The 139,622-nt window shown below is 38.4% G+C and overlaps 5 protein-coding genes and 1 long non-coding RNA gene across 11 annotated transcripts in view; 3 read left to right on the forward strand and 3 right to left on the reverse strand.

The window, feature by feature from the left end:
* gria2b (glutamate receptor, ionotropic, AMPA 2b) overlaps window positions 1-33,519 on the reverse strand; it is a 38,655-nt gene extending 5,136 nt beyond the window's left edge. The window contains exons 1-13 of the mRNA XM_026329936.1: window positions 33,389-33,519; window positions 33,094-33,234; window positions 14,376-14,615; window positions 7,736-7,932; window positions 6,395-6,448; window positions 6,102-6,260; window positions 4,079-4,246; window positions 2,143-2,247; window positions 1,951-2,058; window positions 1,500-1,706; window positions 999-1,366; window positions 381-579; window positions 1-248 (exon numbers count right to left, since the gene is read on the reverse strand). Of these exons, the coding sequence (XP_026185721.1) occupies window positions 1-248; window positions 381-579; window positions 999-1,366; window positions 1,500-1,706; window positions 1,951-2,058; window positions 2,143-2,247; window positions 4,079-4,246; window positions 6,102-6,260; window positions 6,395-6,448; window positions 7,736-7,932; window positions 14,376-14,615; window positions 33,094-33,234; window positions 33,389-33,473 (2,279 nt within the window). The 5' untranslated portion in view covers window positions 33,474-33,519. The remainder of the gene's footprint in view (window positions 249-380; window positions 580-998; window positions 1,367-1,499; window positions 1,707-1,950; window positions 2,059-2,142; window positions 2,248-4,078; window positions 4,247-6,101; window positions 6,261-6,394; window positions 6,449-7,735; window positions 7,933-14,375; window positions 14,616-33,093; window positions 33,235-33,388) is intronic.
* An 8,945-nt stretch (window positions 33,520-42,464) lies between these two features.
* Window positions 42,465-63,913, reverse strand: glrbb (glycine receptor, beta b). 3 transcript variants are annotated; one of them, XM_026331123.1, is made up of 11 exons: window positions 63,876-63,913; window positions 63,645-63,768; window positions 60,772-60,910; window positions 58,861-58,967; window positions 57,377-57,444; window positions 52,618-52,844; window positions 52,027-52,109; window positions 51,381-51,521; window positions 48,555-48,707; window positions 46,724-46,808; window positions 45,309-45,417 (listed from the first exon to the last, which is right to left on the reverse strand). In XM_026331123.1, the coding sequence occupies exons 3-10, from the start codon at window positions 60,891-60,893 to the stop codon at window positions 46,750-46,752; spliced, it is 960 nt and encodes a 319-aa protein (XP_026186908.1). In that variant the 5' UTR covers window positions 60,894-60,910; window positions 63,645-63,768; window positions 63,876-63,913; the 3' UTR covers window positions 45,309-45,417; window positions 46,724-46,749. The 3 variants fall into 3 exon arrangements, with proteins under 3 accessions (XP_026186909.2, XP_026186908.1, XP_026186907.1); XM_026331122.1 differs by lacking the exon at window positions 63,876-63,913 and having other exon boundaries at window positions 63,645-63,775; XM_026331124.2 differs by lacking the exons at window positions 46,724-46,808; window positions 63,645-63,768; window positions 63,876-63,913 and adding an exon at window positions 42,465-43,118 and having other exon boundaries at window positions 45,125-45,417; window positions 60,772-60,897.
* LOC113144860 (uncharacterized) lies at window positions 59,161-61,877 on the forward strand. Its single transcript, XR_003297191.1, has 2 exons — window positions 59,161-59,280; window positions 60,178-61,877. It is a non-coding gene; the product is annotated as an uncharacterized LOC113144860 (long non-coding RNA).
* Window positions 63,914-70,851: 6,938 nt separating the features above from the next.
* pdgfc (platelet derived growth factor c) lies at window positions 70,852-106,250 on the forward strand. The gene is made up of 6 exons (XM_026331279.1): window positions 70,852-71,654; window positions 91,925-92,117; window positions 96,433-96,613; window positions 103,848-104,055; window positions 104,246-104,466; window positions 105,125-106,250. The coding sequence occupies exons 1-6, from the start codon at window positions 71,543-71,545 to the stop codon at window positions 105,230-105,232; spliced, it is 1,023 nt and encodes a 340-aa protein (XP_026187064.1). The 5' UTR covers window positions 70,852-71,542; the 3' UTR covers window positions 105,233-106,250.
* A 26,789-nt stretch (window positions 106,251-133,039) lies between these two features.
* The window catches only part of neil3 (nei-like DNA glycosylase 3), a 7,085-nt gene continuing 502 nt past the window's right edge, over window positions 133,040-139,622 (forward strand). The window contains exons 1-9 of one of the 3 annotated variants that reach the window (XM_026330544.1): window positions 133,040-133,246; window positions 133,325-133,434; window positions 134,085-134,219; window positions 134,612-134,825; window positions 135,744-135,818; window positions 135,942-136,054; window positions 137,597-137,760; window positions 138,551-138,965; window positions 139,277-139,466. In XM_026330544.1, the coding sequence (XP_026186329.1) occupies window positions 133,142-133,246; window positions 133,325-133,434; window positions 134,085-134,219; window positions 134,612-134,825; window positions 135,744-135,818; window positions 135,942-136,054; window positions 137,597-137,760; window positions 138,551-138,965; window positions 139,277-139,466 (1,521 nt within the window). In that variant the 5' untranslated portion in view covers window positions 133,040-133,141. Of the gene's footprint in view, window positions 133,247-133,324; window positions 133,435-134,084; window positions 134,220-134,611; window positions 134,826-135,743; window positions 135,819-135,941; window positions 136,055-136,133; window positions 136,301-137,596; window positions 137,761-138,550; window positions 138,966-139,276; window positions 139,467-139,622 lie in introns of all 3 variants that reach the window. The other 2 variants (XM_026330542.1, XM_026330543.1) reach the window with 2 other exon arrangements.
* Window positions 139,348-139,622, reverse strand: part of aga (aspartylglucosaminidase) — a 9,813-nt gene continuing 9,538 nt past the window's right edge. Inside the window, exons 10-11 of one of the 2 annotated variants that reach the window (XR_003297156.1) lie at window positions 139,609-139,622; window positions 139,348-139,489 (exon numbers count right to left, since the gene is read on the reverse strand). The exon at window positions 139,609-139,622 is cut by the window's right edge and continues 86 nt beyond it. The gene's annotated coding sequence lies outside the window, so the exon portion shown is untranslated. The other variant, XM_026330547.1, reaches the window with a different exon arrangement.

Genomic DNA, 139,622 nt, shown 5'->3' on the forward strand with positions numbered 1-139,622 from the left:
CTTAATGAGGATCCTTTCGGCGTGGCGATCCCATAGCCTTTGGAGTCCAGGTTGCCGCCCACCTTCATGGTGTCACAGGGCTTTCGCTGCTCGATGTACTCATTCATGGTGGACTCCAGGAGGTAGGCATATTTGCCTTTGGACTTGCGGACCCTCAGAACCCCCTCAGCTGTGGTTTTCACAAACACAGAGGGCTCTGCACTGCGCATGTACGTCCACATTTTATCGAACAAGGCAATTTTTGAGCGCTGTGTCGAGAAAAGAGAATGGAAGAAGCAACCTGCTCTTAATACAGTCCATTGCCTTGTTACTGTTAATGCTAAAGACGTCAAAATATATGACATACATTAAAAACCATGAAAAAGCAGAGTATCTCTTACCCTAAAAAATTCTTTAGTGGAACCAGAGTCCAGAGTCCCGTAGGCTATCTCAGTCTGTTTAGCCAAATCTTCTGCACTTTCAATGGGAGAAACCATCCTCTCAACAGTCAGAAAAGCAGCCAGGTTAGCCGTGTAAGAAGAGATGATGATTAAGGTGAAGAACCACCACACACCACCAACAATACGCCCAGAAAGAGATCTATCAGATAAAGACAGGAATACATGTTAAATTAAATTACTGACTGATAAATTATAATTCTGCAAATGTTGTGAGGTGGCTTTGTTGTTTTGTTACAATACTTTTCTTGTACAGACATGCAACAGCATCAACAAACAGGCAGAAGAAGATCTGGGCCTTATATAACAGTGTATAACCCTGTTCCCTGCAGACTGTCCATCATCCATAGAGCCACTCTGTTAGCATAGCACAACTTCTTACGCAAGGTTAAAAGTTGCAAAATAAATTAATAAAATAAATCCCCTTTACACTTATTTAAGAAGGTACTGTGAAACAATAAAGCATATTGATATTTCAAGTTCCAAACACATTATCTCACTAGTTATTCTTGGCTAATTAAACCCTGAGCATCATGGCAGTCACTGATTTTTCTGACCTACCTAGGTGAGATGTCACAGCCTTGTCTCATGAATGCTCCAAGGGAGAACCACAGGCTGTTGAATATGCCAAACTCGTTAGTCGACTCATTGGTCTGGATCTGTCCATCCTCGTATTCTTCCGTGTGCCACTCATATGGGCTGAATCGGCTGACAAGAAAAAGCACCACACTGACACCGATGTAGGCAAAAACGATACACATCCAGATCTCATAGGCCAGTGGATCCAGAAAAGAAAAGACTCCTGGTTTAGATTTCTGAGGCTTCTTGATCATGATGGAAATTCCCAGAGACATGAAGGGTTTGGAGAAGTCGATCACCTCCTCTCGTACCAACGTGATAGTCAGAGGAGCCACTGCAATATCGGCTTTCTATCAAACCAAAAGGACAACAAAGCAGGACAGACATTGTAGAGCTTGAAATTAAGACAGTAATCGAGACGAAAACAAGCATAACATTAACTTTTCAATTTTTTGTTATTCTGAAATGAAGCTGATAACTCACCCCATACACTAATTCTCCAACCATCCCATTCCATATTTTAGTCTCTGCATCTCTAGCTCCATATTTACCATCCCCTACTATTTTCAGTTGATATTTGAAGCCACAATGCTTTGCTATCTCTGCAGCCAGATCTACACAGTAACCCTCGTAGCGGTCATTGTCTACAAAAAGGTCAGCGTTCTTTTTCAGCATTACATATGGAGCTTCCTGAAAGACAGAGACAAAAACAGAAAACACTGTTCAGAACAAGTTTCAATTGCAATGTAAAAAAGCAGCTTCAAAAGTCTCACACAGGGCTGACAAGTTGATATGAATACAAGAGGGCACTGGTCTTATATAGAACATACTGTACCCGACATGGCATGAAATCAGTAGGTTCTGGTTATTACATTGACAATCAAAAGATAAAATTCACATGGTTAATTATACGATGACACATTCTAATATTTACCAAGATGGTGGTAACAATAACAGTTTTGTTTTCCATGCCTGTTGTTTCATTTGAAAAGATCTCAGATTTGGTCACAGCCATTTTGTCCACCTCATTCCAGTATCCAATCTGTTGGGAGAAAAACACCATGTCATGTCAGTGCTAGTTATACTTAACCTCATTGCTGGTGAAGGTGACTATCCACATGCTCACCTTTACAGGACCATTACTCTTTAATTCCATTATATTCACTGAGTAGTTGACTCTCTTCCCATGCTGATCAAACTGGATGTTTCCTGTCAGGCCTTCCACACGCACCTTAGAGGCACAGAGTCAAACTGTTACAACACTGATGTTACAGCATTTAAGACAGCTTTGAACTGTGTGTATAATATCATCAATAATTATAACTGAAACAGGCAGCACGTTGTGAGTTAATGTGGAAGGAGACAATTTTAAGAAATAAAACAATGCTAATTCATTTACAGCATGGTAATCACTAAAACAATCTATTTTCATGGGAGTTGTCATGTTAAGACTTTCATAGGAGCAATCAACATGATCCCCACAGGCTTTTTGATTAATCTGAATCTCCAATCTCTCTGACTCCATTGTACTAGCCATGGGAAACTAAGTATGTAACCATAATTATTGTATTTGCAGTGGGATTTCATTTTAGTTATGATGAGTTCAGGATCTCTGTCTCAAGTAACACAGTTTGCCTGTCCAAGATCATGTATGTCTTAAAGGTCCTCATTGTTGCGCCCTCGAGGCGGTGATGAAGGAAAAGACAGGTGAGGACCCAAATGCTGGACAACCAGGCTTTATTCCTCCGCCACTCGGCGGGCAGGCAGACAGACAGGGGAACAGAAGCAAATACGCACTTCGGCCAGAGACATCAGTGAGTAACAAAACTAGGGAGGTAAGTAATGTTCCGGCAGGGAACAACGGAAAACCAGGAACATATATACAGAACTGAAGACACAGGTGAACATAATCTAACTAATGACAACTGAACATAAAGGCACCTGGAAAACGACACGGAACAGAAACAGGAAGTTAACCAAAATAAAGGACAAAACCAGAAACCCAGACTCGGGGCTTAACACTCATCTTACTTCCAAGTTAGGAGGAATGTGAAGAGTATGTGGGAGCAATCCAAAAGAAACACTTTTTGCTTCCTGTTATTCTCTTTTCTTCTACAAAGTCAGTGCACTGCAAATATTAGAAAATTATAAATGTCTAGACTGAAGAGTAGATTTCAGCACTGGCATAGTGTGTGTTGACACACTTGAAAAGTATCTTTAATTTCTCTTGTTATTGGCAACCAACTTAAATACTAAAAGGCACGAAAGGCTTAATGTGTTGGAATTCATCTCTTGTAAAAAATGCAAAGATAATTTTTTGATGATTCCGACCTTCATTATTTACATTCTTCATCTTCTTTGTCCTTTGGCTAGTTAGTTCTTGGCACTTTACTGCCTGCATCTATCAATCAAGGGCCTTTTTTGATTAATATACAAGACCAAACATCAAGGTACAGTAAATGTCAGTTTCATTTGCCTTCATATTGTACAGTTTGATGTGCAGGCTGACCTAGTAACTGATTAAAAAAAAAAGGGTACGAGACTTTCACATATTTAACATGTACTTCTTCTTTGTGTCTCTTTCTTCAGGTAGTGACTGTAATATGCATTATGTAATTTCATATAAAGTAAGTGCTTTCTGAATATGAATGCCATGACACTGGATATCAGTTGATCTTGGCTTGCAAGGTGGAATCACATTAATTTTGGTTTGTATTCCACGTTCAGAACCTGTAGGTACAGCAAAAAATCCTCAAAGGAGGAAAAAAATCCACTTTGGCTTCACTTTGGCTGTCAAGCTTCATTTCTCAGCAGGAGTGATGCTAATCTTGCCTTGCATCAAAGCTCAGAGGACAGTCTGTGGTTAGACCTCTGTTTCTTTTTGAAAAATAGCTATCAGTATATCTCTGCGTGCGCACATGCGTGGTGAAACATCAGTCTTCAATCAATCTCTGTGAAGTACTCTATGTCTGTGGGTGTTTGTGTATTTCTTAAGGGAGATCTTCTGCTACCATAGCAACAAGTCTCTACTAACAAAGGCTCTGTGTAAGCGCTGTAGATACCTGTTTCAGTGCTCGCTCAATCTCCACTCCCTGAGCCCAGGGCACAGCAGGGTTGGCCAGGCAGTCACCATTGTTGGCCCTTCTGGTGAAATCGATGCGTTGTTTGTGTAGGTAGCGGAAGGCTTCTGTCATCACCTGCACAGCATCGTAGGTCAACGCCGACGTGTACTAAGGCAAGACAATGGGAAAAGATAAGATGATATAGGATTGCCTTTGAGGTAGGAATCCCTCTTAGCTTAACCTCTGACACAAAATTTAACACTCGAAAGCACAGTGCACAAAAAAAACTAGATCGAATATAGATAAATATTAATGATCTATTAATATTTTAAATTTGTCTAATTGCCAACCAATGCCATGGAAATCAAGCAATATACTGACAGGCCTGTGTTTCCAAAACCTGACTGAGCTTATTTCTGTAGAACAGACTTCCAAACAGTTAAAATACACCAGTGAGCCACATAGTTGCACTTCATTATAATTAATATGGCCATTGCAATTTACTTTGAGTTGATCTCACATTTACTGTCCTGTAATTACTCATTAAAGCTTCAGATCTGCAGCTGAAAATAGTCCCTAATGAAAACATGATTACCTCTTGCTGAGTAGCATTTGGTTAAAACTGCATCGCCTCGCCTTTTTTGCCTAAATTATGCATGCTTTTTAAGAAATAGGGTCGTATTTTTACAACCTGTTATTTTTAAATATTTATGTTAGGACTTAATGGACTTAAAGCCACAAGACAAAGATAAGATAAGGAGACTCGAGTCATAAAGCATTAAAGACAAACACATTGTTAGTGTTTCTTTCTAAATATATGTTGACAAAAGCAATATTAATATTAAACCAGTCCTGGAATATATTTTGACAGGTACAAATTTGAAAACCAATAAATCACTAAATGTGATCAATAAACTGCAGACGATCCTCAAGAACAACTGGTCAAAGACTACTTAACACTAAAGGACACAAGAGAGATGAGAGAGGCAAAAAATACTTGTGAAATACTCAGTGATTTTATTTATAGTTTTATTCTATATTCTACAAATCTCACTTGTGAAAAGAGAGATTTCCCAACAACTAAATTTCATTTGAACAAAACAATATTGGAATATTAAATTAAAGCAAAGATTGTCTTTTGGGTGATGGAATAATTAGATAAAGAGGCTTAAACTGTTCTCCTTGTGGATATATTAGGATGATCAATATGAGTCACTGAAAATAAAGCATAATTCTCAGACGTTCTGAATCACACACACACCAGTTTGTCCTAATTAGAGTGCATATTACGTCTGGTGTTGGTGTTCTTTTATTTTTTATGTGTTGTATTTATGTTCTGTACTTCAGTTTGTTCTGTTGTAAATGTCAGAGTGATTTTTCACCAGGACTCAGCTGGACTCTAAGACAATAAAAAGAACTTTGACAATTTTGTAGACAGAAGGTGGGAGAATATTTTTTTTCCAATGGCTGATATTTTAATTCTGAGTAGCTTAAACTGTCTCTGAGACAAAGGGGGCGAAGTAAGTTCAGTTATATGAAGGGCTGATATTGTATTAGTCACATGAAAGGACTTTTATAAGCAGAAAGTACAATAAATTATCTTGTCAAATGCAAACCCTTCATTTACAGTGCAATCAGAGGAAAACCCATTACTGGGCCCTTTATTAAAAACATTTAGCACTTAGCTCAAGGGAAAATGTATATACCTGTAGGCTTCTGTGAGATGTGTTTAATAATGCGAACTGTATGTTCAGTGTGTGGAGTGTAAAGATGGAGACAGCACAATGAATTAAGTTACAAACACATTAGAGCTACTTAGGCACATTTAAAGACTTTTTGATCAATAATTCTACTATCACATTGTGGGGCATTGTGGGTACTCAGCATCCTTGTGGGGACCAGAAGCTGGTATGTCAATCATTGAATATTAGGTTAATAACCTAAGGTTAGAATGAGATTGGGGTTATGTAAAGGTTAGGGTAAGGGCAAGTAGTGATACATACAGTAGTAAGTGCAAGCTCACCCTTATTTTACTGTCGGCACCAGGATACTCTTTTTCCTCCAGGGCTTCCCATCTCTGGTCAAACTTGGACACCAAAGGATCATCAAAATCAACAATCTGAAAGCCTGATACGTTGGCACCCCCATACTGGATTTTAGATAGATCTCCATCAATGAAACCCTAAACAGATCAAAATGGAGGCTGAGTTATTGATTGTTTATAATTACTGCATTAGCTAAAGCTTTTGTAAGAAACACAGAACTGGATAACACAATCTCCCATGTACCGTAAATGTAGAACCCCTCTAAACTCACCAGATTGGCTATAATGTAGTGGTAGCCTTTAACATGTCTGCCAATTGTGATGACCTGCAGGTTTACAAAAAAACACAGATATGAAGTGCAACAAACTTAAATCTCAAGCAAACAAATGTTCCCACACACAGCTCTGAAATAGCTTTACCTCTTTAGTATGTAGACATTTACAGTTTGAATATGATATGACTGACTCCTACTGTGTTTCAAAGCTTTTTCTGTTGCCACCAATATTGTGGCTGTGATACCTTATATGACAGAGATAAAACAATCAGAAACATATTAACAGTAATATCCACACTACATAAATCAGCCATTGTATTTAGATAATATTATCTGCCATTCTCAATCCGGACAAAGCTGACAGTTGTGGCCACTATTAATGAATACAATTTGTGTTCAAAGTCATATATATGCTGCTAGACAGAGATATCTACTTCCAAAAGCCATTCCCTCATCAGCAGAGCAACAGGAAAAAACAAATATCTCTATAGTTATGTACCATTTCATTACCTCATATAAATATATAAATGGCACACCTGAAACTAATCCCACTGCTTGACTGGCACCTCCGTTTGTCAGGGCTGCTACTTGGAGCAGATTTGAATAATAACGTTTTACACTGTATTTCCTACATAAATGACTTTGACATGCAGCAACAATCTTCCACCTGAACGAATTCTGTTTTTCTCCGATAAATAGGCACTAAGGCTGCAGACATTGATTTCACCCAACATTTGGTTAAACAGACATCAGCGTACTCCAAATTGTTAATCGATAAGCCTCTCTTACGGGTAAAAGGTGGAGAAAAATTACCATTTTGTGTGCATCTGTTTTTCCTTTAATTACAGATTTGTTTACAGCCTAAATGAACAATTAGTGTGATTGTTATGGTGTCTTTCTACATCTGCTGGACGGCTGGGTCCATGTGATGTTGTTTTTGTAAGTGCTGTATGAAAAACACATTTAGCTAAATAACACTTTTGTCCTACAAACATAATTAAAGGGCAATTGATTTGCTAGTATTTCCTTTTCCATTTTTAAGTACTTTTTTGTTTACTCTTCCCAAAGCTACTGTCACATAGTGAGATATTTTCATAAATATATTTTTAATAATTACCCTGTTGGTAATGAGAGGGCCAAGATGAGATGTGGCCTGCCTCATCTAATGTACACCACAATCTTAAACTCCATTTTTTCACCATAGCCAGAAGTTTGAGGGATGAAGACGATGAAATTACAACAGTCTGACTACTGTCAGCAGACACACTGCATCCACAGTTTGTCTGAACAGCATCCAGTTTACCTAACTTGCTTAAAGGACAGATGGTAACACTGTACCTGCTCCATGATGTCTTTGACTTTATCCTGTTCACAGTCCAGTATCACCCTCCTCTCCTTCTTGTTCTCCAGATCTTGAAACAGTGAGCGGTAGGCCTCATCCTTCCTCTCGTCTTTCAGGTTCCCCACGTTGATCGCTGTCACTTGCCACTTCTTCTCTGCTGCTGTGTCCAGAACAACCTGCAGCGTCGTCAGGCCTGAAGATGGAATAAAGGTGGAAATAAAACATTATTCATTTTCATTGATGTATTTTTTCATTGTATCCTTTGGCACTGAACCTTTTGGAGAACTGCTGATGCTTTGGAGATATCCTGCTGCCAACTGGGAATGAAAACATATAGACCTAACCACTGACCTGTGGGAGGGAATCTAATAATAATGTAACTATATCTCCCAGTTGCCTTGTTTGCTCAAGCTATGCATTGAGGTTTCAGTAGTAATAGTCTTCCAGTATTATCTGGCATGTCTTTGGCCTTATACCATTTTTGTGGGCTCACTGAGAAGAGTCATGCCAGACACCAAAAATCTGAAAATGAGACACGCACTATTCAAAAGCACAATTCTTTGCAGACTGGCTGCATTCACTGTCTCCTAATTTAAAATCTGAAGGTTTTCCAGTGACTCAGTTCTTTATGTAAAGAGCTCATCAAGATGAGTCACAGGTGTTCTGGCATGAACCATGATGTGGGAGGAAAGTGGGTCTAACAATACACTTGAGTGCATTGATAGAAGTTTCGCAGTGACTGTGCTGTAGTGAAATTTGAAACTGTATTTCTCCTGATTTTTTTAGCCGTTTTAGTCTGTGTCCTGTCTGTCATGATTTCAACTGTATGATATTGTCTTCACTGGCAGAGACTATGTGTTTCCAAGGTCAAGAATGAGCCATCTAGGTCTGTGAGCAGTTTTAGTTGTTGCCAGTTGCTATTCCTATCCTTTCTCTTGGCCTTTACCAAAATGTAGACTATCAGGCAGCTCATCTCGTTGCACATCCACCATCCTTCACTGGCTTCCCACCAGTGTAGACTACTAAACATTCAGTTAAAGCTGAACACTTGCACTGAACCTTGACGTCTGTGAAGTTGATGTATGTGAATAAAAAAGGCTTTTCCATCAATATTATCACATGGACTCACTTGTTTGAGATTCATCTGTTCAAAACTAGTAAAACAAAATGGTAAAGTGACAAAAACACACAATTGCCACATCTGAGTAATTCAGTTACATGTAGCAGCTGTAACTAAATTTAATGTGAAGTGCAGTCTGTAACAGACAGAACAGAGAAACTACACTCTCCATTTAAACTTATATTCCTATCACTTGCTGTATCTAGTTTCACAACTGACTGATATTCTGCTGATATTGATCCCTGGTCTGCAGAAGGCAGTTGGAGAGCCCTCTGATAAAAGGGTTGAGTGTTTCATTCCGCCTTGCTACAGCAAGGTGAATTACAGAGGTAATCAATTTCATGCGACATGGTGGTGATTTTATGAGGGTGAGGGGGAAAATGGAGACTTGCAGTTTTATATCAATGAACTCTACATCATAATTACAGTAAGGTCATTATGGTCTAGTTACATTTGACTGTTTCACCAATACTTATTAAACAAGATAATTGGAATTCAGAGCGATTTACAGTGGTGATGATAATGCAAGGACAAAAAGCAGACTGTTAAAGTAAATGTTGATTCTGCACTAATGGTATAATTTTAGATTATTAGTCTGTCCATGAAGTGTCACTGTCCATGTCACATATTCAGTGTAATGACCAGTACAACTGTTCAGTGTTTCTTGATATTATTGCAAATTGTTTAATATATTGAGCAATTAGATTTTTTTCACACATTTTGAATGATATTTGCATTTTTACAGAAAAGTCTGTGATGACGCTGTTTATCGCTGTTTTACATTAACACTCAAACAGAAAGGCTACTGTTTTGCTGTTACTGATCTAAGGCTTACCCTTCTTGTGAAAAGGGAGTATGTTGTATGCCAAGATTGACAAAGGTAATGCCAACACACTTTCCATTAAAATGAAGCTGTATATAGATGCATTTTATAGAGTCCATCTCATCTTAATAAGGCCGCAGCCTCTGCCATCATTATTTTCTGATAACAGCCTGAATTATATCATTGTGAAAAATCTAATGGTCTAATGTTTGGCTGGCAGGTGTTCATGAACACTGAATAATTGCAGAGCTACCACTGGCTACTGAGCCAGCTCTGAAGACACAACATGCAAAGAAGATACTTTTAGAGTTCCCAGAATGTGTATTCATCCTCTTTTGACATCTGCCCTGCCTCGCAACCCCTCTGTGAAGCTAACTAGTCCCAGGAAACGCACTGCACTGAACACACTGAAACAACAACACTGCATCCAATGACTGGTAAAACTGCAAAGAAGTCAATCCCAAAAGTGTTTAGGTAATAAAGTCTAACTGAGATAACTTGCAAACAATTAAAAATTGCAATGCCTCTAACTATCAGTTTTTGTGTATTGCCAGGTGATATCTCTGATACATTACTGCCACCTATTAGATAAATGTAGTGATTCTTTTCTCTAGTCTGCTGCAGATCAGTCGAGACACATCTCTACGAGGAATCTTTTAATAACCTTATGATAAAACCCTTTGTTGCTGCTCTAAACAGATCTTAAGTCCAACCTTAGCTCCACTGATTTTGTCTACATTGCATGGTGCACATTGCCCTTGGAAAATTGTTTTTCTATGTATATATATCACTTCTGTTTAGAACTGTTGACCTGTTCAGGGTGTATCTCTGCCTTTCATCCATAGAGAGTTGGGAATACATGGGTAAAGGTAATGGATGGACTTCTGTTTAGACTAAAACATACAGTATGTTATAAACATATGTTATGAAACATAATAGTTATAATCTCTTTGTTTCAAGCTACTGTTTCCTTATTCATCCACCGTGATTGAAGGTCCAACATTCTTCCCAGGATACTGTACTTGTCCACTTGTATAATCTCAATTGAAGCTCTACTCAAATCAGCATAAGTGATTAAGACAGCAGCATTTTGAGACTGTCTGGAGTACTGTCATTAGAGAAAGAATCTGCAAATGGTAATTCACTTAGAAAACAGGGACAGTGTGTTCATAGTCTCATGGATGGACACTGACTTTTTGAATTCTCTGAATTTGTTAAATTGTAATTTAATAGGTCCAAAGGACGAAAGGTTTAAATCACACAAATTAACACAATCAAAACACATAAACAAATACATACTGGATAAATTAAAGCACGGAAATGAGAAATGCTGCTATGGGGATTTTGTTATGACCACAACAATAATCAATTTACATAAATTAAATGTTATCATATATAATATTTCTAGTCAAGCATGTTTATATTGGATGATTCTACAAAACACATTAGCATTTTCTTACTAAATGCTAAATGTTGAATTAGATAAATTACTAAATACTAAATTACTAAAAGCTGACAAATGTTTTTAGTTGGTATGGCAAACAGTTTAGTGATCAAAAGCTTATTTTACATCCAGCAGATAGAGACCAATATTAGTATTCATTTAAGGTGTGTTTCTGAACAACAAAACATGTCACAACAGCAAAATGACTATAGCCACAGCAAAAGGCCCAAGCAGACTTTGTGCTGTGTTTTGTTTTGTTGCTTCCTTTGTTCTTTTCCTATTAATCAAATAAAAAATGCTAAAATATAAAAGATCTGATTATCTTCTAAAAGTTTTAAAGAGAGAACATCTGAGTTCAGTGAGCCAAAGAAATGCAAACAACTAATTGCCTGTCTGCCCACATATATATACATTCATTATCTAAACTGACTTACTGACAGCTGATAATGGTGGTGTTGGTTCATCAATTAGTCTCAATGTGCTAATAAAATTCATCATAACCACTGGCAACTCTACTGCCTCCTCTCACTGAGAAACACCCACACACGTCCTTGCATCATTTACCAACCTTCTCAGTCACTTAATCTCTTTCTCTCTTTCTGTCTTGCTCCACAGTTCGGTTGCCATGGGAATGAGTGGATCCGACTGACCTAATTAGACAGGCATGCACTGATGAAATATGCACAACAGGCCGTTTAATGCCATAATGAACATACAGTAGGGACAGCAGGTCAGCAGTAGCACAACCACAACCTAAAACAGCTGCTGTCTGATTTTAGAGACGGACAGTATTTGGTTCTGTTGTCAGCCAGACCAAGGCCTCACTGGGGAGATGGAAAAGAAGGAAGAGCGTATGGAAAGTGATAAAAGAAGGGTATAGCAGACACAGGATACAAAGAGACATGTATGTGAGTGGAAAACTTGCAGTGAGAGAGTGTTAAACGTAATATGGAGCATAAATGTACTAAATTCTTCATAAGGCAACTGTCTTAGGCCTAAGCATCAGTGTAAAGACAGTAGCAATCCCACTTCACTGAGCAGAACCACTTCCTACCACAATTCAGCAACGGTATTATTTAAATATTCTTGTAAGCCATCTTTGGGCATTCATCAGGCTTCATTTAGTGTCCTCAAAGGGCCTTTTGAAAATGATCCCTAAACTCCTCCCGTTCTAAAAATAAAAAGAATAAATGATCATTCTGCAATGAGAAGTAACAAAGGTGCTTAAGAAGTGTAACCCTTTTAGACAGGAAAAAAGTCCTGATAGTGTTTTTCCAGTCATATTGAGATCTTAATTCTTAATTCCATTTTTCTATTCAGGTAAAAGTATTAAAATGTAAAGAAACCCTATCTGTAAAAGAGATGTCCCTTGTACTGCTACAGGAAGCTGCATTGTTTTCTAAGGGCACAAGTCACATAGCAACAACGCTACAAAATGAATTATATCACACAGCAAAGCCAGACAACACACAAGCAGCAATTGTGTGTTTTTAACCTTTCTGCTGTTATCATTTATACATCATGACTTTTTTATAGCTGGCTGCCATTTTACAGAGCGGTGGTCTGGATACAACAGTGCCCAGGCTTATAAAGGACGTACTGTGTGTGGAAAAGTTCAGATAATAAAGACATCTTTGAAAGACATAACATAATTTTACAGCATTTCCACACTTTGATACTGTACGCTGAAGAGAAAAGACTTACTGATGAAGGGGATTGAGGAATAGAGACAGAAACGATTTAAATATGAAGTAAGTCTGAATATTATTGTTTGAGGGTGGATCATTTTTCATCTTTGACTGCCTTGAATAAATTCAATGATCTTATCCAGGATTTCAATTACAGGTGCACAGGCTCAGCAGAGAGACTGCAGCAATTTTAAATACCACATAGAAGGTATTTTTTAAGTTTTTTCAAGGATGTCATTATTGCTGTATTAATGATTTTTGTTTACCTAAACTGGCAACCTGGTAAATAATGACTGCTATCTTTAAGCATGCTTCTTTTCAGCCACAACTGTGAAGCACGTAGAAATCACTTTGGGGACGGTTTGCATATCAAATTGCTGAGGAGGTTGGTGGTGCTTGGAGATAGAGCTCCTGAACAGATAATCATCAATTTAAATCCACTACCCAGCTGAGTGTGGCTGTTTGTATATGTCTGTATATCTTTAATATGAAAGTGTCTGGGATATTTGTCTCCTCTCTAAAAAGCCCCATTGACTAGGAGTTCAACAGTAAAAGAGCTAATGTGAACCTAACTTTGTGTGATTGTGTGATAGCTGTGTGATTGTGAAGTGTTGCAGAGCTGAAAAAGGACACACGTTTTTGAAAGTTTGAATTTCTGTAAGTAGGGACAAACAAAAAATCCAGGATTTGGGAGTGATATGGTGCACATTTGGTTGTGTATTCCTGGGTAGGGTACCAAAACAAAATTCTTAAATACATATATTGTCAAGAAAAAGAAATACTAGTAAATGACGTTTCTTATATCCTAGAAAAGACCAATGAAAAAATGCAAAAGGCACTTTGGTGCCTGAGAGGCAATAAAAAGGTTTATATATCAGTTATGCTGACAAATTTGAATGCCACAGCTTCAGGTTTGTAGCTTTGTAAAGATTGTTATCAGTTGCAATTGTAAAACCTTCAAGAGCTAACTGTCTGCAAAAGTGCAGACAGAAATTTTAAGGTGATTTATCAGTGGTCTAGTATTGTAATGTTCACAAAATAAGCCGTGAAGCCAGACACAACCTTTCTACTGGATTAATATCATATTATGGACACAACATGCAAACAAATCATGTTTTCACACAGAGTGCGTGTGGAAGTCATCAGCTTTGGGACACATCACCTCTACTGTGTCAAAGATGACTGACTGCCTCCCCTCTCATTGACATTACACAAAACAGGCTTTGGGGGGAAATGAACATTTTGAACATTTTGACTGCGAGAATTCAGACTGCTGCCAACTGTAACGGAGCAGACATAACCTCCCCTTCTAAACAAATTCCAGCAGCTAATGCTATGTTCAAATGGAAAAAAGTAATTTAATTAAGGCAATGGCCAAATCTAAATCCCTTTCAACTCCGTGATCTCTCAGTCATACTTCCAAGGCCCACAGATCAGCAGTTAACAGCATCCTCACCTTTTTAAAATATATAACTTCAGCTTCCAACATTGTTGGCAACTAGTGGGGAGGCAGAACTGGAAGCATGATTTAAAAACCAGTGTAATGGTGTTTACATCTTACCTCGATCACTGTCATACAGGTAAGCAAACTTGTCCCACTTGTAGTACTCAATCAGGCTCAGGAGTGGTCCTTTGATATCAGGTCTCATCTGGATGATGAACTGCTGATTCCCATCCAGAGGAAAGCTGGGCGTTATAAAGGAGACATGAAGAGTCCCACAAAATGATGTAATGGTGTTTACAGACTTCTTGTCGTAGAATCCAAAAATGGCATATACTCCTCTTGAGAACTGCGAACAGACTGAAGCAGAGGAAAGAATATGTCAAGGTATGTTGCTTGATTTTTAGCACAAATCCTCTAAATGTTGATCTGGTATGTAAAAGAATTCTTGGAACTATTGTGTTCACAACATTATATACATCCAAGACCTTTATTATAATCCTTCAGTGCACATTAGGGGTTCACACAACTATTAAGGGACATCTCTTTCAGTTTCTCTTTCAAGTGATTAATGGATAGCTTTCCATAAGCTGTGTCAGGGGAGTAAAAAATCCACTGTACATCAGTCACTATGTTAAATGTTTATGAGTTGCCCTATGACTTTTTGAGTCAAACAATCACCTCTATATTAATTCTTCGAATGGGGTATCAGTGTGTGCTTTACCACATTTTCTGTTTGATTTCTGTTCTTGCAGAAACCATTTCAGGCATTTCCAGTGACAATATGCTACAGATATAACCACTGTATATTATATGTAACTAAATTTGAATGACTTCCTGCGTTAGGATTTTTTAGGGTACGCAACCAGCATTATTATTATCAGAGCATGTGTATTATATTCTCATACTGTTGAAATAATTCTTCAATAATTCAAGATCCATGTGTTTGTACAAACCATATATATTTGCTGGCCTTGAACATTTAGAAATAGGTACTGTGGACTAAAGTAAACATCATTGTGCAGGGGCCAGCATAATGCATTTGTAAATGTGTATTTATCAAATGTAACAAAATCAGGCTAATCACCTTGAACATATTTGTCCTCCAGAGTAATTCATTGAATGAGTTGTTCCACCATAAAACTGGCATGATATGCAAACAAAAGGAACTGAAATCCAAATATCTGATATTAGCAAGTTTGATGTACGTACTGTAGGGATCCTGCCACTTCTGTATTGCTGTGGCAGCTATCATTACAAACATTGAAACTCAAAGAGCAGCTGCTGTGATACTGATGTAAGAATGAGGGAATGTTAACAGATTTTCATAGAAGCTTTGCTCTTGAGTTCTGGACCCCTTTGTTCAATTTCTGATTAAATATGTCAGATATACAAAAAGGGTTCTTTTGTATGGTTCTTTGAGCAGACATTATCTTGTAGTATTGAGCAGCATCATTTGTGAAGTTTGGGTCAAAATTAACAGCAGCTCATTAAAGTAGTCATTAAAGTAAAGACAAGTGCAGCCTGCAGTATTCAGTCTTCATCCATTCTTCCAAACTGTCCCTGCCGATCAAGACGGACTCACTTGGAATTTAAAAGAAACCAAAACTAATTCCTCCTGTCTCCACTAGTGCTGTGCAGGAGATATTTTGGGCTCCCAGTGTTTATCAAGTAAAAGTCCAATTCTTTTCTGCACAGACTGAGTAGGTGACTAACAGTTGAAGCACATCATTGGCTTAAATGGACATGGAAGTTTGATTTAATTGTCAATGCAAAAAAAAAAAAAAAAAAGCTCAGAAAAGTATTATCAAAAATAAAAAGTCAAACAAGAGCCTGAGAGTATGAAATAGTTAACTCCCACTCCTAAGGTGGATTTAAAGTTCTGCACCATTGTGGTTTCAGTTAAATGTAAACACATTGTGCTGTTGGTCATTGTTACCTTGTCTAATATTAAACCAGAAAATGATCTTTCTCTAACTTTAACTATGACACACTTTTAAACACATTTCCTTCTAAATATTCTTGTTGCAGTTTAGTCATATATAAAATAGTAATTTCTAGGAAACAGGGTTAAGCAGAAACATTAATTTCAGCCATTAAGTTCCTATTTAATAAAGTTGCGACTGGTAAATATTAAACTTGGCAGCATTTTTCTAAATGTACCACCCATGGGCCAAAATGTTTAAAAGCAGGTGGATAGCTGTACTGAAGTACGCCAAGCAATATACTGTATCAAGCTGTGAGAATAACACTCGCTGACTTATAAAACTCAGGTTTTCTGTTTAGTCTTCTAGAGTATCGTGGAGAAGCCACATGGCATAATAGTTATAAGCCATCTCCTCCATTCTTAAGACTACATCAACCTCTGCTGCATTTTACCCCTCAGTGCCACACAGCTCATCAAGAATGGGCTGCAATAATGGGGCCAATGGCTGGCTTGAATCCATTTGCCAGTATTCATGTGCTTCCAAAATCTTAACTGATCCGTGAATTCGAGCAATTAAATGTTCATCGCAGCCACTCGAAACAAACTGTTAACGGCAGTGTGATTACCTCCATCAGTCTGTGGCACCGTTCCTAATCTTTTTAGCAGATGACAGTGACTGGTGATGTGGCCACAGAGACATTAGACCTCAATGATCTAATTTTCACTTTTATTTTACTGGGAGCTAATAGAACCCGAAGTGTATTGTCTTTCAAACTTTAAAATGAAAATAATTTTGGACAATTTACTGAGAAAGCATTAAACATTCCTCAGAGCGGAGGGTAGGTTAGGTTACATGTTAAACAAATCATGGCACTCTATTCATTAGGAACAGCTGAGCAAAAAGAAATGGCAGTGAATTATCAAATAAGTATAATGTCATGCAACACTGCTAGGAAAATGACTCACTGTACTATAATGTACAGTGCAACTATAAACCAAGTTAATGAGTTGAATGGTTCCTATAAACCAAGTTAATGAGTTGAATGGTTCCCTACTGCCCCCACAGACTGAGTTTTAAATTTCAATAATGATTTTACTTTAACTGGCAAAAAATACATAGAAACTCTGCATGTAGTTCTTAAATTATCATATATGCATATCCTGTGTTTCACACTGGGGTCCTTATTGTCGCTTACTGCTCAGCTTTACATTCCCTTTACTGCTTTAAATTATCTAATGAAGCTGACAGAGTCATTACCAGGTCTTTGTAAACTGATATATTTTATGTTGCAAGACATGGCGACAGGACTCCTTATCTTACAAAGCTCATTTTTTCTTAGAAACCTACATTTTATCATGGACCACAAACAAAAACTGCTCAAACAACTGTCCATTCAGGAAGCACAAGTGATGTGAGTCTGTTTCATTTGCTTTGGTGCAAAGCAAGTGGTCGTCTGACTCACATTATGAGCTGCTGAGATGACATTTTTTTCAGTGTGATTTTAAGTGCAGCTCCATCACTTGATGAGTTTAGTTTCCATTGACCGTGACATTTTGTTGTCAACAAATTATACAATGCACATTAGTAAAGTACGTTAGTAAAGATTTTCAACCTGAATAATTTCCATATCAAGATCTGAAGTGTGACTTAAGCATTCCCTCAGTTTTCAGCAGTACATTTTACTCACTGCCACCCTTGAAGCTAACAGAGCTGTAGCTTTGTTCTGTTTCTGTGTCACATTCCTCCATTGTCTCCTTTCTAAGGCTTTCTTTGCTGACAGACTCAGCTTGCTGCGTTTGCCCAGGATTAAAACTCTCTGAGCTCATGCTTATAGACTGGATATCCTCATGACTGTATTGCAGCTTATGAGAAACGCCAACAGTTTGACATATGGTTATTCACATCTGGAAGCAAAGCACTAACGTTTTCTTCATGCACCGACTGTTCAGGGAAAATATTTCTGGTTCTGGAAAGTAACAGCACAAGAATGAACAGCAAGAGGTTTTTAAAATGGATAAGACATCTATATGTGCTCCTTCAATAAAGAATTTAGAAATGTTTAATTAAGGAAGAACAGCCAACCACAAACAGTAACTCGCAGAAACAGTGAGGATTGTGGAAAAAGCCATTAAGCCTTGGTCACATCTGACTGCCTTTCAATGAGAACCCTCAGAAATCCCAGCCCAACACACAAAAAAAGAAATGGTAGGTTAAATCTTTTTTTTCTAGTGTTGACGAGGTCACCCTAATTAGGCACCATGAGCAAAATGTTAAAGAAATCTTATTACTCTCTGGGTCTATAAGCCATGGTAGGGACCTAGTTTTCTCTATCTTTCTGTTCAGAAAGATAAAGTGCAGTTCTGGCTTAATCTGGGGACTGTACAAGTAAGATAAACACACTGTTGAATTAGGGACTTGTAATCCTAACACTGTAGTTACAGACAACAGTGCCTTTTGCATAAAACACTATATATACCCTTGTGTGTGTCTGGTTTAGCCGTTTTTGGTTGTGGATGTGTGACCGTGTTGGTCTCAAAATCCCTCTTGAAAATGTTTAATTCTTTCATCACCAAGTAAACAATGGGCAATGTAAAACAAAATATACATTCCTAAAAAAATAACTGTACATACAAGACTATCATGTTGCATGCCACACTGACAAAAAAGAATAAGCTAATCACCTTTCAAAAATGTGACTACTGACTCTTTGTAAAGAAAACAGCTTCTTTTTCACAGTTATACAGAAACTGAATCACGGAGCTCTACAGTAAAAGTTACAAACTTAGCTTTAAAAATTAAGTTGAAAATTTGTCCTTCAAGCTGACGCTTTATGTTTTCTCTGTATATCTACAGCATTACATCTGCAAGTGGAAATGCCAATTTCCACATGCCTTAGATATATGTGAAACTGTCAGGTTGAACTTTGCTGTCACAGTATGCATGTGGGCTGTAAATGTGGTTTGTGCATGCAATGTGTGCACTGAGAAACATGATACTTCAACATTTACATTCAGTGAAATTTTCCCAAGTTTTGAAATAATTGAGCAGTGTGTTTATAAGTCTATAAACACACTGCGAACATTGCACATCATTTGGTACATTAGGTTTGTTAGTTAACACACTTAAAGTCGGGATACAGGTAATGGCTGGACTCAAGAAAATATTCCTTTTCTTTGTAACAAATCTGTACACTCTGAAGTTTCTGTATATTTTTGTACTGCAGATGTGTAGCTGCTCAGCAAACACTGTGTGGTCACCAGAAGGTCCTAATCACCTCATTATCACCAGGAAGTTAAATATGCCACTGCAGTTACTCTGGTACTGTGTTTCACCTTTCAAGGAGAAGGTGTACCCTGTTAAATATATTTAGCTGTCCCAATTAGCTAACCTCATTTTCACCATTGTACCACTGAGGACATATCCACCAGTCGCCCACTGTTTACATCACCGCTCCATCAGTGATCAAAGATAAAAATTGCATAATGTTAAACATCTAAATTCAAATGAGATCTGAAATGACTTGCATCGGTGTGAAATTTCATGAGAAGATGAGGATTTGTTTCTTAGGTCTTAGCTATTTTGCTAATTCACTAAGCTTATCAGACTACAATAAAGAACTTACACCAAGCTTTAACTACATTAAAATCATTAAAATGGCCATTAATTTGCAGAGAGCATTAATTGTCACACTTTAAAACATCTGTATATGAACATTAATGTTACACACTAATATCATTTGAAAAACTAGGTAAAATAAACAAGCATAAAATTTAATGAAAACATTTGCATTAATTTAATGATAATTTCATGTAATGGCAGCAGGGATGGAGGAACATTAAATCCGCAGTAGACAAAATATCTGATATTCAGTAGAAAGCCATGTATCACTAAAAAGATGAATCAGTCTAACACACAGGCACACACATTCACCGTTGTGATGATCATCAGCAGTCCAGTCACAGATAACAGAAGTGACTGTTAGATATCTCACCCTATGCAACACTCCTGTTCTCACCACAGAGAAATGGCCTCAGGACTTTTGGGGCTTTTATGCAGAACTGATCTGTCACCAGTTTGCGAGGCACAACCCATTCTGTTAGAGCAATCTAAGCACATGTCACTGATATAATTGCTGCAAGGGCAGATTTGACCTTATATCTCCAGAATACTGACCAGACATGGTAGTTTCTCCATGCCCTCCAAAATGACCCATTTTACTGGTCCAAAAACAACTTATATGAGTGAAGTTTGAGTTATAAAGAACTAGATACTTTTTTGAAGGTCAAATAGCACTTCCAGTGAAGAAGCTAACTGTTGGTAATGTTCTCCTACAGAAACCATATTCTTATATGGAAAGGTTTACCCTTAAGGTGCTTTGTCCTGCTGGCAGTGTGTGCAAGAGAACGGGTGAGTGCAAAGGTGTCCTACCACACAATAGGGGTGGGAAACATTTCCAATGTCAAAACATATTGGTTTTACCAATGCACTTAGTGCATTATACCTACTCAGTGGTTTCATTAAGTCTATTTGGGAAAGTCTATAAATAAAATCACCAGGGCCACAAACCTTTCCTAATACTTTTATGTATATATATTTTAAGCATTAACAAAGACAAACATCCATATTAACAAAGATAATGTTGGGGTCCCCTGGCTGATCCGAACACTTTCTTCTCCTTCACAGTCCCCCTACATGGCTGCAGGTGAAGCAAGGACAGCTCAGAGATACTTTTAAAACCTAAAATTATTGCTGTCTTTCTACATGTTCTTGGAATATTAGACTTTTTCCTCCCTAAGGACTCTCATTCTTATCAATACACCTCCGGAACAGAAAATTAACAATGATGTTTCTGACTTCAGGCACTGACACAAGAACTTTCAAGACACTTTCATCTTTTCTTCCTGTCACAATTAAAACACTGTTTAGCCCACAACTGAATTGCTAGTCACAAAATTCACAAAGGTTTACTTCAGGTAAAGGGATTATAAAAGACCCAGTATGCTTCACCAGGGTGAATCCTGCAACATATAAGCTAAGTAAAGAATTTATCAACAATCTGTCACATTTATGGAGTGTTGGCGTTTTTTATAACTTCTAAGAGCTTTGTCTGCAGTTCCTCTGTGGATGGTTGCCAGTGTAACATAATTCAGACATGCTGTGCAGAACATATTCACCTCAGCACATCATTTTTATGTAGTTGAGGTTTTAAATGTAATTAAAGAACCAAAGAAATTAGCCAAACAAATTAAATTTGATCAAATTGTTTCAAGACATTTCTCTAAATTCCCATAAATACTACAGGCAGAAATTTCAAACTATAATAATGAAAAATTTATATATACATATACACACATATGCATATATAGCCAAATGAATGCGATTCTAAGGCTCATCATTATGGCATTTCTTCATTGGCAAAATAGGCTTATGTGCATTGCAGCACTGCAGGCGGTTGCCTGGGTGACAGCTCTCAGTAACACTCGAGTGGCCGATAGGAAGACTTCTGGGAGGTGTCACTGTGGGCCAGTGAGGCACACTGGGAAGTGTTTTTGTCTGCCTTTGAGCAGCTCTTCCGGCAGCTGGTCTCTAGAAGAACAGTACAGCTCAGTTCTTATCAACTTCTAATGCTCCTCCTCCCATCTCCATCCTATTTCCCTCTATATCGCCTTCTCCCTGTCTCCATTGCTTCTTTTCTTCACTGACCTGTTTCCTGGAGGCTTTATGACGGCTGTGGATGTAGGTTCCACAAGAACAGAGTCTGATGAATGCTCTCCAGACTACAGGCCCAGCATGTCATAGCTGTACAGCACCTCCACCGCCCTATTTATCATCACAGCTCTACATTGTGTTGTTTTCTATGCACTTTGGGCTGCCATGGCTTTAGCTGAAGGGAGTAACAGTGTGCAGTCTCAGAAACTGCCTGAATAGCTCATGAAAACTAGTTCCTCACTAAATAGGAGTGATAACTACACCATTCACAAACTGTATCCATCAACGTCAGTATATTAGTTTGTTAGTGCTATATGACATCCTTTGCAACAAGCCCTACAACAAACACTAACAAAAACTTGCTCTGAAGTTCCACTGGTGTTAATACACAATCAGCAGAAATTAAAATTTGCTCAATACGAATAATACAAATGCAGAATCCATTTATAAAGCAAACTTACCAGAAGCCAAGACAAATTAGGAAAATTAAACTGCAGAATAGAATCCACAATCATCTTTCCCCTTATCAAAGTTAACTGTACAGTAAATGACATATTGTCTTATACTGATTTAGTGCTTTTCTACGCTCAAGTGCACTCAAAGCACTTTACACTTTTGCCCATTCACCCATTCGAACACATAATCACACTCACTCACACAGTGATGGTATAAGAGAGGGAAGTGATAAATTGTTCTTTGAACAAACACCTTTCTGTTTTTAGTTTTTCTCTAGACAGAATTTATGGCAGTGCCATGAGACTCCTCTTTTAATGTAACAGTGGTATAACTTGTCTGGTTTATATTGTTAATATACACATAAACAAGTGAAGCTACCTTTATTGATATCTTCTAATGAACTAGTACTTTTGCACTTCAAAAGTCTTCATATTTCAAAACAATACTAATATTGGTTTAACATGAAATACTCAGACATTTGAAGTGATCAGTAGTTTCTGTAGCACATTCACAATAATAATGCAGTGCTTTAATAATACGTTTTAAATATTTTCTATTTTGAACACTGTTCAATGTTTAGAACGGAAGAAAAAAAAAACAGGTGTATTATGTTGTTGTGCACTAACCTAGTCCACATGCAATGCAATTCTTCAGCCATATTGATTCTACAAAGCTGGTCCATACATCACACACAGCTACTTTGTTCTCATTTCATCTGCCTCTGATAATAAAACGTACTGTATGTCCACAGACCTTTAGTGGAAATACCAAAGCAGACTTTGACTTGATCTTGGAATCTGTCAGAGCAAAATTAGTTACAACTACACAAACAGAGCTTCAACCAGCATCTGACCAAGCAGTTGCCATAGCAACCAGACACTCTGTTTGCTCAAGAAGAATTGGTCTCATCTCAGAGAGGCAGAGCAAACGAAATACACGTTCATACACATGATCCTGTATTTGATAGCTCTTATTCAACTGACACATGTATATCACGAGCAAACGGTCAGTCATTAATGTTTTAGGTGTACTGAACCCCACTGGCTCCTGTTCTTTCCTCATATCCTTCCTCCCTAAACCTGTTTCTGTTTTTCTTTTCTTTGCCCAGAGGGAGAAGATGAAGTCATGTCTCAATAATGAAACATCATCAGCACCATCACAACTCCATGGATCACAGAAGGTGACCATAGGCCTCACATCACTTCACCGACCTATTTGACCCCTGACTCATCCTCTCTTGCTTGACCCTTAGTGCACCCCTCTGTCCCCGCCCTTCATACAACCACAAATTAAACACCTCTTTTTTTAAATAAACCAATCAATACATTCAGAAGTAGAATAGATTTGATGTTCTACCATAATTCCATACCATCATTTACAGATACATGCCAACATGCTATTTGCAATTTGCTGTTGTGTGCTATAAACAAAAAAATGGCTTCACTTCTCAACATGGTGCTCTCCTGCACTACTTATGTCTTTGTCAAAGCTTACACGTCTAGAATCGGTGCCTGTGAATAGTTCCGCAAGGTGGAGATTACACAATACTGCTTCTTCAAAAGGAAGCAAACACAGTCACGACCTTCTGGAGGCCATGGTTTTCAAGTGAGCATTAAAAAGTGAGATTGAGGTTGCAGCTGCAGTCGTTTCATGAGATTTGATGTTTCTTTCACTGCAGGGGATTCTCATGCAAATCTGACTATTTTTGACAGGCACGGCTCTTATACAGAAGACTGTTGTGCAAACACAACACAAAGCAGGATTCGTTATGTTGACAACACCGGACCATGACATGCTGATATTTGCTCAAATGTGTTTGCATAGATGAAAAAGTAAATAGCATGTACTGTGAAGCAGTGTATTATTATATTAAATATTATTAGGTTAGAGATGTAGAAACTGTAAGAGTTTTGTTTTTGGTTTTTTTGGTTTTGGTTTTACTCTAGATGACTGTTTTTCTAAGTCTAACTTAGAAAAACTAAGTCTAACTAAGTCTAAGTCTCTGTCAAACTTAACTTACTTGAACATATTCAGCTTAATGTGGGTGAGCTGATGGTAAATGTTTCTGGCGCAAAGAGGGTAATGAATGAGCAACAAGTCAGCATTGTGACAATTAATGGCAGTCCTAATTCCTTGTATTGAAATTATACTAGTTTGGAAAATAGTGTGTTGAATTGAGCTGTGGGCAGCACAGTGGCTTGGTGGCTAGCACTGTTGCCTCACAGCAAGAAGGTTCCTGGTTTGAAACCCATCAGGGGCCTTTCTGTGTGGAGTTTGTATGTTCTCCCTGTTCTTGCGTGGGTTTTCTCCAGGTACTCTGGTTTCCTCCCACAGTCCAAAAACATGTATGTCAGGTTGATTGGTGACTCTAAATTGCCCATAGGAGTGAGTGTGAGTGTGTGAGGTTGTGTGTCTCTATGTGGCCCTGTGATGGACTGGTGACCTGTCCAGGGTGTACCCCTGCCTTTCACCCAAAGAGAGCTGGGATAGGCTCCAGCAGATCCCTGTGGCCCTAAATAGTAACAAGCAGGTATAGATAACAGATGGATGGATTGGCGTGTAAAAACAACTTTCTGGGGATTATCTGCTTGGTAATGAGACTAGCAATTGCTACATCTGTCTGTCGGTCCACCACTTTGGTCAAGACTGAAATATCTCAAGCATTAGATGTCTGTTAGTTGGTGCAGCAAAGGATGAAATCAGAAAATGTCAGCTAATTTATGCAGCTGCCCCTTTCTCCTGCTGTTTTATCACAGCAGGGGGGATTTGGAGCTGCTAAGTGATGTGAAGGCTGTTTTTCAACTTGTGTCATGTTGAAATGTTTGTGCGAGACTTTACTGCTGCATTATAGCTATTGTAGGCTTTCACACCAAACCCACATTGTGACTGTATATGAGCATAATCATTCCTTTCTTCACTTCAGGATGAGAGGACTCCTCTAACTTTAGATTCACAGTGTTAATTTAGGAGCTGACAGTTGGGGACAGCCTGGTCTTGCCTCCTAACTGCCCAGACTCTGTGCCTGTCTGGCTCCTGAGCATGTACACTGCTGAACACATCTGCTCTGAGTGTGTGAATGTATATGTCTATTTGTTCGTGGTGGCTTTTAGAAACCTGTCACACACACTGATCTCACCTTCCAGTGGAGATGAGTGCTGACCTTGCTTTTGTGGATGTGGCCACCGTCCAAAATCATATCTGTCTGCCTCGTGTTTCTCTATTATTTTCTTATCTGCTTCTAATTGTCCATGTCATTGTCCATTTAATGGTTTTGTCCTGGCACCTATTTTATAGTTAGCTGTCCTTGTGTGCTCCTTCTTCCCATTGGTTTTACTGTTCGGTATTTGACCTTAGCTTATCTGAACATGTAAGGCGGATAAGGTTTTTTTAGTTGTTGTTTTGGAATATCTCGGTTTTCGGTACTTTTGTTTTATCAAGAAAACTATATCATATTGATTTGTGGCTGATTCATTTGCACTTACAAATCACCTGTCTTCTCATTATTGACTGCTGACTACTAGTAATGCAACAACTACTAACAATGGAAGTCAACAGAAAGATCAAAAAGTACTAAATGTCCTTGTAAAAGGTCACGACCACATTACAACAGCATTTTCTCACTCAGTTGTACAAGTCCCGGTGGCTCTGGATAATCCACAGAAAACACTATCAATATTTTGGCCAGTAAAATCAATGATATCTGCATTAAATGCAAAATAAACGTCAGTAAAATCACAGAAAATGCAACTGACAGGAAAGCAGCTGCTGAGATATATGGCTACAGTCCAAATTTTGCTTAAGCAAGGAGATCATCAAGGACCAAGTTCTTACAAGAGTACTCTACATTAACTCTCTGCAAAACCAATAGTGCTTATCATCACCGCTGACTATATAAAGAAATCTTTCAAGTGGATCAAAGCTTTAAATAAAGAGGACAAAGTCTTAAGAGACAGGGTTGAACAAAAAGAGCAAAAAGGGAAAGTACTCATTAGGCCGCCACATTGACATACTGACCTGTGCAGAGGAATGACAGTGTAAGTCTTACAGAGACTTTTTTAAACAAAAGGTTTACTGGAGCAAGTAAGAAAGAAATCTCTCATAATCCTCCCGGTTAGTTCTTCCTATATGTATGTATACATAGATGCATTTTATTTACAGTCATCTAGTGCCCCTGCTATTAGTTTGCACAACAGGTCTGTCAAAAAATGCAAGCTGGAATTGCAGCAGGAATCCACCTTTAGCCTGAGTCACCCTGCCCTTTGTAAAGGACATAGCAGGCCTAAAGTCAGTCCCTCTCACATTTACATCACATTTGCATTTTGTCCAGTAAGACAGAACATTACAGCAACAGAGCACAGGGGTGCACCTCTCTATTCAGTGCTCTCCCACTCGCTCTGCTTATCACACTGTAAAGACATTTGTGCTCTGTCCTGTCATTTTCATTCATCATTTCCTATTTCTTTATCTTTTCCTTTGTCCCTGCCTCTCTCTCTTTCTTCACACACACACACACACACACACACACACTCCTAATGAGTTTGACAAGAACACCCTGTACGACCAGAAAGGCAACTGGATCAAATCCTAATCACCACAATGATGGGGAAGACAGATTCTCTGTGCATGCTAATGAGCAGCCTTCTTCAGCCGAAAAAAGGTTATTTAGTGAATTAAAGAAAATTCCATTCATTCATTCAGACAAATATCTGAATGTCAAACATCTATACAAAAGATTGGTAGTTTTTATATCATGTTATTTATATTAAGTCATTTTCTGTTTTGTTTTTCAAATGTTTGTATGTTTCCAATAATTATTGTAGATTACTGTAACTGTTGAATAAACTTGGCTGGCTGTTGATGAATAAATCTTTTCTGATCTGAACCTTAATATATTTCAATGTTCAAATATAACCATCTGTATATGTTCTATACTAATAGGATATTTAGGAGGAGGACTAGACGCTCACAAAACATTATCAAATCACTGATAAATGAATCTATAATCATTCCATACATGACACAGTGCTCAACACCTAGATTAGATTTTGCTCCTGCCACAGCAACAGCTACACTCTGACACCTGCCCCACTCACATATTGGCACAGTGGGAATAAATGGCGTTGTTGGCTTGATGCTGTTGTCATTGCGCTGGGCTTTTAGAGCTTCATAAAAAGCTGCAGAAGGGTGTTGTTTTGTTTTTCAGATGAATGATAAGGAAGGGGACATCTAGATAGAGTGCCAAGGATACAAGCCTTGCTTAGGATAAGGATCTGGGCTTTTAAGAGAGTTTCTAGATTTTTATTTGCAAACCAAAGAAAGGCAAAGATAATTTTGGCACTGCTCACAGAGGCATGAAGTACTGGCACCTTGGACAGAGAACAATTTGTAAGGCATAATACCATCAAACCCAACACATAGTGGCTGAAAACAGGATATGTGATTAAAAGTTGGTTGTCTGTTCTACATGCTTGCTCAGGTAAGGGATGGGTCTCTGTCCAGTAATAAAAGCCTATTAAGTGACTCCATATTACATCATCCTTTCCATATAATACTGGAAAGGTAAGGTCCAAAGGGGAATAATAAATCACTTCATTTCCCTCTCAGCCAATACTCTCAACCACATCCACTTTTATGTACAGTAGCTTAGGGCTCTCGGTCTAATTATTAGAAATGTGTGATCTTGTATAGTTTTGCTTTATGTAGCTTCTGGAGGAACATTGTTTTGCTGCAGTATGTTCACTGTACATGGTTGAATCATAAGAAAAATAAAAACCACTTAACTTGACTACAACAGTAGAAGAAGGCTTACTACTTTTTAATTTGTACTTCCTGTTGTTAAGTAGTGTTTAATACTGACTCTTTAAAACCACCACAAGTCACCAGTCAAATTCATTTTGCTTTGCCTTGTTAGTCTATTTACAGTGGTGGATAAATCATCACCCATTAAAACTTACTGTTTATAGTCAGTGAATTTTGAAATGACAAAAAAAAAAGTTTCTTTCCTCATCAGATAAGGACAAAACTGTGTTTGAGCCACTTGCCTTGTAGGTATGAGCAAAATAAGTCACTGGATATGAGACAGAGGGCGACTTCCAGCAGAGAGCCTTTGAATCCTGCAGTAACTGATGCTATCTCAGCCCTGTGTTTTTGAGGACAGCATGATAAGGGCTTGGTTTGGGGCTCTATTCAGGGCAAGCTAAGATCCACAGAGGGTTCTCTAGCCTCATTTTCTGACCGGCCAGCTCCCAGGCCTATTTAATATTTCACAGCCCGGTCTGAAATGGAGGAGAATGCACTTAATTAAGTGTGAACAATAAATTAGCTATAACCAATGCCCCGCTGTGTGTATATATGGTCAGTTTAAGCTTTTGATCATACAGCAAGGTCCCTGAATGTGTACGTCCCTGAGATGTTGAGGTGCATGTAGATGCATGAAATTACAGTATAACATGATTCAGCCATGACGAACTAGAACTTTGAAGTGTTAAATTGCCAGCTGGTTGTCAGTGACTTGGCCTCAGAGGAGGAGGAGTGGTTTGCTTTGAAAGAGGTGGGCGTCAGGAATAAGAGCATAGGCACATTTAGGAGAAAGGTACCTTGTGTTTCAGGCAGACACACATACACAAACACATAACCAGATTTACAATTTGATGTAATCACTTATCACTGTATTATAGTAATAGTCCATCACAAGATAAGATTAAACTGCTACTGCTAATAATTGGTAATTTCTATTTTGGTTTAAATTATTTTAAGATATATTACCCAGAATGCTTTTCTGTAATCCTGTGCTGCGGTTGTGTGGGTGGTTTGTCCAATTAGGGAAAAGTGCAAATGGAAAGAGGGTGATGCTGAGATGTGTGCCTCAGCTGTTCAGGTAACACAAAAGGTGTGATATGTAGCACTGGCGATGATAAAGGTGCAAGCTGTAGCTGCACCGCATTCCCCACACTGATAATTGGATGTGCATGTGAAGCTCAGGCTTTGGAGGGGTTTCTAACCATTTTTGCTTGTGATCTCTTAATACAAAGCAATGTCTAATAGTGAATTCAAAGCGTGTGTGTCTACAAGTTATGTGCAGTTTGATCTCACACATCTTCATTTGAATGTTTTGAATAATACTGTAAAGCCTAAGGACATAAAACTATATGACTTTCATTATGAAGAAAAAGAAATATTAGAGGAAAGTTAAAACCATGCATCACGTTGTGTAGCAGAATTTTAATTTTTGCAGTCCTATGATTTAACCTGAAGAGGTGATGATTTTCATAGCTGTAATTTTTAATTCCATTTAATGTGTATTTCATCTATTTACAGTATTATTGTTATATAAAGCTGGCTAAACTTAAAAGAAGAATTGTTACATGTATCTGGTTCATAATAAGCTTGACAGGAGATAACCATGACGACATTATTCAGGATCATAGGATTACTCGTGTTGTGTTTTGTCTTTCATGCGTGAAATTGGTGGACTGACCCTTTAATCTCTGAAGTTCTACAGGAAAATATCCAAGTGTGAGCTATAATATCAAAGTTAGCAGGGTGTCCACAGCAAGAACAAGAAAGTACCACAAGAATTTGTTTATTCTGAGTAAAAGTTGCTTCTAATGTGTTTATTTTAATAATACAGTGTGTTGTTATTAGGATATTATGGACCTAATTACCAACAATAAACTTTTTAATGTGCACTATTAAATGAAATTAAATTGCATTAGTTATTTAACCATGTGAGTTCTTAGATGTTACTGTATTCTAGGAAGTGTGAACAAGAATCTTTAAATGTATTGCTTTGAGTGGACAGCACACGCATTCAAGTGCACAGGTTCAACCACAGAGCCACAGTGACTTCCCTAGTATTTGGCAGCAGATGCAGGCCTGTCCAGATGAGCTGTTACTGATGGAGAAATGTATCATCCTCCCTCCTCCTGTCTCTGGCACACTGTATTCATGAAGAGTGCTGGTGTCAGGCTGAGTACCACCTCTTCATGTATGTTTATATGTGCATCACTAATCTTAAATATCTCTTCAATGTACTGTATTGGGATGGGAAAAAATATACACTAATAGCATTTATTAGACCAACAGAAATAAATATCATATAGAATCCAGGTAGAGATTTGATAGAATATAGCAAATATCTCAAAGAAATCTGTCAACGGACATTCTGTGCAAAGTTTTAGATCCTAAAATTTGTCAGAATAGTAAAAAAAAAAAGGTTCTGGAAGCAATTGCATGTCAGTCTATGTAGTCTATTTCAGTCAAAGCGCGTTTAGTTTAGCTCCTTCATGTTTTTTTCTTTATTAAAGACCGAGACAGCACCTTGTTAAAGGAGTGTGTGAGGAGTTTGATCAACAAAGAGCTTACAGGAAGCTTCAAAGTGTCACATCTGCTTCAGTACATCTCCTTTCATTCTCCACTGGGCTGTGTCACAAAGTGACATTTTTTTTAAAAACTGAGTGGTATTGCTAATGCACTAAAATTATAGGTTGAGCTGGACTGCAAGGCAGACTGCCATCTACTGGCTTAAATGGAAACCCCCCCCCCTGAACCTCACCTAACTGCCGCCACCCTAACACTTGCCACATCTCTCACTCAAGCAGTGGATTAGAGAAGGTAGACTGAGTTCATGCACACGTGTTAGAAACACCAGGTGTATCTATATCAGTGTGAGGGATAAAGAAAATTTTAACTATTATGTACCTTTTTAGGATTTTGCATAACAGCTGTTTAACCAACCTGGAATCACAAATCAAATCTACATTAGTAGTACTTGTTGTTTAAATATACACATTCATTTGGTAACTGTGTTGAACTCTAATGTGCTGTATCAATAGGTAGATCAACAATAAGTGAACTGAAGCTATAGTTGCTGTGAGCCAGCCTCACAGTTTGTCACAGCACCTGTCTGAAGTGTCAGCTACTTAGTATAAAATGTCATCCAGGGATACTAGTCAATTAACTGCATGACCAATAATCCTCTGCTCATCCAAAAAAACTGTTCATAGCATTTACAGGGTTTGCACTACACAAATTTTACCAGAATTCTGCTTTACATGAGCAGTAGAGTTAATTTAGATAGATCCGGCCAGCAAATCACTTTGTCAGGGGTCATTTACATCTTCTGCCATTGCTCCATATGGTCATTTGGGTTTTATTATTTAAGAATTTTTGCGTCAATTAAAAACCCCCTGATCTTTTTGGGGCAAATGCAGAAACAAAAAAAATCAGACCAGGGTAATTAATTACATGCCAGGGTCATTTAAAAGACCGAACTAAAACACCAGGTAATGGAAGTTTAGTAAGTTCATCAGATTAGGTTTTTCCAACTGTGATCATAAAATAAGCAAGTTTACTGTTTTGTTTTGTTTATTTTGTAAGTTGTAGATCTTACATAATAATAATCACATTAGTGTTTATGTAACACTATAAGGAAGCAAATTACATGTAAATATGTCAATTCAAATATATACACAGGCCTATTCAGCACATGGTTCACTAAGTTTTTGAATATCGGAGCTATAATCAGTCAAACAAAGGAAAAATTGGCTACATAACATTAACATAAGATACAATATATAAACGCTGGGCTACAGAGCAACACTCGGTCCCCAGTCAGACTGTGAAGTGTCGGCAAATGCTGCTTCTTTTTCGGTGGGTAATACAATATTGTCACGTTTTCGTACCAACCAGGTGACACTGATTTGTGTATGTTGAACATGACTCGCTCTGGTCTGTGGGACGCAGACCACAGTCTGCCGGAAGCTTTTATATGGTAATGAAATCTATTGGAGCGATGCGCGCACCAATCAGAAGCGTTTGATTTATGTTTAAAGGACTGTGGAGAGGAATAGTCGCTTGGCAACCGTCTAATGAAATGTGCAGTCGTGGCTGTTGAAACCAGCGTCCTCAGGACCAAAGCAATTTGCGACTATTTCAAATAAAACACTCAGCATCTCGGATCTTTCAGTGAAATAAATACATGATTAAATCGGATTCTCACTGTCAAACGGTTTCCAAAATGATGGAGATTGTCATTTCAGTGGAGAGTGGTGATTTAAGATGGTCAAAGGGGATTATTGATTTATTTTCCCATTGATCTGTGCCTGTTTTTAATTCATTAATACAGCTAAAGCATCGCCACAGCTTTGTCGTGAGGCTGTTTTATAGGCGCAGCTCCTTCTGAGCTGAGAAAAGATGTGACATCGACACACACACACACACACACACACACACACACACACAAAAATGCCTAATTTTTCCTCTTGGAATGAAGACTCAGTTAATGTGGGCCAACCTAAGTCTGCATTTTGCCTTTTCTACCTCTCTAAATTGGCAATAAAAAGCACGATTGATTGAAGAAAGAAGTTGGTGTTTATTGCAGTCAAGTAGGCTCTGACTTCTTTGACAACTGACTTTAGAGAAAACGTTTGATTTAGAAGACCCTGAGAGGAAAACAACAAGTAGGGTCGATGCTTTTGCACTGTCGTCTTGTTTGATCTCTGAATCCGAAGGAATGAAAATTGGATGGATGTGGCTGTTACTGTGGAAACCAACTTTCCCTGCCTACATACTCAACTGCACAGCCGCGATATATTTGCTGGCAGAATATAGATCAGGCATCTCTGTTAATCTCCATTATCCAAACTACAGAAACGCACACTGATCATTAATATGTCGGGGAAGACACGCACACTCGTGGGAAAGCTTCGTGCACGTCAAAAACAGTATAAATGTTTGTTACTTACAACAATTGGTAACAGCAAAACTGTTTGCCACCTCCAGGTTGTCAATGTGAGGCGTCAATCTGAATTCCGAGGTGCCAAACTGAACCATTCCTATCCGAAACGCGCTGTACTCTTGATCCGCGCCTCTTGGAAAGAGTCCCCCTGAAACCAACATACAAAAGACAGTCAGCGACACTTAGAGGTTACAATGTTCTGTTTTGTGCCACATTTTCAACCAGCTATCCTCTGGGCTTTACAGCACAAAGTCGCTGCTTTTTACCCAAATCGTTTTTCGCTTGAACTAATTGATACCTACCAATCTGAACACTGGGCGAGCCTCCAAGCGCACATCCCCATAAAACCAGCAGAACTGAAAGGTATAAATTCACTATTTTTTCCATGTCCACAGTTTAGATGTCCACATCCACCGGGGGAGTCAGATATTCCTTGTTGTCTCGGGAGATGTTAGATCCGACACATATTGGAGACCTTCAGCCTTGGGAAGAAAACAAAAATAATCTGCAGCAAAGGCGCGTTTTTCTGCAGGTGGCCAGCACTGAAAGGGCACCAGCAGTGAAGGAATGGTCGCCTGCAGTGTGGGTCTACTGTCTCTTCTTCCGCTCCTCCTCGTCGCTCCCCTCCTGCCGGCAGCTGATACCTCCTCTGAACGCACAGGGACAGTGCGCGTCTCCGCTCGGCGCGCCGGAGATACTTTCAGCATCACACCCACAAGTGTGGAATGTTAATGAGAAGGCGGACAGAGACGAAAAGAGCCGAGCGGCACTGGGTGACAAAAGTGCACTCTATGCTTCCAGCTACTGTGGGAACAAAACATTTATACCTGAGGATCTCGTCTTTGTTTAATACATGACAAGCTTTAGGTTGCAGCATTAAGACATGAAGACATTCAACATTGTTGATTCATAACATCCTAGGGCCATTAAATGTCTACAGTGGGTCCATATTATATTTTTGATAGGTGTAAATAGAAAGCAATTTTCTGTCAGGACCAATGTGCTTTGTTGTTAAAGCAGGAAGGTCAAAAGCTCCTCAAGTCAAAGACTAAAAACATGAATTTGATTTGCCAAAGAACCAAACAACCAAAGAACTGTGGGAGATTTTTGCTTGAAAAAGGACAGATATAGTTTGTGGATAATTAAAACTGTTAGAGAGTAATGCTCTGTTGATGGACTAATCAATTAATTGACAACCAATTTTTGCTCTGGGGTTTCTAATTAGTGACCAGCATGCAAATACAAAAGGTCTTCAAGATCACTTCAAGAGGTCAAATAGATTGTGAACCTAATTTGGCTCTTGCTGGAATTAAAGACTTGCCTTCAGCTGTAAACCACACACACGCCTCTGACATCTGTTTCTGACATTTTAAGATAAGTACAAAATCTCCACATTTACACCGAAGAGGCATTTTGCATAATTGATAAATATTAGTCAAGTGACATATGCATGTAGGTAACAGACAGCTTGATTTGAGATCTTGAAAACATTTTGGGATCATTTGAATAAACAAGCCTTCTTTAAATCATGTTAGCGACTTATTTCTTTCTGGGAAAGGTGCATCAGCTGGAAGCCATTACTCCTGTCCAGGAATAACCACCAAATGAATCTTCTCGTTAACTTTGATCTAGTGTTTATTTCCACCATCTGCATGCAAAGTTAATGCAAATCTATCTATGGCTGAATGTAGGCACAGTTTTTGAATGGGGTTAAATGGAGGAGAGCAACCTCACAGCTTCTGTGAAAATAAATGGCAATCTGTCGCCATGTTTTCTGATATGCATATCTCAGCCTGCACAGACAGATGTATATTAATCATTAGACGGTGTGAGATAGCAGTCTAGCAGCAAAGTAATGAGGCTGACAGTGAGGGGGAGTGGAGGGTAGCAGCAGCTTGGAGCAACGGTGTCTGTCTGATTTCAGCACCATGGAGAGCACATCACATGTAACACTGCACACAATTCCTCAGCTCCCTGACTTTACATATGGGTGGGAACTTTTCAGTTTATTATAGCTGGGCTCGTATTCTAGTCACTTGGACCATCTTTTCTACCAGTTACCATAACAATGCAGCCACCAAATATCTAGGAAAACAGTTGCATGTTAGAGTTACACAAGGTGCTGGGCAATCAGGATGTAAACAGGCCAATTGTAGTGACTGGGAAAATATAAATATATTCATTTACATAAATAAGAAACTTTATTCTCAGTCTTTTTTAAATCATGCCACACATCCTCTGAATAGAAATAAATGGGTATAGATAATGGATGGATGGATGTCACACATCCACATTCACAGATCACAATAATAAACTTCCACAGCGTTACTGTTACCAATAGGAATGATGGCCAAAATGGAAAAAAAAATATCCATAGATCCCAAGATGGAGGGTCTCCCATGCATGAATTCTCTCTGAAAGGTAATTTAGTTTTGATTATCTTCCAGCACATTCTACAGTGTACTGAAGTTTGCAGTCTGCAAGATCATTTCACCGTCACAACACTGAAGATCAGACTAATGAGTTTTTAGGAGTGGGAGTAACTCATGATTAAATTATGAACCCGCTGGCTGTGTTTACCTTTGAGTCAAGTTACACAAATAAACCAAAAAAGCTGGATGAAAATTTTATACATGCTATGGCAAACATTTGAAAAACCCAACTCTGTGTGACTTGTAGAGCAAAAAGCTGATCAAGGCAGAGTCAGTGACCTTTTGACAATTGTGGGAACACTCAGGTTTGTAAGTCTCAGAAGCCCTGTGCAACTGCATCCTAAAAAGCACTTTCATTTCTAGCATTTAATCTGTGCTCTTATTTAGAGTGTGTCACACACCTGCGATGTCTAGAGGAGCTGAGGAACCTAACGTAACAGACCTACAAAATAAACAGAGTAATTACGGAAATAAAGTAATACAAGGTTCAGGCTGGCAGTTCAAATATGTAGACAGATACACCTTTATTCACATAAACTGACAGTTCAAGCAAGTTCAATGAAAACAAAAGAAAAGGAACAATAGGTTTAAGGGTCCACGGCCAAAATAACAAGGAAAACACCCACTGTCTAGAAATAGACAAATAACAACAACAAATAAAGTCAGCTTGGCTGCATGAGAAACAAAAAGATAATTCTTACCCTAAATGAAACACACTCCAGAACAAAAAACACTAGGCAAACACTACACAGAGACTTAGTCTAGGAGTTGAGCTCTGGCCACCACAAGAAGGGAGAGGCCATTTCTGTTGAGGTATAATTATATACAATCATGGCAACTGGTCTCAGGTGTGAGTGCGCGTGGCCAGGCAGGGAGGCTGGAGGAAAGGTGTGACCGACCTACAACACAAAATGAGGAGATAGGAAATTCTCTCTCCCAGAAAGGACTATCGAGTCCCTGGGGACGTAACAAGTGACTTAAAATGAGTAGCATTTTTGTATCTCATTCAAGGCCACTTTAACAAGAAACTTAGCTTGTGATGGAGAAATACTGGCAGTTGTTTTGGGTATTTGACACATGATCTTTCATTAGCAAAATACACACTTTATTGCTGCTAGTTACCTAGTTCTTGTTGGCTGCAGCTCCCAAAAACATAGGATAAATGTTTTGTGTGTGTTCTCTGGTCCACTGGGTGTCTGACAAGAGACCTGTTTTGTAAATTAGCTTCTTCTTTCCTAAATTGTTTCATTACACGTTTTGAAATTATCTTCCATGCTTGGACCGAGCTTCAAAAATGGGTTTGTTGAGAATCTCGAGAGATCTGCTACCCTACATGTTTCATTAGAAATAAATGGAAATTAAATGAATACTCAATCCACTTGGGTAAATATGCAAGAAAATAGAAGGTCAAGAGAAACTACAGAAATTAAAGTGTAGCTATGTTATCAATTATTTTCAGGAAGTTCATGGAGGATGGAACCTGTCCTGCATTTCCGTGGAAAATATCTGGGCTTCAATTCATGAGGTGACGTGGTAGTTACTAGTCCACTTCAGGCTTGTGTAAATCACTGGAAACATTATTCTTGATCTGTGAAATATGAAAAATTAAATTTGATTGATCTCCTTCTGTGGTGTAGTGGATAACACCTCAATCCAAAAAGTATTCCAGGTTTGAATCCTGTTGGAACCTGGGGCCTTTCTGTGTCAAGTTTGCATCTTCTGTCTGTGTCTGTGTGGGTTTTATCTGGGTGCTCCAGCTTCCCCCTACAGTCCAAACACATGCAGGTCGGGGTTAGGTTAATTGTTGACTTTAAATTGCCTGGGTACACCCTGAGGGCTGTACCCTGCTTCTCAGCCAATGTCACCTGGCTTCAGCCCACTGTGACCCTGGATGTTCCAGAATAAGCAGTAAATATCTTCTTTAAGAAAGGCACGATAGTAACTCTAAGCCTTCAACTGGACAACACACTGGAAGATATTTAGTATACTACAGGAAATAGTTTACATTATGTTTTAGGGACGAATACATTTGCATATTACTGTATGCAGTTTGATTGTGCAGTATACTCTTCAACATACATAATTACATAATTGAGCAATAACCCCGGTAAACTGAGCATCCCCAGCAGTTTGATGTTTGAAATATTTTTATTACCTCAGGCAATCCATGGATGCCAGCTACACCACGCTATTAAGCAGCTGAGTGCAAAAACACCCACAAACTCAGAGGAGTGTATTATGTCTCAACAGCATGAGGATGAGGAACATTAGCAAAGCACAGCAAAACATGGACATTAGCAGTGTTTACGGGATGTTTTCTGTGAAGTATTATTCATACACTTGTAGCTTGCGCTGAGAGGTGCAAGTGGAGTAAGCATTTTAGAAATATAAATGTAGGATGAATACCAAACAAAGCTAATGAGTTTTGTTTATTTTGTAAAATATTTTGTGAGACTGTGAGAACCACTGTCTCTGGTTCTGAAAAGTGAAAACAGCAGTGTCTCAGTGACTTACAGTGGTGACATTGCTGACATGACAATGACTTAGAGGCTCCTTGAGCATAAAGTAAGGATGCGATGTGAATACATAACAAACCCTGTGGACACACAGAAGTTGCTAAGCTAAGTATATATTGCTATTATAACAGTACTGGGGAGTTAAACCTGCAGGGATCAGTCCCAAGGTTAAAAAGATTGCTGAGGCTGGATGCACTGACTGCACTGGCCTGCATCAACAGCATTCACTGTTGCACTGACCTCCTTCTGTGTTTGACCTCTAAAACACTTTCAGCTTTGGATCAGATGAAAAGTTCCAGTCCATCACTATTTGATCCAACAATATCTAACCTATTTATAAAAATAGTTAAAATATATAATCATTTTTGCAGCAACATTTCAGAATATTTTCCCAAAATTACTTGGATTCAAATTTTATAATGCGTGACAGTTTGTGTCAAAATAGCTTCAATATAAAAACATCTGAGTCTCAAATGAATAAAGGAATTGGACCTCAGAAATGACAAATGGCACGCAGACAAATTGTTTCAATGGAAAATTTGTGTCAACATTTTCACTAAATGAAAAATAAATGGATCTGATTTATTGTATGAGGACCATAAATGACAAAATGTGACTGCACTCAATCCTGCACTACTTCAGATATGTCATATATATATATATATATATATATATAAAATTTCCCTTCTCACCCCTATGGGTGGTGTGTGTCTCTTCCTCAATCTCAGGTCCTCTATCAGAGCCATGGGATTTTAAGGGTTCTTCGCAGTATCTCAGCTGTTCCTAGCACTGTGCTCTTCTGAACTGAAAGCTCTGATGTTGTTCCTGGGATCTGTTGGAGCCACTCTCCCAGTTTTGGAGTCACAGCCCCGAGGGTGCCGATTACCAAGGGGACCAATGTTGCCTTCACATTCCACATCTTTTCTAGCTCTTCTTTAAGCCCTTGGTATTTTTCCAGCTTCTTGTGTTCCTTCTTTCTGATGTTGCTGTCACTTGGGATCGCTACATCTACCACTACGGCTTTCTTCTATGGTTTGTCCACCACTACTATGTCCGGTTGGTTAGCCATCACCTGTTTGTCGGTCTGTATCTGGAAGTCCCACAGGATCTTAGCTTGGTCATTCTCCCTCACCTTTGGAGGCGTGTTTTGACCTTGGGACCTCCAGCCCATACTCGGCACAGATGTTCCTGTACACCATGCCGGCCACTTGGTTATGGCGCTCCATGTACGCTCTGCCTGCTAGCATCTTACAACCTGCTGTTATGTGCTGGATTGTCTCAGGGGCATCTTTGCACAGCCTGCATTTGGGGTCCTGCCTGGTGTGGTAGACCCTAGCCTCTATCGATCTTGTGCTCAGGGTCTGTTCTTGTGCTGCTACGATTAATGCCTCTGTGCTGTCTTTCAGTCCAGCTTTTTCCAGCCACTAGTAGGACTTTTCGATATCAGCCACTTCTTCTATCTGTCGGTGGTACATACCGTGCAGTAGTTTGTCCTGCCATGGTGGCTCCTTCTCCTCTTCCTCTGCATCGGGCTTCTGTTGCCTGAGATATTCACTAAGTATTCCATCGCTCGGGGCCATCTTCCTGATATATACAATATATATATTTATATATATATATATATATATATATATATGATTCAAGGTGCATAGAAAAATAAATCTGTGACAGATGGACAGTAAATTATTTTTTTAAGTTACTATAATAACTTGTATAATATTATGTTTCATTTCTTAGTTCTATTTTTACTCCCCTCTCTATGGTGCATCCTTTTAAAACCCTTGATACTTGTCAGTTTACATGTGTCTGGATAACTTAAGTATTTACAGTATAAAGTCCTTGTTTTATAACCATGTGGGCATGCATTTCATATATGCATATAGCATGATTATTTGTTCTTAAAAGCTTGAATAAAAAACATTTTAATGCAATGAAGTGTACTGTCCCGCTTTAATTTTGCATTTCTCTGCTTTTAGCATCTCTCCTCTATTTCCTCTACTATCAGGCTTTTCAGAATTTATTTTATTTCACTTTCATAATGTCATCACCCTGTCTCGCTTCACTCTATCTTTTCCCTGGTTTGGGCAGAAGTAACTCTAAAGACAGGACCTACAGTCATGGCTATTTTACAGATTAGTTCAGTGTGACTGGAACTGAGCTTCTCGCCACCTTGACCCCCGACTGGAACTGACATCATCCACAATTTCAAGACCTCCATATTTCAAGCTCTGCCAAAATCTGCCACCAAATGGGTACTGTGCCTCTGAGAGAGTGGAAAATTGTGGCTGACCTGAAATTCACTGTGGCATTCGGAAAATAGCCTGTCTCATGTTTCAGATAAAACTGGGAACATTCACTCATGAGACCATACAGATGTGAGCAAGCAAACAAACCAGCAAACATAAAGAAAGTGCAGGTGTTACTGCACTATTTCTAACAATTCTATTATATGCCCCTGATTGGATCTGACAATTTGTTATATTTTTAAACACTGATGATGAATGCTAAAATTACAGATAAGAAAATGATTGTTTACTGTGTATCTATCTATTTTGCGGCTAAGATGATGTGAAAGCGCAACACTGATGTGTGAAAGCCTTGCTCACAGCCAATGAGTTTCCAATAAGCCTTGTGTCCTCTCTCCCCCCACTGTTCCTCCACGAATCATTGCCTGAATGTCACAGTGGTTTTCTTGGTGGCCTGGGTGGCTGCCTGGCAAGAGGTCATGTTGAATTAGAAAGCGCCCGGTGTGATATAGGTTAATGCACTGTCCTGCTAGCAGGGTGCTGGGGTGTGGGGGTGGAACAGGCACACAGACATAGAAACACCAGAGTCATACCAAGAATATGAGCTGCATTTCATTTTCCTACCGTGCTGTGAATTAAATCATTATGTGCCATATCTTTTTACACTGCACTATTAACTATGATTACTTCATTAGTTGATTTTGATTTTGTCCATTTTTGGTGTGGAAAATATGTTCAGCTAGGAATATAAAGTATAGTTAATTTTTAAGGAAAAAGTCTACAGCTAACATGCTAAACATGTTAGCTGACTTCAGGTCTTGTAAAGGTTTTGATAAGCTAATGTACATTTACCAGTGAAAATGTCTTGTAATTAAGATGTATGCACCAAAAAGAAATCCTGCCAGTGCATAAATCAGTCTCCTTTTCCTGGAGTACTATCATCACACTTTCCGCACAACCTGGCTCTAGGTCAGATATTTTCTCCCAGGAGACCATTTTATCTCCTTATATATTAAACAAATACAGGTTTGGCCATTGGAGGGCACTGCAATGCAGAATCTTTCTCATTGGAGATTTAGTCACAGCTGAAATGAGTCTTCATGGTATTGACTGTTTCTTTATATTCCACAAATCAAGGGAAACACATCCCTGTGTTATCTGTTTTCTCCGTGATATTAGAGTCCTTTCCCCTCTGAGGCTAATCTCAGTTTCACTCCCATTTTGGTTTTTGTAGCGATAGACAAAAAATTCTTTCCCATGTCTGTAACCATGGCAGCCACAGGGGGAAAAGGGTCTTGTTTTCTAACTCTGTGCTAACCAAACAGAAATAAAAGATTCCAATTTATTTCTTTTACATAAGTAAATCTAACGTTTGAGCCAATTTGCCTCAAACGTCAAACATATGACCCTGTTGCTGTGACATAAGGTCACCAGCTATCTCGCTTCATTAAACTGGAGGCAGCCATCATATGAGATACATAGCAGTCAGGGGTCATTTTCCAAACAGGTTTGCATGAATAATAGATGGCTGGTTTGGCAGATTAGGAGAGGTCAATTCGCTGTGGAAGAAACAGCTGTGTTGTTAAGTGATGTGTGGAGCAAGTGTTGATAGAGCAAAGGGGAAGGTGCTGGAAATACACTGCTTGCCCATGTGGTGCCAAAATAAAGAAGCTGCAGGTTGAGCATGAATCAGCAGCTACTTTCTCACCATTTACAGTCCCAAAGTGAAATAATGTACACTGTTTAGGAATTCAAACCCAATTCATTTTTAGTCACATCAAATGGTGGAAAGTCATTTGATCATTTATTTGTCTTTGCTTGTAAATTTCACAAACACATGGTCACAGCACACTAGTGACCCATTTACACACACAACAGGTGGGAGATGTCAAACACTACATTTGTTGGAGGAGTGGCAGTGTCACATGACCATCTGGACAAGAACAGGAGTGTTTCACATATCCACTTATCTTCTCAAGAGCACATCATAAGAATAATAAAATGTAATAAATAGATTTTTTTTAAATATATTTATAGTTTATATTCATAAACATGCAATCTTTTAACATGCAAGTTAATTACAATGTTAAATCTTGCACCAAAGCTTAAATAAAATGCTTTAACTTATTAAAACTTTGGGAAGACTTTCACTTTGCAAAAAATCAAATAGCTTTTTACAAATGCTCTTTTATAGATCTGCACATCTTCTGTTCGATTGTTAGGCAATCAGTGTTTGCGGATGTGTTTACACACCATTCATTACAACATTTATATCTGCAATCCTCTTAAATACCATTATGAATAATATTTTTTAATACAAGATGCTATATAAATCCTTTTAGGAAAAGAAAGATTAAGTTAGAATCATTATTTAATGCACAAATGATAAGAAATGCAATAATAATAATGCATAATTTTACTTTCCTCTCAGCAATCATTTTGTAAGGGTCTCAATGTTCACTATGGAATCAAGCTCTTCTATAACAATAAAGAATTCATTGGAGTGAAGTGTGTGACTTACACAAGATGAGCGTAAGGTAATCACAGGTATATGGACCAGTAAATCACATTAAAGAAGAGGAAGGAGAAAGGGAAGAGAGCTCGGGAGTACAGGTCAATTCTTTTGGCAGCAGAGGGGATGACAGGTTTCGGAGGAGGAGGTTTCTTGTTGTTCTTGGCCTGGGATTTGCCGAGAGCAGTGCCGGTATCAATGGGCTTCCCATAGCAGTCAAAATTCGACAGCTCAAAGTCCCGTGGGAGGGAGCCCACTATGCTGAAGTCATTGGTCCGCAGGTCTGATTTTGAGGTACACACCTTCTTACAGCGAGTCTCTGCCACCTGGGTGTGAATGAAAAACAAAGCCAAACAGAAATTGACTATTGCATTCTGCATCACCCTATTCCAAAATATTTTTATCTACGAGAAACATATGCGCTAAAATAAAATTGGACTAAATAGTCTAAAAGTGCTATGGGCAGCCCCTCAGGCAGTGTAATTTGACCAGGGTGGTTTAAAACTGTGAATGAGCTACTGACCAATGCTACAGTGCATGGAGAGCTGCACTTTAAAATCATCCGATATTATTTGCCATTAAATACAGTAATTTAACTTTACATTTAAATGTATAATTCTTTCCCCAGTTAATACTCATCACTGCTCTATCCTAACACAGATTATTATGCTATATACTGTATGACTATAGTAAGAAGAAATTATGTCAAATAAAACTAGCAAATACAATGGCAGAAGGTGTGGTACGATCAATACCATAATAAAGACTTTTTCTCTTTTCTAGTAAATACATGCAAATTACTAAATAGACCTGAGTGCTGCATCTATACATCACCTAAAGCTCTTTTGACTAATAAAACTTAAACCATACTGCATGTCAGAACAGAACAGAAACAATGGTATTCATTTCTGCAATTAATGCTATTTACTTTTGTCCCTTTCACTACCTAGTCAACCGCACAGGTACACATGTATTATCTACTGTGCATGTAATCTACTTTATGTATGTACTGGATGAAGGTGACAGAGACGGCCACTGCTGACTATGCTCTTCAAATGAGCCTCAAACCTCTATCTGATCCATCTCTATCTTTTTATTTGCCAATAATCTGTCTTTAGTTCCGTCAAATATAGGATACAGTTGACCAGTCCTCTGAAACAGTCCAGACTCTGCTTCTCTGCTTCACAGATTGGCAAGAGAAACATAATGCTCCACATTCTCTGGATACTCTTTGGGATAATAAATTGCGTGTGTGTATACAGCAGGAAAGATGTCTCTTAGACATCACATTCACACTGTAGGTAGGTTTCACTGAAACTGAGAGGAATGTTACATCAGGCTCTTTAGGAAAACAGTCCACGCACTTTGATAAGCCAAAGGGGCAGTTTGATCCTAAATCCTGGACAGAACTCATGCTGATAAATCATAACTAATGTTATTTCAAGAGAAAAAAGAAAGACCTTTGGAGCCAGAACTAAATTTGCATTCTCAAAATTTGCCTAATATGGTTGCTTTCTGTCATCTGGGGTCATCTGACCGCTATAAACCCACTACATGCTATCTCAGTAAACAACCAGCGCTTATAAAAAAACATTCTGGAAAGGATATAGTTTAATGTCATCAAAAAAAAGAGAAAAAAAATCCCTTTCATCAACTTCTCTGAAGGCCTGCAGCGTGAAGAGGATCTAATCAGACTATGGATGCTTACTCACTGAAGTCATTAAGCTCATTAAAGTTTCATTATTTAGCTTTTGACAAGAAAACCTATTAAATCTCAATGGAATTATGTAATCCTCTCAAACCAAATGCAGTCCACACTAATAGAGACTTAAATTAATTTCAATTAGGTATACAATTGGAAGACCTGTAAAACATACTGCATGCTTAATGTGCATGTGAACATGAGACATGAATAGTGACTGAACCGTGTGTGTGTTTGAAATAATTCAACTTTTTAATAATTGGAATTCTCTGTTTTGCATTTAGACTAGAACTTTTACAAACCTGACTGAGGATTTTTCATTGTACTGTGTGTTACTGTAGGTGTGAGCTTAGTCAAAGTAACAAAAAGCACAGTCAGAGAAATGCTTTGTTTAACTGTGGCACATGGGGATATCAGTTATAGCGAATGTCTGTGTTCCAAGGGTTAAGAACCATGTCAATGGGATATTATCCGCCAAAAGTCATTTTTCCTTTTTCTTATTTCCACTTAGGATAAAGCAAGTGAAGGCGGAGAGGGATATAGAAATACATGTCTAATTAGCCTGTGTAATCCATGAATGATGAAACTCATACACACAAACATACAGGTTATCAAACCAGATCCACTGACATGCAAAGTGCTGACATGAAGCGGTGTGCCTCCGGTCCCGTTGATCGTGTTATTCCGGGCAGTGGGGCTCTTCCCTGCTGCCTTTTCCTTGGATGCTATCTTGGCCTTCTCAGCCTCAATGCGCTTTGGGCTGTTGAGCATGACCTGAACCACAGCATACTCCACCAGCGAGGCGAAACCAAACAGCAGGCAAGCAATGAGCCAGATGTCGATGGCCTTGACGTAGGACACTTTCGGCAGCTCTGAAGCCAGGGAAGTGCACTCAGATGACAGAGAGAGCACTGAGAGGATTCCTAAAGAAAAAACACAGGTAACCTTGTTAATCAGTAAAAGCGGAAAGAGCTACATGCCTAGATGAAAAAAAAAAAACTTCAGAAATCTAACTTTTCCACTTTGCATGTTAATTTTTTGACCTCTTGCCTATCAAAGGCATTCAAAGCATGTCCTGCATTATTATGACTTCTTTATCTATTAACATACCTCAGTGGTCCTCATACTTTTTTTGCAGCCCCCCACATGTCCCTATGACCCTGAACAGGAATAAGTGGGTATAGATAATGGATGGATAATTTAATAAACAAAACAAAGAACATCAGCATCTTAACTTGTTCATTTTCAAACTGTCACTGACACTGTGGTCTCTTCTAATTACCCACCATTCTACTGGTGAAGCTGAGGGTAAAATACATGTCCTGTCATATTTTCTTATCTTTGCTTTGGAAGCTGTGATGTAACTCATGACACTGTTTAATGCTGTTAAAGAAAAAGTAAAATTCACTCTGTCTTTAGTACCAACTTTCAGTATTTGACAGATTGGTTGATGGCAAAAAGTAAGTTAATGGTTGCTACATTGCACTTGTGTAAGTATGACTTTCAATATAGTGACATAACAGTACAGCTTTCCTTGTGAAGGTTTCATGTCTGAGGAAACACAAGCAATCCAAATACTGAACAAATTATTATTATGATTAGAGGCTAGAGATTCCCTCCGGCACAGCAGCATTTCTTCTGGGCTACAGCAGAAACAATTAAAGCAACTTATAAGGGGACATTTAAACCACCAATGAGGGGTTGATTTCCCACTTCCTTTCAGTAATCCTACTTTAGAGACAGAATAAATACATTGGGATGACAGATGGGTTTGCCTCCAGGCTTGATTATGGTCACTGATCAAGGGAGAGCTTGTACAATTCTAATGCCAGATTTGCACCTTTTCACTGTAAACAAACCTAAAATGAGAACATGATATTCTCAAACCCACATTTTTTGATGAACAGAGAAAAACATGAAAGGAGGCAATACTAAAACAGCTTTATGTACCCTGTTTCTCTGTGACATATACTCAGTTGCATGTACAGAAGAAGCCCTTTTCTTGCAACACAATTGTAAACCAACTGACTGATATGCGCTCATGTACCTACGTTGTACACCTCCATGTAAACTGCTCTAAACACATATTCACAGTTAAACACGCATAGATGCATAGGTCTATGTGCAAATGTATGAGTGTGCAGTGGGACACATACATTCTTTGACACACACACACACGCAGCACAAAGCAATAAATGAGAGTAGCCCCACACCTGGGTGTTGACTGACCTGCACTGATCCCATTTAGAGAGAAGTCAGAGGAGGCTTCCAGGAGGAGTTGCAGTGGTGATGGGATGAAAATGGTGATAAACAACTGGAGGGATGATGGAGAAAAGGAGGCAATGGGCGAGTGGAGAGGGATAACAATGGATTATGTTACTCATGCAGCCCTGAACACACAGAGGTGCCCATGTGATACTGTATGTGGGTGACACTGACATATTCCACACAGTTTGAATTATAAAGGAAGAAGAGGGAAGAAGAGGAATAGACATTTTTCTAGCAAACCAAACTTTGAGTGAAATGGAAATATTGTACATCAATCCAAAACCCAAAACATAAGAACATACATAAAATAAGCTACTGCTTTTAACATGACTGGATAACTAACCTAACTAACCAGTTAGTTTAGTTGGCAAATTGGCTAATCTTTATCTGAACTAAGGCACCCACAATTATTTCTAAAGTGTGTATCTGCCATGCTAGAAATTAAGGAGTTTAGCAAACACTAGAAACAAGAGGTTCTATACAAAAGCATGTCTATTAAATTAATTTAGTGTAACAATCATATTTATTATAAAAATTGTTCAAGTTGTATTCTTAGTTAAAAGCAGTAAAAATTTACTATGTTTATTTTTTTATAAGAGGGTGTCAAAATGATCAGTTTATCTAAATTTAAGGCAAAACATATTGATGTTTTTAGGACATCCAATACTTCGTTCTGTTCTTAACCAGGGATATTCAGGGATACATAAAGAAATTAAGGAAACAATAAAAAATTGTAATGTGATGGGAAGAATGTGCTTTTATCACATAAAACAAATGAGTGTCACATCAGCCTGTCTTCCATTGTTGGCTAAGCAAAATATTTCAAAGCTAGTTTCACTTTTGTTTAAGTGAAACTAGGATGTTGCCAACACTGTAAACAAGAGGAACAATGGAGACTGCTCATCTGGTTCTTGCCTGTAATTTACTCACTGCATAAACAACAACACAACATGAAAAATTGAGCACAGTATTAGACCGTTGCTGCATCCCCCTCGGGGGTTCAGGCTAACAGTCCAGGAACCTAGCTGGACTTTCTTCAGGCTGGGTGCATTGTGTGCTTCTCTTGTTTGAAAAAACAGCACATCTCGTGGCGCAGCACACCCCTTCATTAACTGGGTTAATAGGGATCAGGTGTGCCTTGTTGGCCAGCTGAGTGTCTGCTGGTTCGCTCTGTCTTCTGAGTAACCATTTCTGCCGTCACTGATTAACATAAGGATCTACCAGAAACCTAAGAGTCTGTGCTTTGTGCCTGAATATTTGTGTTTCAATAGTCAGCACAGTCAAGCTTTACTAAATATTGCTCACAATGTGGCTAACTGAGGTTCGTATCACAGCTGAATAGTTAAAGTTGCAGGCTTTTAGACATAAGCTAAGTCTTTTGTATTGTAGACTCACAAGGGCTTTGTCAAAACCACTTTAAAACATATACTTGGATCTAAAGCACCATCACAGATGGTCCCATCTGTCAATTACTCTTATATTCAGTGATTTATCACATACAGATAAACACTGGCCATAGCATCATGTTTGATAAAGTCGTCTGTCATTTCAAAGTGAAGTCATAAAGGAGATGAGTGGGGGGAAGTGATCCCTAAAAACATACAAGTCTTCCAGAGTGTTGAAGCATTATCTTTTTCCCATGGTTTATAATAACAGACACACTTTCACTTACCCACTCTGAACGAACACCAAGCTCAGTCTTAGTTGAACAACGTAATAAATATTTACAGATGTTGTGTATTGGTCAATGACAGATGTGGAATTGATAAATAGACTTAAAAACAATCCATACCCAAAGGGACCCTGGCAGCACTCGCATCAGGGTTGATCCAGAAGGACAGCCAGGAGAGGACTACGATGAGCAGAGTGGGGGCGTAGACGCCCATCATGTAGAAGCCAACTTGACGTCTGAGGGTGAAGATGACCTCCACACAAGTGTAGTATCCTGCATATGGAAGGAGACAATGGTCAAATGTGATTAAATAACATTACTAAGACAGTTTCATTTGACTATAACAATAAGAGCTAAACATAAGAATACATGGGATACCAGCATCATGCACAAAGTAACTGTTTTCAGTTCAGAGGCAGCTTCCTTTAAGGACATAACCCATGAAGGGGTGTTTCCATAAGAACTGAAGGCCAAGCTGAAGCTGTGCCTTCACCCCAGATGAGACAATTTAATGACTCATGCTGTACTCATGCAATGTCGGCAGAATGGGAAGAACATGAAAAGCTCCCGTTATTTTTTCCCCATTACTGACTGCTAGCTTTGTAGTTGGATCATTTTAAAAACTATAAATAAATATAAACTGTGAACTATAACTATAAACTATATAACTATAAATAATATAAACTGAATGCAGCATAAGACCATATTTGTCAATGCAAATATGTTGGCCCATAGTGGCTTATTATTCGGCCTAGAAATGGGGAAAAGAGTTTCCATCCCATGAATTAAAACATAGCAGGCGAGAGAAATGGGCCAGTACTAACTTGGTCTATTAAATCCACATTAAGCATTTAGAAGAAAGGTAGAAGCCAAGTCCTGTATCTCATCTGCCTCGCCCAAGCACAAAGAATACCATCAGTAAGAGAGAGAGCAAGTAACAAGAGGAAGAAAAGATCAGAGGGCATTAGGACTTCAATGTAATTTCAGCTAACTCTGTTAGACCTTTTGATCAGAAGCATGAAGACCAAGACCTCTGGCACACAATTTTCAACAGTACAGCAGTTAAATTTCTATTAACACATGATCAATTTAGACAATCCACCTCTACTGGTCTTCATTATTTGGGCTCACACTATCGTTACACTTCAGACCTCCTACAGCCGTGTTGTTTCTGCTCATTGAGACCTGTCAGTAGATCCAATGGAACGGTGGAGTGGATGGGCTGAAGTAATATTTAACTATCCTGGGGATCTGTGGGCGAGCTTTATAGAGCATCTAAGGCTGTCTGTTTTATAGAGCAGGACTGAACCAGTTGTACACAGAGGTGATCTTTGTGTCTGGCCAGGTTGCCTTGGCAACCTGTTAAAAGACTGACTCATTGCCAGCAGTGTGCCTCCCAAGTGCAAGAGCACAGAGGTCATATAGCGATTTTCCATTTCATTGCATATGTCGTTTTGTACTCACAGTGGTCATGTTAGGCTCCATACCAGAACCTTTTTGTGGTTTTCTTCTATTTTATTGCAGGAATATTTCATATTTTTAGCCCTGCAAGTGTCCTGAGAAAATAAACTTGCTGTTCATTAGTTGGTTACACTACATCTGTCCTAGCTCCCTGCTCCCAACATCCTGGAAAATGCTATAATCCACACATACTAAATAACAAAACTGCAAGAGAGTAAACCTAAATGCAGGAAATTCATCACTTAAGGTAATTAAATTACTGCTTTGCACATGTTTTATGAGGTGAGTAACATTGGACACCTTCAATTTCTAAGCTTTCAAAAATCCTTCAAAGAGCTTCTTTTTTTTTTGCATGTGTAGCTTCTTGTTTTTATACTTTGAATTTAACCCTGAGCAAAGTCATAATAGAGTTTTTTAAACATAAGTCAAACGTCAAACTCTTACCTGATACAAATCTGGTATAGAGCTTTCTCACAGTTGAACTAGTCAAATGCAGGTCTTATTAATGATAAGACAGCAGAGAAGAGGATTTTAGGAATGACTGTGGAAAGCTTCAATATCTCTGGACGCTGGATTAAAATAATATGTTTCTGTCTGTATGACCGTACAAAAAAACATGCACATTTCCGTTCATTATGATAAAAACTTTGTGTATCTTTCATAGCCAATCTATACAATAATGTAGGGTACTGAGTTAAATTTTAATTTCCTTGACAAACAAAAGCTGTGTGAGTAGGTGTAATAACCTTTTAGCCTTTACCAGAAAAGAAGTGTTATCTCTTAGGTTTGGTCAGATAAAAACATGCAATTGAAGCCTGCTAGTCCGTGATTTCATCTGCTCTGATTTCATCTTGCAATCGGCAGCACCCAGCTATCCAGCTAACCTTCATGATGGTGGACGGCAGCCAATCCATTATTATACACCTCCAATACAGCATCTACCTAGCAACTGATGCAAGGTAAATCCCAGACTGATCACAAAGAAATAATTTGTCATCATTGTGCCCAGTGACTAACTGTGGGACAATTGTTGAGTCATGACAGAGAAAAGAAACCTAAAGGAGTCAAAATCTAAACTTCAATCAGGGGACGTAGTAGGCACATTAAACACACTTTAAAGCCTGCCCAAAAAAAAAAAACAATTTTCAGTTCACAGAGAATAATTAATGATTGGATGAAAGGAAAAGCCCAAAGATGAACAGCACTGAAGTGAAAAAAGCACTTGCTTTAAGACACTGTGGGTGATTGAAATGCTGAAAAAATAAAAAAGAAAAGTTTACTAGTTCAAAATATTTCACTCTGTTGCAAAGTTTAGTTTCTATTGAGTGAACTATCATGTTAAAAATGGAAACCTAGCTGACGCTACTTTGGATAGTACTGATTAAAAAAATATATTTTGTATAATTCAAATTCTACATACGAACAAAAATAATTTCAGGTTTTTAAAAAGATTTGAAAAATAGAGTTGTTTAACATGGGCTGTACCTGTTCCTGCATAGTATTTGGTGCAATTCCCGTAATCAATATCTTCTTGTCTTATATCAAACTGTGGTAGAGCAATGGCATCCATTTGTACTGGGTCTCCTGTTTGCCACATAAACTGAAGGTCGTCTGTAGTGTAGCCAACTGAATGGAAGAGACATGGGAAAAAAAGTCAAAATGCATACACATACACATTTAGATTAGAGCATACACAAATGCGTATATACACATTATATGCCTATAATATATACATGCTTTTTAAACATACTTGCATACAATCAATGTGAAAAATATAGCGTGTATGCACACAGACGTGAAAAGCTATATATCTCAGCAGTCACGTTTGGCAAAGGAAATAGCTTGGAGTCATTTTGCTTCTTCGAGTCTAAACTGCTTTGTAAACAAGATGCAATAACCACAGTCAAGCTCAATTACTGTAGCTGTTAGATTTTCACAACAACCTTAAAATATGATGATTTATTCCTCTTCTCTAAGTACTCACCATTGAAACTGGTTTCTAAACAGAGGCAAAAAGCTCCCATTAACCCCAAAACAACTATTTTATAAAAACAACATATATATTCCCAACTCATAAATACTGCATCACTGATGAGGTGGCTTAAGGTGATATTATTTCTGGAAAACTCACAGCTTTCAAGCTGCATTTTACACCTCTGTGTGTCCATAGGGAACAATGTCAGGTCCAGCGGACAAGAAAGAGTGATGGACAATCTGGAGGATGATGAAGAAAAAAAAGAACAGTTTTCATTTGTGCTTTATTTATTACTCTCCTCTTACATCCACTAAGACTTGAGTTGGATATCTTGAGATATCACAGAATTTAAGGAATTACCACTCTGTCTCCTTTCAAAGGTGTACTTGTAAAGGACAAAAAAAATATGTTTTACTCATGGATACCCAAGGACCATTGATGTCATGGGTCCATTGAAACCTAACACAGCAAATATAGCAGTAGCTTCAGCTAGTTTGCATTGAGCACCTTGGAAGATAAAACATTTTTCACCAAATGCATGTCAACAGTCTCATTATCCTATGAAATTTCACTTTTTAGATAATAATGGACACCTAAAAACAAATGACTACAATCTATGTAGCCAACAATATTTAAAGAGGTTTTAAGTGGACTGTTTTATATTTAAACACTTTAAATATTCCAATGTAAACAAAAAATACCACTTTGGACAGCACGACTGTTCATCGTTTGCCAATTACATTTTACCTCATACTGATCAGAACGTCTCCATTACGGAAGATGAAGAGGAGTATGTTTTCCTGGGTGACGTCATGAAAGTTGGCACTTTTCTCATTAGCAAAGAACAGGTCAGGTTTCCAGAGACATTTAAACATCTTGGGATCCACAGTGAGAGAATCAGACTTGAAATCCTGGGGCAGCTTCAACCTGGGGTCGTTCCAACGCTGCCGCAGGAAGATGTTGACTCTGTAATCCTGTTAGGTTCAAGACCGGACAAGCACAATCATGGTTAATGTCTATATCATGTTAATAATACTGGACATGAGTCAGGTTCTTTCAGAGAAACTGATGTTTCAGAAGGGGAACTCTTTGAATTGAATAAAATTGAACATGTTTGTTTTCTAGTCACATTTGCCAAGCAGTTTTAGTGCCTTGATGAGATGTCAAAGAACACATGCTAAAAAAACATGGCATCAACTCTCATGATATCACTACATTTAAAGCAATGTGCTCCTGCACCAAAGGCTCAATCCAATGGTCAAATATTATCAATATAGCAACATGTGATACATCAAATACCTCATTAGCAAGCTTATTAGTGAATTTTCCACATTCCTGTTGGTGGGAAAGTATTGTGCATTGTGACATTTTTTGAGCCTGCTCTGATGGCATGCCACAAGCTGTTCTCGGACCAGGTGGACAGACTATTAATGCTGAGTTTGAAGATGGATGACATGTCAAACAAAGCCACCAAAATACCAGCTGTGTGTGCACGTGTATGTGTTTTCCTGGGTAAGAAATTAACTTCCATCCCTTCATTACTCCCACTTTTATTATATTAGTTGCCTTTTTAAATTATTTAATAATTGTATTGCACACCTTAAAATGCCTCTGTTTTTCTATACATATACATCTATACATAGTTCTCATATACAAGTTCTCATGAAAATCAGTAGCAGATACTGTGATTTTTAATTATAACATTCAAGTGTGAAACATCAAAATGAGTCTACCAGAATACAATGAGAAAAAAATATTTTGAGTCTTTTAGTGGTAACATTTTGTAATAGCTGTGGCAAGAAGTCCATCCACTCACTCATCATTAGTATCAGAAAGAATCTTATATGTCATATGTGGGTTCAGGTCTCAATAAAGCACTGAATCTGTGTTAGTGAAGGTCCATGACATTTTATTGTCTGTGGACAGCAAATTGTCCGCACTGTTGGTTATGCTTGACATAACCTCTGCTTTTGATACTGTTGACTATTCGATTTTAATTGATTGCCTAGAGAGTATCCTTGGATTTACAGGAGCTGCTCTGTCCTGGTTTCAATCTTACTTCTCTAATCGTCTGTGCAGTTCCGTAAGTGTGTCTTCTCTGAGAGAATTTAGCTGTGGGGTCCCGCAGGGATCTTTTCTTAGACCGGTTCTTTTTTCTATTTATTTCTCATCATTAAATTGTATGCAATGATACGCAGCTGTAAACACCAGTTTCTACTTTAGATAAAAGTTCCTTGGATAAACCTGCCCTAAAGATATTAAAGCTTGGCTGAATGCAAATTTTCTTGCTTTAAATGAATCAAAAATAGGATGTATTATTTTTTGTGCCCCTGATGGTTGGAATATTAATGTAGGTTTACTGTTTTTCTTTGTGAAACCAACAGTTTGAAATTTGGGTGTCATCCTGGATTCAAACCTCAATCTTGGAAAACAATTTACAGTTGTAATACAGTTGTTTACAGTTATTTTTTTCATCATCACTTACTGTCTAGGGTTAAGTCATTTTGCTCAAGTTGATCTTGAAAAGGTAACCCTTTATAACTTCTCGATTGGACTACGGTAACGCTCTTTACTATGGGATAAATCAATCGCAGATCGGAAAATTACAGATGCAGCTATGCATTTTTTAACTAATACCAATTGTTTTCAGCATATTACTCTGGTTTTGCATTCTCGATATTGGCTTCCAGTACCTTTTAGAATTGAACTCAAGATGTTAACTTTAGTTTTTAAAGCATTACACTGTCTTGCTCCTTCATATTTGTTGAAAAACTTTCCAAAAAAACCTCATGATCACTCCACGGGTCTTCTCAATTAACTCTCAATATATCTTATTTGATTGCGCATCCGATGATCTCTCCCAGTAAATAGGAATTGTGGAAGAATTTATGTATGTAAAATTTATGTAAATTTTAAGTGCCAAATGGTCATATTATTTATGTATTGGTTCAATTGATGTAAAGCAGTTTGTGTACAATTGCATTGTTTAAAAGCACTATTTAAATACATTTTCATTTTATTTGATTTGAGATATGCAAAGAATGCAATACTAAACTACCACAATGCAAATTTTGAAAGGTTATACTGTATATACGCAGAATACACAGACTGCTTGATCTAATCATTGATGCATGTTAATTTCTGTGGTTCATGTTGTTGCAGAATGTCAATGAAATGACACAAAACCACATGAATAACAGACAAGAAATATTCAGCTAACACAATTTTAAACACAGATATCTCAGGATGGTTTATAAATTTAGCTGTTACTCCAGAATGTAATTTATTTCCTGCCCAGGAAACATTTTTTTCTGCGAGAGCAGTAGACAAATTGCTGATGTCTCATTTTGGAAAGGAAACCGTCATTTCTATACAACCTCATTTCAGAAGCAAAAGTCCGATTGGTCCTTAAGCAACAGCACAAACACCTACTGCTGGCTCGTCTCTATCGGACAGAGACACAAGCCAGTTCCTACACCTTCGGGTTTCTGAAAGCCAGACAAGGAAATATATCTTCCCTTTGGCTCACCATCAAGCTGCCAGTACTGCCTTCGATTCCAGAGAGATTTAACACAACTGCTCACTTTAATCAACAAGGAAAAGTCAAGCTGAGGAGCAGTAAAAAAATCTGCAATTTATTTTAATTTACAACATCAAATTAGTCATCGTCTTTTGGCGAACACAATCATAAAGTGAAAATAGATGTGTTAGCTACAGTGGAGGGGTGTTGGTGTTTGGCCGAGGGAGGTGTAAATGATGAGAGAAGGTTTCCTGAAATCAGATACCCCACAGAGTGATGAATTGGGGGGGAGAGGTGACCAGCTGTTCTTCATTCCCCTCCCAGATTCGTTTTGAACGTTCCTCACTTTTAAACTCTGTCTATCGTTTGGTGTCCAGGGGGAAAATGGAAGACAGATGCTGCCATCTGGGAGTCCCCCAACCCTTTGTTGCTGTCTCTTGGTTTTTATTTTCCATTTCCTCTCTTCAGTAATTCAGTCTTGTGCCAATTTTTTTTAATCTTAATTTATCTCTTCCACTCTAAATACTTAAATGCCCTCATCCCAGTTTCTGATTGTCCTTCTTCATCGTATTTGGTCTCACACTACCTGGTTTTGTCTGTCTTCTCTGTTTCTCTGTCCTTTTTCTTTCATTTAGCACTCTCTACATCTTGGCTGACATTCTATCAGTCTTTCTCTTATTTATCTTCTTTTCCTTGCTTATCTCCTTACCCCTTTCTATCTCTTGCTCTTTCTTCCTGCTCTGTCATACCTCTTTCTCTTCATTAATCTGGACTAATTTCTTTTTCTCTTACCATCTTTTTTGGTTCTTTCTTTCATTCTCCCCAATCTGTGTTCTGTCTCTTGATTTTTAAACACTTTCCACTTCCAGCCGGTATCCCCCTAATTGGACTGTAACTGCTCCTGGCACAAAACCTTCCACTGAAATATTTTATAAGTGAGTGAACTCTACTCAATTCCAGCCAAAAACAATATTTCCATGCAGCTCCAATTCCAGGATATATAATCTAAGGCTTTGTTCAGAGTGTTGCTCCTCATGAGATAGGAACACACTGATCATTGCTTTGGACCCACACTCTGGACTCAAATCTTGTACTCCATCTGTTCCTGTAAAAACTGGGGTTGGTATTTTAATCCACAGCTAAAACTGATAAACTGTTTTGATAATTGAAGAATGGCAAGTTTAGAAGCAGCTCCTTACAGTACTTACCACATGGTATGAATGTTGGCTTACCGTCTTGTTTGTCTGCTCACCATCACAACTTATAGTCCTCTCAGTCTCTTGTTCTACTACTGACTAAACCATGCCACATTGTTAACAGTGTAAATGAATTGGAATTTCCTAACAGTACTTTTTAACTTGATAGTTTTGGCAAGATGACACTTTTGATTTCCAACTGTAGTCTAGCGAAGTGTCTGTTTTTCTATTATCAGTTATTCTGTGAGGACGTTCCTTTGGAATAAAACTACTCTAATTACTGTCTAATTACTAAAAACTACAGAACCATGCTGTATGAAGGAGGTCATAAGACAGAATCAAGCCAAACTGTGGATTCTGTCACTCTAGACAGGATTAATTTCAGTTACCCCTTACATGATTGAATATGCTTACTGAGATAAACTGTTAATTAAGCAGCTTTAAATTAAGACACACTGGTAAACTGGGCTTATAAGAAACCTTCAGGAATGTTCCCTTTTATTGTTTCCTAAGTGATCAAGAATCGACCCAGTGCTGTCCTTGAGTTTAATTTGTGCATTAGCATTCAAATTGCATTTCTTTATCAACAATTAAGCCATCAGATAAATGAAGCATGAAAACCCCAATCTTCAGTCCTCTAAATGGTCTGACACTGCCTAAAACATGCTCATGTGTTCTTTCTAAAACTTGCAGGATAAAGCAGTTTTTAGATCTGAACCACTACTTATGAAAGGCAGAAGTATTGATTATCAATACTGTCAGGCCGAAGTGGGATTGAAGTGAATCTTACCATGGTTGTTTCCTGAATTGAGCCAAAGCTGTTGATGAAAATGTTCACTCTGTCTTCCACAGGAATTCCTGAATTTAAGAAAAGGAAGACACTCATATTGAGTCCACAAAGTGCAAAACAATGAGGCACCAGTTGTGGTTGTGTCAGTATGCTTCATGAAACCATATAACTCTTTATTTCCTCACCAGTACAGATTGTTCTCAGTGATTGCATTGATCCTGTTACTGATCAGGAACTGGGAAAGACTTTGTAAACATTGCAAATACTAGACACTAACGAAAATGCCCTCTCAAGAGCAACCCTCTGCTAAGCTAACACTGTAAACATTTATACTGGCATCTCTCTCCACTCAACCTCTTGCATAAACCAATAAAATCCTTGATGTATGCAGGCTTCTTACACTGCTTTGAATAAATTATTTCCTTTGAAGTGTTTACTGGAGGCTCAGGAGTTTCACAGGATAAATTCTATCAAGCCATTCATTTAAATTAATGCATGTAATTTGTTGGAAGCATATAGTTCACACATGCCTTGCATTATTGCAAACTGATATTGAAGAAATACTTGTGTTGTTGCTTTAAACTTTTCTACTTGGTCTATAAAAGCAGGTTATTGTTTTTTAGGCCCGGCCAAGGTAATACACAAGGCACAGTTTAGGATGTAATTTAGGAGATTATGACATGGATGTTAATGGATGGGGAGCTTTCAGCCCACCCTGAAATCAAGAGCAGATGTTTGGCCACTGGACCAGTCATAGGCAGTCAGGGAGGGAGCTGATTTTGTTCACATCACATCAAACACCAAGCCTTAGATACAGCTCCTGCTGCCAAGTCCTGCAGGAGGAAAACTAACTGAGGATCCTCCTGAAGTCTGGTTAGACCATCAGTCAGAAGCAGAGGCTGCCAGTCACCTCTTTGTAATATATTATGGCTGTTTCTGTGAGACTGAAGCCTGGTACTTCCTACTATTTACAGCACACTCTAAACACCATAAAGATGAATAGTTGGTAGACAGTAAAGAATACAAAAACACTGGCATATTTATTTTTTAGGTACTGTAAAATTTAAGTGTTATACTTAATCTAAAGATGTTAATGAAATATAAAACTACAGTACTACCCTGCATCAGTCAGGCCTAATATACAAAATTCACTTCATATCCTTTAGCCCATCATTAAATTACAGACGTTGTTTCTGTAACAACCCGTCAGTCAACAAGTTATTGAACTGCCTTTGAGGAAAGACATAGACGTCTACAGCAAGAGTGTTGTAGTGTGATTTATAAATGCAAGTATATGCAAAAAAGGAAATCGATTTTTCTGAAGCACAATATATAGCATGAAGATATACGCTCCAGTACTAGATTATGAGGAGAAATCTGGAGTTCCATATTCACAGTGTACTTGTTTCTTCAATTACCATAACACCACCGTGGCAAACATGTAAATTAAAAATAGACACAGATGAGAAGAAAAAGAGACTTGCCTTTGAAGTTGGGCCTTATTCTGGGATCATAACTGATCAGTAACCTGTTCAAGATGTTACTGGTTGAATTTGCAGGGACTCTGGCCAGATCCTCAGATGACAGCTGTCTGCAAACAAAAACAACAGAGAGGCCATGATTACATTAGCAGGACACATTCCTGGCAGATGAACAGTGCAGACGCACAGCACATTCTCTTCTGCTCTGTATACTTTCTGATTAAACTATAACCTGAGAGAGCTACCAGTTAGGGATTAAATTAGCTTTTAAGAGTTGGACCACCCAGACAATGTTAGAGTGAAGGAATGTTTAGAAATGAGATGTGGTGCTATTCTGAGATGTGTTCAGATCATGACTGGGGACGTTAATATGGACCTGCAGGTTGACAGAGGACATCTTTTTCGACCTTATAGGACAATTGTGTAAGATGACTAAATATCAGAACGAATGGTTTAAGTGATTATTGTATTTCTAAGAAAACAGAGTTAAAGCCATGCCAGTGGCTCTGTGAGGTCATACTTGAGTTACCTGAGGTGTCTAATGTTAGCATGCTAATGTCAGGTCTTATCATGTCAACATTTGCTCATTAGCACAAACACAATTCTGAGGCTTCTTTCTAACGTTTTGTTTTTTTTTTTTTGTCTAAGGACATTCATACATGAGTGTAATGCTTGATAGAATACAGTAATAATCTTGGGTCATGAAGACATTTTAAATGAAATAAGTTAATTTGCAAACTAAAGAAATGTGGATGTTGGGTTTGGTTAACACGTATCTTTTTTCTCTACAACTAAACAGCTAAAAATAGTTTTAGTCAATCTTCATATATTGATTTTTAGCTACCTTATAAAAACTGTAAATCAATCTGCCACGTGGGTGGTGAAGCATTAGTATAAATAACTTGTTGAGATAAACAATGCATTTTTGTGAGTATAATTCAATGTTTTATTGAAACCAAACCAAATAGCAACAAACCTCTGTCTAATTCAAATTATGACTAAAGTGGTGCCTTTAAAGATGCTCAGACAAACATCATTTGTTTTCTGGAGTTGGCTGATGAAAAAACTATGTGAAAGAAAAAGGGAAAGGGGAGAAAATGATCTTGGAGAAAGAAGAATCAAAGTTAGTGGGTGGAAATACCAAAGAATTTCCCTTTCTCAAAGGACTTTACAGATCATTATGTAAACTTTATCATGCAATGAGGATGAGTTGAAGTGCTCCACAGGAATGCTCCACAGTGTGTAAATGTTCTGTGGTTACTTTGATCAAAGTGAAACATAATTCCCATCCACTAAACCTCTTCTTTTCCCTTTTAACAGACCTTTCTGAAAACATCCAGCTCAGCAACTTAACTGAAACCAAGTGGATCCCCTTGGTCCACAAAGGCATCCACAGCACCAAACACAAAAAATGTCATACAGCTTACACTTGCCAATACTGGGACTACATCAAACAGTTTCTCCCTCATATTTCAAAAAGTTTATTTGTAGAGCCATTTGTTACCATTTAAGGAAGCAGAGGCTGCAGATCTCAGTTAGACAATGTACTCAACAACAGCATGTCAGGACATATTGACATTCATTTTCTAATGAGAAATGTGCTGCATTTGTGTTCTACTGACTTGCTCAATCTCCTCAGGAGTCAGCTAACACTAGCTTTGGACTGGAGGCTGCCTATTGTACTACTCACCAAACAACCAGGCATCTGTAGTTAAAACCTTATTTCCATTAAACAGGATGGAACAGGCAAAGAACAGTTAGGAACAATTTATGGTGCAAGTTTGTTTTGTGTCTTCACATAAAATTAAATCTAAAAATTGGTCATGCATTTTAATTTGTTTGACTATTTTGAGCAGAGGAGCATTGTGAAAAACACTATATCACAATACAAGTTGTTGAGTATTCCATACTTACGATGGGCAGTAAACCTGCTTCCCTTTCTTTTTTCCCTTCTTTGTTCCTTTTTCTTTGGCAGATCCCCCCTCTAGACAAAGTGAGAGGACCAGGAGAAAGACAGCCAGCTCCTTGATGCCCATTCTGATGTGCACTTTGCCTGTTGAAGAGAAAACAAATATAGAGAAGAACTCACAGCATGTAGGGTACTCAAGCCTGGTGCAATCCAAACTATTTCCAGTCTCATCATATTCAACAAATTTCAGCATTCATTTGCACATGTGACAGATGACAGTGGCTACTTGAGCTTTGTCCTTGGTGAAAGTATATAAATTCAGAATACTTTATTTCCTGAACACTGTGACTTTGCCATTGGCCTCATATAATACATTTCTACTTTTTGCACATGCATGTCACATATCTCAAATGTCTAAAATGTAAATTAATCATAAGATTTAATCAAATTGATCAAAAATCCAATCAGTGGAGTAATGCACTTGAATAACGATGGTCACTCGGCATTTGTCAGTGGATGTGACCTCTAAAGGATGGCCGAACATGGAGAGAGCTTTAATAGAGCCGTTTTCTGCATTCAGCAGTAGATTCTGTTAATCATGATGATCTTTATCAGTATCACTTGGTCTGATCTATGATAGCCATTGTTAGAGTTCAATCCTTTCTCACACCTCAGATACTAAAATGTAGGCAATAATGGTCTTAAATATCCATATAATATCCATGCACAACTATACATATGCACGATAACAGTGCATTTTTGCATTTCTTGATAGGGGCCATTAATCATCTAGCAGGCCTAGTGCCTGTGTGAATCATTCCCTGCCTAGGAAACCAGTGCTCTTTGAGACCAACAGCCTCATTGCCTTGTCCCCCCACCCCCCCCCCCACTGCCAGAAAGACTGTATATTAACTGAAGCAGTTTATTGTCTAGACAGTAACACTCTCTCTTGCTCTCTTTCTCACTGCCTTGGCTCATAACTTCCTGTCTGCTGCTGGCCTGCACATTGATCACCATGTTCTCTGGCAGATATCATTTCCACCACTCAGTTTTTACCTTTTGTCTCACTGCAAACACCTAGCATCACCTGAACAAAGTCGACGCCACGTTATGTTTTAAGAAAAAACGGAAGCTTTCTTGGTGTTTCCATTCTAGGTAAAACTGGCTAACATACATCAGCACTGACCCTGATATATCAGATGGCAACAGCCAGGGCAATGATAAATCTGGGACTTGGCAGCCAACCACATTTCTTAGAAACCATTTCTTACGTAACTTACGAATCCTATGTCCCATCTTCCCTCTGGTATTTCTGTCTATGCCAACTTGCATATCTTACCCTACAGTCCTGACAAGGAGGAGGAAGACAAAACAGAGGGTCAAACACTAGTATCTATACTTCTATAGTAACACAGTGAGTGTTTTACAAATCACAGTGTTGACCAGTACAAACCACGCAAGCAGAGCCTCAGTGCAATACCTCGTCACAGGTTACATCTGTGTGTAAACCGTGAGAATAAGCTGTTTTTTACTTTAATAGTTTTAATAGTCCTAAATAGGAACTTTTTAGGCTTTTTTCTTGTGAGAAAAAATCTTTCAATTTTGTGAATTATCTCATGACAAGTCATCTAACAATCCTTATGATTTTGTTTGAGATGCAACCACATGGGGACATTGCATCTTTAGATATGAAACCAAACAAGAAAAAATAAAAATAATTCATTAAAAAAAAAGCCTTGCACAGAAAATTGCTTTTTCCTTCCTATCTCACGTCTTACAATGCCCTAAATGCCCTTTATTGTGCTTGGTATCCATTGGGGGTCCCAAACCCACAATAAGAAACACTACATTAGAGGCTTCATTAAGTTATAGCATGAAAAATGTAAACTGAGGACTTATACTCCAGGATTTTCAGCTATTTCTGCCTTATTTGTCCTGTTGGGGATATTGAATTGTGATATATTGGAGCAGGGCTGTGTGGCTGAATTTTGTTGATTGATGTTGATCACCCAGCTGTTTACAACAGTTTTAAGAGTTCACCAGGACGTCATGTGAAATGTGGGTGTCAGCTGAATACTGGTCCATAAAGTGACCTTGGTAATGCCTGAGTCAACCCTGTGCCACCACTGGGGAACATTGCCCTTGCTGGATTTTACTGATGGCAATGTTTAAACTGCAGGGGCATGGACATACAGCGGCAGTACAGTGACTCAAGCAGCATTACATGGTCTGCCCCATGGGTCCGAGGTTAATAAGCAAATCTGCTCTACCAACATACTTGTAACTTTTCTGGGGTGTGCAGTTTTAGATTCTAGACTATAAACATCCGTTTAAATGGCAAACGATTCCTGAAAGAAGGTGAGAAAGTGACTGTTATTCTAAACACACTAATGTGAATGGTAATACAAAAATCTGGGTGATTTAGCTTGGATAATATTTAATGTTGACTATTATGCTTTGAATTCAATTCCACATAATATACTAGACTTCAGTAGACTATTTAGTATCCTTATCTAACGCGTTCACCCAGGAGGAAAGGCCTGCTCTGTGCTCGTCACAACACTGATAGGTAACCAATCCAAAACAAGCACCACAGGCAGACACAGGCTCCCACAACCTGTGGCTGCACGTCGCTGTCAGTGTGTTGGTAAAGAAAAGAACAAGAGTAAAGTAAGTAGCAGAAGCTGACGCTTGTCCAAAGCCTGAGAGGAGCAGGGGGCTGGAGTGAGGACACAGCAAACAGCGACCACCATGACGGGGGTGCGGGGAGATTACATGTGAACGCGAGCATGCGATTTTTCTTCACATGCGCGCACCTTCAGAGCATATCCAGCACGAAAGCGGGTTATCACACCACACGGCACTGGGTCTCACTTACCTTTTGGCTTCGTCACCTGTCAATCCCTCAGAAAACCCGGTAACGCTGACAGCAAAGAGTCGTTATCAGAGCCTTTCAGACCAGCCGCTGCCCGTCCTTTCCATGCTGCTCTCTGCGCTCCTCGCTGAAACAGTCCGGATGGGTTTTAGGAAAAAAAAAAAAAAAAAGTTACATCTCGGCAAATTGCCAATTTTTTTTATTCCCGCGCACAGTGTGTTGTTATTTTGTTACCAGTGTGTATATGGCTACTGCCCTTTCGCCTCGGCTCGGGATACCCAAGATGGAGGCTTGCGTGTACCTGTCATGCAACATGCGCAGTAGCGGCTGCACGGAGCCCGAGAGCATCAGTCCTCCCATCAGCACCACGGACAGACGCTCCCCCTGAACGCTGAAACACGACATGACGCCAGGGAAACGACAATGTCTGCGTGTATTCAGACGACATATAAACATAAGGCAGACACGGACAGCAAATTATAGAAACTACTGGCAGGTTATTTACTAGAATGAATTCTGTACTAAATCAGATAAACTCATTTATATGGTATTTTCAAATGTCACAATGTTAAAGTGATAGAGGACTGATAGACTGAGTGTGATCTAGAGTAAGTATATTTACATATATAGTTACTTAATACACAACACAAAATGTTCTAGGCTACAGTGGGGATGCTTTCAAAATGATGCCATAATGAGGTTTTGTATATCAACTAACTTCATACAAAGTCCAGTAAACACAAATCAAATCAAATCAAATCAATATTTGATCTGACTCTGACTTTGGTTTTAAAATGAGACCAAGTCAAGTCAAGTCCAGTGGCCAAGTGTTGTTTTTTTTTTTTTTTTGTCGTTTCAAGAATGTACACTGAACACAGCAAAACAATGTTCTCCCAGGAACCATAGTAAAGCCATATAAAAATACACAAGACCACACGTAGGCCTATCTAATAGACTACGATCCCTCAGCTGCATAGAAGTGGATGAGTGCATACAGTACATGATGTAAAGACTGTAAATGATTGATCTGCATTATGGCTGCCAGGCAGCATGTCATGTTTACATTTCATTACATGTAGGTTTATTAGAAATATATTGCAATACCTCATTTTGCATTTTACCCACTAAAACTCTGTACTGGTCAGCACAGCACTGTGCTTAATCGTGGTTAGCAGCCAAAAGAATGAGCAAGATGCAGGCCAGTTTGTTAAATCCACTGGTAGAGTTGTTTAGATTTAGTGGCAACAGGAAAGCTTCAAGCCACTCAGAGATGTGGTAAATGGTCTTATACTTGTATAGCACTTTTCTACACTCAAGTGCACTCAAAGCACTTTTACACTATTTATCCATTCGCACAATCGCTCATGCACTCATACACCGGTGGAACAGCCACGAGGGGCAACGTGGGGTTCAGTGTCTTGCCCAAGGACACTTTGAAATGTGGACTAGGGTCCACTTAGACAAGGATCAAACCATCAACCTTCTGTTTGATTGTCGACCTGCTCTATCTCCTGATCCACAGTCAAGCCTATGTGGGCAAAAAAAGAAAATATACAAAGAGGACTGAATATTGTGTGGTGTAAAGAGAGGGATAAAAACTGTGTCAGGGGCGTGTATGGTCCTCCATTTCTCTTTGGTATATATACATAGTTTTTTAAGATACAGGCAGCAAGGATGTTCAAGGCTTCTCTGATAACTTGCCAGTGGTCTACTGTGTGTCAGTGTCTTCTGTGTCTCCATGTGCTGAAGCCCTGATGATGCTGAGATCAGGGCTCTGTGGGGGCCAGACCAACTGCTGCAGGATCCCTTTTTCTTGTCGCTGAATGTGGTTGGATGTTTGGGGTTGTTGTCGTGCTGCAGACTGAATTTGGGACTAATCCTATGACTCCCTCATGGTATGTTGTGCTAGATAAGAAGTGCATAAAACCTTTTAGTGTTATGGACCAGTTTATCAGCTGTGTTTTCAGATTTAACTCAACTTAAGTATGTAACAACAGCAAAATATTAGAGAAAACATCCTCAACACGTTTCATTTTCTAACTGTTATAGGACCGTTTACACAACAATTGTGGGTAGTTGGAGTCTGGTCCTGGTCAATGGTAATCCACCATTTCTGTGACAACTGTGCTGATAGAAAGCTCTGAAACACCTATTAAATATCTGCTGTGGTGTGATGCTTTTTCTTTGCCTGCTGTTCAGACTAACAGATGTCATTCAGATTTGGACTGTACCTTTGAATGAGTAAATGGACGACACAGTGAGTGAATGTATTGAATGACTTGTTGGAAGAATGAAAAAAATCTTTACAAGCTTGTCAAAAATTATTATTTGATATGGTCATAGTATTGATTTTATATACAATCTATGAGCCATACTAAATAAAGGCATTTTATGTAGCATGCACTGTATAGGACTTTTATTAGGCACATGATTGATGATGATCTTAAACACAAAGCATTTTGTACAGAGCTGGGCTCTCTGCTGGTGTTGAATTACATTAAAATGTCTTTCTGCTCTACATATTAAAACCTGAAATACACTTTATCCTTGTCTGTGTGTACAGCTTGTCACTGATGTAAAGCTGTGTGTGTGTGTGTGTGTGTGTGTGTGTGTGTGTGTGTCTGTGTGTGTGTGTGTATTAGGCAGTCAAAAGCATTTGTTATGCTTCCTGTTTTATATGCTACAAACAGATTTCACATTAATTTCTATAAATCCAAATAAGAGCTTGGAGTTGATGTTGGGCATATATTCTCTACATAAAAATATTTTAGAAACATCAAAACCGTTTCTGTAATTTTTTGTTTATTTTGTGAGTTTGGTTGCAGCACATTAAAAGAACTGTACAGGACTATTTGAAAATAAACTCCATTGCAGAACACAAATGAGCTGATTTTTCCCACAGTTTTTAGCCATCTCATCATTCATCACTTTATGTCAAACGACTTGGGCGGCCTTTACATAATGATCCCCAAAGTATAATTTTGACTGACGTGGCATTCCATTTGCATACACAAATTAATCGGCACCATATGCATAGAGATTAATGATTTATGTCACAGGGCAATATTCTGGTGTCATAATCAAAACACAGACATTGGAGCACAAGGATTCTTTTGTGTTGTTTAGAAAATGCTCGATGGCTGTCTCCAAGCCATGTGTCTGACTGACAGAAATATGTCAGTTGGACTGAACCAATCTATTGTTGTATTACACCTGGCATGCAAACCACATTTCTGCTACTGCTGTAGCTGAGAAGAGTTATATGTGCTGTCACATCCTTATTCAAATGATATTAAAGCTTCTGACAGGGGTGGAGACACACTACTAAACATCATGGTTTTTTTACAGTGTGCTGCTAAGTAACTTTTGTTTGTTTTCAATTCAGAAGTGATGGGTCGTTCTTTTACTAACCCCAGGGAACCATTGTGCACTTCATAATTTTACATCACTGACAGGATAAATCACTTGGAAGAAGAAGAAGGACATGTCAAATGAGCTGCCAGAATGAATGATAATTTTAATGCAAAACGTGAAAGATGGAGCTAAAACAAAGGGCAGCCAACTGATGGGATGGGATATACATATACATGCCTGAGGTATTCACTAAGCACATCATCACTTGGGGCCATCTTCCCAATGTACTCATGGATCTTAGCTGTTTCATCCGGGATAGTGGCTCTGATGCTCACTAGTCCTCCACTTAGTGTACAGTGTCAGGATGCTGGATTTTGGGTGAAACCCTCCATGCATTGTGAGGAGCTTCGTTCTCTTGATGTCAATAGCCTCTACCTCCTCCTTTGGCCAGGTTATTATAGTGACTTCTCAGGACTTGCATTACTCTTTTTAGGTATTTGGCAGTTGCTCCTCCAGAAGCAGGTGCTTAGCTCCTCTGGTGGTAGGCATGGTCAAGCATGAGGAGGTCTTGCCTAAGGATCCCTACATGATATATACTTTGTAAATGCAATAGATTAGCATAGACATGTGCATGGAGTTCCAGGCTTGCAGATGTTCCCCCTCACACAATCCATCATTGCACAGAGCTGGGATCTAGTACAATACTGTATTTATGAAGTTTGGCAGTGCAGAAGATTTGACTTGTGGATCATGTGATAGATTGCCATAATGGAAACTGAGTCTTACCTGTCAGCAGATGTTTAGTAAGTACAGTAACCAAGATTATGATAGAGGCATCAAGCCAGTGAGATGCTCAGCACAACAGCTCCTTCCCAGTATTTTTGGATCTCTACTCTGGCACAACAGGGAAATTCTCAATCCATGAAGAGGTACTTTCCAAAATGAGATGTCCAACATTTTTGAAAGGTCACACTGAATAAAAGGCTGACAAGCTTTAGCTGAACCTTGTAGTAAACAGGTTTGCTTTGCTCCTTATTATTTCTACAACATAATAAAACCCATAAGTTCAAATCTGGTTCATTCCAGCTTGTACTATCACTCTGAAGACCTCTTATCTACAGAGTACAAACAGAGTCAGACAGCATCACAAAAGCAACATGTGATTTTAAATTGAGCTCAGTTTACGTTCTGCTGTGAAACACTGGATGAGGTGAGATGCTGTGAATAATTGCATTGGACAAGTGTATCAGTATCTAATGTTATTAATGGCAAAAGCACAAGAGAAACAGAAACCAGAGTCTGCTGGCCAACTCAAAAACTATATCCCAATGTAAAGTAACTACATAAACACAAATGTTTTACAGAGAGGTTCAAAAGAAAATGTATACATGTATTCACGTATATGAATGTCTTGATTTGTGGCTGCATTTAACATCCGCAAATAACACCTGTATTTTAATTTGAATAATACTTCAAAGTGCCAAAATGTATACGCTGTAGTTGTTACTTTTACTTAAACATGAATGATATTAATATTCCTCCAACAATGAATGTTTTTAGAGATCAAAATTAAATACGTGTTCACTACCTTCACTGAGAAGTGTTCATGGGGGCACCACCAGGGGGCTCTGGCTTCAAAGCCAAATGCAGCCAAGGGCAATTAATCACCATGATGCCACACTTTCCACACTTCCAACGGTCTCACATATAAATCTGTGGCCTCATATTGAAGAACACAGTACTCTTACCACACTCACAGTCTTGTACCTTCAGTGATAAGAAGTAGTAACAATGAAAGCAAATCTTTAATCTGTAATACATTCTGAGAAAATGTGAATCATTTGTTTCTGAAATTCTCTGCTGGGACATTTCCCACCTGCAAAGAAACCCCAGACAACACCTCACAAGACCACACAGCTGCTGCGGTTTTATCATATAAATGAAGTAACCTCCAAAGCCATTTTCTTCAAGGTGCAATAATAAGTTGTGATCTGCTTTTAGAAAACATGTTTGCTCCCTTGTTTTTCACTTCATTTCACCTGAAACAAAACTGATATTTCATGGTTCTGTGTGGAATACAGACAGATTGGAAGGGGGCATTTATTTGTCTGACAGTATGTGTTCTGAAAGGCAAGCAAGCCTTATGGGATTTAGCTGGAAGCTGCCGACGGTGAATTTTCTGTTGTATACATTTCCAACTCCAGTCTGCCAGAGGCTTTCTGGCTGGTATATCTCTGTATGCTAGCTGATGACCCAAAAGGTCTGTCTTGTTTCTAATTTCCTCTGTTTATTATATTTCTTTGTATCAAAGACTCCATGTTTCACAAGACCACCATGGCAGTGACAATCCAATGAGGACAACAAGACAAAATACCCAGCTTTTACAGACAAAACCTCAAGGAGTGAATGAGTGTGTGCGTGTCGTTGTGTGTGTTGTGTGTCCATGAAGCACAGAGGGATTCCACAATGTGAAGTGCTGACATCTGCTGCAGGCCCTTGCAGGGCTGGAATGTGATACTCTCCTTTACACAAAGGGCCTTGGGCCCTTGCAGAAGGCACAAGTAGACCTCTATATGCCCCACTCCACAGAGGCAAAACACATATGAAATGACTGCATCAATGCCCCCTGCTGTCTTTTCCCAGCCATTAACTTTGATTAAAACCACAAAACGCTTCCTTCATACCTTGATGCTGGAAAGATGGCTGCTCTGCACTCACTTGGAGGTGGTGGTTTCTCAGCTATGTGAGACTGGGGGTACATTTCTGCAGCATTGCATCATGTGTCTGGCTCAATAGGTTCAACATGTCTCCAGCTCTCCTTTGATTGTTGTGTCTGTGCTGCAGTAGACTTACCATACACTGAGGGGATACAGCAGTGGATGTTGCCAACAATAGGATGGGAGGAACCACATGAAACACAGTTGATGAGGTACAACAGTGTTCTGTGGAGAAAGGAAATTGGGAACAGGAGGGAGTATTGTTACAAGCGGTGTCTCTGCTTTGATATGACAAATTGAGAGGCCCTTAAACTTTTACTTCCAGAGAAACATTCAGACACAATGCATAACAGCATGTTAAAAAGATGTGTGTGGGTACACATTTACCTTTTATTCTCTATCTTAGAATGAACAGAGGCTTTAAACAAATGCTTCATGCTTAAAAGAAGCTTACTTAAGCAAAACTCCTTTGAATCATAAACCTTCTGATGTGAATATGCACTGTGGACTCCACTGCTGAACCATGGATATGGCATGAATTAAATGGACAATGATGCACTGGGCAAAAAATGTAGGTGGGACACACAGACTCAAAGGATCTTCCTTACAGGAGCCCAAACTATCTGGAAAAGTTGCTCAGTCCTACAAAATGTAAAATTTAATGTTGATTTTAAAAGACTAAAAATCATGATTCAAATCATACAAATATCATCTAATTATTATTTGAGGTGTTTTGTGTGGAACAATATCTATATATAGCACTTTCTTTAAACATTTCTTTAAAAAAGTGACAAATTCACCTGTACTGCTTTCAGCACTTGTGGTAAGAGTGTTCTGAAAAATAGCAGAATGAGACAAATAACTACATTAAAACTGAACTTCACAGATTTAAACTGAGCTGCAAACGACATGTTTAAGTGTTAAACTTATTTTTCTGAAACAAACATTACCTTGTATCAAGTCCATCATAGATCGTGCTGCGTTGCTTTATTCTGTGTTATATTGAGTTTCTGGCTCCTTAACTGGGAACATGTGAAACTGTTTGCAGTAAGTGGAACTGTATTTGCCAATTTGCAGTTGAAAGTGGTTGAACTTCATTGGACCAGGCAGCAACGGAATAGTTAACATCGTGGGGAGTTTCCTCGGCTGGGAAGTTGTACTTTATGTATAGCACCTGTTGTGCCGTCAGTTGGCAGTCTCCAAAAACCCAACCCCGGCCGGGCAGCGATATTTTATCTCAGTCTCCACAAAGTTATGACTCAAGACCTCGCCAGACAACGGAACTCTTCTCAGTGGTGCGAATGGTTTCTGGGTACAGACTGTATCAAGTTGCTCGACTCTCGCTGTCTCTGTGTGTATGAGCTTTTGCTGTAATGCGTAAAGATCTGCGAGGATTTATTCAGACGGTGTCATGAACGCAACAGTGGACGCGCGCTTTGGTCAAAATGCATTAGTGCGTTTCTTATAATCTGGTACATTATATGATATGCACCCATAAGGACGCTTTTACAACTAATTCCAGGATTATATGTACTTGAAACCAAACTTTGTCCAACTCAGTATCCAACATTCTGCAGAACCAACAGGTGCGTACTTGCATTGCGCAGCAGCGGCAGGGCTGGAGCTCGGGAGAGGATTTGTTCTGACTTAGGGAGTTAAAATTTCACTTTCTCCAGAAGGACCGATGATTAAGATTATGTGGATTCTACTCTCTACTGCTCTCCAAATGTGTCCAAAACAGCACTTGTGTCCTGTAAACGACGCGTGTGTGTGGTGATACAAACCATCCCGTCTACAGCGCTTTGTGATCGCCAACCACCACTCATCCAAATGATCCTTCCATTATTATTCCTTCTTGCAACGCTTCTCCAACAATATGGCTCGGAAGCTGAATCAAATCTCGCCAGCAAATTCCACCTTCCAAGTCTAAAGGAGCAAAACGGTGAGTTTTCAGTGTTTTGCTTCATACAGCAAAGTTGCACATCGCAAATGCTTGTTCTTATTTGGCATGAAGCCACTTTTTAAACTGCATATCTTTCTTAAGTTTATATTGCGATGAATGGGAGCGTTTCATTTAGTTCAAACAGCATAGGATAGGAAGTGCAAAGTTACCTTTTACCCCTAAAGTGTACCCGTGTATGTTTAAGGGGGGAAACCCTCTGAAATTCCAGGTCCCCCAGGGAGAAGTTTTCCCTGTGATCATAAAAAGGCTCCATTCATGCAGCTATAGTGCTCCAGGCAATGTAATTTGCTTATCCTCTGAACTGCACTGAGCTCCGCTAACAAATTCAGAACTCTAGTTTTATCAGTGTTTAATGTTAGGTTGAGGTAATTGTGTCTTTACCTTTAGTTGGATAAGTAAATAATAACCATCCAGTGATTTCTTGCCATCAGTGGCAATTTGGCAATTACATTCTTTGTTGTTGTAGGGGTTATGTGTGCACATGTAAGCATGTAGGTCGTTTTTCAAACTTAAGTACACTAATGTATTTTTCTCACTGAGAAACTGTGTCAGTTTATGTAGAGGGAGTTATGTATTTTCTCTCGTCCAACTGGAGTTTTGTTTCCCTTCTAGTCTTTTTAGCTTTATATGTCCTGCATATAAATCTAGAAGGAAGTTAAGAGCAACAATACCCAGCCAGGACATACTGATACTAGAAATGTTGGTCGTAAAGATGATTTGCTAAAACTTTAAATTCCTCCAGGATCAATAACGTGTCTATCTATCTCTGTCAAGTCCATTCATAATTGGCATGTGACCAATCAGTTGCATACAGGCTTATCAGTCAACTTTAGCTAATTCTACAATACAAGCTAAGCTACTGTCAGAGTAAGTGCAAAATATAATTGAAGATTGTATATACTTGAACATGTTGACAGAGATTTATACAGCAAAGTAAAGAGACAAGAGGATCTCAACAAGAACATTCAAAGTGCCAGCATGCCTTTGTCCTGCAGATATTACACTGGTCAAACGTCATTCATTATTCAGTCTTCTATAGCCAGTGGGTTTGACTGACCTTATGTAAGGACATGCAGCGCTGACTTCACTACAGTTGACTGTCAGGGTTAGGAAATCAGAGGTTCCTGTGGTGCTGTCCAGGTTTAATCAGGATGGCTGAGAAAAGAAAACAACAGGGAGGAGTGAGAGCAGGGAGAGGGATGAAGGATGTGGAGATTGGGGAAGTGTAGCGGGGGAGATGTTAAATTGTCAAAGGGCTCTTTAAAGCAGTGGCTGCAGGTTGGCGTAGTGAAAAGCTGGTCAGGTCGTCTGTAACGTTTGACTGGAGTGTCTGAGGGCTCATCGTTTTGTTGCACATGATTGCTGATGTGCTGAGAGACAATTCAATATCGATCTGAGGTAGAAGGGAGAGCCAGACCTGTCTGGCATGTTTAGTAGTGGTTGCATGGAGAGTTATGGCCCCAGTTGTATTAAACTTGGCAAGTGGCTGCTGATGACTCCAAAAGCTATTAGAGGGGGCTGTCTCCCATTGAGGGCCAGTGCTGTGCAGAGTAACCATCTGTCACAATAAATGATTTGGACACAAGTGTCAAAAAAGGCTAACAGAATGGACATGAACTCTCAAATGTAAATTGTGTGTACTGTGGTCATAAATAATGTGAGCATTTCCTTTCTCTTCCTCTGAGGTTTATGTTACAATAACATGCACAGCACATGTCATTTTCATGTGTTGGCCACATGGCTGAATTATTACTAAAAATCAAAGGTCCCCAAAATAAACTGTGTGGTTTCTAGAAATAGGATTATAAGAACATGCCATCCACCCACAGCCCTATCACTCTTTCTGTCTGTTTCTGTAAGTTATTGTTTGGTTGAGTGGACAAATTGTTTGACTGAGAATGTTATTTGTATTTCAAAATATCAACCTCATTTCCATCACATCATTAAAACTACATTTAAAGCTCATTTGCATTAGCAAACATGTTTTACAAGAGACAATCTCTGAGATTACAGTTTTCTGTTTATATTAAATGTTTCATGTTAGCATATTTAATTATAATTTCCCATCCATAATTCCTTCTGCTATTTGATCGTTTTGTGTACAGTAGGTAACTGAAAAAACTTAGCTTGGTCGGGGTTAGTACTGAAAGTCATTACTTCAATATTCAACCCTAAGTACAACATTTTCCTAACCTTAAGAAAGTGTTTTGTTTGCTTAAGCCTAACAGTATGTGTGATGCAGGACACTGAACACAGACTTTTTCAAGTCTTGAGCTTGTTAAGTGTTGCTTAGACAGAAGTGTTGCTTGTTCTGTCTAAGCAAATAGACCCAGGCATATCACCGTAAAGATTATTTGCCTTGTTTTTGAGCTTATTAACTAACAGCCTATAAAAGCTTGTTTCATTATGCTGAAATGGCCTTTGTTCATGCTACAGTGTTTACACTGTCTTTTCTATTTGGCTTTGATTTGCTGGCAGAGCTGCCAGTTGTATATCACTATACATCCAGCTGAAGATGTATCTCAGTCTTCCAGTCACAGGTCAACTTAGGGGGTACCTCTTCATATAACTTTGCGGTCTGTTTTCACTTTCCCCTAAAAGGCCATATTTTTACCCCCACTTAGCCCACCCATACACACAGGCCCATGTCTTATTTATAAAATCCAGCAGCAGATATTTGTAGAAGATCCAGAATACCTGCAGGGATATCCTCCCTGAACACCACTGGAGGAAGGTATGCAACATTGCAGACCTGCCAGTGATCACAGAGACTGCTGTTCCACTAAAGATTACGAGATTAGGGAGAGGTCCAGGGTTGTAAGGGTCACGGGCCCACAGGGAACATGTGCACTTTTCCATGAACACATAACGTGGTGGAGTGAAGATACAGAGGTGCATTATGCATTCATTACATTGTTAAGATGACAAAATATTTCCATGTATTGCTTATAGTTTTACAGAAATACCAGTGAAAAACATAAAGGAAAGTTGGTTGCAGTACACTTATAGAGTAGCAGACTGGGACGCATTAACTTGGTAAATCAGGGTTACATAAGTAAAAGTCCTGTTTAATTTTTACACAGATTATGTCATGTGACTGACAGGTGAAGCATTGCTAAGGCTTGTTTAGGCATGAAATTCTAATGAATGACTGAAGACCAGCAGTTCTGGGATAAAAATTCAAAGGTGAAAGCTTTAAAATCAAAATTAACTTCCCAAAACCATTTTGGTTTGATCACTGTTTAATCACAGCATTTGAAATTCTGTTATGGATGTGTTGCTACCTGCAAGCTAAAGCTGAATATTCACAATTTGTGCAGTTTTAAAGTTTTTAATTTTAATTTTTCAACAAATATTGTCTTATATGCTGCACACAGTTAAGCAACTTGCCTTCGCAGGGAGGAAGGTCTGTGTCTCCTAGAAAGGCTTTACCAACATCTCAGTCCAGAGTGGGAAACCCTGGATAACAGTGTCTGTGTTTTCCCTGTCAGCACTAGTTGAATGTGGAGTGCTGTATTTGGCAAGCAAAACATGCCACCTCCTGCCTGCTTCTTGTCATTTTGGGCAGGGAGAGCACGGTCCCCCACCTTCAACTCAAGCAGCCAAGAAGAACTGGGTCACAGGTTTAAGTTCTGCTCCAGAAGGGATGCTCTACACAGAAACCCCTGCTGAATCAATTTTGGTGAAGTTTATTTGCTTACAGACAGTGCCTTGACCAGTGATATTCTATTTTTGGTCCTGTTTAGGGGCAGCATGGTGGATGAGTGGTTAGCACTGTTGCCTCACAGCAAGAAGGTTGTGGGTTCGCATCCCAACCTTTCTGTGTGGAGTTTGCATGTTCTCCCTGTGCTTGTGTGGGTTTTCTCCAGGTACTCTGGTTTCCTCCCACAGTCCAAAAACATGTATGTCAGGTTGATTGGTGACTCTAAATTGCCCATAGGAGTGAGCGTGAGTGTGTGAGGTTGTTTGTCTCTATGTGGCCCTGTGATGGACTGGTGACCTGTCCAGGGTGGACCCCTGCCTTCCACCCGAGAGAGAGCTGGGATAGGCTCCAGCAGATCCCCGTGACCCTGAGCCAGGAAAAGCGGGTATAGAAGATATCTTTGATGTGGCAGTGTGTTTTTGGTCTTATCTGAGAGGGTTTTTTTTTTTTTTATCGGGTCAGTTTTTCTAGTGGTCTCATTGTCCTGCAATAACACTCCAAGTATTACCAGTTTGCAGATAAGGATTACCAGCAGGTTACACTATCAGTTTGGCTATATCATTTCAAATGTTTTACTTTGTCACTTTACAAATGCTTGTTATAAAAAGGCACTTTATTGCCACATTTTCTCACAAGCATTATAAACAGATATTTCATTTCTCCCTTATCTATAGAATGAAATTAATCAAAACAAGAAGCAACTTAGCTTCCTGAGTGGAAGGACCTAGTGAAAGTTATCAACAGCTTCTGCACAATGGCTCACGTAGCTGCAGTCTGACCAGCTGGCACAGAGCAAACCACCCCACATGAAGAACAATGCAAAAATCTAAAGGTGGATTCCCAAAGCAGAATAAAATGTTTAAACCTCTAAACAAGTCACTGTAAATAGTTTAAACATTAACACTGATTCTGACAAGCAGAGAAAGTGTCTCCCCACTGCAGCCTAAACATGAAGGGTGGAGTATGTCTGCCTAAGGTCAAGATTACTTGTCAGAGCAAATACCTGTCATTCACTGAGAGAGCATCGTTTCCTTGGCTCACTGTTTTCAACAGAGCTGATTGTTGTCCTAACCTGACTATTGATGCTCTGGGTCAGAACATGTCCACAGAGGAAGGAGCTGTAGTTGTTCTGAAGATCATGTAACATAACTACAAACTAAATTCATGTCCCTCTCATTCAGAAAGGCAACATTTTTACAGTACAGTCACCCCAACCCAGCCAATATACAGCCTACATAACATATCACTTAACACATCAACTTAATCTTCATCAAGGATTGCATCAGAATTTGAGTTACAATGATAATTTATGTGCACTTTGCACTGAAAACTGAGCATGTTCTGGCAAGCAAATGTATTTATCTCCTAGTCTACAGTATGCAATATAGAAACTATGAAAGTATGAAAAAAGGGAGCACTGAAAGATTGTTTGATCTACTGTAATTGCTGGAGAGAAAGATTGCCATTCTTGTTACTACAAAACCAATTCCCTCTAAAACAGAAGCCTCCATTGATAAAGCATTTGGATCAACCTGAGGCTGTGAGGTTTTGAAACTTTGCCAATGTAGTAACATTTTTATACAGACCTCAGTTGTCCTGTGAGTATCGGTTGTCTTATGGCAACTGGAATTCCAGCTGAACTAAAAATCTTGGCAGTGAGATAAGTTGACCTTGGCTACTGTCTCTGGAGGGCATGTCTTCATAGCTTGGCAGATGTCATCACCTCCTATCAGGGAAGGTATTTCAAAGTGTCCTGTAATGACTCCACTCATCAGTTTACTGGGCTTTGTGGGCATCACTTTGCAGTTGACTGACAGGGAGCTTAACCCAGGACAAGTGTGGGACAGTCCTACTGATGCATCTTATGGAAGAATAACAATTGGTAGCATATCTTATTGGCTGCACATTGGTCAGTATTTGTGTTCCAAATAACTTTTAAATGATGATAATTAATAACACCACAATTAATGAATGACACCTCCAATAATCAAACATCTTAATAGCCAAATTCCTTCATTCTGGAGCAGCATTATGGCTCTTTGTGCTACAAAACAAAAACATTTAATATGTTGATCATTGTAACAATTAAATGGCCCAAACCTATCTCAGCCTGTTTTGTGAGCACTATTTCCTATTAAATGTTACGTTTATGTTGCATTTAATGAATATGTTTGTCCCAGAATACCACAGAAACACTGTAGACAATGTGAACATGTTGCTTGATAGCAAGAACCACACTGCCACAGAGGTCACGATGTGCAGATACAGCACTGTGGCAAAAACAAATTCAATTTGTTTCATTTTACTATATCTCCCTTCCTCTTCATTATAAAGGCTTCCTCATGTGTGAAACTGAGATGCTAAATACATGCAATGCAGCAGAGACATTTCATGGTTATCAAGCACCATCATTAAGCATGCTAATTTTAGAAAGGAGCAATGAGAGTTGCTGATGCATGGACAGTGGATGTTCACCGCAGATATGATGACATGAATCTCTAGCTTCAGCAGTTAAAATGAGAGCAAAATGAAACTCTGACTATAGTTACAGCCTGTTACCAACTTCTAACCATGGAAATGAAAACACTTACAGACAAACTGAGTGGACTGAATGATCTTTGGTTCAGGACTATATGAGCACCTCAATGAGCTAAATCAATAATAGAAGAAATGCCAAAACACATTTAAAACAACTTTATTATATACAGTTGTTGAATGGACCTACAGTGTACTACTGCAAAGGTTTGTGCTTAATTAAACCTTAACACACAAATGATTTGCAAGGTAGTCTAAATGTTCTTGCTTAGTTCATTCATACATACAGTATGTTTATATACTATTTTTATTTTCCAACCTATGAGGTCATAGGATAAGGTCATGTGTTTGAAAAACTAAGAGTCAAAGTTCAAACTCTATAAATTAGTTATTATAGGTTTATTGTTGACTTAACCTTTTAACTCACCTATAGGCCAACTAGTAGACTCCATACTATATTAAGTGAGAGATGCTACTGGGGCTGCTTAAGTGATATATGTCTTACCCGGAAGTGTCTTTTGTCCCCATGTATTGCTCATGTGGTATGCAGCACCACTCAAATATTTATCCCTCCCAAGCTTATATGGAGACATTTTTCTTTCTTTCAGTTTCCATTACCTAAAATACTTACAATACTGATGTACAAGTTGTGCATGCTCATGGAAATCAAACCACCACTGTGTCTTCTTTATGTGCCATCAGAGGAGAGTGAGAACAGACCCCGGAGCTATTAAATGGTGATGTGAAATATCCCAGTTCTAATGCATTATGGGGAGGGGGGAATAAAAACACACCTGTCCCAGTAATCATCTGTACAGCGCCGTCCCGTGATGGCTGGATTATGTCACCTAGCACATAGTGAAATGTGATATATGACACTGTGCCAGTGGCATACAGAGACGGTGACCCAATCGCACATACTATTTTGAGAATGTATGGCTTTTCCCAAAGCACAAATAGGTTTTTGGTGCAGACTGGATACGCTCTGCCATGGCATGCTTACACTTGGATCCTCATGGGAGAGTATCCATTTCTGTGGGCCAAATGGAATGAAATGGCATATTAGCTATTAGGTCTTATGACTGACGGGAATGATTTCACCAACTGTGTGTTTGTGTGTAGCTCTCTGCATGCTGAATAGCAATATCCATTTAATAAAATGTCAAACTGTGAAACGTGTAATATTACTTCTTACTCAAACCAGCTCTTCTGTAATACAGGTTTGTTCACTGGACAGTGTTTTGACATGGAGCTATAGCTTTATGCATAGTCGCTCTGGTAGCTTCTACTGACTTTTACTGGGCTATAGCACACAATAAAAAAGGACAGCTAAGACCAAAGGCAAATACAAGGTGTAGTTTGAGACACATTCAGTTTTCTAAATTAGCAGAAATAATATAATATCCTGACTGTTTCTTGGCCTTTTTGTTAGTTGTGGAAATTTGGGATGAATGTGATACAACACAATGTGTAATCTGTAGCTTTGTTGCAGCAGGAGGAGCTGCTGTCTTTGCACAATGTAAAAAATAACTTGGCAACATTGACTGACTTACTGGAAGTGCGTGCTATATTCATTCAACAACTCTATGTGTAAACATGCCAATTCTTCCAGTAAGTCAGTTAGAGATCCCCAGTCATTTTTCACATTTGATTCTCTTATTATTTGGTCATGGAAGTGCTGAAGTAGTGACACCCTTTCTACAAGTGCTTTTGCTGGGTGTCAGTGTGTGTGTTAAATGCTTGTAAAAGAATCATACTTGATAATTAAAGGGAAACTGATGCTGGTTGTGGTTAGGTGTTTGGTGCAGAGAGGAAACAACTTGCTACCCAGATGTTAGGCACACGGTAGTTTAGATGAGACATACAACAGATGACAAACTCAGTCAAGTGGTGAAAATGCAGGCAAGTTTAAAAACGATCAGGAATTAAACACAGCGACTAAAGTAGATGGTGTAATCAGAGGATGTCAAACAAGCTGAGAACTGGAATTGATGTGATATTTGTATATTGGTTGATTTTTTTTCCCCAGCCCACCACAAACCATATAATCAATAATATTTAGCCTAGTAATCTTTTAGGAGGAGGTTTGGCATGCTATAATTTAGGTAGGATACATTTTGCCTATACCTTTCACAAAATAATAATAATAAATGGAGAATTTTACTCCTGCAGGGTTTGGCTAGCTGATAGGAATTTCTCAGAGCAGAAATTTTGACTTGTCATAGCAGGAAAAGCTCCTAAATTATGGCCCTACTCAATTTAGGTGTGCACAGTGCTTAGCAAACTGCGGCTGATTTGTCCAGCTCTGTCTCTACAGTGTCATCTACAGATGCTCAAATATAAAAAAAGTGAAAGAAAATGCTTAACTGGTGATCGACATGCAATAACTGCTCAGATTAAATTAATAACATACAGAGATATGACAGTGCCACTTTGATGTGATATAAAATGGATTGGCTAGAATTTGAAACATGTTTGAACTGTTTTACACTCCACATATCACTCCAAGACTTTTCTCACTCCCACTTTTTCTTCACAGGGAAGATTGTGTCATAACAGTTTGAAGGACACCTTCTGAATGACTAATGTTGAGCAAAAGAGAGATTCTGAAAGAAGTGTATGATGGGTTATTAACCAGGTAGTGGAAAAGGTGTTAAGCCCCCTCCTCTTCCCTCCACATCTTACATCTGTTCAGCTACCTCTAATTAGGACTTTTACAGCCGACAGCATTAAAATAGCCCCGAACCATGCCAGCTAATGAGACATCATTGACAAGGCAGATCTTTCATGCACTACTTCGTTTGTCAAAATCTATTTTTCATTTTCTGCCTTGACAGCCAAAGTTTGTTCAACACTTTGTCTTCCTTCACATCTGTTGACCGCCCTTAGGTGCGATTTAATACAGGTGATTACGTTCTACCATCTAAAGCCTGTGGAGAAGGATTTTCTCAGGCAGATCATTGTCATGTTTGCATGCTTACTGGACATGAGACTTTTTTCACCACACTGTTGTTGTCATCATTTCTATTGTGTTGAACAGAGTCCATTCATCACTTAGCTCTTACAAAGCATTTTGGTTTAACAAATACAGATTAGGTCAGAAACTTCATGATAATATGAATTAACGTGATAGATAAATTTATTCTTAATGGTGTAATATAAAGTAGCTTTACTGATCGTTTATCCAACAATTTGCTAATCAGCAAAATGTGAAGATTTGTTTGAAAGAATCTGCAGTTCCTCATATACATGCTAACTGCTGGTTGCTGCGTGGGTCACAGACAGTAATTGCTTAGTTCGGGAAATGAATTGTGAAGTTTTAGCTAGAAGTATTTACCCAGATAACCACTTTGTACAAGCACTGGAGGAAAAAGCATCTGTTTTGTAACCACTTGTTTCACGAGGTAATTACACGGCTATTGTTCCTTAAATGCAGCTTCATGAATATTTATTGTTTCCAATGCTAAAATAAGGCTTTTAGCAACTGGCTGTGTACTTCCATTTCTTGTTTATATTTCCGTGATAAAGACTGCATCAAACAGCAGGATTATGCTTAGAGGCAAATGGACACAGATGATTGAGAGGCTTTTTTATGAGCAGTTTGAGAAAGTCAGAGAGGAGTGCTGGGAGGCCTTTTGTCAAACAGTAGGCAGTCTGAGGCTCAATGACCTGTGTAGACTATTAGAAATACTTAGAAAATGGTGCTGAGTGCTTAGCGTCTTCATTTATTTGATCTTTCTCAAACAATCATCCAAACAAGCAAACAGACATGAAACCATCGCTGTCCCCTGACAATATTAGTCATGGTGTAGATACCAAAGTGGCTGAAGGTCAAAATGGTGCACAAACAGACTTAATAAAGTTCACACTGTGCGATTAAGAACTAATGGTTTGATATGATGCAAAAACATGAAGACACAGCTGATTAAATAATATACCACCAATTTTACCAGATGTGAGTAAATCATAATCACATTTCTTTTTCAATCACAGCTACAGGTTTTTAATTAAGTTGTTGGAAGCATATCTATGGAGCTGTCTTGTTCGCATACCATTAACCTGCCTAGACAGCCAATGATTGGGCCTCATGTCCAGCTAAAGTCAATGGAAAGGTCAATGAATCCACAGCTTCAATTGCTGTTCAAATTGTGGAATTAAATTTTTTGCTGGCATGATGACTGTTTGAAATAAATAATATTCCCCAGCTATTAAGGACTAACTTTTTCAACTACTATACTTTTCCTCATACTGTCATTTATGATATTGTGATAGTGTTTCTGATTTCAAGCTAATGTTTCAAGTGTGGCTTTAGATTTTTCTAAGTCACAGAAAGTCAAAGCAACCAGCTTGATGTGTTATTTTTTATGACCTCATATTGTTCACATTTGACAGCACTGCACAGCTCAGTAAAAGTCAAAGGGAAAGAGAGAGCTAGTCATAGGTTTGCTTTCCAAAACTGCTTAAACTATGCCTCAGTTTATTTCTTTAAATAGTGCCGCCACACTGATTGAAATACAAATCCTTTGGAAACCTTTGAATGAATAGATCCATAGACAGTTGCTCTGCAAGCAACAATTACACAGTAATTTACTTCCCTGTTATTGGAATTAAGATGCAGACACAAAGTCACTGCCCTCACCTACAGACATTTCCTCTCAGAAACATGAATTTTCCCATTTTCTAATCCTCAAATTGCTACTCATGTCAACTCTGAAGATCCAGATACAAACTTGTTTGGTTTAGCAAAGCCAGCCCAGCAATTTGGTAAGCTGTGGTGAATCAAAAATACTGTTCCCTGGAGTTTTGAGGACAGGCACTAATGGTGGAAAGCACTGGATTGGATGGGTGGGTGGGTGGGTGGGTGGTAGTAACCAAAGAGCTCTTGGTGGCAAGCTTTAGACCAGGCAGGGGATCATCACTTTCAATCCTGTGAGAATTAGTGAATTAGCCATGCACCTTACCTCTTTCACCAAACTGCCATGACATTTATTTTGACCAAAGCAAGAAACCATGGCTGCAGTGGGTGGCAACAGGCACATTCACTGTGTGAGTTAAAGCAAAATGTTACAGGAAAAGAGCAGTTGTGCACAGCAAACCCTCCCTTGGTAAACAGAGGTTGAAAGGAGTACACTTTCATTACCCTGGGTTCTGCACTGCAGCTCCTCTTCTCTATACAGCTGAGCCAAAAGGTTATGAAGGCTTGGTGTGATGGCAGTAATTAGAGATACAGCGCAGCTCACTTAAAGAAATTGATCTGTATCTGGAAGCAGAGCCAGAGGCCAGACATTTCTATTCTTAAACTGCCACAATTAAAATGCTGTCCTCTTGTCTGATGCGTTGATGAATCATTCAGTTTTTTAGCCAAAAATCTCATTAGACCCATGAAGGATTTACTCAGCTTTGCTTGTGTTGCTCCAGGCTTTCCAGAAGGTTTTGTTTGCTCTGGAAATTGTATGATTTTTTGGAATTCCAGACAGTTGCTGTGTTTAGATCACCATTACTTAGTGGCACCAATGCTTATAGATTTTAAAAGCCAAGATATTTAGTACAGTGAGCGCAGGGAGGTCTATGTTACTTGGATTTTCTGGATCTACTGTAAGATTAAAGTATTGGAACAAAGGGGAAAAAAATAAATGAAGACAAACTCACTCTGTGTGTGAGTCAGTTTTCCAAATTGCAACTTAAGCTTTACTGAGATTCTAGAGCAGATATGTGTGGTCCTAGATCAACTCAGAAATTCTTGTTAAAAATATTACTGACCTCTTCTAACCAGTTCCCTGCAGATTTTGAGTGTTTCTGTCAGTGAGACTGTCCCTTAAAAACCAGTCTGTATGTTGAGCCTGGTTCTGCTGGAGGATTTTTCCTTCCGTCAAAGGGAATTTTTCCTCTCCATTGTCACCATGTGCTTGCTCATAAGGGATTTGTTGGGTTTTTTTGTAAAGTGCCTTGAGTTGATTGTATTGTGATTTGGTGCTATACAAATAAAATTGAATTGTTTGTGCCAGCAGCATAATAATGAAGTGACATTTCCATCATTGTTATATGTATTTATGCAGTTTACACTGACAACAGAAATCTGGTGAGAACATGACTGCAGTTGTCCTGTGGCTCGTATCCTCAGGTAGGGACAATATATGTACTGATGGAGGACTAGTTGGTTCGAGCCAGGAGCTTCTGAGTGGATTGTGATCAGGTATGTTCACTGCAAATCCTGGATCTTTGATCAGTCTTAATCGCAATGTCTGGAGCTGGTATGGCAAAGCTGTCTTCCAATCTGGCCCGCCACAGAACAGACTGTAATTTTCTCCAAGCATCCAGCTGTCCAGCTCACAGATGTGACTACAAAGCAGCCTGGAGCTGCTGTCCACAGCTGTGGAGAGAAGTTTAAAAAAGATGTGGTTCATCTGTCAACGCCTGGTTTCCTGCCAGAGGGGGAGGTTAGGCCTGTCTTCCAGTGTTTTTGAGAAACATCTCACAGGACATTTTACTTTCTTTTTTAGGTGCTAAACTATCAGTCCATCCACTTAATAACTACAATAATAATGAATCTGAGTTTGACAGATGATAAGGAAATTGAGGTTGTTATAAGGTTATTATTTAAGGAGAGAAACACAGACTTAAACACTTCTACATGTTTCTTCATTGTGTGAACCTACAGTCAAATAAAACGAAATACTGTATTGCTGCATACTGTATAAGGTTGTTGTGCTTTCTTGACGTCCTGGGCAACTGATCTTTTCTTGCTGGTTATGTGTCTGTGTCTGTGTTGGTAATGTTGACATCAAATGTTAGTTAAGATCAGCAGTAGTGGGACAGCTTCATTCTTTAATTTGATATTTCAATTAGTACCACATGTTTCATTAAGTAGTATGTCTTTATCCACTGATCCCAAACACATCACTGTCAATTTTAGCCAAACATTAGCCTCTTGAGGTAGATAATATAGACTGCCAAACTAAAAATGGCATCCTTAAATAAGAAAAGCAGTACATCTGCAGATAATTGTGTGCACTTTATTTCATAAATGAAAATCAGGTGGGTTCATTCTTCATTTTATGACTGATTTTTGTGCTGATATCATGTCTAAATCTGGGCTCAGGGGCTCAGACACAGACTTCCAGAGGGTCAATGCAAATAGATGAGTGTAGTGAAAGGACTGACACTCAATATTGCTTTTTCCGGATGCCAAACACAAGTGTGGGCACTAATTAGAGGCTCTGAGAAATCATTTGGGGGCAGGGAACCATCGCAACCTGAGGAGAAGCTGTTGTGTGGTGACAAGTTTCAATCGCTGTGTTGGACGGAGCCAAGGCCTGAAGGTTTGACAGGGTTTAGTTTAGCTTTGGTGTGTCTGCTTCTCACAAAACTTCACATGTGCTTGCACACTACCTTCACCACCATTAACAGTCTGCAGCTGTGGTTTCTGAAAACCTTATCACAATTTGTAATCATTTCTCAGATAACACTTTGTGCATTGCATTAAGGATATGTTTCATAGCGGTTATGGAAGTTAAACCCTTCAGGGGAGTAAGGGCTTCTCATGTTAAACAACACAGGCTATTTTTATGGGAGAATTAATTGGATCTTCATTTGCACTACAGTTATTTTTTTCAGGATCTTTGAGCTAAGTTTAAGTTTGTTCTTAAAAAACTGCAGACCTGGGACTGTAGTCCACCAAACAGGAGAGCTCTGAGCTGGAACAGTGCTCTCTCTCACACACTACATTTTGTTTCAATGCATTTAACAATATTTTGTAACCTTTAGCATATGCTGTTTGAGTAGCTAATATTAACTTTGTGTATTTTACCATTGTGCATAAACCAAACTCCATAGTTTTCATTTTCCAAAATGTTCTTTTAGCTATGTTATAAACTATGAAGTAAATAAATGTGAAATTCCTTTTTAAAATTCCTTATTACTGATGTGTCTCAGGAAAACATATACCCACTGTGGACTTTCTGTGTGATCACTGTAGATAGAATGTGACACACAAACTAGTAGTAGCAGTATCAGGTTGGGCCATCTGATATGATCTGCTTGCTTCTGCAGCAGGTGTCAACAGATGAGGTGACCTCTGGGTGCAGCATGAAAACTTAAAAGGTTGTCGCGGGTCATAATTGTCCACCTGTTGATGATAGGCCTTGAAGTTTCAGAGGTTTTAAAGTGAAATAGGAGAAGGAGCTGTGCTCTGATGAACAAGTGATAGCCAGTGCAATGTTGTGCATTTTTTCCTCTTTTTGTTGGCATGAAAACATTAAGATAAAACAGGTTGTCTGATGGCTCTGCTTGCAGTTGTGGATGCCAGTACAGAAAGCATTGGTGAGCCACCTTGAGGACTGGGGCGTAACTACATTTGCATGCTCTGCTTTTCTAATAGTTGTTTTGCTATAGCTTTTACGTTTGGCATCACATCAAACACCAGAAAATGAGGTAAAAACAGATATACTGATTAAAATGTCTTAATAAAAGTACGCAGAATAAAGATTGTAGACATTAGTTTGCTGGCCACGGATGAATTGCTAATGACATCCGTTCAAGCAGTCTTATTATTACATTATGTTACTCTCATTTATGAAATAAAGTAATGGCTGACACTTTACAGTGTGTCGTAGAATAGGTGAGAGTGGTAGAGTGGTTTGTTGTTTTGCTCAGGGGCACTTCAGCAGGTCAGGCAGCATTTGCTTTTCTTGATAGACAAAATAATCAATATTTTTCACGACATTATTGCCATGGGTGGTCTCTAATCGCTGGACCTGTCCTGATAAGCAAGATCAGGCAGCTTTACTCATACTGCCAATCAAGACTTACTGGATTTTATTTTTACATTCAAACAAGGTCACATTAGCAGAATGCAGAAGATGTCCACACACATTAAATGTATACATCAAACACAGTACATTAGATATTGATAAGGATGACTTTAGGTCTTTAGGTGTTGATATATAATAATATAATTTGGCATGCATGTAATTAGCAATCAATAGATTGCTAAGAATTTTGAGTTTTGGTCAGTCCACTGTATTATCAACTCATGTTATTGTTTCATCATATTTCAGCCAGTCAATTTTGATGTCAAACCTATTGTGATTCCTTTCCAACCCAACACACGGGAGCATATGCCTGAAGGATTCAATTGCTATAGAAGAGTCCAACACAGCCAAATTATTTTTTAATGGTATGAAAGATTCCCATGGCGTGGTTTACCCTCCATTTTTGCCTGACTGACTGTAAACCCAAAAGCAATAAATATCCTAAGCAGGGTCGGGAATTTACTGCACATGTAGTAACCACTGCACCAATGTAATAAGCAACAGATGTTAGAGTGATAGTGTCGGGCTTGAAATGCATGGATTCAAGAAAGGGAATTCTTTGTTGAGTACAGTTTCATCACCTGACGAAAACTGTTTTGACTCTGTTGCTTAGGGAATTGCATTCATTTTGATCAGCAGGTAACAGGCTGGAATTAAACACAATTTGGATTTAGTGTCACAGAGACTTTAGCTGTCGATTACCAGACAGGAAATAGCTGTCGTGGATGGTTATCCTTGATGCACGAGGCTTCTGGGAGAACACGGTGTGGTACGAGGCCAATCTTTAGCCCATAATGTGTGAAAAATAATAACTTAGCCAACTTACTGAGAAAATACAATCACTTTAATCTGTACTAACCTGAGTATTTATGTGGAAATTCATACTTTTTTTTCATTTGTCTTAAATTGAAGTCAGAACAAATCAAAGTGAAAATAATGGCTGTCCCTCTGACCTCATATGTGAAGCAGTCAGATATATTTATGGATCAGTAGTGGTAGGTCCTAAATGTTCCTTATTTTCCAGAAGAAAGTTGAAAGTCTACTATAAGTTGTGTCTACTATATCATGGAGTATTACTACCAGATACTGCAATGTTAACAACACTGTATCATGTGAAGAAAGATTAATTTAGTAAGTCTAACAGAAGCCAGAGTGAATTGATTTTATTCCTCTCTGTTCACATTTTACAAAAAATGCAGCAGTCTGGACAGAGGGGCTGCTCTCATTAGTCAGTCTTTGCTTGAAGGCCTCTAATATTTATTAATGCATGTGGAAATGTGTGCATGTGTCTGTGTGTGCGTGTGTGTGTGTTTGTGCATGGGCTTTTTCAACGTGTGTGAGGAGATGTGGATTTGATTGTGTGTACATTTGCTCTAGTACTGTATCCACTATATCATGTGATTCTGCACATTACGTATATTACTCTTTTAATGTCGTTCATTTTTTATTATAACCATTAGCAGAAGTAATAGTAGTTGTAATAGCTATTCATTGGTTGTGTACACTAAGGTAATAGTGTGCACATATCCATGGCTCTCTGCGTTCATGCTCCGGTTTTGTTTTGGCAGGGGAAAGGTTAATGTTTAACAGCATGAATGGTTCACCCACTAACGTGTGAACAAAGCACAATGACTGCACTGTATAGGCTCCTATTTATTCAGAGTCACTTCCTCTCTTAATAGTCGGCTCCACTTTCCTCACAGAGGAAAAAAGTAGGTCACGGAAAAGTCATGTTTGAGGTAATTCACTCTAGAGGCCTGCTTCTCTGATCATTAGATGACATTGGTTAACCCCGAGAGTGAGGTCATTTTCAAGTCAAAGTTACACCCTGAATCCGGCCCAAATGGCATATCCGTGCATTTTAGTACATGAAGGGTAAATCAGAGTGAGAAGAAACATGAAAAGACACTATTGTTTATAAAAAAATATAAAGAAAAGCTTCAGGAATAAAGGAAGGAGACTGGTTTTTGACCTTGTGGGTTCTGCTTTAATGAAATATTGGTTTTCAGTTTATGTACTCTGATGGGACACACTCTTGAGGAGTTTCTGCTTTGATGCCAGTGAACAAAGGAATTTCAGTAAAGAATCGCTCAGTCAGTTTTTGAGCTTCATGTGTAAAGATATCAACCAAATAGGAATGCAAACATATCATTCCTCGACCTACTGCAATTACTTTTGATAAATGTGGAAGTCATGAGCAGGATGTTTGCAGATTTTATCATCAGGACCTAATACTTTTTACTTCTTTCTCTGTAACATCAAGCTCCATTTTCCCTTTCGGAATTTACCTTTAATCACAGTTATAAATGTCAATCAACAATTAACAGATTTGCCAGAGTCCTACAAAGAGATATGTTTATATAACCCTGCAATTAGATATTTGGTTTTTTTTGTCCCTTCTGTTAATACCGTATTACACATGAAATACAGAACATCTGGAGATATATATTAAGGAATCACATTTTCTTTCACATTATTCATTATGTAGTTTACGAGCCTGTATGTTAGAGCCCACAGTAATGGGGATGTAATTAAAAACATGTCATTGTGATGGAGGGTCAAGCTTTAATAGTGTGAAAGCTTGCGGCTTGTTTCCTGAGCCAGCAAATGGATATAAAAACAGTCAATCAAATCTTGTATGTTGTAGCTTCTTGCACCACAGATTAAAAGAGCAATCGGCCATTAAGTCATTTCTGCAAAGCCATCAAAGAAATGCTGACTGCAAGAACAAAATGCTATAGATAGATTTCCTTGAATAGTATCACACTATTGTCAGTTCCAAATAAAGGTGCAGTCCTGAACCACACATATTGCTTTAGGTTTTTTACAGATAATTTTACAGATGTTACAGATAAAGAGTTTTTTTCTCTCTGTAAGGAGTGCATGTCTGATTTTGCCGGGAGAATGTGACTGTTATTTGGTAAGTCAGTTTTACTCTTCAGGCCAAACTCTTCACACAGTTATGAAAGCGCTTGTTCATTGAGGAGTCATGCCTGGGCTTTGTTATTCTTTGCATCTTGCATACCATCATACAGCCTGTTCCCACCTGGCTTGCTACCAAACCCAAATGAAAATATCAAAGTGATATCTGTGATCTGAAGTAATTGTTTTGTTGTAAATGTCATTGCTGTTTTATTTACTTACTGTATTTGACAGGCAGCAGTAGTTGGGATGCCAGGAGAGAAAGGCCAGATGTCATCAAGTTACATCACAACAAAAGACAACAAACAAAATCCTCTGATACCATTATTTTGGTGTATTTTACATTGTAGAAATTATTACAGTAATTTAAAAAGAAGATAGAAACAAATATTAAATACAGAATTGACAACAATCGCAGGAAGTCGGGTAATGGTTTATATAGAAATCTGTTGTGCCTGCAAACATAGTGGTGTCTCTTCACGACATGCTCCCATAGGTTGTATCAGAGGGGATGGCCAAGCAACCAACCTGGCTGTTTAGGCTGGGGGATTAGACTGGGGGATTAGGCTGGGGGATTTGTTGACCTACAGTGCGTGTCTTGTGATCAACTGTCAGTTCTCTGTCATATTGTCCCTGACTTTAAATTTTTAGAATAAGTACAGTACTTAGCTGAAGCTTGCTTATTTTCAGTGACCACTCCTTCAGACAGATTTGTTGACCTTGGAACCCTTAGGAGAAACTCAAAGTTACAGAGGAACTGTTAGTACTCTTGACATTATACAGGGTGAGCACATGGCACAAACTTAACCTGTCTATGTTTTTGTTTCTATTGCAAGCAAATAACCTCAGAATGAATCATGCCGCTGTGTATGAATCACATCACATCTATGGTAAAATAAGGACTAATCAAGCTCAAAATGTGTTCAAATATAAATGTCTATGCAAGTTGCAATTGGGGAAATGGTTACTCATCTGTTTAATGCACTAATAAACTTTTAGTGGCACACTCCTTCTCCTGAGCACATTAAACCCCTGCTGGTTCCTCTGAAGGCTAAGATGGTTCAGTTTATGAACACTGAATGATCATCAGTGATACAAAAATAAATAGTGCTTAAATAAATCGAGGAAGGGATAAACTTATTAGTGGGATCTCCGGGAAAGAAAGTCATCAGCTTTTCAATGCAACATGTTATTACTAATAACATTACATTGAGCCAGTGTTTATATTAGCATTTTCTTGTGCTGACAATTTTTGTTATGGCAGACAAAGAGTGTTGATACATGCTACATGTAATATCATAAAAATATCAGTTTTGTTGCCTCCACTGTGGGTGTCTGCACTGTGTTTCAATACACTTGCATTGTCGAACTGCTGAGAAGACAACAAAAGATTTTCTGTTCTCTAAAAGGCGTAAAATGTGAAAGATTTAATGGCATCTAGTGGTAAGATTGCAGAATGCAACCTTCTGAGGACTTCTAAAACAAAACACAATTTTCTTTCTAGAGCCAGTGTCTGGTTTGTCCATTCTGAGCTATTGTAGAAACATGGCGGTGCAACATGGCTACCTCATTCATGGGAGTCCTGCTCCCTATAAGATTTAAAAGCCTTTTTCCTGTGAGAACACGCTAATGACAACATACTTATGAATATTACATTCCTATATGATAGATCGCTGTAAATATGGCACAGCAAATCATTAAAGTGGAGCAAGCAAAAATTTGCCATGTTCTCATTTTGTCATTCAAGAATTATATCAACGTAGCTTCATGTGAAGTTTAGCCTAAGTTAGTTTATCAACTAGAGGTAGCCACAGCTAGCCTGCTGCCGCTATGTCAAACATACATTTCATCCACTCCAAAACTGTCCTAAACCTGGATGGGCATTTAATGTGCACAAATAGAAATAAGCAAATTCACTTTACATATTGAAACTATTTCCTCACCAATAGAAGTTAAAAGTTTGTCCTGCACTTACTGTGAATCGGATCATTTTCCTACTTTCATGCGTCTGGAAAAAATCCATTACATACTTGCTTACTAGGAGCCATGTTTGGAATAAAGACAGTTCTCTCCTGTAGCCATTAAATTACTTAGGCTTAATATTATACTCAAAGCAAAGCCAAGTATCTGTGTTTATGTATATGCGTGCAGTATGTTACTTACAGATTTTTAAAAAGTTAAAGATAAATCCCAGATAAGCAGGGATTCCCGTCTTACATATACCAGTCAACCTGTTTTATTGTCTATGCGAAGCACAAATATTATGTTTTCTATTTTAGGAGTGCAAGATTCCCATCAGGAGAAGATCATAACTGTGTCCACAGAGGGTATGGTCCACAGTCCGGACTTCCCACACACTTATCCTAGGAATACTGCATTAGTCTGGAGACTAGTGGCACCAAGCAACATGAGGATCCAGCTCACCTTTGATGAGAGGTTTGGTCTGGAGGACCCTGAGGATGACATATGCAAGTAAGAACGTAGTACATGGAAACTAGCTTCTATAAGTCATACGAAGTAATTTATTCCCTGATTGAAATAAATTAAAACTGTTTTTTATTATAAAAACACTGACAAAACAAAATGTTTCTGAGTATTACAGTTTATTTTCTTGTCCTCCTCATTTGACTAAAGTGATATGTGTTGCCTGCTCTGCCTGCGCTGTGGTCCATCTTTAAAGATTTAGAATCAAAGTGTGGCCATTTGTGAAATTGCCTGTGGTCTGCCATGGCAGCTTGTGAATATTGAAAACCCAGCAGCAGAATGATTTGTTTCATCTAAGACACCATGATGATGTGGTTCAGACCAGCATATTTTACTTGATGTAGTCAATATTTTTAACAGCTCACGTGATTGTTCATAAAACAGGCTCCTCACCCTCTGACTGGCAACACATAAACCAAAGCACACACATATGCATATAGTGAATCCTTTATTGAGTCCACTTTCAATTATTGCCAGGGTTTGCCTCTGTTGCCATTTGTTTAAATGGGGATTCTGAGCCCCAGCGATCGATTTATCCTATGTCCAATATGCTCAGTGCCTTACTGTCAATATATCAACTAACTGGGCAGCATGGAGAAGCCCAATCTGTGGAATGTGGAGAAGAACTGGGGGAGGGTGACCTTACTAGTCATTCCTGGAGAGCCCCCTAATGGAGAGCAAGCTGAATAACAGAAGCAATTTTCTGTACCACTGACAAAGAGAAGTTAATGGAACATATTAAACAAATATTCGCCCAGTCACTATGCCCATGTTCTACTGACAGTTCCTGGAAAAGCAACTTCACTGATCAATGAAGTGTTCTCGCAGAGTCTGGTCTGCCAGTGTCAGATTGTGCTGCCTTACAGGATTTTGCTTCAACTCCACTTTACTCTCTGTCTGCATTCTGTCTTTATTGGCCATTGTCAGAAAACCCCAAAACTCAATGTGAGTTCACGTAATTCGAGCCACCCAGCACAGCAGGGACGCAGCCCACCTCTGAGGCAGACCTAGCTGCTTTTGACGAATGAGGTTAATGTTGCTGTCAAAACTCTGTGAGGGAAAGTTCCACAGCAGGGCAGGGTGCAGACTGACAACTTTTGTGTCGTCCTGCCTTTACAAGACTACACTAGTAAGTATCCTCAGGAAGAGGGGTGAGAGACAATAACAACATCCTTTTCAGGGTCATGCAAGTCATCGCCACGTCAACCGCTCCAGCTCTCACATTTTTCATTCTCCTCACCCCCCCAGATGAGGCCCAACAGGTTTTGATCAGATCCCAAGACACACACTCTTGGCAGGATTGGTAGACAGATGACTGCAGCATGCAATCACAAGCAGAAACAGACACATATTCACGTCTATCTACTTGTCTTTTTTATTATGTTCTTTCTCAAACACTCTGTGCAAAAACCTTTTGACCTAGTCTACATATCTGCTTCGTGTGTGTTACAACCACCCCCCCTTACACCGTCATTCTGGTGGTGCTACAGCAAAAAGCATACACATGCACAGTCTTATCAATACACTAGTCATACCCTTGTGTCACTGCACAATGTGATGCAAATACTCAGGCCTGTAATCTCCTGTCCAGTGAGTCATAGTAATGGCCAGGGATAAAACAAGCAACAGTGGGAGATGTGTTCAGCTCTGGTAGAAAGCCTGAAGCAAGAAGTCTTTGCTAAGATGAGAGGGAGGCTGTGTAGTTGAGATGCTCATCTGCTATTCTGTTTGTCAGTGGCACGATGAAAAGCATTCTTACCATATCCACTGGAGGAGAGGAGGATTGGAGAGGGGATTGGTCTTACTGCCGGTTGGCATGGCAGCGGAGTCGTGCTTGACAGCTCACAGGCAAGACTGTTCTCAGAAAGGCATTTATACTATCTGTCTTCAGCCTGAAAGAAAAGGACTGAAAAACAGTGTTTGTGTTGCTAATCTGTGTCATCTTCACGGTAGATATTGCATCTATTAATAATGGACAAGGAGAAATCTATGTAGGGGCAAGCTTTGTGAATATTAAACACAGTTTCCTTGCAGGGTGCAGAAAGATAACATTTTCTGGTAGTGCCATATACATTATACGATTCCTTTGTTGTTCAGATCCTGTTCACTGACTGTATGGACAGTTTTGGTATGTGTGTCAGTGCATTTGTAAATCTGAGAAACTGCTGTTCGACATGGTGATTCTGAACACATGGTGCTGTGTAATGATCAGGGTGTCCTGCATTATTGATGAGCCATCTGTCAACGCTGTGGAGCTGTCTCAGGCCGGATTTTTAGAGAGGAAACCACTTCTCTTCATGGACCTCCATCAAGACAGCAGATAAAAGCTAAGATGATATTGTATACTTGTCAAAAAAATCTCATGCAAGTATGGTGTGGCTTTATAAATTTAAAGATACATTTTTAACAATTCATGCAGTTGTCTAAAAATGTGGGAGTATGGTTTTGCATTAGAACAGATTCATTTCACCTTTCAAAGTAAATGTGTGTGCAGATTACAAACTCCCTGTATAACTTTCCAAATCAAAGTCAGCAGAGTCAGTAAATTTATCAACCCCCTCCTCTTCAGTTTATTTAACATTGCAGAAAACCCATTTTTGTCTTGCTCATGTCCCTCTATGTTGTTTTATTGAAACCAGCTTGAACTGAATCTGTGAAGCCTGTGCAAAATGTAAACAATGTCCTTGAAATCCAAATATCTGAATTGGCAGCACTGAATGAGAGGTTAGCGTGCATGTTGACGCAAATGGCAGAGTGATTAATCCCAGACTGTGAAGAGTCAGTGAAACAAGGCTGTATTCAATGCAGTGCAGCCAGTGGTTGCACACACAGGTATAAATAATAAAGACTGAACTTACTGAACTCCTGAACTGCATGTTTTAAGTGCTGAGGCTGTTCGGTGTTTGCCTTGGCACACCAAAAGAGTCTGGGGCATGGCCATGTGCTTCTGCTCTTCATAATGTTTACTGGCATTATGAGTTGGCAGGGCGGTCAGTGAAGAGAGAGGGACTGTCATGTAAGATTCCCACAACAAACTAAATGCTTCTTTTATTTATATTTTCTCAATGGCGATGTATATTGTCAATTTGCTGAGTGAAATAATTGTCTGTAAATCTCTGAAAATGTCTTCAAACCAGTAATATTCAAAAATTCCTTTTGATTGTGTTGGATCTTTAGCAACAAAGAGTGGAGGGCAGTTTTCAATGACTTATATTTTTAGCCAAAAAAATACTGTATAATTTGAACTTTTCAAGAAATGAACATTTACAGAAGCTGTTTTCTCAGGAAATAGGAGGAGGTCACACAGAGGACTACGCAATATTCTTTGGTGTTTGCCCTTATAAGGTGGCCACAGCCGCACATACAGTGAGAGGGCAAATGGATGGTTAGGGCTAAACCTAAACCTAAACCTAGTTAGCAAACAACAACACTGCTGTGTTCTTCTCTCCATGCCGCATCAGTTAGACCAGAGATGATTCACCACACAAAGTTGTTTTATTCTTCACGGAACTAGACATACTCAGACATACAGGAAGAATTTCCATGGCACTCATTTCCAGTCCAATTAAATGGGTTATGTCTGTGGTTACTGAGGAGTTACTGACAGTGAAACTGGAAATTTATTTTTGAATACTCAGAACCACAGACATTCTCCGAATTATGTCATAACATTTGAGGCCGGCCTGTATCTCACCTAAGGTTAACATACAATAGTATACCAAACTTAAGGTTTAATTAAAAACAATATTTCTGTAACAACATGTAGTATCAGTGTAACAGAACTGTAAGAGTGCTTCATCAGCAGACATTAACCGCTAAACAGTAATAACAGCTGCTTATTCTGCACCTTCAGCTAACTTGAGATTTACCCTCAATACACATCTTCAGTTAATTTTTTTCATGTAATTCAGGCAGTAAATAACACAGACAGATCTCATTTCTCACTACTGAGAAATTGTAACCTGCTGTTAAAGATATTTATTTTCTTTTTCTTTTCTTTTAATGAGGTTAAACCTTTATTTCCCTGGGCAGTTTTATTGATATTAACAATGTTCAAAAGGGCAAAGCAGAGCTGTGGAGACAGCACCATTGTAACCATTAAATGTGCTGACAGATTTATAACAGGCAAAGATATAATTAAAATCAACTAGCATGAACACAAAAGTTCAAACAATGCCTGTAGTAGATGGAAATTTTGTTATAACTTGAAGATAAGTTGGAACAGTGTAGGCGTGGGCCCAATAACAAATGATGTCTTAGAGGCCAAAATAATTATGTCCTGCACTTTCTCCAATTCTACCAGGTACGACTTTGTGGAGATAGAGGACCTGACGGAGAAGGCAACACTGGGTCGTTGGTGCGGGTCACAGTCAGTACCAGCTAGTCATACTTCTAAAGGGAGTCAGATCAGGATACGCTTCATCTCTGATGAATACTTTCCCTCTGAGCCTGGATTCTGCATCCGTTACTCCCTTCTGCCTGTGGTAAGTACAGTGTCAGTGGACAGGAGTTGAGCTGTTAAGCACTTGTCAGTGCCTCTATCTTCAGCCTGAGGGAGTTCACACAGCAGTAAGCAATGCCTCTTCATGTAAGCGTAATTAAAATAATTTGCTTGTTGCATAACATGATCTCTTAATTTGCAATCATCCATTTCTGCCTTAGTGTTCCCAAGGTTTTAAGCATTGTTGCGAAGAAGCTTTGTCTAAACACTTGGGACCATCTAGAACATGTCCTACCATTTATTTTAGTTATGAAGCTCCACACATGCCAGGACATCTCACATACTTGTATGCAAACAAAATAAAATCTCCATAATCTCTGTAATGGTAGTGAAAAGTATGATCCAATATGTAAAACAGCCAAACCTACAGTTAGGAAATAATAATGTTTTCCAATTACTGTTGTATATAAAACCATACACTGTCTGAGTTTGGGCTGTATCTATAGATATAGCCAGATGAATCTGACAAATGAGGTGTCTCAGTGTCACTGATGCTGTTGCTTGAAACTGAAATGGAAAAAATAAGTGGCTTCACGTTCACAAAGAGGTCTTCTGACCCCGAGGGGGATTCATTCAAGCCCCTGAAATGAAAGTAGGAATCAACAGATACACAGGATTTTTGTGTGGAAAATTGTGAGGCTTCTCTTTATTTATTTATTTTTTTCCAAACTAAATATCCATATGTCCAAATTTCCAGCTACACCAGTCCTCTCCATGCTTGTCACATTGTTTTAATCATTCTGGCACTGTGTTCTATTGCTATAGCTTGATAATTCAATATGTGGAAAGAACACATTCCTATGAACCTTGGATTGATCTGTTATTTCAAGAAAAACATGAAGAAGATTAAGGTGAACTGCTGATCAACCCAAAAAAGTGGGTGTAATTCAAAGGTTAATAACCAGCTAGGCCAGTTTGACATTACCTCGCCGTATAAACAACAGTGCTTTGGCTTCACCCTTTGAATTTTAAGTAAACCAGTGAGCTCCAACAAATGCTTGAACGACTATAGTATAAAAATATCTTTAAAAATGTTAAAAAAGATTCTAGCCACCTTCGCCTTGATCCATCGTCTCCCATTCATCATTCTCTTTCACTTTCTTGCTTTTTCTCTGTCCGGGACCACACACAGACATAATGCCTGCTTCATCCCTTCTCCCCTCACTGACAAAGGCCTGAAGATAAACTGAAAAGAAGACTGCCATGTTTTAACCTATCGTGTTTTAGTTCTGTTCACTTGCTTTAAGTAAACATCTCTACTCCTCATTAATCTCTAATGGCCTGGAGTGCTGTGAAATCTGACAAGCATAAATAGGAAACTGAGGTCACTGATGGCGTGTTATACTCTCTCCCTAGCATTTTTCTTCTTTTATTCCTCAGTCACATTATTATTGCCTCTAACTTGCTGCTGTACTTTCTTCTCCTTTAAACCCCAAACCATGCAGGTTAGCAGGATGAAACACAAGATTCCCTGATATGCTGAAAGTCAAAGTTATATATACAGATGTGTTCAAAGTGAAACGTTAATCATTACATGTACCTCACACCTGTGGTAAATAAATGTTAAGTTTTTTAGATAGCAGCTTGCAGACCACTATATCACAGAAAAGAAGGTTTCTCGGTCAATTATCATGTTAGGAATGAATTGTATCAGCCTGACATGTCTATTTACCATCAATAGACTGCATTAAATTGGGATTTTAGAGGCATAAGCAAGGCCTTAGCTAATAGAGATGGATTAATCCAATAAGACATTATTACTCAATTCCAAGATGCCTGAAGTTAAGGGAGGTGTCTGCTAATAATCAGGTTTTGCTGGTGCACTTTTTATTTGAGTAGTGTTTACTATAGAATCATTTTAACAGGGATACTATGTACATTCTTTGGCACACCTTTGCTGATATCTTTATGTATTTATCATTTTAATTCCTGTACAATGTGAGTTTCAGTACCAATAGTGGAGTCAATTTTAGCCCATTATCATAAATAACAAAACCCCTAAAGGGATTTATAATTCATGCAACATACAGGAGAAATCCCTTCTTTGCCTTGATACAGATCAAATCTCTCAAATAAACATGAAAAATAAAGCATGAAAGTTTTGGCTGGTACCAAAAAAGTGTTAAGGTAATTAGGTATTTATGATAAAGAGGATCTACAATATATTTAAAGAATTAAATGTATTCCCAGAGATTAACCTTACTGCTTTCTAATAGATGTAGCTGTAATAAATAATTTTACTATGATGCACAAATATCTTGCCACAATCTATTTGAAGGCAGAGAGACTGAGAGACTGAAATTAATATTGCAGCTCTAAAAGGTGCGGAAACCATGAGGGGGGAGAAAGGAAGTTTTGGCCTGTGCACTTTCCCTCTGGCTTCCCTTTGAACCTTCCCCTGACAGAGGAGAAGCACGCAAGAACAGCAGCACTCTGTTTCCTCTGTGGTCAACCAGCAGCTACTGGATCCTCGTGCCACACAGGGGCCAGCACTTTAGTTTATATTTAAACACGCAATAATTCCTCCCCACCACTTCTATGGAATGAAAGAGAAAATGAAATAAAACTTGGTCTATAATCCAAAGGAAGAGATTTTAGGAAAAGTCAAAGGGCCGAGGCACACAAGCTGTTAAAACCTGTTTCTTTGAGATTTTAATCCAGAATATCTTTATTGCTACCTTAACACAGCAATCTCCCCAACACCTTTGTTTGATTTATTGGACTGAAGAGAGTTTTACACACACAGGATGGAAATCACTCACTTATGCTTGTCTGGATAACAGCAGGAGCTAAACACATAAAATCTATGATGTGAGTTGGGTAAGATAGGACAGAGAATCCTAGTTAAAACAAAGACATGCAGGAGGCTTGCTGTTGGCATGATGAAATTAAGATCTGTTTTTACAACAACCTCAATTGCAGAGTGTGGCATATAGTGAGAGAAAAAAGCACTATTTTCACGCAGAGCAGGCTTTGTTGCTTACTCGAAACTCTCTTGTGCAAGGAAGTGGTTTGCAACTCCATGTGAAAGAGAAGATATTGTTTTCCAGACCTCTCCCAAGATGCTATTTCAGAATTGTCATCTCAACATAGTTAGCTGAACCTGTCATTTTAGTTACCAGAAATAAGATCATGTGGTTGTGCTTTATAAGAACAAAGAGAGCTGGAAATGCAATAATCACAGCATGAAAACAAGGTTATTTCTTGGGGGTTCAGACAGTTTTAGTGGTGATAAGAGGTATGTTACAAGGTTTCACACTTCAGTTTTCTCTCGTACAAACACAGAAACAGCTTTGTAGCATTAAAAAGCAACTACTCTTTTCAAAAAAACACATCTTCATTTTAATACAGATGCACATTGCAATCCTGTTACTGTCTGTACATATTATGTAAAGTATCTCCTTCTATAATCACTATTGAGCATATTTGAATAATTGCTTTAAGGACAGAGCACTCCACTATGTCTCTGAGTAGCACTCTTGGTTCAGCTATTTTTGAATAAAAGATTGATATAAACTGCAGGAGGAGAAACCTCCTGATTAAGGCTTCTCATAATCAGCTTCAATCTTCAGTCATTAATATGTAATCATATTAAAAATACATTCAATTTCATCTTGTGCTGCTGTGGAACTCTTACATACAAACAGACAAATTTGTAACTGCACAATGTTGACTCTAGTTCTTGCAGCACTGCTACCACACTGGCTTGTATTTATGCAGGGGGCAGTTGGCTTCAGGACATTGTTTTTCCTGTGAAGTCTGTGTACTTCCCATGTCTGAGCTCTTGGTAAAGGAAACAAGTAGTTCTGCATATGACTGAGCCTTTGTTTTCGTACTGTCAGACACCTAGACACAATGAAAATAACTGTACCAAGACCTGGACTGACCTTAGGTCTCAGAGGGTCAAGGTGCATCTGTCATCTCTACATTTGGGTCAAATCAGCATCCTGTTTTTAAATCCATTCCAAGGCTTTGTTGAATGTCATTCTACTCACTGTCTCTCAGTCATGTCTATTTCAATTCTTTAAACTCTCAACACAAATAAAATTCAACAAATGATTTATGACGCTTACGTCAAGTACATCAAGTCTTTATGTGTCAAACTTGACACAGACATTGTTTTTAATATATGCCGGTTAAAGCAGTCGTCCGTTTAAGTACTTTATTCCTGAATTTCTTAAATGAGAGCTCTCATCTGCTACTTAGAGCTTTATTCACACCATCTTGATTTGTCTCTGAAGGATTGCTGAGCTTCCTTAACTGAAGCCAAGCTTGCAGATCACCGCTAATTGGGGGAGTGTTGCACCATCGACATTCACAAGCTGTTAATAGCTTCCAGTCCATGCTGTTAGCCACTGCCAAGGCTCAACTAATAAGAATCACAGCTTCTTGCCTGGAAATACAGCTCAGCTATATGACCAGTCCTTTCTCCATAAATGTTCCCTTCACATTTGTGTCTGTTTATCTCAGTAGGTGTCAAATACAACAAAGATATGCGTAGTGGCGTTAAAGGGAGTCTCATTAGAATGAGTCAGATGCGTATCATGAACACAGCTGTGCATCAGCTGTATTTTTGTAGCCTGTGGTGTAGTCAAGTCAAACCACTGGCATCTTATTATGAAGTCTTGGATTCTAATTATCTTATATAGGAAGTCTGTGCAGATTCCCAGTCATCCAGGTCATGGGCTATCCAAATATAATATAGCTGGCAGTTGCTTAAGATTCTGGAAGATGTTTCACCTCTCATCTGAGAAGATACTGTAGTTCTTCAGGAGTGGAATGTCTTTTACACAACATTTGATGTTTGTGAAAATGCCAATACACTTGCTGATCTGTTCTATCAATTAATTTCCTTACTTTTGTATATTCCTCTTCTTCTGCTGCTGAAAGAGCTGGAGTAGCCTGCTCTTATGTCATCTCCATGAAAATATTTGGCATATGAACTTGTTATACTAAACACTCAAATGAAATTATGTAGGTCTCTTGATTATAACTTTTATCCAAGTAGCTTTTAAAAGTGTCATGAACACTAATTGTTTTAGAATAAGTAGTAAAGAGTATATTAAATACAGTAGGATTCTAACCACAAATCTGTGCTGTTTCAAAGGGAAAACATTTCTTCTTCTAGCACTCCTTTTCACTGGATTCCTTTTTAATTCACCACTAAGTCATCAAAGATACAGATTCCTGCAAGAATTTTTTTCTTTTGAAACATTTCTGTCTGTTTAGCTGTAGGATCCAGCTGCCAGCAGCCCATGTTTTCAATGCTCCACAAACCCCATTTTTTGTAAGTGCCACACTGTTGCCTTCTACCTGTCAGTCACATAAGATTAGGGAGACCAGCAAACTGACACGTTGGACAAATGCAGCGTCACAGGACTGAGAGGTTTAACAGATTAGCCTCGTCTCTCATGGGAAGACCAACGCCCCAGGTATCAATCTTCTCTGTGACTGCATGTTGTGCCTGAAGAGCTGGGAGCTGGAAACAAATAACACATGCTGCCTATGAGAGCTAAAGGGATAAATGTTATGCAAAGGGGGCAGAGGATTCGATAAAGATGCGTTTGACATTTGACATCTTAAAAAATGATGCCTTTAATTCAAATTTGACCCTCTCTGCAGTGCATGGAACAGATATAGTGCATTCAGTATCATATGTATATTGCTGGAATTCAGATGCGTGATGATTTTTTTTCTCAAATGGAAGTAATTGTCATGTTTTGTTTTCTGGTTGTGTTTGATTTTTTTTTTTTTTTACTTTACTGTATATAAAATGGTTTGTGGGTTTATTTACATATACAATTTGTCTTTCCAATCGTCCGTTAGTAACCAGCTTCCCTGATGGTTCTCTGTTGTTATGACCCTAGGGGTCATTGTGTGTGTGGTTGTGTGTTGTTGGCTCTCCCCTCCCCATTTCGAGTGTGTGTGTGTGTGTGACGGATGCTGGAGTGGGCGTGGACTCGAGGACGTAGATTGGACTTCCGGGATTGGCCCAACACTTCCCGGAAGGAAGATAAGAAGCCCACGGTCTACTGTTCAGGAGAGCTATTCTCCCACCTTTGCCATTCCCAGCTATTTGTTAGAGATTTCGACTTCGAGTGAATTAGTTAATGATTAGATTTTTGTTTCGATTAAAGGATTTAGTATTGATAGGATTTTCGTTATTTAGATTAGGAAATACTTAGAGATTTAGGCTACATTTGTGTTTTGTTTTCTCCTGTTTGTTTTAGGAGTTTCCAGGCTAGCGACCTGTGATTTTGTGTTGTTTCTTTTGATTGAGATCGTAGGGCTATTGTAGCGTTTCTGTTATTGACTTTTCGTTTGTTTGATATTATAGGGCTGTTTAGCGTTTTTGTTATTTGATTTTTTGTTTGTTTGAGATCGTAGGGCTCACGGAGCGTTTTGTTTTGAGTAGGGCTAAATTAGCGTTTTGTTTGTGTTGTACATTTCTGTATTGTATTCTGTGTTTAAACAGAATAAATATTCGTGTTAATCGTAGTTCGTCTAGTTCGTATTTGTTGAGAGTGGAAGAGGTTTGGAGGAAAACTCCACAATCGTGTTACGCTCCGGCAACCCCTAGGCTGGGGCGTAACACTGTTCAAGCAGCTTATGACAAGACAGAGATCCAGTTTATACTTAAATGACACTAACCTCATATATTTCATTTTAACTTTGACAACAAAGGTTTACACTGCTGAACCTATAAGGCATTGAGATGCAGGGACACACTCAACATTACCATGACACATATTGTACCATGACATAAAATGTCCCATTGCAGTGTCAGAGTCCCGTTCTTTTTATGCTTTCACAGGTCATATTCACATTGTGGAAATAAAACACATCTTGCCACTGCTGACAAAGTTCCTTATGTGTTATTTTCCTGTTTCAATGATTGTAACCTGTAGGAGAGCTGCTCTTTAATGCCACAGAAATTGTCTGTAAACATCATTATGCAGTCGCTGCAATGAGACAGTTCTGGGTGTGGAAACTGCAAGCCTGTAGTTTCTATGTCAGATTTTGTGGTGTTGAAGTATTTTTGTGCCTCTAAAAGGAGATATATACATCACACAGGCACTTTTGAATTCTTATTTAGAGACTTGTTCATGTTAGGCCCATCAAAAACTGAAACTCATAAAAGCTGAACCCTCCGTCTAAAACTTTTTTCTGTTTTTGTATGTACTATATAAATGACCTTTCTCTTGGTTTTCCTGCAGAGTGTATCAGAACCCGAAGTTCCTGCTGTGCTTCCTCCTTCGCTGCAGGATATTGAGGAGTTGTCAGAGGCTGTGGCAGGGCTGAGCACTGTGGAGGAGGTCATGAAGTACCTGGAGCCCGAGCGATGGCAGCTGGATATGGAGGAGCTATACAAACCTACATGGCACTTGCTAGGAAAATCCTTCATCCATAATAAGAAAGCCAGAGGTAGGAAAAAGACTTGTACATTAACTATGTTAAATGAATCTCAACAATCAAAATGTACATTTCACATTTAAATATAACTTTGGTATAGTCGAATTAGTGTTTTTTGTGTTAGAAAAAAATATATGAGAAATGCAATTACGTTTGTTTCGACAAGAAGTGACTTTGATTATGTCTCCCCTGCATCTTTGAGGAGGAGTCGATCTCAATCTGTTGAGGGAGGAAGTTCGACTATACAGCTGCACACCTCGCAACTTCTCTGTACCCTTGCGTGAGGAGCTGAAGAGGACAGATGCCATTTTCTGGCCCAGCTGCCTCCTGGTGAAGCGCTGTGGTGGAAACTGCGCCTGCTGCTCTCACCGCTGCTACGATTGCCAATGTGTTGCCACAAGGGTCACAAAAAAATATCACGAGGTAAATATCAACTTGATGACAGGTTAGTTTCATCTACCTTGTGAAGCATAAAAGAAAGCTTACTTAGAGGAATAATCATAACATTCAGCGTAGTATATTCTTCAAGAAACCCATTTGAAATGTATGTTGATTCAACAGGGAATCAAAGTTTCAGAACTCAAGTATTTATACATTACTGCAATTTTACTACATTATACTGTATACAGTATACTGTGAGAGTTATGCTTACATTAACTCAACTAGAAAGCCAGCAAAATATGGAATTAAAATATGGAATTTGAATTGCAAACAGATGTTATAAAATCCAAGGTAATAAAATCACAGGACTGTCTGGCATTACTTGTTTACTAAAACAAGCAAACTTTAAAATCTTATTTTTACACACCGTTCAAAGATGTCTAGAACATTTTCCCAATAACAGCAACGATGAGGAATGGCAATGTTCATAAATCCTACTGAATAATGATTTCATGAGTTTCCTGAAGTGATAACTACAGTAATTTTCTTTGTTGGTTGCATACTTTGCTGTAGATGCAATGTAATGCTAGTTGTATGGCTTAAATTTTAGAATGAATAAGTAAATTGGATTATTTTATAATATCCTCCCCCACCAAATATGCTGTCCAGCAGTTAATTCAGCTTTGTTGCTTATTGGCAGGTTCTACTTCTGAAACATCGAAGCGGGGGAAGAGGCCTGCAGAAGTCTATGACTGATGTGCCTTTGGAGCACCATGAGGAGTGTGCCTGTGTGTGTAAAGATGACTAGGACTGACCTCTAATAGCTGCCACTGGAATCACATGGGGTGTTAGAAATGAACCTCTGCCGTATCTCATCCACATTCACTGGGAGCTAACAAGATTCTCTCTTTATCCTGTTGTCCTTTTCTAATTGGACGGAACAGAACAGACTGGAATCTGCTAAATCTTCTGAATGGATTTGACTGCTGTAGAATACCAATGGTGTGCCCTGAGTACATTTTAGAGTAAAAAAATTCACTGGAGCAGATCAGGACTATTACCTGTGTGCTCTGAAGACTATTCAGCTCCTCAGAGATAAGAACATTGAGGCTTTTTTGTTTGTTCTTTTTGAATTTTTTTTTTTTTTTTTTAAAGTTCAGCCAGCATGGGTTGATAGTGTCATAGAAAGTGGTAGTTTCTTTCTTCAATTACTTTTTGTAATGTCTCTAAGTGAGCTGGCGTCAGCAGCCTTACTCCCTCTGCACCTCTATTATTACCATCAAGGTAAAGAAAAATACATTTTCATTAGCAGTTTTCCATTGCTCTTCTCTGATTTTACCACATATTTAAGATGCAGCCACTGTATCATTGCTTGCTAATGAGACTGTATTATGTGTAAATATTTAATTGACATTTCTTTTCTGTACTAGTGTTTTTGTTTTTTTTTTTTGTTTGTTTTTTTTTACCACAGATTCTCAAGGAAAGATAAAGGATGCACAGGTAGGACCAGCTGGTGTTGTTCATTACAACTCAGCATTTGGCCCATTTCAGCATTAAAGTGTCAAATCTGATTCAGCAATGACTCGCATCAAGCATTTGAAATTGCTCATACTAAATATTTATTTGTTTAAAGAAAGGGAAATTTTGGTCCAAATGGTCTTGTTCAATAAATGTATCACTGTGTAGTAGTATTAGCCTGCATTTCCATTGTAGGTATTTTTACATGTTCATGGATGATTTTCTTTTCTGTATGCCAAAGTTATTTATCTCTTTTGCAGCAACGTTTTGTGTATTTTATTGAACTGAATATTAAAAATAAATGTTTCCATTTCTAATTGGAGGGACAATATTGGGAATGATCCATACTGTGCAAACTCAATGAAGAAGACACAGGAAACAAACAATGCATTTATAAATAGACACAAGATCACTGTCAGAAATAGTGGCATTATTTGGAGAAAATACTACCAGTCCATGTGGTTTTCAATATGATATCAGCATTAAGAAGTGGGGGCAAAACTAACTGTCAGAAGAAGGTAGATCAAGTGTGGAAAGCCAGTAATGTCAATCCACAATACAAATAAGGTAAAAATGAACAATATTATTATGATTATTTGTCTCTTATTTTGAAATTTGTATAAAGTTCTGAGGCAGTCTGTGTGATGCATGCCAAATTAGTAGCCTATCTAAAGTATGAAGTATTGTATTAGAAATGTGTCATCGGTATAGAAATGTAAAATAATAACTACAATGTGCATTTCCTGAGGAAAATGCGTGTGATTGCTGAACGCACGCTGTTATTGCCTCTTGCAATATATATCGATTACTTCAGAAGTTGGAGCATGTTTAGGAACATCAGAAACTGCAACCTTCCACATTGCATTGCATGGGTCTCAAACCCTGCTTGCCTAACATACACCTTAACAATGAGCTATAGTACTGAAGCTGAGAGTGCTGTTGTTTATAGCCCATAAAAAAGAGCCACACTTCTAGCTGACTGCAGTGCAACACATTTGTCCCATTCATTCCAATGGGACGTTTTTAATTTTTTAAAAATTCATATAAACTCACAGAGATGAGATACAAGCAACATAAGTAATAGCACGGGTCACCAAAACATGCTTAACACTTTAGAGTTGGAACCATGTGTCTAGCTGTAAGTGTATAGGAGCATTTAGGTGCCAAAAAACGGATGGAATAAAATATAATAAGGATAAATAGTGAGGATAACAGTATGATTGCTGGAAAGCAATCACACTAATGAGTATTAATAATTATACTGCCAGGTTGGTGCACCCCCATTATTTCACTACTTCTGTCCTAATGGGACTCTTACATGCTTCAATATTTTTTTACTAATAGAATATCACTGGGGCAGGTCACATTCCCCACTGCCCTTCTTGTGTGACCATTTAGGCAAAATGTTAACCCTAATTTATCCAAAATGACAACCTTGAACTGTTTGCCTGTGACTTTGCATAATTACATATCTGTACATAGGTAAAGTTTTAGATTCTTAATCACAGTTGCTAGCTCTTTTTCATTCTCACTGTGTTGGCAAAACTTGGCTCATACAATCTGTTTGCTTTGTGCATGAATGTAAACCATTAAGTTAAAGTATGTGTGTGAAGGAGTGAGATGTAGTATGAAAGCGAATGGTTTTCATAACATCACTTGCCAACTTTCCAACTGCATACTTTGGGTTTTGTATGTTAACCCAATATTACAAGCATTAAACCAAAAAACCTTAAGCTTTTTTTTACTTTTTTTTCTAATTCCACAAGTGTGAATAACACTGCCCAGTATCTGATGAGGATTATCAAATACTGGGCAGTGTACATTCTTCCCTTTGGCCATCAGGTCACCCAGGAGGAGGTTCTCATTTGTCCCTCTCACGCTGCTGTCCTGGCCAATTATTCTGATCTTATGTGCACCCTGGCAGGCGTGTGTGGTGATGCCAGATGCTACTGCAGAAACCTGCCAGCTCCCAGTGTGGTTTTTATAATATTAAACAGACTGCCTTCCTTAGCAGCATTTCTTTTCAGAGGAAACCTCATTGCACTGGCACAAGATGCAACACAGCATGTGTGTGTCGATGTGAGCAACTACAATCCAGCACTTGACGCTTCAACCCTTCAACCACATGCCCCTATGCTCATTTCCTCCTTCACTGTGAAACCAAAGCAACCTTAGTCAGGCTAGACCACAGCATCCTGGTGCAATTTAAGTGTCTGTACTTAAGAAACAAAATTATTTCATTTAGTCCAAAGAGAAACTAACCTTACCCTGCACTAAATCAAGAGGTTTTTCAACTAATAACTTATTACACTGAACCTTCAAAACAAAAGCCCAGCTGAATAATAATTCTGAATGGTAACAGCCATCGGGGCCTGAGCAAAGTGATAAAAAATAACAAATAACAAAAAGCACAGAATCTCACAGGTGTTTATTGTATTAGCAGTTTGACAATTAGTCTGACCAAAGGCTGAGGCACAGTGAGAAACTATTTCTGTCTCCTCTAAACATGAATCAGTTTTACGACATGCACAACACACTCTGCTCCAACAAATCTTCCGACAAAGACTCTTTTAATGAAATCACAGGACTAACCTAATAAATTGTAGGTCTAACCTTTCCTCTTCTTGGCTGAATAGCTCAAATGATTAAACATCCTACACCTCCATACATATAATCATAAGAAATAATAAATCCAAACTTTTTAATAACATCCGGGACCTTTGCTGCTCATATAAAGACACTGAACTCATCGGTCACAATTATGTTCCAAACATAAAAAATATATTATTTATAATGAAATTATTTAAACTGAATAGAACATTTCTGAATGTACTGGGAATACATAATAGAGTTTGTTTGGCCCCTCAGTCTGTTATGACATATCACATAAAGTGTGACATGATCCTAATTACTTTCACTTTGTCAGGATTCAGCATCTGACTTGCAGTTAACAGTTCTTCCTGTTTGGTTCTTTTTCATTGTCCCAGCTTTACTATAGCGATCAGGCCAGTCACATTGGTTCAGTGTCAAGTTGTCCTTCACCATCACCAGTGTGTCTCATACTGCAACCTGCCTGTGTCAGCTGAATCTTCTGTTCAGTAACCTAGTTTAGTCTGCCTGTCTCCCCGCATTCAAACTGGTTTATCTAATCCCAGATCGCCTGTCTACTTTGCTCTGATCTGTCTTCATCAGCCCTGAACCACCTTTCTGTTTCTGAACCCAAACTTGCCTGACTCAGTTCCCTATCTCATGACTTCCCTGACCACACTCAGTCAGTCTAACGGCACCTGAACCTTTCTGCCTCAGTCTCAGATTAAGTCTTCATTTAGTCATATGTTAGTGTCCCTGCCAAATCTGACCAGCCTGCCCGCCAACTTAGTTCTCAGTCAGCAGTCTGCTATGGCCCCTGCTCCAGTCTGTCCTGTCAGCCATAGATCTGACACACAGCCTGCTGGATCTGCAGCTATCTGTCCTCACCAAACCTCTGCCAACCCAAGTCTTGTGTTGCACACTTCTCTACTAATCTTGTTTCATTCATTTTTTGGATCTTAGCTTAATGTTTTCCCAGAAATGGCCTACAAGCACTTTTAGCATGCAATCCAACAAAAGCACGTTTCATGCTTTGCAGATAGTGAGCTTGCCTTTGTGTAGTGTGCTACTGATGACAGAAAACCATTTTAGGGACAGTTTTCCTTCCCTTAGAGCCCTACACAGATGTCTGGTGAAAATGTGAACAATTTCATTTCAGTGTATTCCTCCAAACAAACTGGGATGAACTTACTAAAAAGTAAATGTGTTCCAGAAAATGAAGTCTTGCCCTGGCCTATTTTACTCACATTGTAGTACAGTGGGTACGGAAAGTATTCAGACCCCTTTAAATGTTTCACTTTTTGTGTCATTGCAGCCATTTGCCAAAATCAAAAAAGTTCATTTTATTTCTCATTAATGTACACTCAGCACCCCATCTTGACAGAAAAAAACAGAAATGTAGAAATTTTTGCAAATTTATTACAAAAGAAAAACTGAAATATCACATGGTCATAAGTATTCAGACCCTGTGCTCAGTATTGAGTAGAAGCACCCTTTTGAGCTAGTACAGCCATGAGTCTTCTTGGGAATGATGCAACAAGTTTTTCACACCTGGATTTGGGAATCCTCTGCCATTCTTCCTTGCAGATCCTCTCCAGTTCTGTCAGGTTGGAAGGTGAACGTTGGTGGACAGCCATTTTCAGGTCTCTCCAGAGATGCTCAATTGGGTTTAGGTCAGGGCTCTGGCTGGGCCAGTCAAGAACGGTCACAGAGTTGTTCCGAAGCCACTCTTTTGTTATTTTAGCTGTGTGCTTAGGGTCATTGTCCTGTTGAAAGGTGAACCTTCGGCCCAGTCTGAGGTCCTGAGCACTCTGGAAGAGGTTTTCTTCCAGGATATCTCTGTACTTGGCCGCATTCATCTTTCCTTCAATTGCAACCAGTTGTCCTGTCCCTGCAGCTGAAAAACACCCCCACAACATGATGCTCCCACCACCATGTTTCACTGTAGGGATTGTATTGGGCAGGTGATGAGCAGTGCCTGGTTTTCTCCACACATACCGCTTAGAATTAACGCCAAAAAGTTCAATCTTGGGCTCATCAGACCAGAGAATTTTATTTCTCATAGTCTGGGAGTCCTTCATGTGTTTTTTGGCAAACTCTATGCGGGCTTTCATGTGTCTTGCACTGAGGAGAGGCTTCCGTCGGGCCACTCTGCCATAAAGCCCCGACTGGTGGAGGGCTGCAGTGATAGTTGACTTTGTGGAACTTTCTCCCATCTCCCTACTGCATCTCTGGAGCTCAGCCACAGTGATCTTTGGGTTCTTCTTTACCTCTCTCACCAAGGCTCTTCTCCCACGATTGCTCAGTTTGGCTGGACGGCCAGGTCTAGGAAGAGTTCTGGTCGTCCCAAACTTTTTCCATTTGAGGATTATGGAGGCCACTGTGCTCTTAGGAACCTTGAGTGCTGCACAAATTCTTTTGTAACCTTGGCCAGATCTGTGCCTTGCCACAATTCTGTCTCTGAGCTCCTTGGGCAGTTCCTTCGACCTCATGATTCTCATTTGCTCTGACATGCACTGTGAGCTGTAAGGTCTTATATAGACAGGTGTGTGCCTTTCCTAATCAAGTCCAATCAGTGTAATTAAACACAGCAGGACTCCAATGAAGGGGCAGAACCATCTCAAGGAGGATCAGAAGAAATGGACAGCATGTGAGTTAAATATGAGTGTCACTGCAAAGGGTCTGAATACTTATGACCATGTGATATTTCAGTTTTTCTTTTTTAATAAATTTGCAAAAATTTCTACATTTCTGTTTTTTTCTGTCAAGATGGGGTGCTGAGTGTACATTAATGAGAAATAAAATGAACTTTTTTGATTTTGGCAAATGGCTGCAATGACACAAAGAGTGAAAAATTTAAAGGGGTCTGAATACTTTCCGTACCCACTGTATCTACAAAAGGGAATCTTAAAAGATTCACTGCAGTCATTGCATAGCCCTCACATTTCCACCATACATCTACTGTAACTGACAACTGACCATAAATTTTGACATGGACCCTGGGAATCGATCGCAACTTGAGGTTGTTTATAACTACACTGGGTCTTTTAGCACTGACTGATGGGGAAAATATGGCAGCCCCATCTAGATTACATCTCCAGCATACCTAATTGGTTCATGGTATATAGATGGAAAGGGCAAATTGATAGGTGCATGTTATATTTTGATAATTATAGGGTACTGCACTGGCTGTTTTCAGAAAACTAGCTGTAGTTGCTGGGAATGTATGGGTCTCAACTTTAGCACTGTATTAATCATGGGTCAGAAAATCATTGACAAAGCAGCACAACAGAGGACAGCTCTACGTTAAATATACTGTAGGTTGAATAATTTGACAGATGTGCCCCATTTCAGTTTTCATCTCCTCATTACAGCCAACATTTCAGCCATTGAGTGTTACCACACCAAGATGAAAGCTTTTTACCCTCAACTCTATAATACACCAAGCGTTAAACATCTTGCCATAAATCAAATATGTAATATACACAAAAATATATCCAAACTGAAAAACCACAGGCAAAGTGGAGTCTTATACTGTACCCGAGTATATGAAAACTTCTTTAAGGTTTAGCATTTTGTTCTATAGACGCTTTATGCGTCATCATCATCTTTGGTTGTCATCAGGTGTAAATGATTTTGTCTAATTCAGGCAAGATTTCACCTTCTCTGCCTTGAGTGTATCATGTCAAGTGCTTAACAAATGCCATCTGACTGAGCAGCTTACTTTATCCTCAGGCACATTTGAGCCAGTGATGAGTGTGAGCTACATTAATGTCATAGCTTATCTGCTGCAATATATACACACACACACACAACATGGTGTTGTAGATATACCAAGTTCTCAGGACTGATGAGCACTGACAAGCCTCTCACAGCAGACACTAGTACAGACATCAAACTGTGCCAACGGCCATGAACGAAATGCATCCTTAATAAGAAACAAGGTCAAAAGTCACAGATTCCTTTGTCATTGAGTTAATTGGTAGTGTGTTTTGTTAACCCTAGAGGTGCACTTGTGAGTCTCTAATGATGAATTCAAACTAAGTGGAAAGCAGCTCTCTCTTTCTCTCTTGATTCATAACGTGATTCATATGCCATTTTAATATACAGAAGAGAAAATATGAAAGATTTTTAAAATTTCTCTCAGTAAAGCTAAACATGCTTGGGCTCCAAGGCAAAACAGTCAAACTGAATAGAAGAATTCAGAAAACAATTGCAAATCATCACTCCAAAGATTTGTGTAACAGTAGTATCATCCATGTCCGAGAGGATCAAGTCTGTCATCAAAAATAAAAGTGGACATACAAATTATTAACTATATTATGTTGAATGAGCAGTAGTGCATTCATTTTCTTATATAGACCTACTGTTGTGCAATCAAGCTCACTGGCATTGCCTACCAGTATGTTTTAATGGAAAGTCAAAAGTTACACTTATTCTAAGACAATAAATGTTAAAATACAGTGTTTAACTTCTAACTTTACTGTATAGAATTTGGTATATAATTATCTCTTACCAAACAAACACGCGTTTGGAGTATTCAGATATTTGACTGTTAGGATCTTAGGTTTCTGTTTCCTGTCCGACTTTAATCTGGGTTTCTGGTTTCCTGTGTTTGGCTAATGAGTTACTGGTAACTTTATTTCTCCTTAGTTCATAGTTTTCACTATGGTTTTCACCTTTTCACTAATCGTAGTTGGGTTCTGAAAAGAAGGTTTTGTTTTACGCTGAGTGGCGTTATTGTTTTTGCCTGCCCGCCGAGTATTCAGATATTTGACACTGTGGTACCTGCAAGCTCAATGCAGTAGGATGCCAAAATGTATGCATATTAACTTTAAAATTTCATGCCTGGTGAGTAATGTATTGTGAGCTCCATGTGGCTCCAGGCAATAAAGGTCACATAACCTCCCAGGGGCCTCTGGGTAATCATTCACTGGGAGCACCCTGTGGTCTCCAGGGGAGCTGTATCCCAATATTCCAGTGACACTGACAGATATCCAACCTGACTCTCCCTTTAAACTTTGGATATGCACAGAACTAAGTAGTTCCATACTTTTTGTATTCTTTGTTGAAACTATAAATATAGATTATGCAGAACTGATTTAGTTTTGTATGTTGAATTAATTCTGTATGTGTGTGAATTTTGTGTGTTTTAGCTATTCGACCAAACACATAGATGGTAAACTAAAAGTTGATAAGAGAAGCTAATGAGGTGGACCAAAAGTTGTTATTATTGTTTTCTTGTTCACCATGATCCTGGATCTGCAGCTGCCCACATTTCATTCTCAGCATGTCTGCTCTATTTTGAAGCTTTACTTTTAAGACATCCACCTTACATTCATTTAATTTATGTTTAATTATGAGTGGCGACCTGTCCAGGGTGTACCCCCACCTTTTGCCCGAAGAGAGCTGGAATAGGCTCCAGCAGATCCCTGTGACCCTAAATAGGAATAATAATGGAAGGTTGTTTAATTATGCATTTTTTAAGTTCCTCCTTTTCTCGGCTAGTTAGGACATGATTCTTCAAGAATGAAAGCTTACTGCTGCTCTGTGTTAGCTTTTACATCTGAGTATTAGCAAAACACAGGGGCTCTCTGTCACACTTCAGACAGTGATAGATGGTTTCTAACGCCACTTTGGGTTTCTTTCTGGGGGTAAAAGGGTGACATGGTTTTACAGGCAACAGAATTTAAGGTCTTTCCAGTTTCACAAGTTACATGAATGGATGGTCTCTCAATTTTGGAGTGCCATGATATTTGGATCTTTTATTCAAGCCTTTGTTTCTTGAACAGACATTAAAAACATAAAAGAGATTAGTAGAAATTATCTTTGGTATTATCTACAAAGTTCTCCAGAGTCACCATTACCCCAGATAAACACTGGCATGAGAAATTACTATAAAAATCACAAAATACAATGGTAAATTAAGTGAAACAGTGTTTTTTGCGAACACTATGCAAACTGTGATATTGAAAGATAAGAAAAAATTCTTCTTGAATATATCATATTTACTGAAGTACCCTTTGCTCATAGGAAGGCTGGTTTCACAGCAAAGGGTGAAAAATAGAGGCCTGTGGTTTAAAATCTGTTTTGCATTTTAAGAGCTGAGCATTAGATCATGGACTGAACACTGCACAGGAGACGCTGACCATCAATATTTTCTTTTCAACATGCCTAGACTTGCCCTGTCACCTCACTACTAGTTGCAGGCACAAATGGGCCAAGTTAAAGGATGTACTCATCCTGTTTTTCTTTTTTCAACACTGTTTGGAATGAGGGTCACAGACCACATGTGAGGCACAACACAGGACCCAGCCAGCAGTCCACTAAAAGTCCTATTCAGGTCCAGGCAGGTCTAAAAAACATGACTCGATTAATGTGGTCACAGGGGAAAAAAATACAGTGTACAGGATCAGTTTACACTGTAGCAGCAAAGGTGTACAAATTTAGGAAACCAGCCTTGGCTGATGATGCAGGACATCATCTTTCCTTCAGACCTTCCAGTCATTCAGCTTCTGGAAAATTTCAACACATCTCTTATAATTATGCAAGATACCAGTGAACACCCAACATCAGTGCATTCACTGCCGATAACATCAGTGCAGCACTAATCTAAAGCAAATGTTTGTCTTTACTTAAAATCAGCCAAAGCACACTGCACAAACTAGGAATTAAAAGCAGCCTTTAAATAGCCTGTTGTATTTAATGAGACACACACCAAAGCAGAGCTCTGAATAAGTCAACCTATCTCTGTTTCCTCTCCTTTTAACAATGTAGACAAGAATTTCAAATTAAGTCCTGAGTGAAGCTAAAATAAACTCTCCCATCACATAACCTTATAAACATAGACCAGCCAGTCTCCTTTTAAGGAAGAAAGATCTATGTTTGAACATACCACCATTTCTGAAACATAGTGGTGGGCAACATGTAGTTTGAAGGACGACCAAAGACAACATCTAATGCCAACCATTTGTCTTCCAATCTGTTAAACCCACTTTTTTCTACGTTTGACTTGTTTTTGTTACATGTTCGCATTCTGTTTATGTTCTGTAGTAGCATTTCATCCATAAATGCCCACTCTGGTCCTAGGTGGTGTGCTTGACTTTGATCTCCTTGATCACAGAGCTCTGGCAGAAACGCTTCTACAATTAAAATCTACATCATGCTGCCTTGATATTTTACCAACAAATTTTTTTTTAAATGTTTTTAACAGCTTAGCTCCAGATGTATTGCAGATTTTCAATAGTTCTCTTCAGTCAGGGCAGTTTCCCCAGGCCTTAAAAACTGCTGTTATAAAACCTCTTCTTAAAAAGCCTAATCTAGATGCTTCAGCAGTAAGAAACTACAGGACAATATCAAATCTTCCATTTTTATGAAAAATAATTGAAAAAGTATTTTTTTCATCAAATTCACAGTTTTATGGTGCAAAACAATCTTTTTAATGCACTTCATTCTGGATTTCGCACACACCACAGCACTGAGACTGCATTTATTAAAATTTTAAATGATTTACATTTGAATAATGATGAATCCAAAACCTCTGTTTTAGTACTACTGGATCTCAGTGCTGCATTTGACACAGTTGATCATGATGTGCTGGTTGATAGACTAGAAACGTGGGTGGGAGTTACTGGCACGGTGTTAAATTGGTTAAAATCTTACTTACAAGATAGAGACTATTTTGTCTCACTTGGTAATTACGAGTCTGAGCGAACAAAAATTAAATGTGGGGTTCCTCAAGGGTCTATTCTTGGACCTCTCTTATTCAATATCTACATGCTGGCCCTTGCTCAGATTATGGAATACTACAACATTGACTACCATACCTACGCAGACGACACCCAACTTTATATATCAATATCATCTCATGATTATAGTCCTCTAATTTCATTATGTGAGTGTATTAAGTCAAAGAATGGATGTGCCAGAATTTTCTCCAGCTCAATACAGACAAGACAGACGTGATTGTTTTTGGCTCCAAAAATGAAAGGTCAAAGGTCATTGCTCACCTTGACTCCATGTCATTGAAAGCTACAAATCAAGCCAGAAACCTTGGTGTAATCATTGACTCAGACCTGAATTTTAACAACCACATAAAATTCATCGTTAAATCTTCCTATTACCACCTGAAAAACATTGCTAGAATAAAAGGTTTTCTGTCTAAACAAGATGCAGAAAAACTTGTTCATGCATTTATCTTCAGTAGGTCAGATTATTGTAATGGCTTGTTTACAGGTCTTAGTAAAAAAGTCAATCAGGCAGCTGCAGCTAATCCAGAATGCTGCTGCCAGAGTCCTTACAAACACCAGGAAACTGGACCATATCACATCAGTTCTTAGATCACTACACTAGCTTCCCGTTAGTCAAAGGATAGATTTTAAAATCTTATTGCTAGTCTATAAAGCACTAAATGGTTGTGGACCAAAATATATTCAAGATGTATTAGTTCCCTATGAGGTTTTCAGACCCCTCAGGTCATCTGGGACAGGTCTTCTGTGTGTTCCCAGAACCAGAATCAAACAAAGTGAAGCAGCATTCAGTTACTATGCTCCTCACTTGTGGAACAAACTTCCTGAATGCCTGAGGTCTGCTCAAACTATCAGCTCATTCAAATCAGGACTGAAAACACTGTTGTTTACTGCTGCCTTCAAATAATTGTTCATCCTTGTTTTCTTAATGTGCTTTTATGTCTTATTTTAATTTACTTTATTTGATTTAAATTTATTTTATGTTAAATGTATTTGTTTTTAGATGCTCTTTTCCATGCTTTTAATGTAATTATATGCCCTGTAAAGCACTTTGAATTGCGTAGTGTATGAATGGTGCTATACAAATAAATTTGACTTGCCTCGCCTTGATCACCAGCTGTTTTTGAAGGGAGACAAACTTACAGAAATTGCAGGTGTCACATACATGAATTTTGTGCAACTCCCTGGAAACACCTAAACTGCTAACAAGGCCTTGTAAAGGAGTTTATGCATTTATGGTTCCCTTATTTACTCACTGCAGTGGAATTTTTACTAGTGTATTGTATATAAAGTGAAAAATCGACCAGTGACCATACCAAACCAATGACAGGTGAACAATGAACTGTGGGATATGGAGAACTACAAATAATATTATACTTTATGTGAAAAATTGAGACAAAAGATGGATGCATTTGAATGGGACAGGCTTTGTTGGGCTGTTATGATGTATTTGGTCTACCACAGCAGACTTTAAACAATTCATTACATAAACTGACACAGCTATTGTTTAAATGCACACTCTTATCATCGAATCCAACTGAGACGTCTGTGAGTGTTTGCTATTGTTCTGTCTAATGTCTGCAAACACTTCTTAATACTGGATATTGTGTCCTGGGGCCAAATTGCTTCCTCGATTTCTAGACACAATATAGTGTCTATAAATCCACTGAAACTACACAATGAATAAATGAAATCTCACATTTAAATGATGCTGTAGCTTTAAATGAAACAGATGCTAGTTTTACAGTATCTGTAGTATTGTAGAGGGTATCACCTCATGTTTCGATGAAAACTTAACCGGTTGTAATGAGAGTTAGATGGTAAAATAGCTACACTTATTGCAAAGCATGCTGCAATGACTGAATCAATTGCAACATGTGTTTGTGGTAATGTAGTGCATCTGTGGTAATTGTCCAGTAGTGATACAAAGTAAATTAGACTTAACTTTTGGAGTGGGTGATCACCAATTGTCCACTGGAGACATTTGTCAAAATCTGCTCAAAGTTGTGCAACCATGATTTTATTGTATGTTGTAATATAACTACAACTATGGTGTAATATAACTTTTAACGCCAAAATGGCAAAACACATCTTTCAATCTGAAAGTTTGCTTTGATTTTCCAGTCCTTTTTGTCTTGAGACTAGCTGATGTAGTGCACTGCATGATTTTTTTATATTAACTGCTGAAGTTTTTCTAATAAAAATGTCTTTGAAGTCTGACTCAGATAAGATCAAACATTCTAATATAAAGCCATTGCAAAATTATTAAATACAGAACATATTAAAAAAAACTTGCTCTTTGTCTGAAAAGGCATCAAAGCCTTCTGTCTCCCCAAGGTATTGGCTGGAGTAGGTAAAAGCAGCATGACAGGACTTGTGGATTAGGGATGTATTGTGCTCTGACAAAAGTTAAGTATCTTCAACAAGTAAACTTTTTAAAATAAAAAAACCTTTCTCAGTGATAGCAGTGTGATTTTGAAGTTATCCAACTAGTTTGAGAAGCTTGAGGTTAATGAGTGCCACAAAAACAACCTGCAATCTGTTCAAGTTTAAAAAAAAAAACAAAACCTAAATGCTTTTGTTTCAGTAGCAGCACAATATTTTTATGTAATGATCCACACAGCAGTTCAACAAGGGATCAGCACTGTCATCAAGCTCTACATAAATGCATAGTGTATAAAAGATGGATTTTTTTAAATAATAGCTCTGTTTTTTATTTCCTCTGCAGTTGCTAAAGACGTTCCTAACAGTGATTCATTTGGCACTGTCCAACCTCTAATCCTTTAAATTTTGTTAAGTTCCACTGAATTTGTACTGACTGCTCAAAGAAAGTGCTTACATCATTTAACATTTAACCTTTTTGTGCCTAGTTTGCAGACTGTACATACACAACCTTGCATGAAATTGATGGCAGTCTCCTGGCTGTTTTCATCTGAGCACAAAGTACCAAATAACTGCAGCTTGAATTAGGCTGTTTTTTTTCCCTAATGTTGAGCTCATTGAGAGTTTTGCTTGCTCAGTGTCTTAAAAAGCTTGTGAGGTCCTGACTTTGCTTTCAGCTTCACTAGTGTATGAGGCATTTTGTAATTATTTTAACCACATAACAATCATTTACATTCCATCTAATTGATGACCTCCACATGTGGTTAGGGTTTACAACACTACTATAGCACTAGTAAATACATCTGTGGATTATTGGTGTGGCAGATGTGATGTGACTTTTCATTTAAGAAGACCCCAGCTCAGCCACATGATATACTGTACAACTTAGCAAATCTGTAGTAGGAGATGAAGGAGATAAAAGAATTTTGCCTTTGTCATGCAGCTGTCATGTCAAAATACCTGGGCTTAAGTGTGGTGCCAAATGATTACTAATCCTAGCCAGTTTTAAACATAATTGTCACTGGTATAAGCTTTTATACCTTTGATGGAAAAAATATAATCCAATATATCTTACCTATGTGCCAAGAAAGAGTATTATAAAGACTAGGAAAGCACAGATATTGGAGAGAGACACTATTGCTCGACATGAAATAAAAGAATAATTTTTGAGATCACGAGAGGAGCCCGTACAGTTTAGAAGTCTGCATTTTTACACAGGGTCATCAGATTTACTTGTAACAACCATGTTGATATCCACCCATCTATCCATAAAATAAAAAATATACTAAAATATACTAAAAGCAAAAATATACTAGATGCTTTATTTAATGTATAATTAAATTTACAAATATAAACAATTTCACCCTCAAAAAACAAACCAACTAATATGTTGTCCATATAGGAAATAGGTAAAATAACACTCCACTTCATAAGGGACTGGTTTCCAACCAGCCATAACATAGAAATAATATCAAAATGCCCCAAAATTAGATTATGGGACCATAGTTTGCCTTCTGGGGGAAAAGAAAATTTCTTCTGCTAAACCATGAACTTGGAAAATGTTTCCTGTGATAACCTAATAAAAGAAAGTGTCTGACAAGTCCTGTGGAGACAGAGGGCAGGGAGTGTTGTCAAATAATGCTCAGGAGTTTTAGCAGAGAGTAAAGCCAGACATACAACAACAGTCTCTCCAGCATCAGTCAAGTCAGAAGGGTCTGAATTCAAATACAGCCATATACATCACACTACAATGTATGTAAAAGCTTACTTTGTTGCATTATGCAAAACTGCTTGGTTAGCAATGAATTACTCCTAAATTAATCTTGACAGTGAGTCTGTGAGTTACATGTGTGTTTGCAAATATGATCAAAAATTTGATTATAAACTGCAGTTTTGTTCTAAGGTGACATCCATTATTTTATTTTTTCATCCAACAGGATCAAGATGATGTTGCATTTTTTTGAGTAAATCTGCAGATTTTTGGCTGACTCTTTAACTATGATGCATTTAAAAGAGAATATTGTATGTGATAAAATTACAGGCTGATGATAGAGTTGATATAAAAATGAACCCTGTGGGAGGAAGCGTGTAGGCACTGGTGGTCTGCTGTTGCTGGCAAAGACTCAGAGTGTTTCCACTGGAGATGCCAAATGGTTGCAGACTCTGTGCCAAGTGAGAGATGGATCAAGGCGACGGGCCATGGTATTCCCATGTCTCTGATCACAGAAGGTACACTCTGCGGGGGAACCTAGGAAAATCCGGAGTTGGGAATGGTCTCTGATTTGCTCTCTGAACAGAGCTTGGACTCACAGTGCTACAAACCTCTGTGGTGCATTTTCATTTAGATCAAAGGGCCCAACCCCAAGTCCAAGCATGCAAACACAGTGAAACATCTGCAGCAGAATCCATGATATTTCCCCTGAGGATTTTCCAACTGGACATAATAAAACAAACTCCTTCATGCTGTCAGCCACACCCCTGACCACTGGAGCTTTGACCATTCAGTGTCCACATCTGTGCTGGGTTTAAAGAGCAAAACAGAAGGATGGCCTTTCCAATCATAAGAAAATGAGCACAAAGATTTTCAGTGTTGTATTCTTAGTTTACTTCATCTGTAATACTGTATGGTACATAATCTCCTGCAATGACATGGCATTTCTTCCATTGAGCATTAAAAACATTTGTTTCTCATGCATATCAAATGGCATATTTAGACATACTTGAGGGATGATTTACTCTAGACTGCCATCTGTGAATATTAGGACCAGATACCGAATCCACAGAATCTGCACACAAACATCTGTAATTATCTTGCTCTTCTGGCAGATTTCATTTCACATATGTGAGGAAACCAACAATTTCATCCAAGAATGTGAGATTGTGAGAAATTATTTTATTAGACATTTTTGCTCCAGACAAAAGAGTCTATACCATGCTGGTAACTACAAATAAATGAAAGTGTGAACACGAGAGAGATGGTGCAACAGCCTGCTTGTCTGTTCAAAGTCATACTCTAAGTTTCTTAAAGATAGTGTTACTATGGTAATAGGCATCTTGGCAAACACATGGGAGACATTGTCTGTGTAAAGTCAGTGTAGGTTTAGGCAATCCATACAGAAATAAATACATAAACTGTGTAAAGATCTAGTTAGAAAGGAGACGTTTCATCTGCAATTCTTAGAGGATTCCTTAGTGAGGCCCAGGACCTTCTGTGGCTATTAAAGCTATTGAATGAAAGAGGTCACTAACTGTCATAGTGCGAACTGGTCAAAACTGAGTATCTATAATTTAACTAGTATCTTTTTCATATAGGAATTTTAGGTCTCAGAGAGCCCTGTAAATCGATCTTAGGTCAGTTTATATTTATAGCTCAGGATGTGCTGTATATTCCTTGTTGCACTGTGGGACAGAGGGGATGTTTGTCAACTTGATGCACACATCACAAAAAGTAATGAACGGTCTACTGGTGAAAAATGTATAAAAGCAAAGCTTGAGTAATGTGAGATAGGACAAAGTGTGATGACTGATACAAAATTTAATGTGAAATTTTTAGGTGAGTACTTCTTCAAAGGGGTTAAGTACCAAGAAATCACAAGGAGAACATGGGCATTGCCCTCAGTCACACAAATGAACTGATTTTACATTTTGAGCATATTACAGAGTATTCTGTACTATACTGCACAGCTACAAGGACACTTAATGCCAGTTTGGAAACTGCCACCCTGGTCATTTTAAAAGAGTGGGTTTGTATTGTTGAGGATGCAGCTCTGGTTTGAAACTAAGCAACTGGTTGCCAGGCAACACACTGCAAGCTCCTGGATCTGTACTGTCTTCAGCTAAACCTGAAGCACAAATCAGATATTAGCTGTGTCCCAATTTAGTAGCTTCATCCGTCAAAGAAAGCGGTCTGCTAAGATGTGGCCTTTATAGTCATTGTAGACCACGTAGGCCGAACTATGGGCTGAACCAAAATGAGATGTCCAAGTCTATGAAGGATTTCCTATTTGCATCACCATTTGTTCCTACCTCTACCACTGAGTCACAAAGTGCTATTCCTGTCACCTAGCAACCTTCACAGCTGCAGCTGGACCACCACCTGCATCCACCAATCGCCATTTGTGTCCACCCTATTCGATTTTTGCCAATGGCACGCAAAGAATGCTGGGATAAGTTGGGCTACAAAGGATCCAATACTTGAAGCCTTCATTTCCTGGTGAAAGAAGCCCATGTTTGTGGGCCACATTTGAAGGAGCCTTAAAACATTGTTACACTGTGATGCAATCGGCCTTTAAGTGAAGCCTTCAAAGGATGTGGCCCTTGAATTCAGTTATTTTAGTTAAACAACTTAGATGCCCATAGTGTCACTCTGGACAATGAAGAACAGATACACACAGTTATATTAGATGGTATTTCTTTATTTGTTTTGTTTTGTTTAGACACAAATTTGCCCTTGGTGGCAGCTATGCCGAGCCTTTCTAGAAGTATTTCTGGATGTTTTTATGTGTCTATACAGGTTGTGTTTTTGTTCTTGGACAAAGTATCTTAAAGTGAACTGAACTGAATTTTCACAAGCTGGTGAGAACCCTTGCATAAATAAGTAACCTGCCAAATTTCCAACAATGTATGTATATTTTTAACCTTTGTCTACGCTGTAGGTCTATGCAAATGCAAATCTTTATGTGTTTTTTTTACTTTAAGGAATCCCAATTCAGATCTCAATAAATAGATATATTGTGCAGTTATGATTACAGAGGGACTGCAAAAACAGTCCAGACAGCACACTGGAAGCCCAGAAATCACAGGACACTTCTCTCTCACAGCCCTGTCAAAACACTTTCATTTCAGTAAGTAATTCACTCATTGGCAATTATTCTATAAATAACCAAAATATAATGTTCTTGAATAATTTATGTGACTGCTACAAAAACAACTTTAAATTTTGTGTGGATTTCTAATTGGAGCCAAGGGATAAGATAAAATCACAATTTGCATGAAGTTAAACAAATTTCAGCTCAATTCCACAATGACCTGTTAAGCTATTTACTCAGATACCATACAAAATGATTAGAGCTAAACATTTGACTTAGTCAATGTAAAATGACAACATATATTATGTAGGTAGAGTACTAGTTGACCTATACTGCGATTTACTGTTTATGGTAGTAATCTATTACATTTATACTAAAAAAAACCCCTGAGATAAATAACCATCTATATTTGTACAATTTTGATGTGTAGAGCTATGGTATATTGTGCCATACAGTATCTGACAGTAATATACATTATTGGGCCTAAAAGGGTTTTTAAATCATTACATAAACAAACATTGTTTCCACTCAGGTGTGAATTTCATTAACTGGAATATTTCTGCATTAGACATGAAATATCTTTGCAATGAATATTAAATGGCTGGTTGAGCCAAGAGGTATAAATATTTGATCCCAGTTCCATGCCTGAAAAGCAATACATCTACTGAGCATATATTTCTGCTTCAAATGACTCTTTGTCAGTGATTGGTCACACAAAAAAGTCTATTTTTACATTTTTTTTCTGACAGACAGACCCAAATTAATTGGGTCCCAGTCACTGACTTGCTATTTTCTTTTAATCTATTAAAGTACTGTTTCTTCTGACATGAGACCGTAGCTCAGAGATAATGACACCATGCTTCAAATTTAATTCATAATATGTTTTTTTAATCCTGTGCTTGGCTCTGACATACACTGATATACACTATTGTGCCACTGCTGTTTGGTCAGAAGATGTGGATCAATAAATATATGTTTTTACTATTATAGGCTCTGAGCATTATTTATTGCATTCAACATCAGTTGTCATGGTAATAGTATGTTGACAAGGCACCATTTGATTTAATGTCTGCTGTCTTAAAATGTAGATAGCTTGAGGTTTCGTTTTGAAATATAACCAAATAGAGTGTAAAATTTCTGAGGAAACGTCTGAAGAAACTATTTTCCCAGTTCTGTTTTACATCTTCATCCTTCTATAATTTTACATAATAAAATAATAATGCCATCAGAAGACAATCATAGTGAGGGACATCACCTCTAAATTACAGAATAATAAGGAACAATGGCAAATGACTGTGGGAGCAAGACTAAGATGAAGTTCCTCCATCTGTGTTGGTGGCTCAGGTCAAGAAGCACCTGTGTAAGACAGAGCCCATTACAGAGCTGTTACAATTCCATTTCCATGGAGGGAAGACCACAAGTGGCCAATTAGATAATTAGAGCATTCTTTTTCTCTGTCTTGTCCTTTGCTTCTACTCTATCTCTTTCTAAGAACAAAAATTTTAGCATGAGAAACTGTTTTTGCTGTAGAGCCAGCTGGACACACAGAAAAAGCATATGGCTTAAGGGTAGGAGAAGGAGTATATCATTTGTCCCTGTCAGCACTCCCCAGGACTGTTTACTCTCTTAACCCAAGTCATTACTATTGCAGACTGTGGAGAATAATTATGTCTAGATGTATCTGGATTGCGACATGCACTGAAACAACTCGTTTGTGGAACTAACATTTAGACTATTCTTATATTTTAAATCATCTTTCTTATTTATTTTAGTATTTGTTGTTTTAGAAGTAGAAAATAGTTAACTTGTGTAAGAGTATGCATATGTTATAATTAGATTCAGTGCCCAAGGACTTAGTGTGGTCTGAATGTAAGACTTCAGCACTGGAACTTCCTGTCCCTTTCCTTTCTAAAAGTTAATGTTGGTTTTGTTTAACAATGGAAGTAGCACTTTCTGTTCATCCATCATCCCATTATCTATATCTACTTCTCGTGAGAAACTGGAGCCTATTACACCTCTCAATGTGTGAAAGGCAGAGTAGCCAATCTATTGCAGAGCGAACACAGACAGCCATTCACTCTCACATTCTTTCCTATGACAATTTAAAGATACTAATTGATATGCATGAGTTGAATTGTAGCGCCATAAACATATGGGGGTGTGTGAAGCTCTCCTTAGCACACAATGTGGCTGCAAAGACTAGTTAAAAGAAAAAACTGAAATAAATATGTTACACAGGTGTGTTAGTGCTACTATTCTAGCTGTAGAGAAAGCTAAATGGTGGGATCAAATTAGTTAACCAACCAAGTCAACTGTGTGCTAACATATAGTGAATCAAAGTACCAATTAAAAATGAATTATTGGATGATTGCAGCCTAAGGGCTAAAATGCAAATATACTGCAGTGCCCCCAGTTTGTTGCATGTTATTCCTCTCTCTCTCTCTCTCTCTCTCTCTCTCTCTCTCTCTCTGTCTGTCTGCCTCTTAACTGTTCAAACTAATAATAATACTACTAATAATATTTTATACATTTTAAACATGAATCAAACTTGGTAATTATAATTAATTTGTTTCATTCTAAGTAAAACTATGGACTCCCAAAGTAATGATGCTTGCAATTAATAGACCAGCTTCCATCTCTGTGGTGTGAGTAGGTGTACAACAGAAGATGAGCCTTTGTTTTCTTTGTCTTTCCTTCCATTTTGGGCCCTATGATTGTTGGTGATCATGTGTAAATGCACCCTGAAGCCACCAGGAACTCAGCAGCTCCCCCAAAATCAAGGCCTCAGATCAAAGGATTAGCTGTGGAAATCTACACACCAGGGAAAGTAATGACCATGTGCTTTGCTTGTATCTATGTGTGGGTGTGTGATTATCTCTGAGCTCTGCAAGTGAAGAATAGACACAGCAAGATACAGGCAGAGTTAAATGGCAAATGGTAGCTGTACCTGTCACACTAACTGAGTCACAAATGATTTCATTTTGTTGTTATTGCCAGCCTATAATCATATTTCACTTAAATGAGGTAGAGGCTAAATAAAATTCATGCATGACTGTCATCCATGTGGGTGGAGTCTGTGTGTGTGTGGCAGTAGTGGTTGAAAGGACTGTTAAGGGATTATTAACCCAGATCTTAACCCTAGAAACTTATCCCACTTGCCCACTGCTTTCCTACAGACCATTTTGACTTTGTCAGAATAACGTACTTTAGGGTTTTGGGTTTCCTCTTAAATGGGAGTTTTTTGACCTGATAGGTTTCGAGACTTAGGAAAACTTGCCAAGATACAGGCCGCACCAAGTCGTTCTTGTGCTAAAAAAACAAATAGACTGACATGAAGAAATATATCAGGTTTGTGGAGCCAGTGGAGTTAGAGGTGAGTCAAAGTGCCTGGAAATATGTACTAAATTCTTCTGGAACATTCCTTACATGTTATCTGCTTCAAAAGAAACATTTCACTGAGTACGTGGGTTGCACAAAATCCATGAAATGATGACTCATCACTAATAATGGTAGGAAACATCAAATATGCATCTATGATCAAACTGAAGTGCAACATCAGTCCCTCTTTTAAGAAGTGGTGCAGCAGAATGCCATGCAGATTCAAATAATCATACACAGTCTTCAGCGTTTTACAAATTACTCCAAACCACTGGCCTGATATTCTACAAGTACAAATCTGAGTTTTGCCTTATTCAGACTTAAATCATAAATATTTAAATGAGTAAATTGAGAATCTTGACTTTTGTTGATTTTGCATTTATTAAGAGAGATGAAAATGTGTTCCTGCTTAAATATTACCAAAACAATATGTAATATATTAAATCCAACTCTGATTGGGACAATAAACAGAATTCCTCCTGGAGATTTAAGGATCTACCCCTATAAAATATTGCCTGTTTAAAGCACATTCCAAATAATAGCTACTGTATTTAGCTATAGTGATGACTGCCTGTGTAGTTTACAAAACAGTAGCTGTTACGCTGACTGTAATGATACTATGTAGTGCAATTTTGATATATTTGCTAAAATTAAAATACAGCATAGCTGTTACTAACATGAGATATAACTATAGAGTGATTTATTTGTAGATAGATTTGTGCAAGTTCTATTTGTAAATGTTACCACTGCACAATGACTATTTTATATTGGTCTTGAGCTACATTTTCATTCATTTCTAGTCCTGTCCATCACAGAACGCGATAGAGAGACTCACCTATTTATAACCAGCTTTTATCATGACCAAAGTTCTACACAGGCCACATGACATCTTTTCTAAGATGTGGTTATGGTAATTACAGTCCAGTTATTGGACTATTAGCTTACACTACATTGTTAAAGCATGTATAATACTGTTTCAAATATAGTTCAAATCTTTAATAAAAGATTTTACAATGAAAATAAAAACAGTTAAAAGACATTAACATTAAATATAGGCTTCAATAGGCTTAATTATGGAGATTGTGTCTGCTAATAATGAAACTAAGAGGGAGCATGATAATTGAAAAAAGAATGGGACCCAGACTTGGTCTTTGAGGTACCCCATAATTATGCTTAGAAAATGAATTTTAAAAAGTCACTAAGCTCCATAGCAAAATGCCTAGAGATTGAACTTATTGGAAATATGGCTCAAACCATTTAAGCCTGAGCAAACAAGCAACATGAATAGTGTGTGAGCTGAGTAAAATTTGATGGTCAGCAGTACTCAATGCAGCTACAGGGTCAGTGATGACTAAGATGACACCAAGGCCAACTGCTGTTGAATGGTGATCTTTTCACACATAATGCAAGACTGTCTCTGTGTTATGTCTAGACCTAAAACCAGGCCAGTCGTTTCTCAGACATTTGGAAGTGAACTATTATTTTCTTTTTTTCAGAACCCTAGGACAGATCCCCTAGCTATGTCTTGCTTGTAGGTACTTCGTCAGGGCAGGTATTCATGCTCACTAATCTAACAACATTGTACTGAGACTGGCTCAGTGAGGTAGGTTTATGACCATTGCTGCAAATGCTATTGTTTACATCTAAACAGCCATTATCATATTAGTCTAACAGTAGGCTGTACCACACATAAGGTTAATAGTAATTAATGATGTCAAATGACAATTAAGTTTTTTGTCAGTAACAGCATAAACTAATGCAGCTATTTTGATGTCTGATGTTACATCAGTTCTACCACTGACAAGTGGAGCCCGGCAAAAGTGTTGAGGAAGAAACAAGTGGGTTTGTCCAATTCCTCCCAGAAGAGAGCATCCCTAATGAAAAAGGGAATACTGCCACCTAGAGAAGAAATATATTAACAGTGAAATTTTGCTTTTCCTTGCAGCCATTTTATGAATGATTTCAGTACTAACATGTCAAAAGCCAGATGCTAATCTGCCTTTTCTGTCCTGCTTTTGACAGAGCTTCATGTGACAGGGTGTCAGCATATCTGTGATTTTAATGTATATAACACCATTTTGTGCCTTTTAACAGCCACTGGCCTGTGTGTATGAGTGTTTCTGTGACGTGGGTGTTCCTTGTTAGAGTACTGACTGCATGTTAAAAGAAACTGTTAGTTGTTTCCTGTTTTCCTCATCATTCCATGGTTGACTCAGCACTTGATTTCACAGGATTTGCACAGTTTTTCCCAGTGGGCGTCCATGTCTGAAAGGTGCTGTTTTTCAGTTGAGTGCTGGTTGTGGTTTGATGTGGTGAGCTGGGCTGGGGCATCCTTGTTAAAATATTCATGTCATTTTAAAAATATAATTAGTCTTGAAATTTCAGTGTTATTGAAGATTGATATTTTGGTATTGTGACATATGTTGTCATGATTTTTTCCATACATAAAGTTTTATTGAAGATTAAGAAATAAAATTAATATTTATATAGATGAAACAAACCTTTCCAGGATGTTTCCAGCAGAGAGGGTCAAAGAAGTGGGACTTTCTTGTTAAGGGACTTTAAGTGCGTGCATGTGTTCAGGGTGGTGTGATGCAATAGAGAGACTAGTTGCTTTTCCTTTGCCCCATGTGTGCTACTATTCATAGGATCAATAACACAATGATCGTATTATATATGAGGTGCACTTATTACACTGTAGATTAGGAAGTAGTATTTGGGCTGTGAGTTATATGTGAGAAATGCACTTTGTTTTGTAGCAGAGTTGGGTTTTGAGGATGGAAAATATTTTGGAGGTTGTATATTTTTAATGATAACAGGGTAAGTAAATAATGAGTCAATCTTTCTGGAACCATCACATTTTACATTTTCATTTATGTATTTATTTTAACTACTGCTATTGTTTACTTAGTATTAAGCACTTGCTTGCATTATTAATAATAGCCTGTAATGGCAATAGGAACGGTGCCATTTCTCTGCAATAATAATGTATGATTGAGAAGAAGTTACATTTTTGAATAATATGCTGAAACGGTACACAGTCTTACCAGATCACATAGACTATACAATACTCATATTTGGAGGGTTGCAAATGAGATGCTTTAAAAATAGCATTTTTAGCAGTCATCAGTTCCTGCCAAGCTGGTGGAAACAGACATTGAAATGTGACCCTGGTGCTGCAAGTACTTTTGAAATCCCAGTTGCATAGCAACGCATCTCCATCTGCAGTTAAGCTTCCCTCCACCAAAGAAACAACTGTCATTTCTGCTTCACAGGCAGTTTTATACAAAAAACTTTTCCAGAGAAAAAACATAAACATTATTCTGTTTGTAGAGTATAGGCCTGTTTTTCCACACTCTTAAATATTCTACAGTTCTTATGCATTTTTATACTGTAGCTACTTTGGAAGCACATAATGTGTGTTACCTTAGAATAAATTTTTTGACCTATTAAAAACCACAAACATTGGCAAATTAGCAGAAACTGAATAGGCTCTTGATTCTGATGTAATGAAGTAAGTCTTATTTCACTTCAGACTGTTAAATAAATTTTCATTAAATTAAATAATCATTAAACAGCCACTAAGACATACATATCAACAGAAAAACATCCCAAGAATATATACACACACAAATTTTGTATTCATCCACATGTATCCACATACTGATGCATAAAAAGATACATACACATTACATATACACCATTTAAAGAGAAAAAACACATGCAGACTTACTGCAATCCCCAAACTTTATTTAACAATTAGGAGCCTTATTAGGAGAATTAGGAGAAGACTATTAGGACAATTAGGTTTTGAGTTTGCTTCCATTCAGTCTCACAATGATTCAGTGAAATTTGTGGATTGGAGTTCCTGTGCAAACTTGCCATACTTACTAACAGCCTCACATCAGTGCATGTAAAATGCCAACCAATTAATAACTTAAAGTACCAGCCAGAAAGTGACTTGCACTTGCGCCGTAAACACGGAGTCAATGAGCTACTGAACAGCCCCAAGCAAGTATTGTTATGGATGGAGTCTGCTATGCCTTAAACAGACTTTAAAAATACACAAAGCCATAGCTTTGGATAGTTCTTTGCAAAATATCATCGGTCTGTCCATGCATCCTGATACAAGCCACTGCATTGCCGTTTGATGTGGAATTTATAATCTACTGTAACATTGGCCAGCAGTAGAAGAGCACACTGAATGAATAAGTGATTTTGTGGAAGTACTTTAAACTTTCTTACATAAGCACACACTCAGCTGGAAACCTGATTAAAAGGAGATTGGTACTTACATGTATGAAGTGTAATTTACTCGTATATAGATTGTATATAGTGGATTTGAACTGGACAATTATTTTTTATATTTAACAATAATTTATTTTTAAAAAATGGTAATACTGACTGATTAAAGACACATGTGGGGAATAAGAGCATATCATACATCCATAGTGTAATCAGCAATCAATCAATAATCAGCAGTCAATATTAATTCACATACAGACAAAAATATGCACACCCCTCTGTTTGTAGATGCACAGGTAACTTATCCAAACCCTCATTCTGAATAAGCACTTTGCTTGAGTTTTCTGTGCCACACCTGAAATCATGATGCATTTATCTTTACATATCTTGACACTTTCCACCCCATTGCTCACTAATTTGCTGGTCATGCCTGAATGATTATCTAAATCTTAAAATACTGTAAACCCAGCTGCACCATTATGGTAACTAACATAGACAATCCTGCTGCTAATGCTTTTATTAAATCTTATTGTTACTTTTTGTCATATTAAGTATATTTTGCCAATCTGATCTGAAATGATGCAGCCTACTGCACTAAAAAGAACTATTCAAGCTAAACTGTAAGCATTTATGTTGGCCTTTAATGTTAAATATGTCTCATTCTGTGGAGGGAGCAGACGTCTGCAGATACACGGGGGGGACATTGTTGCTTTTCTTCTAAGATACTCTATGTCCTGTGGCAGGAGAGAGGACAGCAAGGGGGCACAATCCGATTTTTAGCAACTTGGATTGAATTACATTATAATTCCTTGGTTGAAACCAAGCTTTAAGTGCTTCACTTCCCTTAGAGCCAATGTGAGTGAGCAGCTTCAGATTGTAATACACATTACTGCTGAGTGCTGACTTTTTTGAAGGAGGGCATGGCTGTGCACTTGGCTGAAGAACATGGAGTCTATCTATTTTTATCTGGGCCCACAGAAGGGTTTCTGGATAGCAGAACTGCAGAGCAAACAAGTTGTTGCAATTATTCAAGCAAACCATGCAGAAAATCTTTTGACAATGATGGAAATTATATTTCCTTTGAAGGTTGTTTTGAAGAGATGGGACACCTTAAATGAACATAGTAGAGGTGTGGAATATAGTATGTCCAGGCCATGAGGCTAGCATGGGAGGAGTGTGGGAGACATGCTAAGGACATTTTTAGGAATTTGAATATGAAATGCAATATTAAATGTAATTCAAAATGTGACTGATAATTACACTACTCATTTCTTTACACAGCTTTCCACACTATGAATAATAGGCTATGTGACAATTTGTTTGGATTAGTTTCATTGTGGTTATTTGTATTATAAGTGTGAAAGCCTTCATTTATGTATATATGTATAGATGTAAGCGTATTAATCCTAAAAACATACAGGATTACAGACATGTCTGTGTGGGGAACAGATCTAAGAATAGTATTGTAGCGCCCTCAAGTGGATAATTACTAAAAGTGCTATCACCCAGAGATTTACTATAGATTGATCATTATACTTAGAATGTGTGATATAAAGGACTCTTTTAGATGGCTTGTAATGTTTGCAGTAGTATAATACTGAGGAGAACAAAAACAAAGAAAAAGTAAAAAATGTATTTGATTATCAAACTTATTAGCAATTCATTTTCTCTCTAAATAAGATATTATTACTTCATCATTTCAACTATAGAGTACTGTCTGTTTTCCGCAAAAGATACCTGAAAACTAATGACACCACTCTGTAACCATACCGGAGTCAAATTTTCAAGAGTTAGGTTATTTAATTTCCAAAACAAACCTATATAACCACGAGTGATATAATATTTTTTAATGTCGTAAAGATATATTAACAACCAAGATAAAAGCCTGAATCACCCTTTAATGTATTTCCGGTAACAAACCGTACCACGCAGGCGCAACATTAAATTTGTGGCGGGCAAACAAGAGGACGACAAATGTTTTAGCTGGTTATTTTGGGCCGTGGCTTCACCTTTTAACACGAAATAAGTTTTAAAAGTCTGAACTCGAAGATGGTTGAAGGTCCAGGCTGCACATTAAATGGAGAAAAAATCCGCTCTAAAGTCAAAAAAGGACAGAAATTGATAGAAACCCGAGGCAGTTTGATAACATCCACTGTAAGTTGCGTTAACGGGTTACGTTTTGTTGTCGTTGTTGTTGTTGTTGTATGCTAACCAGCTTGTGTCTTTTTACAGAAAAACAACTCAGAAGGAGTTTCCTTCCACAGTTTCTGTGGTTGTCAGTACACTGGTGTGGAGACTCTCGGGAAGGAGCTTTTCATGTACTTTGGTCCCAAAGCGTTTAGGTAACTAGCTTAATGTGGATTTTGTTTCCACTCACTACCTTTCATAAGTAAATTGTTACATGAGTTTTGAGCGAAATGTTGTTATGTCAAAGTCTCTCGAACAGTGTCAGTGTTGAGGTTAAAGGAAGTGTGGACACAGAAGCATATTATTGATAAATTGATTACTAGTGAAAATAATCTGCAGCTGCATTGATTTATTGTTTGGATTTTTCAAACAAAAATTGTGCAAAAAATACATTTCTTTTGTGTTTTACAGATTAAACAACTGAAAAACAGATCAAGGACAGTAAAAATGATGCAGTTAGTTCTTTAACAGGAATGTGGACAAACATTTTGCTCAATATGCTCTAATGTTGTTTGCTTTATGCTGTTTTACAATACTGTAGTACAATCATCTTTCTTAACCCTATTTGACAGTCCATCCTCATTCCCAGCATTTACAGGGACAGTGTGTAGCTGAATTGGTATGACCTGGCTGTAGATGAGCACACATTGCTGGAATCGGGTCTGAGACATTTTTTACAGACTGGAGTCTACAGCCAACAGGCCACCTTTCTGTCTTTTGTTGTCAAATCTTATATCGAGTGAGACATGCTATCTTTAAAGTAAATTTGTCTTTGCTTGTCTTCCTTTATGCTCACATCCTTTAGAGTCCACTTTGGTATGAATGGATCAATGCGGATAAATCCTGCTGAGAGAAAAGAGAGGATGGGTTTCATACCAGTGCTGGAAATACACCTGACTAACGACATTGTGTGCTTCTTTGACAGTACTGTGGAAATAAGGTAATGGGGACACCAGCCTAGCTGAGATAGATTGAGGTGACAGATGTTCACCTTGGGGTATGAGTCTCATTTAGTGTGTATGTCCTACATTAGACTGTATCTGAAGACTGTGGCAATTGCATGGAAAACAACTTTTTTGGCTGGACACTTGTCTTGTGCACTGACTGTAAGGACCTCATATGCTTCTCAGAAGCAGACAGACACTTACTTCTACTGCCTGAAAATTTCACCTATGCTGCCCCATCTCATAACAAACAACCCAAAACAGAAAATATGAAAGAAACTATTTTGATATCTGTAACCTCACAAATTCATCAATGACCCTATGTTGCACTAACAGTGGCTATATATTTTCTGAATTCTTGCAGTAATATAAGACTGTGTGCTTGCAGGTTGACGGAGGACTGTGAGCAAAGAGTGAGGGCAATGGAGAGTCTGGATGTTTGCTCGTCTAAGTTCAGCTTCTCTCGTTCTGGGGAGACAGTGAGGAGTCAAAGTAGCAGGATGCTCTGTGACGTTCTCCTAGACCAGGCCGTCATGCCGGGAGTTGGCAACATCATTAAAAACGAAGCCCTGTTTGACTCGGGCCTCCACCCAGCCGTGAAGGTATGGAAAAGATGATGGATTGTGTTCAGCAGAGGAACAAAAAAAAAAAAAAGAGGGTAAAAATTCATGACAACTCTCACAGAAAAAGTTGCATTATTGAGTGATGCATTGCAATGAGCAGGGTAAAATAGGGAACAGACAAACAAGTGCATTGCAGCACAGATATACCTTTCCCACAGTGCAGTTTGGAAATGGAAATGTTTTTCATATGTTTTATGAGTGCTATATATATATATGTGTGTGTGTGTGGTATATACTCTTAATGGCATTTTTTTTCCCTCTGATTAATATATTTATTTAAAAGAAAAACAAAGACATTTTCTAGTCTTGAACTGGAAATAACTTGCACTGTGAATGATTCAATGCCTCACATTGTCACTTTGCTCTCAGAGAGCAGTTTTATCAGGCAAATTGTTCTGATTTTTAGACTGACCTATCCACTACCAGTAAGAGACACTTACTGAATACTTTTATTACATACCTATTACCAGGGGCTCTGTTCTACTTCCCTTAGAAAGTATAGGATCGGATACAAGAATATAACACCATGGACCAAAATATTAATCTAAGACTTTTGGCCCCTTCTTCTTCTGGGATCACTGAATCTTTATGAGCTTCTCCTCTATCATCGAACCCCTAGGTGTCCTGAAAGTGCTACAAGTGTTTTTTGTTTTTTCTTACGCTCAGTTCGAGGCAGGTCCTGGCTGTCTTGGGAAAACCTTGTATGCAATTTTTCTTTGTTGCATCATTTTAAATCCAGTTTTCTCTCTTTTTTTTTTTTTATTGTTTATATTCTTGTATTATTGATTTGAAGACTGTGAAGCACTTTCTGTCTCTGTTTTGAAATGAAGGGCTATACAAATAAGATTTATTCACTGTCTGGCTGAAGTGTAACTAACTGTGCTGCTTCCATTGCAGGTTCAGCAGCTGACAGACGAGCAGATTCATCACTTGGTGAAGATGACACGTGATTTTAGCCTTCTGTTTTATAAGGTTAGATGTGTGTACATCACTAGAAACACTTTATGTTGATTTATTGTTGATCTTGAATATCTTGATGTGTACTATATGCTTATATGTATACACTTTTGGATGTATACCTAACACCTCATTCAGGCTGACTTGCAAAAATGGATTAAATTTAAACCCAGTGTTGCTGAGGAACAAGAGCAGAAGCCAAAGTGCCACTATTTAGAGAAGATTCATTTAACTCCATACATAATAGACAAGTAAGGACTGTTTTTTTTTTCTTCTTCTTCTCTTTACCCTCATCTTTTTATTGTCCTCTGCCCTGCTCATCTCGATTAGTGTCGCAAATCTGGCTCTGCTCTCTACAAACATTACAAAGTCTACAAGCGTTCCCAGTGTGGCCAGTGCTTTCACGTTATCACAGTCTGTCGTCTTGGAGACAATGGCAGGATGACTTACTTCTGCGAGCGCTGTCAGAAGGCAGATCCCACTGGTGTCGACATCAGGTAGCAGTCCGTATGGACCTTTGGCACTTTGACCGGAATGTTATTGTCTAGTTCTTGTAAGGATGGTCTCACTGAAGTTTGGTTTAGGTGTTCTTCAAAAGGACAGACGCCAATAATTTTTAAGGGTAAAATAACATTTTTAGAAAATTGTGCTGACATTAAAATTACAATTTTTATGAACAACATATGTTTAATTACATTTTATGAAATATAATACAATTTTTCCAATGATAAAATTTTAAATCATTTGCAACAGTACCATTTGTAGAAAAACGTAAAGTTAGGTGTCATTTTCCAAGAATCTTATCTTTCAGAAAGTTCCTAAAGCCTTTTTGATAATGCGTTCAAATTTAGAGAGGCCATCTTTGCAGGCAGATGGGCTTGGCAGGGAGTGGGAAGTGTTTTATGTGCGGGGGGGGGATTAATGCGCATATAAGGCCATGTTTGCCAGACAGGGCATAGGCTCAACACCTCCTGGCTTGTGTTTGAGCAAAGCTTTTCAAGGGGTTAGAGCCTAAAGCCTTTACAATGCATTACACAGCTGATATAGCAATCTGTGAGGAAAGTTTCCTGTAAGCTGCTGCTCCTTTCCTCCTCCATGACTGTTGGCATTGCAGATTTGCCTTCTTGTTAAACATAGTCTTGTCAGAGCGCTAACATGTATGCTTAGAGCAATTACATGATTGCCTTCTCGCATATACTCATCCTTTGCTTAAATTGCAAATGTTGGTCTAGTTTAAGTTTTGTCTTTGCCTGTATTTTCTATAATCGTTTTACAATGTTGAATAATTCATTCTTATTTCTCATTTTGCATTTACAGTTCTGTGACTGTTTGCCTGTAATATAAACAAGTAAATGCATATTTCCATGTAACTGTCTTGTAAATAGTACACAGCAAAATACTTCAGCTGCTAAAAAGTAAATTAAGAGTTATTTAAATATAATAGAAATGCACTTATCTAACATAACCAACACAGCTAAGCTAGACTAAATGAAACAATAGTTACAACATTTACTATGATAATAAAAATCCAACAGGTCTATAATTAATCAACTATTCTTTAATTTTAAAATGTTTAGTTTTCTTTGAAAAGGTTTCTGAAATGTGCAAGGAAATTTGTGGTCATTTTTGAGGCTTTTAGTTTGTATATCAAAAAATGCAGAAAAACATTTACAACAAGTAAGTTTTTACAAAAATGTATTAAACGTGTGTGTCTGTAAACAAAAAAAGGGAGCTGAGTTCAGTTCTTACAAGGATTAATGGAATCACCAGTTGTTTGTGTTTTCTTTACCCAGTAAGCTTCCAGTCAGAAACAGTCTGATTGGTTGGGGACACAGACAGAGAACCAGTGATAATGTGGCTAAGAAAGAGGAAGAGGACTGGACCTGTCAACTCTGCACACTCATCAACCAGCCAGCAGCAAAAGCCTGTGATGCCTGCCTCACTCCAAGACCTGAGGGTGAGTGAAATGCTCTTCCTTCACAGTCTCTAAATTTAATGGGCTGACAGAACGTCTTTGTTAGTAAGAGATAAAATCCTGTTCTGGTAAACAGTTGGGCATCAAAGCTTAAGTACCTCAGAGCAAGGCACCAAACATAAAGCTGTTGAAGTGATAGTGCAGTCGAGCAGACTGATTTTTCAATAGTTGTATGTTGCAAGTAATGAGCTTCTCTGTCAGTTGGCTATTTTCCTCTGACTATCTTGATACATTACAGCAGAAGTGTTTGAAAGAAACATCCTTGCTGTCATACCACCAGCTTCCCATAGTTCATTTGGTTTAAAGAGATTCCCAAGCATGGCTCAATAGCTGACTATCATAACATACTTATTTATCCAGGAATGTTTTTCAGTAATGCCCTGATTTGCATTTGTACAGTTATATATTTACATATTCTACTGGTGACCACTGTGTGGTCCCACTTAAACAGTTGGGGGTTAAGTGGATTGCTTATGGCCACATTAATGATAGTTGTCCAGAGATATTTATTCAGCACTTTCTGTTAATGACTTTGTCAGGCATCGTGACTCACTATTACTATATAACGGCATCATCAGTACAACAGATAGTGTGGGATTTTTTTTTTTTTTTTACACAACACAGCAGTCTGCAGTTTACTGGTAGATTTAATGGCTAACTGACCACTTACAGCTAACAGCAACTAACATTTTCCAGGAGCAGCCAGTGCATCACAATAGGCTGCAGCTGCTGAACATGAAGTTGTTATCTCACTCTGGCTCCATCTCCACAGTTCACAAAGACGACATTAGCACTGAAGCATCACCCTTCACTGCAGATTTGATTAAGTACCCCTGCATTTCATTCAAGAAGCCACAAGAGGAGCTCAAAGTCAACTGGAGGTCTGCATTTGGGACTTCCACCCTTGTTTTCTCTGACTTGAGCAAGAAGCCAAAGCATGTAAACTCCACACACTCCACAACCGGCAGTCATTTGAATTCCTTGGCGGCAGAGCGAGGTTTAAATAAGTACAGCATCTGCCAAGGGACAACAAGCCCCAATTACGCCTCTTGTGGCTGGCGGAAGCAAAGTGCTGCGCTCTCCAACAGGGAATCACTGGCCTCCTACAGTCACCCATCCAAGAAAATGAGAATTGATCACAGTCCCTTTCCCAGTAACAATGCTCAAAATGAAACCCCCAACTCAGGGTGAGTGAATCCCTTGCTTGGCTATTTATGAATAAGTTTATAATAAGAGAAGTTCTTGGCAACTTCAGGGTGATGACTGGAATAAAAAATCATCTGAGTGTGGAATTTTTAATGCAACGTTGTTAAAAAAGTACAGATTGATCAATAGCTGCAGTAGGATACCTACCAAACACAATTATTACCAGCACATATCATCACACATTGCTGCAAGAGGTTGTTTGCTCTCTAATAAGGGTTGATGTGACAGGTATTCCTGTGTTTTATTTTCATTCTGTTTCAAACTAATAAGACTGTTTCTTCCCTTCTGTCAGCACATGCAAAATAGGAACGACAAGCCGCAGCGCCTCCATTTCTTCCAGTCCCAGTGCCCCTCGTTGTGCATCCCATCGTCATCCAGCTGCACTCAGAGTGGTCCACAAGGAGGGGGAGAATAAGGGACGACAGTTCTATGCCTGCTCTCTTCCCAGAGAGACCAAGTGTAACTTCTTTGAGGTGAAAATGGAAAGTAACTCTTGTGTATGGCACTGTGTAGCATGAAAAATAGATAACTATAAATTATTTTTAAGTGTCTCCAGTTTTAGTGAACACACACACATTGTAATATGTTTTCATCAAATCTATATAACTGAAAAAAGAAACTTACTAATGTGGTGAAAA

Source organism: Mastacembelus armatus, chromosome 10 (genome assembly GCF_900324485.2).
Source record: "Mastacembelus armatus chromosome 10, fMasArm1.2, whole genome shotgun sequence".
NCBI lineage: Eukaryota > Metazoa > Chordata > Actinopteri > Synbranchiformes > Mastacembelidae > Mastacembelus > Mastacembelus armatus.

Excerpts from the sequence above, each read along its gene's own strand:
- pdgfc (XM_026331279.1), top strand. The coding sequence starts at position 71,543 with ATGATCCTTCCATTATTATTCCTTCTTGCAACGCTTCTCCAACAATAT. Across the intron at positions 71,655-91,924 it reads AAGTCTAAAGGAGCAAAACG|GAGTGCAAGATTCCCATCAG; the intron begins GTGAGTTTTCAG and ends TTTCTATTTTAG. Across the intron at positions 96,614-103,847 it reads GTTACTCCCTTCTGCCTGTG|AGTGTATCAGAACCCGAAGT; the intron begins GTAAGTACAGTG and ends GTTTTCCTGCAG.
- glrbb (XM_026331124.2), bottom strand. The coding sequence starts at position 60,893 with ATGGGCATCAAGGAGCTGGCTGTCTTTCTCCTGGTCCTCTCACTTTGT. Across the intron at positions 57,445-58,860 it reads AATAAGGCCCAACTTCAAAG|GAATTCCTGTGGAAGACAGA; the intron begins GCAAGTCTCTTT and ends TCTTAAATTCAG. Across the intron at positions 48,708-51,380 it reads CAAATACTATGCAGGAACAG|GATACTACACTTGTGTGGAG; the intron begins GTACAGCCCATG and ends TTCCATATGCAG.